The 139,897-nt window shown below is 35.6% G+C and overlaps 3 protein-coding genes and 1 pseudogene across 5 annotated transcripts; 3 read left to right on the forward strand and 1 right to left on the reverse strand.

The window, feature by feature from the left end:
• The window catches only part of LOC123529509 (uncharacterized), a 7,523-nt pseudogene extending 4,865 nt beyond the window's left edge, over positions 1 to 2,658 (forward strand).
• Positions 2,659 to 20,193: 17,535 nt separating this feature from the next.
• Positions 20,194 to 84,923, forward strand: LOC123529507 (guanine nucleotide-binding protein G(i) subunit alpha). The gene is made up of 9 exons (XM_045309867.2): positions 20,194 to 20,559; positions 29,070 to 29,112; positions 33,617 to 33,758; positions 48,559 to 48,716; positions 61,905 to 62,033; positions 70,678 to 70,807; positions 73,407 to 73,560; positions 74,529 to 74,727; positions 76,699 to 84,923. Exons 1-8 carry the CDS (start codon positions 20,442 to 20,444, stop codon positions 74,717 to 74,719), a joined length of 1,065 nt encoding a protein of 354 aa, XP_045165802.1. The 5' UTR covers positions 20,194 to 20,441; the 3' UTR covers positions 74,720 to 74,727; positions 76,699 to 84,923.
• Positions 84,924 to 91,100: 6,177 nt separating this feature from the next.
• LOC123529503 (uncharacterized) lies at positions 91,101 to 112,585 on the forward strand. 3 transcript variants are annotated; one of them, XM_045309859.2, is made up of 2 exons: positions 91,101 to 91,257; positions 104,386 to 112,585. In XM_045309859.2, exon 2 carries the CDS (start codon positions 104,414 to 104,416, stop codon positions 107,243 to 107,245), a length of 2,832 nt encoding a protein of 943 aa, XP_045165794.2. In that variant the 5' UTR covers positions 91,101 to 91,257; positions 104,386 to 104,413; the 3' UTR covers positions 107,246 to 112,585. The 3 variants fall into 3 exon arrangements, with proteins under 3 accessions (XP_045165794.2, XP_045165796.2, XP_045165795.2); XM_045309861.2 differs by having other exon boundaries at positions 104,391 to 112,585; XM_045309860.2 differs by lacking the exon at positions 91,101 to 91,257 and adding an exon at positions 96,065 to 96,153.
• A 15,996-nt stretch (positions 112,586 to 128,581) lies between these two features.
• Positions 128,582 to 130,012, reverse strand: LOC123530486 (uncharacterized). The gene has a single exon (XM_045311261.2). It carries the CDS (start codon positions 130,010 to 130,012, stop codon positions 128,729 to 128,731), a length of 1,284 nt encoding a protein of 427 aa, XP_045167196.2. The 3' UTR covers positions 128,582 to 128,728.
• Between the last annotated feature and the right edge of the window lie 9,885 nt (positions 130,013 to 139,897).

Here is a 139,897-nt window from a genome sequence, read left to right on the forward strand (position 1 = left end):
TTCTGCCTTTCTAAAATTTGCGTAAGAAAATATAACAACGTGGTATTGTAGCGCAACCCCGTCAAGTTTCCATACAAAGCTAAAAGACAAAACATCAATATGTTTGAAGAGATAGCATTTTAAGCCGATTGGATTTTGTGACAGTGTGGCGATCGAATACAAAATAGAACTTGGCACAAACTGTTGATTTTACAGAGAATACGACAGTTATAATATAATGTGCTTTATTTACGGTGGTATGCGCATGTTTTTGACATTAATAAAGATGTAAAAGTTGATAATATCTACAAAGTCATAATAATTTGTGTTCCTTTTTATTAAGGTTGTTCGGCACGTTTGGTAAACGGGCGTAACGGCGTAACGTCTATCCGGAAAACGTACAATAAAGCCTGATCTCGGCATACGGAAAATGAATTAACAGATATATCCGTGATACAACAGCGTAACTATCTATCTAAAGATAAAATATGATGCTAAAGTGTCTGGCACGTTAAATCATTCTCAATATTCTCTTAAAATCAGCTTGAAATGTGCAGATTCATTTAATCTTGAGCAAATATCTCAAAAATCATATGCATTTATTCCTCCATATTAGCCTATAGGTCATATGTTTATTTACCGGCGCCTGTGAGAAGTTTCATTAAAATTTATAGTGTAGAAAAAAATCCATTCGCGGAAATGTTAACAAAATTGTGATTTTCCCATCATGAAAACTTTGTGAAGTCCAATTTTTTTTTTAATCAGTCCAGCAAAATATCAAGCACAAGACCATATATTTTATTTGCGGAATTTAATAAGTATATTATGAAGTTTTGAAAAATCAGGGTTGAATCAAATTCTAAATTGTAGAGAGAAAAAATTGATCCGAACGTGCACAATCACTTTACTGTGACGTCTTTTTCAACAATTTTTCAGTCATATTAAACGACAGTGTCTACTGGTAGCAGCGAGCACAATGTCCAACATTATAATGCTGTCTCACTGTAATATCACGACGTAGACGTGATTTAATGCTGAGCGCCAAGCGAGAAGCTGCTAGTACCATTTTTGAGTCGGCTTAACACTGAAAGCGTTTGACGAGTCCTTGCTATCGCCCGATTTCTCATTCACATTAAATGGCCTCACAACACAGCGAATTGATGTAGTTCCATTAGATTGTCTTTAATTTCAAAGAGTTCATTGATCGGATGAAGTTCAGTTATGTCAATCCCATTTGCTATGACCAATATACGATGTAATCTGTCAAATTCATGAAGTGTAACTGTGCAATACTCGAATAAAGCCACGTATCTCCTTCCGCGGTAACTCATTAAGCATAAACAGGCATAACGATTCTGCGGGATTTGGTAATACATTTGCGCATATGATTATGGTGACTAATTTTATGCCCTTTTGTCACAAAATAGCAAATATGATGTTCACAAATTCAAATAAAAACTGCATATTAACTTATCAGCCAAATTATCCATTTTTTACTCTGTCTGTTTCAAAAAATAATCTTTAAAATCAATGCGCAAATAACAAATGTATTGCGCTGTGCATTTCACAGGCTTACCAAGCTTGCGTAACATCCAGCGAAAGACAAAATATAGTTCCAGATCATACTGCTAGTATTTAATTGAGTCGAGTAGCTCTGAAAGCATTGGAATGTCTCTTATCAAAGAGTTTACCACATCGATGAAATTAAATTATGACAGCTTTATTTTAAATGACCCGAATAGGATATGTGCAGTACGTTAATTCTTCCGAGAGACATTCTGGGCCCTTGTCAGCAAACACATGTAACCTGTTTATAACAACGCTTCTACGACTTTGCGTTTGAAAATACGGACTTCTCTTCAATTTTAGAGAAATATATTGGGTTTAAATACGTGTATAATGTCAATCAAAGTTTTACTTAGGCATTTTTGATTGTATGTCCATTTCATCTATTGTAACAAAATCTCTGTTCTTTGGGAAAATAAAACTAAAAACAAACTGAAACTGGTAGACTATACTACCAGTACATCAATCATTAGCCGACTCTCAGGCCTTTAGACCTTTGATTACGTATTTGGAATGACCGTGGCGACCAGGGAGCGAACCCATGACCTCCGCACTCGAAGCAGACGCCCCCGCACTATCGAGTAGAACTGCGCATGTGTATGTACTGTTACAAGGGATGACATTTGTTCAACATGTTCTTTGTATTACAGGCTGCTTTAAACATGGTAACAAAATGCTTAAGTATGGACTTAAAAGCCGATGGGATTTTTGTGCAGCCATTCATCCAGGATGGATAAAGACTGATATGGGGACAGATAAGGCACCACTTACCATCGAACAAGGCGGCAAAATCGTAATCAATGCATAAGAACAACTTAAGGGAGAGGAGATGACAGGAGTGCTTTATTCAGCTCCCAAACTTGAAGTTATTTCATTCTGAAGGGGATTCGGACAATTTCGCCTCCGGAAATAATCCCCTCTGATCAATTTGACTATTTTGACGGGAAAACTGAAATCAATAATAAAAAAAGTACCTAAGATACTGTTGAGAGCGTACATGTGTATTAAGACTTTCGTTATAATGGTTTAGATATTATTTTAACCAGTCAAATGTTAATTATTGCACAGTTAAATAACCCATATACTCACTGAAATACATTTATTTAAAAGTCAGAGTTGATGTACATGCTTTTGTTTAAGGTTACTTCTCAGTTTTCTGTCTGCTGTGCTGCAGTACCGGTTCAAGTGGGGAAAAAACATGCCCCAAGGTAGTCAGTAAGACTAAGGACCAGAAGTGTCCCACCATCATAACATTTAGAAGAAAATAAATCATAATAATACATTACCACATACAATCACATTCATCTCTAAATCGATATACATTGTAGTTGTGCTAATGAACCTTAATTTTTATTTCTAAACTTTAGACGTAATATTTCATATCCAATTTAGGGTACCAAGGAACACGTATGAATACATTTTCTGGAATAAGCGAATTAAAAAAAAGCGACAACCTTTAGCAGAAAATGTGTAAGATAAGATCATAAAGATGTCCTTTCTGCCGATTTGGTTTGGTATTGGTAGCAAATACCAATTTGTAATAGTATTACTTGGTGAGAAGTCATTGATTTCAATCCAAGTATTGATGTACAATCAAATTACCGTGATTAGTTCTTTGATTAAATCACAAGTAATGTAGATTTCAACATGTTCTGATAAATTTTTGCTGTAACTGTAACACTTGTACACAAACAAGTTTGAGCAGATGTAGATAATGTCTTTATCAACTGGTTTTAATTTTAAAAATGGTGTTTTGATTTCTTTGGTGTCCGGAATTAACTTCTTGTGGAATATATAGTGTCGTCACTGCTGTAGCATAGTCCACCCGCTAAAATAATTATAAATCAAGAATAAACTGACGAGTATTATTGAATTTTAGATTTGTAATGTTGTAAAACATATTCTTGAATGTTTGTAATGTAATTTGCAACAGACACAAGACCGTCTTACGTGAGAAAGTTGTAGCCATTGACTCAAATTCGCACCACACGCAGAAAGTCTTATTTGCGATTTATTCGCGACATACATAAAGAATCCTGTTTGCGACATATTAAAGATAATCTTACCCTTGACGGAGGAAAATAATTTTATTTTTGACGGACATATATCGAGCTGCAGCAGACGTTAAGTACCAGTATCTTGTTTTAGGCAGAACCGCAGACTGACACATGAAATCAGATTTGTAACATATCTTACAAGTACAAAGGACAAATTCGCGACATACAAAGGATATATTGATCGCGAGAGACGTGCAAAAACACATACGAAGTCTTCATTTGCGACGAACCGTCGAGATCAGTGACATGGGATGTGCACCGAGCGGGAGTGCTGCTGACCAAGACGCAAAGAAAAGAGCAAAGGAAATAGATAAGCAACTTAAGCTTGATAGAGAGTTAGCGTCAAGGACAGTGAAAATGCTTATGTTAGGTTTGTAAACGAAACAAACTACATTTTGTATTATAGCTCAGATATTGATTATTTAGACGATTGATACCCGTTTTACGCAAATATAATGTCACCCCATAAGATGTTGTAAAATGAATTCAAAATAAGATTTAAATGAATTCAAAATAATTTTTTTTCCAACATCTACCGTATACATTGTAGGACACTAGTACGTTTTAACATACTGTCGGAATCACTTTAATTAAATTAACTTTTAGTACTCTTATCAAAATCTGGGGGATTTCACAAACTTAAATCATATGAAAATTGAAACTAGTCCATTCAAATAACCACAAGGATTCTGTTGTATGTTATAAACAGCGGCCTTAATCTGAGCGGTTACGAAATGCATGCTACATACCATGTTTGGTGGACAATAATGTCATTACAAGCTTCAGTGGTTGACCGAAAACTGTTTTTCATCTATTTTAGTAACAGTGTACAGTGAGTTGAATTTTGCCCGAGCGGCCCCAGATAGTAAGCTTCGTAGTAATACCTTATTCTTATTGGTTTAAACATATTTATTCATCTATCTAGTATCGCATAGTAAATGACAGTAAAACAGTTTTACAAATAATATAGACAAGTGGATTGAATTGGAAGGAAAGCTTTAGCTTTAATAATATGGAAATTCTCGCCATTACATAATTGATATTGGTACAGATTATTATTAAGAGTTATTGAGCGGAAATCCTTCTTTTTTTGTCTGTTTTAAATATTACTTTATTAGTTTATTATACTATGACTACAGTATATTATATACTACTGTGTTTAAGTCAACGTTTTTGAATTTCAAGTATTGGCGACCATCACATTGACTTGGGTGGTCCCACAAAGCTTTCTACAGCAGCTTGCTCTATACAGAGCTTGGTTTCAATTCGAACTTATACCCCAGTCACACATACGACGCGGATAGCTACGTCTTGCCACGGATAGAAACGCAGTAATCCGTACCGATCCGTACCTGAGCCGTACGGATTGGTACGGATTGATACGAATTACAACTTTACGGTACGGCTCAGGTACAGATCGATACGGATTACTACGTTTCTATCCGTGGCTAGACGTAGCTATCCGCGCCGTATGTGTGACTGGGGTATTAAGCTGTTGACCCGCTTCATCCAATTATTAAGCGATTTTTTATTCTATTTTCACCGTGACATTCGACCGCATTGATCCTAATGGCGTCAAAGTAAACTGTCGACCGGGAATTTAACCACAACTCTTCAAAATTCATAAATGCAAAAAATGTAATGTAGACCAGCGTGTTCGAGTACTTGTAAGTTTACAGCACATTTACTTATGAACCTTCTGGGCCCAAACAGAATCCAAGCCTTGGTTTTTCTTTAAGCTACATGTAGGCAAAGATTCATTCTTTTATAAATTTATTGAGAAGACGTACTTTCTAAAAATATTTTCAGTAATAGTGATATTGACATTGAATCCAGCGGCCCCAAACACAATCCCAAGCTATGTCTCCATATAAACTTTCTATGCAATAATTATCGTGAAAAATTTCCAATCCGAAAAATTGTTGACCAGAACCACCTTGCCCCAAGCATGTAATAACCAGGCGTATTCTATAACGGAATTATTTCTGTAATCTTGTACGACATGCAACTTTATTGGGATAAACATAGTTTTATAAAACTGCACTTTAATGTGTAATTATTTATGAATAGCTTAAATTAGAGTAGTGTAAGAAAGAGGATAAAATCAAAATTTAGATACTGGTTCTATTTTCTTAGCATGACAGTATCATCATATTTATAATGACGTCACAAGAGATTAATTTACAGAAAGTGTATAGTCCAAAGTATGACCTTTTTCCCTAAACTAAACGGATTAAAGTCACGAAGACGCCTGGACTACAATCTACAATACCGTGAATACGTGAAATTTTTGGACTGGTTTGTCAAAAAGTTATTATGTATAATAAATGTTTTTGAATTCAAAATATCCTTGAATGAAATAACATACCTTGTGGACTTGACCCCCCCCCCCACACACACACACCACACCCCACCTTTGCGCAACCCTTGCTGGACTTAAACCCATTCTTGCAATCCAGGAATTCTGAAAATTGGTATTTGTGAATACTTTAAATATGAAATTTACAACATTCTTAATTTTAATCCGCACATTACCGACGTGCAGCAAAAAAAATATGTTCTTTACGTTTTCTCAACTGAATAATGAAAATGTGAAATAGCTTCCTTTTTGCCCTTAATATATCCTCATTATACAAGTAACCATGTAACCACGCCTTCATAAAACAGTTTTGAGATGACCCCCTCGAATCTGACTGATGTACGTTTACTTAGAATGCCATCATTCAGTCTGGGCATTCCTTTCTTACTCTATATTAGATAATATTTCTGTATAAGATCTGCAGAGATAAATCTGGAATGAGAACATTTCTTTTATTTAAAAAATATCTTGCCTGGCTGGGAAAACATGGTGAAAGTTGAATGAAATTTTCATTGAAAAAAAACATGCCCAAAATCAAAGGCCGCCCCAACGAAACAATATTACACGATACATGTCATACCTTATAGACAGTGCTGTACTAGAAACCAGACCTGAAAAAAACACACAAGAAGGTCATGATAACCGCTGACCGGAGGTGACCGCTGATCGGAGGTGACCGTTAGGGCAGGTTGGACTGTATATCGCTCACCTGAGTTTAGTTGCTTGCTTAAACAGTTAAAAAGTTCTACAAAATAAATACAGACAGACACTGCGTGCGTGCGTGCGTGCGTGTGTGCGTGCGTGCGTGCGTGCGTGCGTGTATGTGTTGATGTGGGGTGGGGTTGGGGGGAGCGGAGGTAGACGTTGGGTAAGACATTGGGGGAATGATATGATATGACGATATCAAACATGAAGATTTTTAAGGTTTCCACTACATAAATAAGGGATAAACATGGTATAGTGACCGCACCCCCTATTGGTAATGCGTTTTAATGGAACAGAATAATTTCTACCAGCTTTGTAAAGGGTCACCCAAGAAACATTTGGGTAAAATTATTTTAAAATTGGAACTGCTGTTTGTGACAAGAATATTTTTTAAGTTTCCAATATATACATACAAGGAAAAAATGGTCACATCCCCTGTTGGCCATCTTTTTTGACGAATCAAAATAATTTGAACAATCTTTGTTGAGGGTCACACAATGACAATTTATGTGAAATTATTTTCAATTCGGGTTAGCAGTTCCATACAAGAAGATTTTTAAAGTTTCCACCATATACATATAGAGAAAAATGACCACGCGCCCTGGAGGCCGTGTTTTTTGACGAATCAAAATAATTTGAACATTCTTGATAGAGGGTCACACAAGGACCATTTGTGTGAAATTATTTTGAAATCCATTCAGCAGTTTCATACAAGAAAAAATGTTGTTTTTCTTTCTTTTTAAAAAAATCTGAATAATTTGAACAAAGTTGGCAGAGGATCACACAAGGACCATTTGTGTGAAATTATTTTAAAATCGAACCAGCAGTTTAATTTTAGCTCTGGTGCTCTCTATGTGCAACCAAGCGGAACCACTTGAAAAGCGTGTCAAAGAGGACCACCCAAGAAATATCTAGGCCAAGTTTCATTAGCTTCCGCCATATGGTTTCAGAGAAGACGGTGGAAAGTGTGAACGGACGGAAGTTTCTTCATACTGGTATTTATGTGGCTACTCTTTTGTTCTCTCTATTGTTCTTTTAGCCACGTAAAAGAAAAATAGCTACATAAAAGCCTTACGGAATGAATGACATCAAAGAAAAAGTACCTATTGTTCCTATAGCCACCTAAGTATGCAAATGTGGGATCGGACGGACGGATGACGGACGGTGAGCGATCACAATAGCTCACCCCGAGCACTTTGTGCTCAGATGAGCTAACCACACACACACATACGCACGCACGCACGCACACACATCGAGTATGTCTCCATGCACGGAGAATATTAAGGGTTCAGCGGTCAACCAAGAGAAACTTTCCAATTCTAAACAGTAGTTTTAAGCCATTTCAGACAAAACTTGGGCAAATCTGGTTAAAAAGTACACACTGCTAGCTTGTAAAATTCAGTTACATGAACGGGATCATTAACTTGCTACGAGAAATAGTTGTGCAAGTTAAAGTTATTTCAGGCCGAAATGTACACAGATCTAGCCTTGATGATAAGAGTACTGGGTTGGGGCTTTCCCTGAGAAAATTTGAAATTCTAGAAGAAAAATGGTACGTTTTAAGCTACTAGTCTTTTAGACAAAAAATTGAAAGCAACACTGAATGTCATGTTTACACAAGTGAGTACAAGTATTTGATAAAAATCCATATGAGTGACTATTTATGGGAGTTATCCATAACTCTGCATGCACCAGGCCCCGTGTTCACAAAACATTTTTCGGTCTCAGCTGAGTTTGAGTTTGAAATTTTGATATCAGCTTTTCTAAAACTGCAAGGTTAAATTGAAACTGAAACAGACAATCAATACTGAATAGTCATATGGAAGTAGTTATTAACTTCAAATTTAGTTTTAAACATGCTATTTAGATATGAATAACAAATAAAGTTTCATTATCAAACTCAGCTGAGATTGAAAAAATGGTTTGTGAACACGCGGCCAGGACAACAAACACAACTTAGATTGTCCTTAAACTTGTGAAAAAATATCAGACTAAATATATGGTGACTGAATTCTGTCATTTTGTTCTTTTGAAGAGCGCCAACACTCAGGAACGACAAATCCCTTATTATTATGTATGTTTTGGGACATTGCTTATGTGACACATTAACAATAAGTTTACAATACAAACATATTCTGAATTACTAGAATTAGACAAAGAAATTTATATTTCAAAAGTACAGCAACAAAGAAGATTTTAATGAATGCTTTACAAAACATTGTCAGCTCAGTTATACTAACTAGTATATAAATATGACTAGATCTGGTAAGCCATTTTCGTGAACACGTAAGGAAAAGTAGGAGAAAATTCGGTTATTCTTCATCTACATCAGTCCATTTTGCCTTGGTGTTTTGTGAGATGTTTTATTTTTACAAAACAGAGAAATTGTGAGTTCATACTAAAAAAGAAAACCACAGAGGCAGCTGCCTCATGGCTGCCTCACTGCTAGGTAAGTTACATAAATCTGCGGTAAAACTTTAACCTTAAGTCCGCTGGCGGCAAGTCATTCTGCCTTTGCGAGATGCAGGCTGATTAGTCTACACTGTTCGCTATTCAGTCCGTAAATTTTCAGTGAACACCCTTTTGATAAACAAACGGTACTGCCCAAATTGAACGATGGACCATCCATTTTAGAAATTTAGCAGGGTCAAGGTTAATTAAGAAAGAAACCACTAAATTAGTAAGTAGTCATGCTAATAATGCTCGATTCGGTGTCATTTAATCTACAAAGATAACCTGGGCCCCGTGTTCACAAAACATTTTTCGGTCTCAGCTGAGTTTGAGTTTGAAATTTTGATATCAACTTTTCTAAAACTGCAAGGTTAAATTCAAACTGAAACAGACAATCAATACTGAATAGTCATATGGAAGTAGTTATTAACTTCAAATTTAGTTTAAAACATGCTATTAAGATATGAATAACAAATAAAGTTTCATTATCAAACTCAGCTGAGACTGGAAATGGTTTGTGAACACGGGGCCAGATATATCAATCAATAGAAATTGCCATGAACTAGAAATGCTGACGTACAATAATGTCACGAGTGCTTCCATATATATCGCAGACTCCACCTTCCCAAAGTAGCTGAATCATGGGGTTTGGTTTTGTGGCGTAAAGACGCTTCAACGGAAGATTTTGAAATATGGCTACCCTTGGCACTATATTTTAATCAATATAGGTCTACACTAAAGTTCAGAAAAATCACGGTTATGTTATAGAAATGGCGGTTCCTGAGTTAGTTATTGTCTTCAACATGTAATAATTGCAGGCAATGGAGTTTATATGGTATGAATAGTAACACGAACTACACGTGCACTCGTGACAATGATCACGCTTTATGTATCACGGCAGAAAAAATATCTAAATCGGATCTAATGAACAATGATGAATATGCATGCATATCAAAATATTTGCATTCAAATTGTAAGAACGATGTATTTACCAAAATGGATGTTGCCAGTGTAAATACTGAGTGCATTCGACCAGTCTATACATGACGTGATGAGCCTGCAACATGTGGTTTTCTACTATTTGTGACCCCACTATGAGTGGTGGGGCATATAGATTTGGTCGTGTACGTGCGTCCGTCCGTCCGTCCGTGCGTCCGTCCGAAAAAAAGTTTGTGACGCGCCTGGCTCAAAAAGTATTTAATATAAATTGATGAAACCTTGCACGAGTCTTTATCATGATATGAACTTGCGCACCTCCTATTTTTCGTCTGACTCTGACCACTATTTCCAGAGTTTTTGCCCCTGAAATAGTCAAAAATGCACATTTTCCCCTTGTGACCTGCCTAGCTCAAAAAGTATTTGATATAAATTGATGAAACCTTGCACGAGTCCTAATCATGATATGAACCTGCACATTTCCTATTTTTCTTCTGGCTCCACTCCCTATAATCAGGGTTATGGCCCCGGAAATAGTCAAAAATGCACATTTTTACCTTGTGACGCACCTAGCTCGAAAAGTATTTGATATAAATTGATAAAACCTTGCATGAGTCCTAATCATGATATGAACTTGCGCATTTCCTATTTTTTGTCTGGTTTCGCCGCTATTTCCCGGGTTATGACCCCTGAAATAGTCAAAAATGCACATTTTCACCTAATGCCGTGCCTAGCTCAAAAAGTATTTGATGTTAATTCATGAAACCTTGCATGAGTCTTTATCGTGATTTGACCTTGCACACTTGGCATTCTTCTAGAGATTTTAGCGCTAAATACAGAGTTACGACCCTTGAAATAGCCAAAATAGTGGGTTTTTTGTTTGTGATGCTCATAGCTCAAAAAGTATATGGCCTAGAATAATGAATCCTTTATATAAAATGTTTGTTGAGGCTATATCCCAGTAAGACTGCAAATATTTGATTTTTTTTGCCCCTTATCTGTGACAAATGTACCAGTGGGGGCACATCCTGTGTCCTACAGACACATTCTAGTTTATTTCATTGCTTTCGTCAGTGCGCTACCGTAGGCCTATGGAGGCATATTCGGCGATTTGCCCAGAAATATTGTTGTAGAAATAAAATCTCGAAATCTTGAAAGTAAATATTTACACAAAATACGACGTTATTGAATCTAAAAAGTTGTCAAATCTATCTGTCGTAGTTAGGTAGATGATTATTATATTATACAGATGCAAATTACTCAGAATTAGGCAAATTTCAGTTTGGTAGAATGCCTATTATGCCATTTTTGTTAATTACCGTTCTCATATATCTTTAAAAGCACTGTGATTGAACCTTATGATCAAAACTATTAATACAACGTTACATTGGCGAAGAAGAGTACCTGTTTGACACCGGCTCCAAATAACGGAGCAGACCGATCTCTGACGGACAGTCTCGGTTTTTGTGTTAACTTTCACGATGGGCACCAGGTATTATTTTCATAATTCTAAGTTTCAAATGATACTCTAACACTTTTAAGATTTTCTTTTATGTAAACAAAGAAGCGGATTACCGACTACAGTAGCGTGCATTTGATTTGGAGGTGGTCAACCTTTGGATTAGTGTGCATCTTTAAATATTTTCTGTGATTTAAAAGGGACTGATCCACACATTTTAGGCGACGACTAGTGGTACAAACTTATCGACATAAAATTTTCTGCAAGATATTCTTATAAATAATCAAAAATACTGTGCAGAAGGTAGTAAGCCGTTTGAATTAATGCAGAAAATTTACCAATATCTTACTTTTACATGCGCCATAAAATAGTGCTTCCCTGATTCATCTACATGTTTACATAACAGACATATTAGAATAAATGATATATAACAGAATCATATCTCTCAACAATACGAATTGGTTATATACCGCGTGTATAATTCACTCAGGGTAATCGCCTAATAACCTCTTTGTATTATTTCGATATTCTATGTATTATTTCTGAAAAAGCCGAAAATCAGCCGTTGTGAAAATTTATAAAAACGACAATGTTTCTAAGCTTTTTCTAAAAACTAAATAGATCTAGAATCTGTAACACACGAGAAATAATTTCAAATCACTAGAGTGTAGATCTACTGTCTTAAAATTATCCCGAAATCTGGATCTTTAATCATGGATAAATCAAAGAGCTATAAAAAATAAATGTATTTTATACTTCTTTGGACAAATATAGTTCTAAAAAACACGCGAATGTTCGAACATTCCATTTTATTTGACCATATGACAGGCAATAGATGTATGTTTAGTTACAACTGTGAAAAGTTTCACTTTTAACAGAATCTATACAAATATCAACATAGAGATAGGAAGCTATAGATCTAATGTTTTTTTTTAGAAACTTTCTCGCTTTATAATATAATGTAATTTCAACGGTAACAAAATACAAATGTAAATAAACCATCGTACATGTTCTGCTTGTAGTTTCTTCGTTTATGACATAAATTTGTCAAACTGTAGTTTTAAAATAGGTTAAAAAAGACTTCATTTTAGATATAAAAATTTGAACTGTTATCTAAACTTAAACAAATTTATCATGTAGGTCTACAAATGTATTAATATAGACCTAAGAAGATGGTAACGAAACAGATAGGTCAGGAATGTCACTTTATACACATGGACTTTAAGGACTTCCGTGAAAGCTAAAATGGCAAAGAACCTGGGATACAAATCTATTATTAATTGTTCTAGAAATTAGAAATACCTATCAGATCTCTTTATTTCTGTATATATTTATATATATGTATAAATATTGAATTATTTAATTAATGTGCTTGTAATTGAGGAATGAGGAATAACTCTATAACAGTGTATTTTGTGTAACGGGGATTATTTGCTGAATATGATTTAGAAGATCTATGCGTTCTCTTTGACATATGAGACAGCTGAAAAAGAAATTATATTGAACAGAAGACCTTAATGTCATATGCGGTCGAAAGCTTTCGAAATATCACAGAAGACTGAAAGGACTTCTTTACCTTCGTCTAATGCTTGGCAAAAATTATTATATGTAGAAACAAGTCGGTTGGTAGGCCGAGTCGAGTCATTGGGAAAAAATCCAGACTGGTAGAAAATTTTCAAATCAGTAGAAAAATCAAGTAGGCCTAAACGACCCTGTCTTTTTTTTTTATATTTGTGGAAGATCTAGATCTACTGTCGATCAGTTCTTAAGTTTTGAAAAAAGATCAGGATTAAGGTGTTCCGCACGTTTGTTGAACCGGAAGTAATAGCGTAACGTTATTAAAGGCATACAGACACTAAATAGGAACATTGCGCAAAAAAAATGGCGGATTCAAATTGTACATTTTTTTTAATACGCCCGTTTGGGAACGCCCCTGGCGGGTTGGGCGGGCGGATGGACGGGCAGGCGGCGTCCACAGACTTTGTCCGGAGCAATGTGCATGTCTTCTTCATACATGGAGGGATATTGATGAAACCAGGTCACTAGGTCTAACACTTAGAGGCCAAAGGTCAGATACAAGAATGACTTTGTCCGGAGCATTTCTTCTTCATGCATGGAGGGATTTTGATGTAACTTGGCACAATTGTGCACCATCATGAGACAGAGTATCATGCCCAGGTCCCTTCTTTAGAATTACTTCCGTTTGTTGTTACTATAAATAGCTTATATTGTAACTTTTTCATTACTGGTCGTAGGCAAAAATCGAGACCACTTTTCTGTAGTACAACATGCATGTTACATCCAGTTTTGAGGTGTATTTTGACCTATCTCTACCTGGGCAGAATGTTTGTGTGGACTTACAATTTTTATTTTTTATTTTTTGGATTTTTTTAAAAGATTAACTTCCCTTAGTTGTTACTATAAATAACTTATACTGTAACTTTTTTTATAATGACCGTAGGGAAAACCAAGACAACTTTTCTGAGGTACACAATAGATGTTACTTTCAAATTTTAGGTGTATTTTAAGGTATGTCTACCTGGTAAGGAGTTTTTTGTGGACTTAGAAAAACAAATGAATTACAATAATTACAAAACAACCACAAATTAAAATTTCATTTGCAAATACAGGTGCTAGTGTAAAGAAATTTGCTGTGACGGGCGTATATTGTGACATTCTGGCACTCTTGTTTGCTCTGTAGAGCTATTTTCCTTATTTTCTTTGCTTTTATTTTTGCTGAAATCACTTGGCAGATCTATGCTTGATCATGACGTGCAGGTAGTGTTTTATAATGAAATAATAACATGACAGAATTTGTCGTGGATACTTAGATCATATATCACCACTGCAATTTGGGGTCTCGTTTTTTAGCTAATTTTGCAGTTTGCGTGTTTGACTGAAAATATTTTTCTTCCATCAAACATGACCCATCTATATTCTATTTTTCTTTTTTTTATTCAGCACTGACAATATTCTTCAAGAAGATGTAAGTTAGATCTACAGACATTTAAAATGGGTCATAATGTGTGCTGCAACCATTGGAAATATGTCAATTTTATATAAAATAATAAAGAAGAACAGCTATTTAGTGTGTTTTAACCTAAATTTATCGGGAAAACACAGAATAAAACCTGGACTCCGTTTACGCAAATGATCTTTTAAATCATGGGCAAACATTAAAAAAAAACAAAAAAACAAGTAGATCTCTACAGACCTAGATCTATACATTTTATTTTACCACATTATAGACCATCTGTTTCTTGCATACCAGACGGGGATTTCCGGTATTTTTACCGGTGCTGGAAAAATCCATCTTAGATGACTCTCGTGCTGTAAATGACGTATGACGGACTACATATGTGTAGAAGATTTATGTAGTAATTTATATTTTATTTCAAAAAAACGGAATAAAAATCCAAAATCTTGACAGTTCCTCCTTGTTCCTGATAGTAAATTTCTGGATTCCAAACACGTTATTTTATCAAAAATTCATAACTTTACGCTGCAACTGATAAAACAAAACCGGAACTAAACATTGTTATTTGTCTTTGAAACGTCACGGCGTCTTTCCTGTTTACGGACGTTAGTTTCCCGCGCTTGTTTTAAATACGCTGCTATATAAGAAATAGTTCTAAAAAGAAAGCCGTTCGATTGATTTTATTAAAGCTATTATTATTATTTCTTGAAATCGGTATGCAAGAAAAATATTCTGTCATTGGTTATAGGTGCAGGTGGGAATATCCGGCCTCGAGGGTAACCGTTTAGGCGATAACTCGGCAGGAGCCTCGTTACCGCCTAAACAGTTACCCTCGAGGCCGGAAATTGCCATCTGCACCTACAACCAGTGAAAGAATCTTCTATTATTTAGATTCTACGGCTGTGAAAAGTTTCATTAAATATTCTACATTGTAGATCTAGATCTAGAAAATTTCTGTTAGCGAAAATGTTATCAAAACTGCTTTTGCCATAGACGCCCAATATGAAAACTTGAGTGAGTCCCAATTTTTCAAAGCAGTCAACAAGTTTCAAGTTTCAAGTTTATTTTTTTATGTTTGGCCCATATGGGCATCAACATTTACAATTTTCATAAAAGGCATGAAATACAATGCTAAAAGTAGTCAGTCTATCATAAAGCACATTATACAATGTAAAACAGCATCATACTTTCTAATATTGTGAGATGAAGTATAATTAAGAATCTTGCCCAGTGAAAGGTAAAGCATATTATACAATGTAAAACAGCTTTGAACTTATTAATGTTGTGAGATTAAGTATCATTACAGAATCTTGCCCGATGATAGTTAAGACTATTATACAATGTAAAATACGTTGGCACTTTCTAATACAGTATGGAAAAATGAAATATCATTATAGAATTTTGCTCAATGACAGTTAAACTATCCACAGTAACATTTAACAAGAACATTTAAACATTCTGAGACTCATGTTCGTAAAAAGACACATTGTCAAACTTTCAAAATATCTTAATTATTGAATTAGAAAAGTTAAAAAAGAAAAAAAAAAGAAGAAATTTAAGGAAAATTGAGGTATATGTATAGATCATTTTATTTTTGACAAATACTGCAAGCTTAAGAAGATCTGTTTTATCATGGCTTGTAAAATGTTTTTCAAAATTAAACATATTGGGTCTCCTATGAATTAAGGGAAGGTATTTTTTACGATCAGCCTTAAATAATTCACACTCATATAAATAATGAAAATCATCTCCTAATCTATTGTAGGGACACTGTTCACAGACTCTCATGTTACGGTTCAAACCAATAAAACTCACCTTTTCTATAGGAAGTTTATGATTACTGCATCTAAACTGACAGAGGGATGTTGCTAGATTCCTTGGTAAAACTTTTAAATACCTTATCAGTGGAACATTTACTTGAATTTGCCAGTTGCTCATTCCAAGTTTGCACATACATGTACTGATCTTTTATCCTATTTTAGAATAATGAAGATAAAACGGGCTGATCTTCCCAATAGTTAGCAAAACCTAAATTTTGTAGTGAATTTTTGACATAAGTTATCCAAGGAGAGTGGTAAATATTTTGTTTATCTAGTTCATACAAAAGTTTGTACAAAATGCTACATATTTTATCAGACTTAGAATTCATAATTTTACACCAAAAATTTAAAATTCTGTTGTTGACAGTAAATTCAATTGGTAGAGATCCTAATTCACCAAACACCATTACATTCGGAGTTGACTTTTTGAAATTAAGCAGTAATTTTAAAAACTTCAACTGGAAGTGCTTAATGATTTCAATGTTACCAACACCCAAGGTTTCTACGCCATACAGAAAAATATGTGTGACCATATTATCGAATAATTGTAACTGAAGATCTATGTCTAAACAGAGAGACCTGGATTTCTGAAGAACAAAATACATTGCCTTTCTAGCTTGTTCACAAAGGTATTTAGTAGTTTTACCAAAATTGCCACTGTAATTAAACTTAACTCCTAAATAACAAAAATCTTCTACAAAGTCTAATTTTTTATTGTTGAAATAAAAAGATGGCAATTGTTTACTTTTCCTTTTACTGAAAATTAGAATTTTAGTTTTAGATGTATTAACTTCTAACTTCGACATAGAACAGTAACTATGCATAGCATTTGATGCAGACTGAAAATCTTTTTCATTTTCTGCAAATATAACCGTGTCATCCGCATAAAGAAGCAAAAATAGTTTTAAGTAAACTTCTACCGTGTCATCACTTAAATTATCTTTAATGGTATTTGACAAAAGTACTAAACCATTGTATTTACCTGAAATATGTTCAACTAGATCATTTAGAAAGATAGAAAACAAAATCGGTGAGGGGTTTTCACCCTGACGAACACCTGTCGTGCTAGTAAAGAAAGATGAAACACCTTGCGCACACTTAACACAGGATTTTGCCTTATAATATATATTATAAATTACCTTAAAAATTTGACCATCTATTGAGTGAGCTTGAAGTTTTTTCCATAAATAGATTCTGTTTACAGAGTCGAACGCCTTTTTGTAATCTACAAACGCACAGTAAAACGATTTAGTTTTACTAAGATAAAAATCAATTATCATTTTGAGAGAGAATATATGGTCAATTGTTCCGTAAGATTTACGAAAACCTGCTTGCTCTTCATTTAAAAGACCTGATTCTTCTAAAAAGTTATTAAGCCTATTATTCAGTATACTAGTGAAAAGTTTACCAAGACAACTCAAAATGGTTATACCCCTGTAATTATCAGGGCTATTTATGTCTCCTTTTTTCTTATAGATTGGGAAAATTACACCTTTACACCAGGATTCTGGTATACAGCCAGAATTTAGTATTAAATTAAATAAACTTTGTAATACCGGTAACATTACATCCTTGGAGTTCTTTATATACTCGTTCAAAATATTGTCATAAGGTGAGCAGGCTTTATTATTATGAAGACTGTTAATAGCAAACATTATTTCAGTAACTGAAATGGCAGAATTAAGTTCTTGATTATATTCAGAGATATTATTTAGATCTATATCAAAATCTGAATCATCATCAATATCAGATTCATTAAGTTTGCTGAAATGCTCAAAAAAAGCTTCAGAGGTAATATTAGACATGACTTTATCTTTTTTGTTAGAATATTTATTCAATAGCGACCAGTACGATTTAGGATTGGACTGCCGCCCGTACATTTTTAAGCTTCTGGTTTACAGACTTATACTTGTGGAATTTTTTACTGATTTCCTTTTTATAACTTTTGCTAGCTTATTTCAATGCTTGAAAATTCTGCTGTGAATTTAGGCTTCTAAATTTTTTCTTTGCCAACATGAATTCTTTCCTTTTTGATTTGCATTTGTATAGCGGTTCTCGCATCGGGTAGCCTCGGTAGGTAGAATTGGTAGAGCGTTGGCACGGTAAGCCGAAGGTCCGAGGTTCGAATCCTGGTCGAGGCTGCACATTTTTCCTGAGACTGTTACACAGTCATAATCATACCAAGGTTTAGTAGATCTAGAGCGGGTGTGGGTAATCCCGAACAGGGGGGTAATTCCGAACACATTTTTCCAATGACATTTTCGTATTCTTGAAAGGCACCAATCTAATCCACGGCGTCACATACATGATAACAACGAATTCCATATCATATTGCAATGAATGCAAAGTTTTGTCGCGCACCTTTTCAAAATAACAGACTAGAATTTATACGACAGCTTGCATGCATGTCGTTCTTACCTGTTTTCGTATTTTGATGTAAGTAGTATGTAAGGATCTAAAAGTATTGGTTTTTACCGCTGACAATGTTTTGATGGAATTCTTACATCACAAGTGTCCCGTGGGAAGGGAGTTAACTGCATTTCTCATTATGGAAAACGTTGAAAGATCAAAGAAGCCGTTCGGAATTAGACACACTTGTTAATTAATGTGAGGCTAATTCCAAACAATCAATGTATGAGGAACAGTTTATCCAAAATAAGTATATATAAAGACTTGTACTATATTTGAAGCAAATAACTAGAGCTAGATTATAAATAAATAAATAAGTTGATAAATAAATATATATATAAAAAAAGATACAGTAACAAATAAATAAATCTACTACTTTGTAAAATGAGTTCAACTTCTTTTCATTCATATTGGCTTGTTTTAAACATGTGCAATATGATCCGACTCTGGTAGAGGAGGCGGCGACTCATGTAGCAATAGCATGAGCTTGTCAAGAGTTGCAAGCAAATTTTGCGTGCCAAGACAACCCTGCACGACAAGGTCCACGTTACTGCTATGCATGTGAAAAAACCCTACATGCATCAATTGTGGATGCAGATTTCACCCTAAATGTGTGGCAGATGAATTATTGGGCTATACAGACGAACTTCCGTTTGAATGCAAATACTGTTAATTTAAACACAGATTCTAAGACATTTTTAACACTGCACACTCCATCATGTATAAGGGTGTTAATACCATATTAAATGTTTCGGACATTAATCATGTAGAAAGTTGTCACAGATGTTGTGCTGTGCTTCTGCAAATTTAGGTTTAGATACAGATGCTCTGTAAATTCCAGTTATATGTTTTGTTTTATAAAGTTTCTTTGTTAAAAATGCAAGTAATACCGTAAAGAATGTCTTTGTTTATCATTGTAAACAAACAAACATTCTGTTTTTAAGAAGTTGGAACTGTTCGGAATTAGCCCCCCTGTTGTTCGGAATTACCCCCTCTGTTCGGAAATACACGTCCAATAGGTAATATCTTCAATACACTATACTGACAATATCTGTATACTTATATAGTTCGGAATTATACACGCTAAATCAGCTGGAATCACTCTATAAACAAGTTGTTTTTAAATGGCAATATAAGTGGGTATTTTCGAACATTCAACATTATTGCTTAACTGTTCGGAAATACCCACACCCGCTCTAGATCTATTTTGTTTATTTTTTTGAACTTATTATTTTTCTCTCTACAATTAACTTTTTTATCATATTTGACGAGCTTTCGGCATTAGTAAAGATGTCAGATATCTCTAATACAATATTATCTATATCTCCACTGACCTGGTCAATAGACTCACACAACCCGTTTTGACGCTCTTTGAAATTTCGCGCCGCCATGTCTTACAAAATTTGATAGCCATTGGCTAATTTGAATTACAGACGCTTTTTACCTTCTCGCGACATCTCGCCGAAAACGAGATCTTAGAGTGCTTCAACATCCGGGCAAGTTGCTCTTCAAACATCGATTGACTTGAAAACAACACAAACAACATTCAAATTCACTAAAATTTAGTTTTAATTTTGGATTAAAACCATGTAAATTGGAAAATTAATCAGAAAATTCACGTCGGAGTAAATTGTTATTTTGATTTTGTGGATAACCGACAAAAAAGCGTTAAAAATAAAGTCTTTTCCTGGTTTGTGATCAATTTGCGATAGACGCTTGAAACATGGGGTGTGCGGTGAGTTCTGACGACAAAGCGGCGCAAGAAAGATCAAAACAAATCGAAAAACAGCTAAGGGCAGATGGAGAAAAGGCGGCAAGAGAAGTGAAATTGCTCCTGTTAGGTCTGTATTCGTTTGTACGTTATAACACTCGGTAATGAACCGGGTTGCAACCCCATCCTTGACGTGAAAAACCAACAGCAGAGCTTTTTTACCTCACTCTACGAAAGTCAATTTTTGGTCGCTTCCCAATTTTAAAGCAGTGAATTTCACAATTTTAAGCACCAATAGTTTTTAGAGATCATTTTTAGCTGCGATAATCTCATGATATTTTGGCGAAAATTGTATAAATTTTGCTCAAATGCATTTTAGCGGCCATGGATCTTTTGCACAAATTGCGACTTTTCGCTGCAATTCGGACTTGCCGATACTTGCTTATTGTAAATTAGGCACTAGAATTTCGCTTTTTTCTCCATAGAGCATCCAGTGATAATGATAGTCAAAATAATTCGACGTTTAGATTGTTTTATATTTGTGACAGGCAATCTAAACGTCAAAACTTCGAAGGACCAAAATAATGGAGGATAAATTTATTGGTTTTATCGCTTGCGCATATATAGCGTGTAGACATGGTAAAGGTTAATCGTGTACTGTACATACATAGGTTTAAATCACCAGAAAATTCTAAGTTTTGGAAATTATTTGATAATTTTTACATAAATTAATGAGGAATTGAATCCCCTTTTGAAACATGTAAGTTTTATTTGAATTTATCTCATATTAGCAACAAAGTCAGCATTTAAAACCCCATCTTCAGCATTGAAATTTCATTGGAAATTTTCTCCACTATTTTGGTCTTTCGAGTGTAACAGTGTTCGAAATTCGCGGTAGTCCGATAGCCTGTGGCTTCCAAATTCCAGCTCGGGCTACTGATTTTCCGCAGATACAAGCCCGACCAGGCTACCGAATTTTCCTAATTTGATTAAAAAATTATGCTAATTAATTTTATTAAACGAGTATAGCATCGTGATTTCATATGATCTCCATTAATAAACGCTACAGGGATATAAATTAACACTCAGACCCTATTAGCCAACTGGGCTCCTTACAGGCAAATTCTAGGATTCAGCCTAAAAGTTAGGGGCCCAGCTATTATTAGCGGAAAAATATACTAACAGCGGTTTAGATCGACATACTTAATAATAAGTCTTGTAATTTGCTTCCTGCCAAAACACATCAATTTCTTAAATATAATTACAGAACACTCATCAAACTCACACTGAAAAGGTAAGTTGTAATCAGCCAGTGCATGACATGTTCTAAATATAGGACACAGCCTCTCAAACACAGACACACTTAAAGTTTGAATGAGTTTTGCAGCACTAGATGATTTGGGTTGTGTATGGGCAAAATGCAAAATGGATAGAGGCTGCACGCTTAAGGCCATCTGAATTCTAGTATTTTGTTACATTGTCGAGTTACAGGACTCGCAATTACGAAATTATTACTTGTACAAAAAGTACAAACCATGTTGTGGTCAGTGTTCTATGCAGACGCGGTCTGTTAACAGCCCATTTTTAGCTCACCTGTCACATAGTGACAAGGTGAGCTTTTGTGATCGCGTGGCGTCCGTCGTCCGTCAGTCCGTAAACTTTTGCTTGTGACCACTCTAGAGGTCACATTTTTCACGGGATCTTTATGACAGTTGGTCAGAATGTTCGTCTTGATGATATCTAGGTCAAGTTCGAAACTGGGTCACATGTGGTCAAAAACTAGGTCAGTAGGTCTAAAAATAGAAAAACCTTGTGACCTCTCTAGAGGCCATATTTTTCATAAGATCTTCATGAAAATTGGTCAGAATGTTAACCTTGATGATATCTAGGTCAAGTTCGAAACTGGGTCACGCGGGGTCAAAAACTAGGTCAGTAGGTCTAAAAATAGAAAAAACCTTGTGACCTCTCTAGAGGCCATATTTCTCAATGGATCTTCATGAAAATTGGTCAGAATGTTCAGCTTGATGATATCTAGGTCAAGTTCGAAACTGGGTCACGTGGGGTCAAAAACTAGGTTAGTAGGTCAAAAAATAGAAAAACCTTGTGACCTCTCTAGAGGCCATATTTCTCAAAGGATCTTCATGAAAATTGGTCAGAATGTTCATCTTGATGATATCTAAGTCAAGTTCGAAACTGGGTCATGTGCGGTCAAAAACTAGGTCAGTAGGTCTAAAAATAGAAAAACCTTGTGACCTCTCTAGAGGCCATATTTTTCATGAGATCTTCATGAAAATTGGTCAGAATGTTCACCTTGATGATATCTAGGTCAAGTTCAAAACTGGGTCACGTGGGTTCAAAAACTAGGTCAGTAGGTCTAAAAATAGAAAAACCTTGTGACCTCTCTAGAGGCCATATTTCTCAATGGATCTTCATGAAAATTGGTCAGAATGTTCACCTTGATGATATCTAGGTCAAGTTCAAAACTGGGTCAACGTGGGGTCAAAAACTAGGTCAGTAGGTCAAAAAATAGAAAAACCTTGTGACCTCTCTAGAGGCCATATTTCTCAATGGATCTTCACGAAAATTGATCAGGATGTTCACCTTGATGATATCTAGGTCGAGTTTGAAACTGAGTCACGTGCGGTCAAAAACTAGGTCAGTAGGTCTGAAAATAGAAAAACTTTGTGACCTCTCTAGAGGCCATATTTTTCATGGGATCTTTATGAAAATTAGTCAAAATGTTCAACTTGATGACATCTAGGTCAAGTTCGAAACTGGATCATGTGCGGTCAATAACTAGGTCAGTAGATCTAAAAATAGTAAAACCTTGTGACCTCTCTAGAGGCCATATTTTTCAAGAGATCTTCATGAAAATTGATCAGAATGTTCATCTTGATGATATCTAGGTCAAGTTCAAAACTGGGTCACGTACGTTCAAAAACTAGGTCAGTAGGTCTAAAAATAGAAAAACCTTGTGACCTCTCTAGAGGCCATATTTCTCAGTGGATCTTCATGAAAATTGGTGAGAGTGTTCAGCTTGATGATATCTAGGTCAAGTTCGAAACTGGGTCATGTGCGGTCAAAAACTAGGTCTGTAGGTCGAAAAATAGAAAAACCTTGTGACCTCTCTAGAGGCCATATTTTTCATGAGATCTTCATGAAAATTGGTGAGAATGTTCACCTTGATGATATCTAGGTTAAGTTCAAAAGTGGGTCACGTGCCTTCAAAAAGTAGGTCATTAGGTCAAATAATAGAAAAACCTTGTAACCTCTAGAGGTCATATTTTTCAATGGATCTTCATGAAAATTGGTCAGAATTTTTTATCTTGATGATATCTAGGTCACATGTGCTCAAAAACTAGGTCACTGTGTCAAATAATAGAAATAACGACGTCATACTCAGTTCAACACTGGGTCATGTGGGGATAGGTGAGCGATTCAGGACCATCATGGTCCTCTTGTTCATTAAAAGTCCTCATTGGCCTTTAGGTCTTTAAATAATCCTGATAATATTTCCTTTTGTCGCCGCGACCGGCTGTTCTAAGCTCTTTAACAACCTTCAATAAACCTCTACTTTCTAGTGCTGTATTTCTATGGGCGCAGCCATTGTTAGTGACGGAGTAAATGATCCGCGTATTCCGATTGGTCATAGTATATATCGGTAATTTTGATTGGTCGATTTAAGTGACATAGTGCATATTAATAAGACAGTCTCGGAAAAAACCAGAATATTGACATTAATAGGAGAATCCAAAGCCATTTGCCGGCTGGGCGACTATTTTGGAAAACTAACTCGACCAGCTTCAAATCTGGTCGCACTGGGCGAGTGTTAATTTATATCCCTGCGCTAAGAAGGCATCACGCATCGTCCAGACTGAGGAACACTTATTGAATTATTGTTGTTTTTTTTGCACTCTCACGAGTTGACAATCAAACGCAAAGTGTCAAAGACGAAACCGCAGCGCTAATTGGCTGAATACAATCACGTCTAGTGTAACGGATAATTTGATTAGCTTTCACACTTCTCGCGAAAATCTCACAAGTACCTGCAGTAGGCGGAGCCTAAATTATGCTATCAACGTGTGTGTATTCAGCACTCATTTTGACATCTTGTAAATTGTGAACAGCCCGAGTAGCATTAATTGGCGAGTGCGGATCCTAAAAAATCGGGCGTTACAGTTTAGATTTCATTTGGCAAGGAGTGTCATGTCCGATGCTTTTGGACTCGGGCGATGCTGATCTGGACTGGAGTATTAGAGTTAAAATTTTTCGAAAACATGGCAAACATGTACTGTATGTCTTTTTTATTCCTTCAAACATGCATAGAGATGTCTGTAAAACAAAATGTTATATGGTGCAAAAATTAAGTATTTTAAGGTGTTAAAGTTCGAGCTAGTGAAATTGGTGTTGGGCTTGGAAAATTTCCTATCTGGTAGCCCGAACGGGCTAGTGGATTCAAATCTGAATGTCGTACATTAGTGTAAGACGCGAGTTGAGATATTGCCCATAAGAAAAATAACACAATATTTCATAGGATGGCGTCAGATTAGTTAAAATAGTGATAATGATTACCAGGCAAAAATAACCCGTTTTCGCAAAGTGTCAAAATGCCACCGAAGAAGAAATTGAAGCCTTTGGAAAGCCAAACTTTGCTTTCATTCGCGAGGACGAGTAGAGATTAGAATAACAACAAGGTGGAGAAACACCTGGTGAAGTCTCTTCATGAAAAAAAAGCTGAATGCCCGAAATTCCAAACGAAATGGTTGAAAGAACATCATTAGCTTACATACAAATGTAGGTAGTAATTGAGGGTAGGGTGATCATTCGTGAGTTTAACTTCAAAGCTGTTCTGGCCAAATGGAAGTGTATCAAATCCAGAAAGATTAAAATATAATTGAACTTCCACTTGGAGTTGGACAGGGCAGCTTCGAAGTAAAAGCGCAAAGTTTATTCCTTTATACTAAAAGGAAAAATGCATGTGGACCCTGCACTCAGCTACTACTTCCATCACCTATTCAGGCACAGAATTTTGATTTATGTTAAAAGTGTCTCTGAAACGAACTATTTTGTTTATTTACAAAGATAAATTGTTCTTACAAATAAAAAGATGTTCAGAGTTATGCCGAGGCTGTGTTTTTGCGCTATTGACGCGAAAAAAATACGAATGGCGCACAAAAAAATGCCTTGGTGGGCCTTTGGCGCGCCAGAAAAATCTAAAAATCTAACCCGATAATGATCACTAATGTGCCGATCTTGCACGGTAAATAGTGATGCCTCCAGGGGAGATCACTGCAACAGATTTGAAAAAATAACGTGTGATAATCGCACCGTCATTGTGTCAAAATGGCCACCGCACCGTAAGGAAAAGCAACTTTGCACGACTTTTTCGGTTCTCCTGTCCCTAAGAAAACGAACCAGACTTTAGTTATACCAGGGAAAGATACAAATAACATTGATAAATTGAACAAAAGAGATGATTCAACTAAAGATGGCACTGAACATATAACAACGACCTCAGAATCACAGAGTGATCTGACCCCCACCCAGTCAAGTAATTTGAGTAAATTGAGTTCCCATCAAGACGTTGTGCAGAACTCATGAGTCAGCCATGTCAGGTCAAGGTCACAACTCCGGTCAAAGGTTTTAGCCTTCCATTTTGTGTGTCCGCTCTATATCTCCTAAACCCCTTGAAGGATTTTCATGAAACTTGGGTCAAATGATCACCTCATTAAGACGATGTGCAGAACTCATGAGTCAGCCATGTTGGCTCAAGGTCACAACTCAAGGTCGAAGGTTTGAGCCTTCCATTTTGTGTCCGCTCTGTCTCTCCTAAATCCCTTGAAGGATTTTCATGAAACTGGTCAAATGATCACCTCATCAAGACATTTTGCAGAACTCATGAGTCAGCCATGTTGGCTCAAGGTCAAGGTCACAACTCAAGGTCATAGGTTTTATCTTTCCATTTTGTGTCCGCTCTGTATGTCCTGAACCCTTTGAAGGATTTTCAAATTCATTGATGTTGTCATACATGGACTATAAAATGTACCTAACAACGTCAGGCCACATTTAAAAAAGTTTGTTTGCTGACTGTCTCCCAAGCCTACTCTTTTAAGTTGGGTAGGGAGATAGGCCATGAATTATTTTTTTTATTCCAGTGCTACTTATATTACTTATAACTAATTATTTTATATTTCTCATGAAGATAGATGAATAAAATATGAAGAATAAAATATGAAGATATCTTACGTCATTTTATATCTGATTGTTGATACTTGTTTGAATATTTGCAAAAAAATTTAAATTTTAAATGACACAATTAAGCTTTCTTCTGCTCTTCTACAACAATGTCTAAAATTCTAAATTGTTGTTTTCAATATATGTGGGAGAGGTGGACCTCAGTCTGGGTAGGATGTGTGGTGGTGTAAAACGTATTTCATTTCTGTAGGGTTTAGTTTTTTGATAATTTAATTTTGTTCATATTTTTTTTTTTTTAACACAAATTTGATGTTGGGGGAGAGAGTGATACATGTATCTGATGAGGCCATGGATCCATGGTAATGTTGTTTAAAAGGATTCACCGAAAAAAGTCACACTCCCAATCTCTGAACATCGATCTAAAACTTTCCTTCTGTAATTACTGTGTGCTAAGACAGTCTACATTTCTAAAACTTTACCTAAAGTAATTTACGTAAGCCTTTATTATGTTGAAATCTATTTGCATAATTATGTTACGAGGAAAATATGCACATGAATTTTTCTACAACAGAAACCTTAACGACATGAAACGTACGTGTATTGTTTTCCCGCCAAAATATAATACAGAGTGCATCAGCAGTGAATTCATTTTTAGTCCTCATCAGTTTTAGTGCTCAGAGTTCAGGAGTTTGGTTTACCGTCTGTAATTCAAGTTGTGAAACGTGAGATTCTGAGCTATTATCATATTAACACCCGCTAAATTGATGAATTTTATGCACATGAATAGTTGTTTCTTGTTTAAGACGCTTTCTATAAAAGGTTCTTATTTGCAACATTATTATTGAAATTTATGAGCAAAAATGAAAAATATTATAATGGTCTTGACGTAAGTTTGGTATTTCGCGCTTTGAAAATTCAATTTGCACTAAGTCCTGTCGGCCATATGAACCGTTTGTAAGCTAGTCAGTGCAGCAGTCATCAGTCGATTAAATGTCATCTAATAAAAAAAGTAATATATTTTACACACAGACTAATGTAGATCTAATTGCCGGCCAGTGATAGAAATTTTGGGGTTAATTGAAAGTGATAGATGCTCGGGGGTTAATTGAAAGTGCTGCTGTGTCACGTAGTGCAGTTTGGGTTAATGTTCTGCAGCTGATCGGAACTTATAAAAAAAGTATTCTGCTCAGTGGGCCATTAAAAAAATTCGGAACGTGTTTTTAGCGGGTTAGTCGGGAGACAGCAAACAAATCTAATTTTAATTATGGCCCTAATGCTTCCACCCAATACCTGCAACACTTCCACTGTCCATAACAGGGGAAGGGGATACAGCTGTCTTTCAGACTGCTTTGTTTAAAATTGTGCGTTAAATTAATTTCATTTGAAGTTTTTACATGAATATTAATGTTTAATTTTTTGGAGCACGTAAGTCCAACTAGTATTATATGACCAGGTTTGTTTTTCCCCTATAAAGCTACCACCCATAAAAGGAGGCAATCTCAGTGCAAAAAAGTATGGGTTTTTTTCCCAATTCTGGACTTAAAATTCCCAAACCATTGTCATGATTGTTACTGTCTTAATTTTTTTTTGCTTTTCAACAATAGTTTTGCTATTTTGTAAACTGTTACTCATTAAATTTAGTAAACAGTTACCAATATACCATCACACAAATTTTAAAATGTTATTCAAAAAGAAATCAAGTATATTTTGTTAAGTTTCCATTATTCCCAATTAGGACAAATTACAGAGGTATTTTCCCAATTGTACTGGTATTGGTGGCATTCCCAAAATGATCAGAAAAAGGCCTGATGACATTTTATACACATGAAGGGATGTATTATGTTATACCCCCGCTGTCCATCATTCTGTCCGTCCGTCTGTTAACAATTTCCTGTCCGCTCTGCAACTCTTGAACCCCTTGAAGGATTTCGAAGAAACTTGACACAAAATTTTAATGTTCACCACATCGAGACGACATGCAGAATGCATGTTTCTGATAGCTCGCTTCAAGGTCAAGGCCATACTTAGGGGTCAAAGGTCATATGACATTGTTTCCTGTCTGCTTTGTAGTCTGTAACACTCTTGAACTGCTTGAAAGATTTTAAAGAAACTTGGCCATTTGATAGTTTTGCTTTATAGAATATAGAGAAAAATCTTGTGTGTCCAACTCCTTAAACACTATCATGACTATTGGAAGGATATGCTTGAAAGTTTCAGAGATGAAGGACCTTGATGTGAAGTTGACCATAAATTGTGGACTTTTTTCTTTGCTTTTTTTCTCTAGAATAATGGCCTTTTCTTAATGAATACAATTTACTTCAAACTTCTAGTCCAACATCCTTCATGTGAAGACGGTCTCTACTTAAAACTTTGCTTTTGAGATGGGGCAGTATGTGGGGATATCTGTGTCCCATGGACATAATTCTATTTTATTTTTATTTACAGGGGCTGGTGAGTCAGGCAAGAGCACAATTGTTAAACAGATGAAGTAAGTAGATATTTTAGCGCTTAAAAGTTCTGTGTTTAGGGGAATGGTTTTATTAAAGGTAGTTAGGGTAGGGATTGAGTTTTTTAGCTCATCTGAACGTCGTTCAGGGTGAGCTATTGATAAAGCTGGATTGTCTGGCCTCCTGTGTTGCAACATTTTTACTTAAACATCTGCTGTGAAACAACTTGTCAGAATTACACCAGTAGCATCCTGGCATGGACCTCTATCAAATTTGTTCAAACGATTCAGCTTGGGCCCCTTTCAGAGGTCGCCAGAGCTGAAAAAAGACAAAAGATATTGTTAAAAATATAGAGTTTCAGGCCTCGACCTTAACTTTTTTCAGCAGTTGCCAGCAGGTCCACCAACTGCTAAAATCTAGTAGACCTGCTCAGACTTTAGTGGACCTCCAATTCTATCACATAAATTGTGATGTTGTAGACATCAGAACTTCATATGACTCAAAGAAACGGGACTTATTTCTAAAATAATTTAAAATGGAAGACAGTAGCAATCTGTTATCCCGAAAAATAATTATTTTGAAAAGTGTCCCAAAATATGGACATAGTAATCATCATCCTGTGTGTGTGTGTGTGTTCGGGTTTAACGTCTTTTTCAACAATTTTTCAGTCATATAAACGACGGTGTCTACTTGTAGCAGTGAGCACAATGCCCAACTTTATAGTGCTGCCTCACTGGAATATCACGCCGTAGACACGTGGCATGATACCCCACCCAGTCACATTATAATGACACCGGGCTGACCAGTCCTAGCACTATCCCCTTAATGCTGAGCGCCAAGCGAGGAAGCTGCTAGTACCATTTTTTACGTCTTTGGTATGACGCGGCCGGGGATCGAACCCACGACCTCCCGCACTCGAAGCAAATCATCATCCTCCTGACCCGTGTTGAAAGTGAAAGAAAACATCAACAATTATCGGTAATAATTCTGATGATAAACTAAGTAATTGGCCTTGTTTTCATCATCAATTAACACCCCCTCAAACAGCTAAAAGAAGTGTGTCGGTTATTGTGGCATCTGAAGTGGAGATCGAAGCAGTATAGTTTCCCCGAGATTGTCATGGCATTACGTCATGTTTTCGCGCCATGTGACACATCACTGTCTGATCGTACTTTCTCGATTCCTTTAATTGTTGAGAAGAAATCAGTAAAAAAGTTTTTTCTTTAATTTTTTTAAAAGCGAATGTGCAATATCCCGTATAAACTGACATGTAAATGTGTCAAACCGTGAACGATGATAGTGGATGTCCTACCTCTGTGACCTATTTGCCCTCAAGAAATTTACATTATTGTTTGAGAAGAATATCTAACAAAGTGTTGTGTCAAAAATACATGTAAAAGAATCATTTAAAACTTACTAAAACCCGCAACGACATCATACTGCTTTATTTCAAAACCACATTTCTATTTACGTTCATGAGGTCACGTAACCTATTCTGCCGCGCTAACAGAAATCTGTTTGCCAAAAATCGTTTTACTCCATGTATTTAAATTGCTGCCGCTTTTTCATTATTTAAGATTTTTTAATTGTGTTTTTTGTACTTTCTGGTCAAAAGTCTGAATTTTATTACTATAGTATGTACCGTTTATTTACTTTAAGAAAGAAATAAATAATCAAGATTGCGCTGTTGGAAATTTTACAAAACATTATATGAAAATTTGATCGTTTTTAAAGAATTTTGCCAACATTCCTGTCGATATCTTATTAAAATTGTTATAGAATTCAAACTGTTTTAGTTCTCAAGCGGTGTTGAAAATTTGAAGTGATTATATTAAAAAAATGAATGCACTATGCGCGTTTTTTGTGTCAAAAGTAACCGCGATGTAAATTAGATATTACGATAGGGCGCACGTGCTAGTGGAATGGAAAATTACCAGCATGACGTTTTGATATTTTTAGAATTCGCGGGTAAATTCCAGTCAATCCAGGTAATTTTGCCTGATGTAATTTCTCAATTTGGTAAAGTTACCACGTAAAAACCACTCGCCCGATCGGTGGAGTAGTCCATTCGTGTTATCCTGATGCTTATAACTGTAGAATGCCGTACTTAAGGCAAAATTAACTTTTGTGAATTCGCCGATATGGGTACGATTGTTCCCCCTATTTTTCACTTTTAAGGGTTTTATTTTATTTGCAGACCGTGACTGAAAATTGGTTGACCGTCGGTCTACCCAACTTTTGATAGTTAGTGGACCTGCCGATACTTTGGTTGCGTCGGTCCAACGGTCCACCGCTAAGGTCGAGGCCTGAGTTTAAGTCGAGCCCTGTTTAAAGGTTTCATTATATTTGGCCAGTAGTGTTCTTGTAAGGACTCAATACATCAAATATGTTCAAATGGGGGCTTTAGACCTGTTTTATGTACTAAACACAGTAACTGTTGTTAGCATTTATGATTTAGTATACATCTTTATTCAAGGTCAAATAGCCAATTTCAAGTGAGCAACTTAGGACCACCTTAGCCCACATGTTCGAAAGTGTAAGATGAGTACACAGTGAAAATTTTAGGCAGCTCATTCTGCTTTAACAAAGACTATTATTTAATATAACATTATTTTCGCATTTTGTAACCATTTTTTCTTCTCTGTTCTGAAGTTTTTGATAGATATGTAAGTAATGCAGTTAGATTTATTCAATAAATTATTGGCAGTAGCTGTGAATCTGTATGTAAATGAAAACCAATAAATCTTGGGAAGTTACACAGTATAAGGAGAGTTTGGCCTTTCCACTGACAAATTAGATGCTAAATCAATATTGCTTACCCTTGATTAGGCTGTTAGGCAATATCTTATCTTTTTCTCTGTAGAATGTTGTGTAACAGCAAAATTTTAAAGCAGATTTTTGCTATTGATCAATGGGAGAGGGGAACAGGGACAAGGCCAACTTAGGGTCGGGGATTTTGTAACATTTCAAGGACAAAAGGGTTTAAAATGTTTTTTTGTTTTGTTTTTTTGACTACCTAGCAGCGTTTTTTTCCACCAAAATATTCGGCGAAGTTCAGCCTCATTCCCCCCTCAAAATAGTATGTTTTTTCCCCTTTCCGATGCCTAAAATTCCCCTCCGGAAATAAAAAAATACCAATCAATTAAATCATAATTCACTAGTTTATTTTATTTATTTTCATATAGAAAACAGTTCACCGCGGTATCTCGCGTTTTGTTTACATCGACACCGGTTGGAGTAACTTGCCTTGATAAATCAGAACCATCGAAGCGCTTTATAACGCTGTTGAATGTTAGTCTGTAAATGATTTGCATTCTATTGTTTGGCCGGGTAGTGTTGAGTTTTCCATCTTCTAGTCAGTCAGGGTTTGATTTTATGCCTTGGGAAGGGACAAGTCCAATGCATACATTTTTTTACAGTTCGTTTTTTATTGTGACAGGTCAAATGTAACAGTGACTGCAAATGTCAGAATTCGACAGAAATAAAAAACAGCCACTCACCGACTTGTTTAGGAAGGGACCTAATGTCTGTTGTAAGTTTTGGTAGTCTAATCCTCCACATTTGAAAAATTTATTTGGTTATCTGGTATTGATATGCTACATTGTGTTATATGTCATGTCACATGCTCTTATGGGCCCTGAATTTATCAATAAACTTGAAACTATAGTTTATTTCAACACAAAATAATGAAAATTCCCCTTTTCTTAGTTTTACGTAGTATTTTCCCCCCTCCAAAGGGCACCGACCCCCTCCCCCCAAAACTGAAAAAAATCACTGCCTAGCTATTTATAAAGCTACCCTAGAGAATTTTTTCTTGCTTGGCAACAAAAGTTTCATTAGTTAACAAATAGGGAATTTTAAAGAGTTATAAATGCAAAAAAATATAAAATCCATTTGCCGCAATGTGAGTGATATAGCTTTTGTTATCTACAATTGTATGTGTACATTGTGTATTTATTTTCATATTTTGTAGTTGCACTTTGTACTTTATTGTAAATTTTTCAATTCTAATGGCGTTACTTACTGTGAATTTCGTAACGTTCATGCAGATGGGACTTTATATTGTAATGTATATGTCTTTGGAACGTCATATTTATAATTATAAAGTTTTGCATGTAAGCAGGTTTCTGTCCGAATTGTTCGGCCAAATGCTTTCAAACTTTGCATGTCTTCGGTATCCTCGGGGATAACCTCGGCGGTCAAGTTACATAACTCTAGATGGTACAAAGGTATATGATTATGAAATACATATAGATGGAACAAAGGTATGTGATTATAAAATACAGGCCAAGTTCGATTTGGTTGCAATCCATCAATTTGTGGCAGAGTTATGGCGTCTTTTTGACTTAAGATTTGGTTTTCGGTTCAACAGATGTATGGATTGAATTCATTTTACCCCCATAAACCTTTACGCATGATTCTAAAAAATCAAGTTTTTTACTTTGCACAGGATGGTAGTGTTTGTGGTAGTGTTTTGGGAGTATTATTTGGTTTGAGTTCTGTTTTTTTTCAGCAGGTTAATGTATTTTTATTTTCTACTTTTAGAATTATCCACGAGAAGGGTTATTCACAAGAAGAATGTTTGCAATATAAACCTGTTGTATACAGTAACACTATACAGTCTATGATCGCCATCATACGAGCCATGGGACAACTAAAGATTGACTTTGGACACCCAGATAGAGTGGTAAGTATGAATGGTAGTACAGGAGAATGTACGAGGCCTCTACAGTTCAGTGGTCATTGCCGCTGACTTCGAATCACCTTGTCCCTTGATGCTGGGTGTTTGAGATCGCACTTTGGGCGTAGAATTCAGTGTTCCCAGAAACCCCCATTTGGGGGGTTTTCATCCCCAGAAATTGTACTTTGCACCCCCAGTTTTGGAGACAGCTGTTATATATCTCTTAGTGAGGGGATGCAAAGTGCAAAAAAAACTCAGTTTTCACCCCCAACTTTACATGCCAGTGGGAACACTGAATTCTTACTAAAATTCACATTTATCTGTTGGTCACTTTTTCAAAATCTGGATGAGCCCTCAGATTAGTTTATATATTAGTATTTAACAGTATATTAGTGTAGACTTGCAGTAACTGAACATTGTTAGTAATTGTATGAAGTGCATTGGGTATTTTATATATTGAATAAGACTTGGTGTTTAAGTGTAATTGGGTCTTTAACGGCTAATATGATAATTTACTTTGTATGATCTGTCTGATTTGTCAAAAGACAGAAGGACAAATAAAGATCATAAATGCCTAAACAAATGATCTTTATGCACTTAGGAGGCGTAAATACAAATGAATGTCATAAAACATTATGTTGGTACAATGTCATGAGTATAGTAACAATAAATATAACATGTGGAGTATATTTGCAATTATGTTTCAAGTAGGTATGTATGTATGTATGGACACTTTCCAGTAGAATGTTATGTCTGTATGTACATTTTGGCCTGCATGTGTGTGAATATATTAAATTTGTTAATGTGCATAAATGGTTTAGAACAAATAATATATAAGTGTACTAGGATTTCCAGCAGGGTCTACTTCTCAAAATTAGCAGTGTTCCCAGAAACCCCCATTTTCACCCCCAGAATGGTACTTTGCAACCCCAGTTTTGGAAACAGCTGGTATATATGAGCCATGCCATGAGAAAACCAACATAGTGGGTATGCGACCAGCATGGATCCAGACCAGCCTGCGCATCCGCGCAGTCTGGTCAGGCTCCATGCTGTTCACTTTTAAAGCCTATTGGAATTGGAGAAACTATTAACGAACAGCATGGATCCTGACCAGACTGCGCGGATGCGCAGGCTGGTCTGGATCCATGCTGTTCGCATACCCACTATGTTGGTTTTCCCATGGCACGGCTCAATTATCTCTTAGTGAGGGGATGCAAAAGTGCAAAAAAACTCAGTTTTCATCCGCAACTTTAAATGTCAGTGGGAACACTGATTTGACTTTCTAGCTGTCATAAATGTGGTCTGGATCTTAATCCTATTGTTCATGGCTAGTTTCCACAAGTCTGGAGTGATCTTATCTATGTCAGAATTCACCATCCCAAAACTAATATAAACTTGTTATCATTATGCCAGTGGTGGATTTAGATAAATACATTGCTTTGTTATGGACCTCTCAACAGTCTTCTTGGCCAAAAGGGCAGCAATTGGTTTTCGTTTTGAAACTGACTAAAAGTAGTTGTCTGTCAAGATTCATTTAACTCTTGAAAAGCTTTTAAAAAGATATATCCACATGAGTATACTACAGGAGTATAGAGGGGTTAAGTGAAAATTTTATTTTATTTTGTTACTGCAAGTTAAGCAATGATTTTTATTTTTTAAAGGAAAATATCTCCATGTCCCCTCCATGCTCCTGTATGTTTCAGATACTGGTAAATTTATTATGTTAATGTTGATTGGCATTTTATGCTGTCCTAATGCTGGTATTATAGTACAGATAAGACTTGGTAGAACTGTCAAAAGGGAATAAAGAACTTGAAAAGACCTTGAATTCTTTTTAAAATAATTTCTTAGAAGTTCCATATGAAACATAACAAAGTAATCTAGCTAGACTTTTAATTGAATGTGTACACATTAATTGGACAAATTTACTTAAAGTGGCATTATGCGCATCTTACTGCACATAGTGTGTTTTTGGTGAATGTTTTATAAAAGCAATTTTCGGTTGCTGTGCATCTAAATTTGTTAAATTAACGATAATGCCGCATAAGTATTTGAAGTTGATGCTCTAGAAATAAAGAAATCAGACTAATAAGATAATAGTTTTTTTCTTCAGTCTTCTACGCAGTGATCTCCCTTACCTATAGGTAGATATTTCTCTAGTTGAAGGGAAGCAACTCCCGCGTGCAGTTTGACTTTTTTAAAAATGACTGCCCCAGTCAAAATAAGAAAAGTCATATTTGGAAAGTAATTATCTTGTACTGGTAACAGGAAGAGTTTGTTATATTGGGTTAAAAGCTGTAATTTCCTTCACCCTTTTTTTCTCACACATCTACTTCAGCTTGATTTGTACTTGAAAAATGCGCAGTTTTCCACTTTAATATTAGGTTTCCACTAATTTAAAGGGATTGGCCTCCAGATTTTGACAACAAAAAAATATTATTTTTTAGATATCTAGAAATAAATGCAATATTTCTTAAGAAGGCTTTAAAACATAATTACTGACAAACTATGGGTTACGGAAATACGCGAGAATTTGCTGTTTTTACTACTTTTTACGATGAAAATCAAAAAGCGTTTGTAATGCTTTACTTCAGGTAAACTGACTCAATTATGAATATCTACATTTTGAAGTCATAATTCACTAATTCCGCTATAGCGCTATTGGTTATGATGACGGAAGAATGTCATTATTGCCGCGGCGGTCCAGGGTTAGATTCCCGACGCGGTCATCTTTTTTCTTGATTTGGAATTTTTAAAATATTTTAGAAACAAAAATATTCCAATGTTCATAATATGACCAAACTTAAATTTGAAAGAAAGATTATTTTTAGCCAAATCTGGAGGTCTGTGATTGTAAAAAAAAATCCAAATTTTAATCCCTCAAAGAGTCTGCATCCTGCAAAACAAAACAAAACTGATGTTAAAAAAGAAGGTAAATTTGTGGCCCTGTCCTTCTCCAGACCAGTCAAGACCTTAAACAATACAATTTAAGGCTTTTTCATTGGATAACCAAGATAGACCTTTTCTTTTAATTGATATATTCCTAATTGAGAGTAAGCATTATTTTAGTAGGTGCAAGATAACACAATTTTCTTTAAGTGTTCTATTTCTAATGTGAATTGCTGCACACATTTAAGCAATGATCAAACACTTCAGGAATGCTAGTAATTAACAACATATGTTGAATTTCTGGAGGAAATAGCAGTGCAGGCTGCAAAAGAAGTTTCAGATATTTTAATGGTTTTGAAAGAGACTTTGAACAAGCTGTTCAAATATCTTGTCATACATCTTAGCTGCCAAACTTAAAACTATTTCTTAGTGTTGCAACAATTTAGTTTGAGTTTCAATTTATTTTCTTTTCACCACTTTGATTCTGCAAAAAAAGAAGTCAGAAATGTTTATATTCAATGTGTTACTGTTTGACATAATCTCCAGAATAGTCACAGTGAATTTATTATCAGTGTGCACAATTATTTAACCTGTTTGCGGCAAATTGATTCTGCCTTTGTGATCATCTTGATCTGCACTGTTCACTATTCAGTCGAACACACATTCAAATAATAAATGGTACTGCCCAAATTGAATGATAGATCAGTCCATTTGAGAAATTTAGCAGGATAAAGGTGGATAGTAGTGATGTTCCGAATGTCGCTGACAATCGATTGTCGATCATTTAATGAGCCAAAGTCGCCGACATCGTTTATGAACCTGCATAATCGATTATTTGACACTTAGGCTAGTTTAAAGCATATTTGGGAGTTACGCATCTTTTTGGTGGTATTTCCTCTTTAGGTTCATTTCTTTTCCACTCTTCAAAATGAAGGCAAAGCATACTGCGTTCGATCAAAATAACAATGCAATCAAAGATATATCCCCATATCCAGGGAAGACTATACCACCAGTGTGGAAGTAGTTTGGATTCTACAAGATATGTAAAGGTGCAGCAGCGAAAGAAAATTAAAAAATCGGGAGTGTTGTTTGCGGATTATGCAGTAAAGACTGCAAATAATGGTACCCCGCCCACTTTCGTAATGTAGGTTGATTTACTTCATAATTTCAATCAGCATTGTGCTTCGAGATATTTTTTTAATATACAGCTGTAGATGTGTAATTTGATAAACAAGAAAGAGTTATAAATAAAAAATTAGCAATAAAAAATTTGAGGGCATTGAAGTTTGAAATAATAATAAAATGTACAAATAGATGTTTTAGGTCTGACAGCATGGTTGGTTTCTCGGGACACCTGATAGTCCCACAGGCGTTTGGGTGCAAATCATGTAAATATAACACATTATACCTCAATAAATAAAAGATACTTTTTAATTAGCTACATTGATATCTGCGTACAAGGGCTAAAACTTCACACACAAATTACATTACTCCTGCTAAATATATGCTAATAAAGTTAGTCAAGTGAGCTAATGGTTAATAAGTTACAGAAGGTTCAGTATGAAATTCCGATTATTTTCCGATTAATCGCTCGGAAGGCCTTCCGATTGTATCCGATTAATCGATTATCATTATGCTGTCCGATTATCTCCGATTAATCGATTATCATTATGCTGTCCGATTATCATCACTAGTGGATAGTGTAGTGGTGTGAAGCAGATCCTTCTCTTGATGTCAGGTTACTTGCACTTACTTAGACATGTGTATTTATATGTACATACTGGAATACCAAGAATAATCTACTTGCAATACTGCTGAAAGCATGACTGTCATTTTGACAATTTGATGTAATGTCTGCTGGCGCTCATTTAGGCAGGTTGTCACATTGCTTGTGGAGTACAAATTACATGTAGTACTGATGCAGAGCCCACGTGCTTCAGGAGCACGGGTAGTAGATGATCACATTTAACTTAAAACTGCAATGCTGTTTTTAAGAATAAAGTAAGTCGTAACTATTAACAAAATCACCATGGTGAGCATTTGATACTGTAGCTGTTGATCAATATGTGACTTCCTGATGATATAGTCTTCACTTCCTCCTCAACTTGATGTTTGTACCTAATTAGCATGGATCAGGAAATTATCTGTTATCCTTTGTATTGTGTTGAAAACGCTGGACTTGTGCTGATTTAAACAATATATTTTCCTGTTTTCCTTGAAACATTTGTATGACGACTTTTTAGCTTGACTATTCAAAGAATAGGAAGAGCTGTCGGACTTGCACATGCTTCCGCATCTTTGTCCTGAAATGGTTAAGATTTTGTATGAAAGCTGGTAACCACTTATCTCAGTAACCACTTACTTGAATGGATTGAAACTTCACACCCTTATTCATTGTGATAAACTGACTTACGTTGCAAAAGTTCCATAACTCTATTTTGCTTTTTTACAAAATTATGCCCCTTTTTCAACTAAGTAGCAATATTTGGTTAAATTTTTGTATTTAAGCTGGTATCTCAGTAATCATTAATGGGACTTCACACACTTAATTGTTTATTTTGATGGTCTGACCTGTAGTGCACAGGTTCCATATATAAAGTTGTATTTTTACAAAATTATGCCCCATTTTCGACTTTGAAATTTTTTGTTACATTTTTGTATATAAGCTAGTAAACCTGTACCCACTTGTCCACTGGTGATGAGCTGACATAGTATTACGTTGTACAAGTTCCATAACTCTGTTTTGCAGTTCTACAAAATTGGCCACTTTTTCAACTTCTACATTCATTCAGTTGACAAGGCTGTTGAATAGTCTTGTGTTGCTGTCCTCTGACAGCTCTTGTTAGATTTCAGTCTATAGTGAATTGAACTGACAAAGGATAGAAATTATGACCCTTATAATAAAAAAATGTTACTGCTTTCCTTGTTAGGTTGCTTTGGTTGTTTTATGAATCAGTTCTCTATCTGCTTGGCTATCTATATGGCAGTTACAAAAAAAGTACTGTTAGAACAAAAAGTGTTTGTGATCTATTGCAAGTGTGAATATCAGTTAAAGAGCTCCTTAAATGGAACGGAATTGATTATTTATTCATTACTTTCCTTTAAATAACCATTCCTTGCAGTTGGCACTGCTTACTGAAAAGACATTAATACTATAGATGTACCATATATAGACAGTGGGTTTCTGTTGATAAATAATTAACATCTTTTCTGCGAGGATTACTTTGAACAGAGACATTTTCTTTAGAATGTGCTATATGGGAAGGGCTGTTTTATATCTGTATGTAAATACTACTGTGAAACTGTAATCATTAATATCTACCCGGTAAAACTTCCCTTTGACTTATGAAAGGTCCTGTTCCTCGTCACCAGCAACCTCAAAAATTCCCAGAATGTATGTTTTCTCAACTTCTTCCTTTAGTGGCCACTAGCCAGAAGTTATCCATGTAAGGTTTCACAAAAACTATATGGCCAAATGCTTGCAGTCACAGGACAAGTGACATAACTATCTTATGGTTTGTTAAAATTATGCCCCTTTTATGTTAGAATTTTTGGTTAAACTTCTGCATGTAAGCAGATTTATGAGAAACTACTTTACTGTATACCAAATTTTTAGCATTATGAGATGATCTCATAGAGCAGGTTTTATAACTCGTCTGTCTTACATTTTATCAAAATCATGCCCCTTAAACAGAGAAATTTTATGATATATTTGTTTGTAGTTTCTAAAAAACTATTTGGCCACATGTTTTCAATTTTTACACATATATTTGGCATCACATGGTGGGTTTCATAACTCTGACCTACATTTTGACAAAGTTATGCCCCTTTTACATAATTATAGAATTTTTGGTGAAAGTTTCACTTGTATTAATCAGGATTCTGATAAGTCTTCAACATGATGAAATGACAGTTCTGAATCGGGTTTTATGTTTTCAACTTGCAGTTTACAAAATTGTGTCCCTTTTTCATCTAGGAAAATTGGGTCAAACCCTGTAACCCTGCTAAATTTCTATAATGAACTTGTCCATCTTCCAATTTGGCAATACCATTAACTGCTAAAAGGGGTGCTTATCAAAAAGACAGGGCTTTCGGTAGGTTCTGAAACTCAAGAGTCATTGACTCTTCAGCCTAAATTTTCAAGGGTCAAAATCAGATTTTCAAGAGTCAAGATCAGCTTTTCAGGGGTCAAGCTACATGTATACTGTTATTAATGCAACTCCCACAGACATTATCTAAAACTAGTACATTAGTCTTAACAGATTTTCTTAATTAAGCAATTCATATTTTAGTTGTCTTATTTTGCACATTGCCTAAAAGTGGGTGGGGTTTAGTGCTTTGCATGCTTTTATTATCAGCAAATTCTTCTAAATAAGAGCTACTTTGGCAACAGTGATCATATTTTTCGTAAATGCAGACGTTTTATTGGCTTTTTATTCAGATTGTACTCGAAAAATCTTGTAAGAAATGATAAAAATATCCGAAAATGGCGGTCTCGAAAACGCGTGACAAATACGGAAAACGAAAGTAACATTTGAAATTCTTGAAAATATAACTGTTTTAATTTCATTTTCTCATCATACCACGTATAATTTCTGCTTATTTAATTGTTTTGGCCCAAACAAAGCCTCGGCAATGATAATAAATTTGCTATAGACTGTGACGGCCGACCGGCTCATGTAATCGTATCGAGCGCACAAAATAATTAACAAGTGGTACAAACACGATAATCTAAGGCTGCATTGTTTATCAATTAATTTTTACACATTGATCAATAAACACCTTTGATAATGACAAGGCATATTGTACTAAATACAAACCGCGAGATAATCACGTGTCATTTGGCGCGTGGCGTGACTGACATCTGTCGGTAGCTAATTAACATACGACGCTCCGCCTACTGCCAAATTTCCACTTGTGCCGACGAACAATATTGAAATACTGGAATTTTGATTGACAGGGGGCAGAACTATCGAACTTGAGACGCATCAAAGTAAATTTCCGCGAGTCAAGCCGACGCACGTGGCGTAATTTATGCGGGTCAAATACGAGTTTTTCTCGATTTTCGCGGGTCAAAACCCGGGACCTCGGGTCAACCGAACGCCCTGAAAAGATACTGGCTGTGCAGGCTGATCATGATCTACACTGGTCGCAAAGGCAAAACTAATCATGTCTATCATGGAAATGGCTAAGGGGCTGACATTAGACAGCTCTTGTTCTACACACGAAGTCATGGTTTCCTGTAGAGGTTATTATCAGTTGGTTGGTTGGCCTTTAATTTCTCTATATTGGAGCATCTGTGGCCAAATGGTTAAGTTCGCTCACTTCAAATCACTTGCATCTCAATGATGTGGGTTCAAGTCTCACTCGGGGGTGTTGAATTCTTCATGTTAGGAAGCCATCTAGCTTGCTTACGGAATGTCAGTTGTTCTAATCAGTTGCCTATTTGTGATGAAATAATACATGGAGGAGCAACTGGGGTCTTCCTCAACCATCAAAGCTGGAAAGTCACCATAATTATGACCTAAATTGCATTGGCATGATTGGTGGATGTTAAAGCGGCATGCCTCCAGATCGTTCAATAACAAAAAATAAATATTTTTTTTTAGATATCTTGAAATAAATGCTATATTTCTTAAGAAGGCTTTAAAACTTAATTACTGACAAACTTTATGTTATGTACACACATTAGAATTTGCTGTTTTTACTGCTTTTTACGATGAAAATCGAAAAGCGTTTGTCACGCTTTTACTCCAGGTAAACTGAGACGATTATAAATATCTATATTTTGAAGTCATTATTCACTACTTCAGCTATAGCGCTATTGGTTACAACGACGAGAAAATGTCTTTATTGCTGCAGCGGTACGGGGTTTGATTCCCGATGCGGTCATCTTTTTTTTCTTGATTTGGAACTTTTAAAATATTTTAGAAACAAAAATTTATATTCTAATGTTCATAATATGACCAAACTTCAATTTGAAAGAAAGATTACTTTTTAGCCAAATCTGGAGGCATGCTGCTTTAAACCTGACAAATAAAACAGCAAAAAAAACCAATCTCTCTTTATGTGCTATTTACTTGTCTCAGTTTTTTTTTGTTTTGGATATTTTGTGGCATATGTGGTCTGAATGTCCTTGTGACATAAATAACCTGCTGTTGATTGATTTTATTAGGTCACAACAGCTCTAAAACACTGAAAAGTCTCCTGTCATTTAATCTGGCAAAAAAGATAATTCATCTAGTTTCCATAGTAACATGAAAACTGCTGATGCTTTATTGTCATTTACATAGTTTAATCTTACAATATTTGATAAATGATTATTTGCTTTATGTCATATTTAGTTCTGTTCTGAACATGCTGAATTCATCAGGTTCTTTTAACGTAAGAATGGTTGGTTTTGATTTTTGTACCAAAGCCACTTTAGTTGGGCCTTAAAAAAAAATGAGGATTTCATCATCATTCATCATATCCTGTGTTTATTTGTCGACTGCTGCGGGTGTCCCAGTAACTAGGGTAGGCAGCAGGTGGCTAGATTGTTTAACACCCAGTCTCCATGCTTCTCTGTCATGTGGGTCAAAGCTGTCAAGGTTGTAAGCCTTCAAGTCCCGCTTGACACATTCCAACCAGGTCTTTTTAGGTCTCTCACGTCCTTTGGAGTTTGGTATGGACATACTCAAGATTGAGTTGATGCATGAGGATGCACGAATGACATGGCCATACCACCTCAGGCGTCTGGTACGAATAGCCTCTGTCACCTCCTGTAACCCCAGCTTTGCGTACAGTGCTGCTATGGGTACGTCGTCATTGGGTTTGATGCCACAGATCCATCGGATCATAGACCTGTCGTTTCGACGGAGCCGCTGTAAATCTTTGCTTAGGGTAAAGTCTGCAAAATTTGTAGGCAGGTTAAGTAGGTCTGTCTTGTTTGCCAGTATTGTACTTACTTAAGTCGAGCTTAGTAGTTGTTGCGCAGTTCAATTCGATACACAAGCAGAAAATGTCAAATAGTCTTTTCGAAACATCATGGCGCATTTTGGTGTACCGATATTGTGATCGGGATTAACCCAGTATTGTATGAACTGAGCCCACCAAATGTGTGGTAGTTTTATTTATAAGGTTGACACTAGTGTAATCAGGACTGGTCCTGATTTCAGGCTTTTGACTGCCAGAATTTTGAAAAATGAAATTTCAGACTTTAGTTAGAATGGAGATTTCAGGCTTTTGGTTTTAGACAGAATCCCAGGCCTGGTGATTATTTTTATCCCATGATGTCACACTGGACTGGATTTTTCTTTGTGCATTAGTGCTCGTTGCTCACATTGAGACTACCAGTTGAGCATGTGGGCGTAGTCCAAGTAATAGGACGTTTCAGGACAGCGTGATAACTTTTGACTGTTGCTGTCCCGTCACGTCCAATCTTATTCTGCATATTTCTGTTAGGAAATCCCCAATAGAAATCCATTGGGAACATTTTCTGGTACATGTGCAAAGTATTTGCAATGATTACATCTCTGATAATGAATTTATGTTGACATTAAAGCATAAACTTACCTTGGTGACATTTTTATAAATGAATGTATTATATTTAGTGTTTTGTTTCTGCAATTTAGTGTTATCGATACTGAAACCGGTGTCAGGGTGGATATCTCCTCACACCCGTCACTTCATATTTTCGAAGATTAAAGTCTCTTATTTCAAATTATGAGTTATATTCAATTCATTTGAAGTTTCTACATGAATATTAATGTCTAATTTATGAGAGCATTAAGTCTGACCATTACATTATGACTTTTTTTTCTTTTTTTATGTCTTCGTTTTCCTAACAGTAAAATGCAGATACAGGTAACGCTTAGAAGGATGACAACTAAAAAATATTAGATCACAAAATAAGTCATCCTGATAAGCCAAATGAGTAAGACTAGTGGTTGGCGCTGATGTCATACAAACTGTCTGCATTACATGCATATTGTAATGGCACAGGGAAAAATAACAGAATTTTCGCCCCAAAAACAGACAGTAATCAGACTCAGATTGTTGAGGAGCACTGTTTTTCCTGTAGTGCTTGTTAAAGCTGATTTAATCAGTGGATGGGCAAGAGAATATTTTGAATGAACTAGGGCCAGAAAAAACAACTTGATGCATGCTAAATTGAAGCCCCTAAACTGACATATTTATATATCATGAAAAATAAAATTTTGGAAAAAGTTGCCTTCCTGCCCACCCTATTCTTGAGGGGTCAAGTAACCCTAAACACTGGTGTTTTTCCTCCTTGTCTCATCAAACAAAGGAAAATATATTTTTCCATAACAGTCAATTACTATGGTTATGACTTGGAATTAGAAATAATGTAATTATGGTATGATGACACTTATGTTATACATATATAGGTAGTTTCCAAGTTTTATAACAGCTATCTTAAATTGCCTGTTGTCATGTTGATTAAAAAACCCACAGTTTGTCCACTTCAAAAAGATAGGAGGATACAAATGTACATGTTTTATCTATTTAAAGTAGTTTCAAGCTGTGTTTGGCGATAGTCCATTATGTGCAAGTGCATTGTTCATGCTGTTGACAAACTTACTGGGAGATGTAAACTTATCTGCCCATTAGTCATTGGACATAGGGCTTAGTGTGTAACTAACTAATTATGACGCACACAGCTCCTGTAGCTACATTTTATTAAATGGGCAAATTTACATGAATATTAATTTATTGGTTTCAACTGGGAAACATGACTGTGTGTGTAGACACAGTGATGGATGGACAGATGACAACTTGCTGCTGAAAAGGGTGAACAAATATTGTCCTGATGTTTGAAATTTGAGCTTAGACAGGCCAACAGACATCTGTTCTAAGATTTATGAAATTTTGGTAGTCTTCTGATGAGAGCAATGAAGAAATTCTATTTACAGTAGCCTGGCTTGACAAATTAGAGGTTTTATGGCCTACTCAGCAGGATAAGTTTTAATGATAGTTGAAGTCATTCATTTGACCTGTAATATGAACCCAAATATATACTCTGATCAGATCCCACTCTTCTTGTACTGACAACCCAGGACATGCAAAAGTACATTGCAGTATTGACATTTTTAGCTCGACTATTCGAAGAATAGGGGAGCTATCCTACTCGCCCCAGCGTTAGCGTCACACAAATGTTAAAGTTTGCGTACCACCTAAAATATTTTCAAAGTCCATTGAGATATTGCTTTCATATTTTGCATACTTGTTTACCATCATGACCTCAGTCTGTAAAAAGGAGGAGGCAACTCTATCAAGCATTTTGACTGAATTATGGCCCCTATTTTTCTGCATGCCAATAAGCAAGGTAAACATGTGTATTTTAATTGATAGTTCTAATTATGTGTAACTTTAACCAAGGATATTTTTTTTCAATCGTTTAATGTTTTATGGGATACTTTTGTTCCATCGTATTTTTTTGCTCTTTAACCTTTAGCCTGCTGGCAGCAAGTGATTCTGCCATTGCAACCCGTGCAGACCAAGAGCAGCCTGCACATCCATGCGATCTGATCTTGGTCTGCACTGCAGGCTAATGGTTAAAAGCAATCGGAGAACAATTCATCCACAATATCTGGAACGATGTATTCACCGCAATATGTGCTCTCCCGTAAGATGTCGGCCAGTATCAGTGGCACTATATTGTCACAAACAGATAAACTGTCTTTGCTGAACAACAAAATATCCTTCTATTTAGTTTGTTTGTGCTGCAACAATGTTTTTCTGCAACCTTTTAGTACTAGAAGTGGTCATTTTATCGGTGTAACTTTTTGTTTTCAAAGCCTCAAAATAACATGAATCAAACTGAATGGTCCTGTGCTTTTTCCGATAAATAGCTACCTGTTTTGTCGTAATGTATAACCAGTTTGTTGTCTAGCGTTAAAGTATCGTACCCATTCTTTAATATGAAAAATGCGATATGCAAGCAATTTTTAATGAATTTGGTATTAGGAATTCTAATTGCGCTTCAGTACGCACATTGTATGAATTCAGTTGGGTTTTCTGCAACTTAATTGCATAAATACACAAATACGCAGCCTATCTGGAGCTCTGCATATGTAACCCTGCATATTTTTATGCACCCGAAGGGAGGCATATTAGTTTTCAACTGTCCGTTTGTTCATTAGTCACAACGTTAACTTTTTGCATGAAGGCACTTTACTGGCGAACCATTGCACCCAGGACCTTCAAACTTCACATGCTGATAGTACTTATTGAGTACATGACCCCTACTGACTTTGGATTACCAGGTCAAAGGTCAAGGTCACAGGGGCCAATGTTAACTTTTTGCATGAAGGCACTTTACTCGCGAATCAATGCACCCAGGACCTTCAAACTTTACGTGCTGATAGTACTCATCGAGGACACGACCCCTACTGACTTTGGGGTCACCAGGTCAAAGGTCAAGGTCACAGGGGCCAACGTTAACTTTTTGCATGAAGGTACTTTACTCTCGAACCACTGCACCAAGGACCTTCAAACTTCACATACTGATAGTTCTTATTGAGTGCACAACCCCTACTAACTTTGGGGTCACCAGGTCAAAGGTCAAGGTCACAGGGGCCAATGTTAATTTTTTGCATGAAGGCACTTTACTCGCGAACCACTGCATCCAGGACCTTCAAACTTTACATGCTAATAGTACTTATTGAGTACACGACCCCTATTGACTTTGGGGTCACCACATCAAAGGTCAAGGTCACCAGGTCAAAGGTCAAGTCGCTACGGGGGCATTTGTCACCATTAGTGACAGCTCTTGTTTAACTTTAATCTACTGTAGAGGCATGATGATATTTTATTTACTTCCATGATATTTAAAGAATGTTTATTTCAAATTGATACTGAAAATTAGAAGGGAAAAAAACATAATTTTTATAGGAGCAACATGCTGACTGGTAAAAAAAATCATAGAAAAGTGGAAAGTGATCTCACAGTATTGATTTGTACAGTTTCTGGCACATCTCCCACACTTTCTGCTGAATGGATTAACTTGATCTTATATGGTAATTGCCAATACTATTTCATTCTCAAAATACCAGGTCAGGTTACTTTTCATTTGACTGCTCAGTATTTTTTTCTATTCAGTAGTGTCCTAGATATTTTATGTTTTACATGTCATAACAACTTTTTTCATGTGCATTATATTTATGGTCTTGAAAAGAGGTTTTCACTCTACACCTGTGTAGGGTGGGGGTGGGGAATATCCTAGGATATGCATTTATATGTATTGGATGGAAAATAAGATATTTAAACTCCTTTCTCTTTGGTTTGCATGGAATTTAAAGCCAAAATGTCGTCTCCTGTTTATTCCCCCTTGTATGCAGTTGCCATAGTAATATTTCTGTGGTCTTTATATTTAATTCCTCATTCCAGTCCGGTTTGATTATAAAATTTGTTTTCATTAATTTTTAGCTCGACTATTCGAAGAATAGTCTAGCTATTCTACTCACCCTGGCGTCGGCGTCACACCTTGGTTAAGTTTTTGCATGCAAGTACATACAGCTATCATTTAAAGGCATATAGCTTTGAAACTTATTTATTCTTTTTCTAGGTCAATTACCAACCTCACTGGGTCAGGTTCCATTACTCTAACATGTATTTTGAGCAAATTATGCCCCCTTTTGGACTTAGAAAATTCTGGTTAAAGTTTTACATGCAAGTTACCTTCTCCAAAACTAATGCAGATATTGAATTGAAACTTCAAATGTGTCTTCGGGGTTATTAAACTAGTTGATAGCATCAAGTCCCATAACTCTGATATGTATTTGGTCAAATTATGTCCCGTTTCGAACTTAAAACTCTTTTGATATTTAACATTTTGGGTAATAATTTCCTGCTTCTGTGACAATATTTCGAATAGTCGAGCTTGGCTGTCTTACAAAGCTCTTGTTATTTTCAGGATGATTCTAGACAATTTTTTGCATTGGCGGGAAATGCTGACGAAGGTGATTTATCAGGCGAGCTGGCAGCTATCATGAAGAGATTGTGGAATGACTCTGGTGTCGCGCAGTGCGTGGGCAGATCTAGAGAGTACCAGTTGAATGATTCTGCAGAATAGTATGTCATCTTATGTCCCTTTTTAACTTAAAATTTTTAGCTCACCTGTCAGAAAGTGACAAGGTGAGCTTTTGTGATAGCGCGTCGTCCGTCCGTGCGTGCGTGCGTCCGTAAACTTTTGCTTGTGACCACTCTAGAGGTCACATTTTTCATGGGATCTTTATGAAAGTTGGTCAGAATGTTCATCTTGATGATATCTAGGTCAAGTTCGGAACTGGGTCACGTGCCTTCAAAAACTAGGTCAGTAGGTCTAAAAATAGAAAAACCTTGTGACCTCTCTAGAGGCCATATATTTCATAAGATCTTCATGAAAATTGGTCAGAATGTTCACCTTGATGATATCTAGGTCAAGTTTGAAACTGGGTCATGTGCCGTCAAAAACTAGGTCAGTAGGTCTAAAAATAGAAAAACCTTGTGACCTCTCTAGAGGCCATATATTTCACAAGATCTTCATGAAAATTGGTCAGAACGTTCATCTTGATGATATCTAGGTCAAGTTCGAAACTGGGTCACGTGCCATCAAAAACTAGGTCAGTAGGTCAAATAATAGAAAAACCTTGTGACCTCTCTAAAGGCCACATTTTTCATGGGATCTGTATGAAAGTTTGTCTGAATGTTCATCTTGATGATATCTAGGTCAAGTTCGAAACTGGGTCATATGCGTTCAAAAACTAGGTCAGTAGGTCTAAAAATAGAAAAACCTTGTGACCTCTCTAGAGGCCATATTTTTCAGGAGATCTTCATGAAAATTGGTCAGAATGTTCACCTTGATGATATCTAGACCAAGTTTGAAAGAGGGTTACGTGCCGTCAAAAACTAGGTCAGTAGGTCAAATAATAGAAAAACCTTGTGACCTCTCTAGAGGCCATATTTTTCATGGGATCTGTATGAAAGTTGGTCTGAATGTTCATCTTGATGATATCTAGGTCAGTTTCGAAAGTGGGTCACGTGCCTTTAAAAACTAGGTCAGTAGGTCAAATAATAGAAAAACCTTGTGACCTCTCTAAACGCCATATTTTTCATGGGATCTGTATGAAAGTTGGTCTGAATGTTCATCTTGATGATATCTAGGTCAAGTTCGAAACTGGGTCAAGTGCGGTCAAAAACTAGGTCAGTAGGTCTAAAAATAGAAAAACCTTGTGACCTCTCTAGAGGCCATACTTGTGAATGGGTCTCCATACAAATTGGTCAGAATGTTCACCTTGATAATATCTAGGTCAAGTTTGAAACTGGGTCACGTACCTTAAACAATTAGGTCAGTAGGTCAAATAATAAAAAACCCTTGTGACCTCTCTAGAGGCCATACTTATCATGGGATCTGTATGAAAGTTGGTCTGAATGTTCATCTTGATGATATCTAGGTCAAGTTTGAAACTGGGTCAACTGCGGTCAAAAACTAGGTCAGTAGGTCCAGGGTTCGCACAGGCTTGAAAAGTACTTGAAAATGAAGGGCAGTCTTGAAAAGTCCTTGAAAACAAAATTTGTCTTGAAAAGTGCTTGAAAATTGCCCAAAGACCTTGAAAAGTACTTGAATTTCTTATTTTCTCGTATGCTAGACAATTAAAATCTCCCTGAAAATCAAAAGTAAATCTTTCAGCATAAAATCGGCAAGTTTCGAGCAATGGGCAGAGCTACGAAAACGCCGTAATGAAAAAGGTCGAATGTGTTCGGGACGAAAGTGAAGTTGGGTACGAATGTTTCGTACCTTCTGTTAGCGTTGTCTCCCCTGACTAAAATGGCGTCAGTGAATAGCGGCTAGAATTTACAAATCTGTGTATGTATTATTTATAAATAAGTCCTTGAAAACTATAAGACTAGTGCTTGAAAAGTCCTTAAAAAGTCCTTGAATTTGACTTGGCCTTGTTTGTATGAACCCTGAGGTCTAAAATTATTAAAATCTTTTGACCTCTCTAGAGGCCATATTTTTCAATGGATCTTGATGAAAATTGATCTGAATGTTCACCTTGATGATATCTAGGTCAGTTTCGAAACTGGGTTACATGCGGTCAAAAACTAGGCCAGTAGGTATAAAAATAGAAAAACCTTGTGACCTCTCTAGAGGCCATATTTTTCATGAGATCTTCATGAAAATTAGTGAGAATGTTCACCTTGATGGTATCTAGGTAAAATTCAAAACAGGGTCACGTACCTTCGAAAAATAGGTCAATAGGTCAAATAATAGAAAAACCTTGTGACCTCTCTAGAGACCATATTTTTCAATGGATCTTCTTGTAAATTGGTCAGAGTTTTTATCTTGATAATATCTAGGTCAAGTTCAAAACTGGGTCACATGAGCTCAAAAACTAGGTCACTATGTCAAATAATAGAAAAAACGACGTCATACTCAAAACTTGGTCATGTGGGAAGAGGTGAGCGATTCAGGAATATCATGGTCCTCTTGTTTGTATAAAGTTTTATGAAGTTTTTACTAGCAAAGCTCTAATTGAGAGTCAGGCACTCAGGGATCATCCTACAAGGAGATTTGAGCGATATCGTCGCTGTGAAGTCGGCCACTTCCCCTGATTATTGCCTTCGAGCGAAATCTGAATCGCCGAGTTTTTCAGAGTGTTGTAATCTGTTTACTTAAAGTTGTAAAACTTTATGCATATTCTAGATTAAACTACCAATAAATCCATGGTCAACCTCGCCTACTCGCCTGTCATTCTTCAGCCAATCGTAGCGTTAATATCAGTATTATCCCACTATTGATGATATTGTAAGCTGCCGCCATTTTGAAAATTTTTATTCGGAGTGTAAAAAACCAATAAAATTAACGAGTGTATGATCTTATGCATCAATTGTGTCACGTGTACCGAGCGTAACTAACTATTAAACTGTTTATATATATAATTTTCCTTAAGCTATCTGCTTTTGATTGGTATAAAACTTGTATAATGAATTTTACTTAAGCTGCCTTGCTTTTGATTGGTTTGACCAATGATTTGTAAATGATTGTTTGAAACATAAATTAACTAAAAATCAAGCAGATTATCAATTTACTATGCGGTCCTTATTGTACACAAGCTGGTTTCCAACAACCTAAATTTATGACCTTTAACCAGCTGTTTCAAACCGTACGTTTCAACACTGTCATGAACCACTCGACCTAGAATGAGTATATGGATTGGAAACTCCACAAGTATGAGCATACACTGCAAGGATGAGGGACTGACCTTTCCACAACCCACCTAGGTCCAAACCTTAACACTATTTTAAAACAAACGTCTCAAACAACTAACAATTTTCACTTAAACCTATGTTTCAAACCTTGTCTCAAACTATGTTTTAAACCTTGTCTCAGACCTACCAAGGTTCAGCACTATAACCTTAAACCATCAGCTTATACTGCGACCCGGACCACTAAAACAATATAGCTATCAAGAGGACCCAGCAAGGATGAGTCGAAGCTGCAAATATGAGGGTGCCTCACCTAAATTATTTATTACCAAAGTCCCAGTTATAATTATGGCTTATTTATTATAAATTATTTCTCCAGTTTCTCTTCGATGTACACTCTTTGAGCTCCCAAGACGATCTGTCCAAACTGGATGCGCAGTGTGTATTTATATGGCCGTATGACGTCACTCGCCTACGGAAATACCTCTGACTTTTACATAGACTGCCTTATAACAGTACTTTCGAATACCATTTTACCTGTATATACTTACATCTGGCCCTTGTCATTTACATCGAAGTAATGCCCCCATCACACCAAACTAGTTCTCAAAACGTCCTAACCCGTCCTAAAATATTGTAAAACGGGCTGCGATCTGGCTAGAACGTATGGAATTTGGCCGGAAAATATCCATAACGCGAACATAGTTAGTTCTTAAACAGTTCTTGATACATTCATTGCGTCTTTATCCCGTCTGAAGTATGTTTATAGTAAGTTCTGTTCGGAAAAAATGCCCATTCACCTCATGTGAACACCGTTTGTAGGCAGTCAAAGTCCGTCTATAGTCAGATTAAAGAAGTTCGTAACTAGTCCTACTTCGTTCCGAGTACGTTGAAATACGTTCTAACTAGTTGTTAACTCGACCAACTCGTTCACAGACAGTTCAACTCGTTCTGAATACGTCCTCATCTCTCCCTAGTACGTTCAGAACGTAAATTGCAATCACGTTCTGGCCCGATGGCTATCAAAAGCCATCACGTTTCGCCCAGTTCTCCTTCTCGTTTGTCTCTTCAACCTCTCAAGACACAAAAAAATCTACAGCAATAGGCAAGTATCAATATGACTCCAAAGAAAAGTGAAGCCATACAGAGAAGGTGTAAAGTGTTAAAGCAGTAAAAAACCAACGTCTTACAAAAGCCGATACAGTCTCCTGAGTCAGCTCCTGAACGTAAAAGTTGAGAGGATGAGTGTCTTAATACATTCCCTGCACCTTCTGACGACTCTGTCTCCAAGTCCGAAGATGAAGGAGGACAGAGTCAGAAACCAAAAGGCATAAACTTGGTTAAATCTTGTGCCCAAATCTTGAACCTGTACGACAACGGCATGTATTTATACCCTAACTTGTGCAATTGTACTGCATACGGGATCGACGTTGTAGGAACTGCGAATAAACGTACTAAACGTATTAAAAACGTGCGGATCGTGCTGAGAACGTATTGTAAACTCTTAGAACTGTTTTGAAACGTATTGCAAACTTAGTATTTTATTTTGATCGTATTCAGATGGAATAACGACGCACTAAGGATGTAATGCGGTCGAGTTAAGTCTTTCTGTGAACGGGTTAAACGAGCTACAAACGGATCCGGTCGGTGTGCACACGTACTTAATAGGACCCCGATTAGGTCCTACTACGTCTCAAGTACAATCGACGTACGGTGATTCAGTTCTTAGTACGTCCATCTCGTTTTAAGTACGTTGTCAGTCCGTCTAACTGTAGGACGGAATGATCGGCAGAAATTTTTGAGTAGGCTCAAAGTTCTGGAGCATCATTCCCGTTCAACCCCGTCGGAGCCAGTCCATAAAGTTCTTAGACAGACTGTAGAACGTCGCTACTGCGTTTGTTCCGTTGCCACACAGTTTGAGCCCGTTCAGCTACTTTTTTTAGAACGTACTGAAAACGAGCTTGGTGTGATGGGGGTATAAGATTACTATTTTCTGATCATATTTAAACATTAAACAACTTACATTTTACAAGGTTTAGCTGGTCACAGCCTTCAATGTTTACTAATTTTTGTTTGTAACAATTCAGCTGAAGAGTACTCGATTAATTAACCGAAACGTATGTAAACAAGAAAAGGACCAATTTCACGACAATTGTATATTATTTCTTGATTTAATTAAAAATTACTTTAAAAATTATTTCAAATACGGCCAATTTCTCTAAATGAATTGCCCGGGCGCCATGGGTAAAAACGATTCCACGGACGTCTGAACTGCCGTACAAAATATTGTAAAAAGATCGCCAATATCTACAAGTTGGTATTATTTTCGAAAAGATTAATAAAAAAATCAATTAAATGTAAAAATCTGAACAAATTGATGCAAGAATCTGGCATTATTAAATCACGAGAATCGAAACATGAATGAAAATTTTCAAGGCAGTTCCTATCGTGCACCTGATAAATTTACGAGTTTTGGACATGTAAATTTCGGATAAAAATTTAAAGGCAACTTTTTTGTAACTTAGTTTGTACTTTATTTAGAAATTCATAAAAATGATAATGCAACATTCAATTTCCTTAAATAATTACTGTTTATAAGTTATAGCAAGACCCTGTAGAAAGTGGATATATAGGCGAATCTTCTCCTTAAATTTGTCGATTTCTCCCTATATTCATTGGAGGGAGATGTCACTTCTCCCTAAAATTTTGACCTAGGATGAGCACTGAGAAAAGTCGAGCACGCTGTCTTATAGACTGTTCTTGTTTCTGAAATGTTATACCTGCAGAAAAAATTATGGCATAAGTTCACTAACTTTTTTATTGACTTTCGAACCCCACAGTCATGCTGATCCAAAGATTTTAAAATTTCGTTTCAATTATATAAATGCCCAAATTGTGTATGAGATGCGTGATTAGATAAAATATCATAACATGAAGTGAACAGATCTTTTTGTACCCCCGACAACAAAGTTGTAAGAGGGGTGGTGTATACTGGTTTTATTTCAGGTTGTCTGTCCGTCCGTAGACACATTCTTGTGCGCACCATCTTTCTTCATCCCCTTGACACAATTTAATGAAACTTCACACAAGTGATCAGTAACAACAGTAGTTGTGCATGGGGCATGTTAGGTTCTTTCAACAACAAAATTGCAGAGGTATGGGACTTTGTTTCTTGTTAACATACTATGTACATACAGTCTGCATATGCAATCTTGTGCGCACCATCTCTCCTCATCCCCTTGAAACAATTTAATGAAACTTCACACAAGTGATCAGTAACAACAGTAGTTGTGCATGGGACATGTTAGGTTCTTTCAGAAAAAAAAATTGCAGTTTGTTTTTTGTTACTATACTATATACATAAATACAATCTTGTGCGCACCATCTCTCCTCATCCCCTTGACACAATTTAATGAAACCTCACACAAATGATCAGTAACAACAGTAGTTGTGCATAGCGCATGTTAGGTTCTTTCAACAACAAAATTGCAGAGTTATGGGACTTTGTTTCTTGTTAACATACTATGTACATACAGTCTGCATATGCAATCTTGTGCGCACCATCTCTCATCATCCCCTTGACACAATTTAATGAAACTTCACACAAATGATCAGTAACAACAGTAGTTGTGCATGGGGCATGTTAGGTTCTTTCAACAACAAAAATTGCAGAGTTATGGTACTTTGTTTCTTGTTAACATACTATGTACATACAGTCTGCATATGCAATCTTGTGCGCACCTAATCTTCCGAACCCTTGCACACAATGTAATGAAACTTCACACAAGTGATCAGTACCAACCCTAGTTGTGCATGGTGCATGTTACACTCTTTTAGATAAATATTCTGCATAGTTATGGGACTTTGTTTTTTGTTACTATACTGTATACATACAGTCTATATACATACAGTCCACATAATTATGCAATCTTGTGTGCGTCAAATTGCAATGTACTGTGTCAGTGCATGCGGGGTGGGGGGGAGGGGGGTACATTCATCACCTTTAGTGATAGCTCTAGTTTTTACCAGTTTTAGCCACTTTTAAAGTTCCATGATGCTTAAAATTTTATATTTTAAACAGATGAAACAGCTGTCCATATAGATGTTATGCATAATTACATGTTTAGAAAAGTGCTACTTTTAATGCTGCACATGAACTTTTACTGTTAGAGCCATAAAGTGAGGTTATAAAAAGAAATAGATTTAATAAAACATAGTATTGCATCAGTATTCATACCTTTGACAACTATTAGAGAAAACAATTATTGGAAATGGAATTTCACAAGAAATTAATATACCTTATATTCATGACAAAAAATGAGGCAGCCATATTTCAAACAAAGGTATTATGAGCCTTTAAAGTCATTGTTACATTTTTTTAAGGCCCATTGCAAAAAAGTCCTTAACTGTGTAAGAAGCCTGTCATGAAAAAGTTGCAATCCCCATGTGATTCTGCTTATACATTCCCCTTTTACCACATCAGTTTTGTTGAGAAGTTGACGGTTACGTGCAGCTCCCAGGAACACTGGTTAGGTAACATGATTGTTGTTATATACCTGAAATACTGGTGACTGTTAAACTCGAGTCACAAAATAATAAATCTAGCGGTCAAAATATCTGTGAAATTAATTGTCACCACATTATCAACAATGGATACAGCTGTTTTACATGACAAGTGATATATTTTTTCCACTGCATTACCTGAACTGCAAAATTACGACCAACTGCTGTTTGTTACTTGTTTACCATTGTTATATTTATGTGTGTTAAGTATTAAATATTGTAATACGCTATTGATTAGTTTATATAAAAGTGTCATATCGGGGACATGGTTAGATTTATGTCTTTATTTGTAAATAATACCATATGGTGGGAATGCCAGCCACTCGAAAACAGTATCACAAGTGTGATGGCTTTTCCTTCCGCAGGGTTAAGTGTTGAATAAATAAATAGTTCGTAGAGATCAGAGGTAATGTTAGCGGAAACATGTAAACCAAAATTTGGCCTTGTTATTTGATATGTGTGTAAGTTTCACACGTAATCACTCATGAAAGTAATATCATTCCCTTCAGTTTTAGCTTGACTTTTCGAAAATAGTTGGAGCTATTGGACTCGCCCACTCGTTGGCTTTGGCATCGGTGTCCCAATTTGGTTAAGGGTTTGTATGTAAGCTGATATCTTAGTAACCATTTGAGGTTATGGATTGAAACTTCACATACTTGGGCACTGTTATGAACTCACTTACATTACACAGGTTCCATAACTCAGTTGTGCTTTTTAGCTCACCTGTCACATAGTGACAAGGTGAGCTTTTGTGATCACCCTTTGTCCGTCGTCAGTCCGTGCGTGCGTGCGTGCGTGTGTCAACAATTCCTTGTCTGCAGGATAGTGGTTTCATTTATGATTTTATTGTACCCCCCGACAACAAAGTTGTAAGGGGGGGTATACTGGTTTCAGGTTGTCTGTCTGTCTGTCTGTCTGTCCGTCTGGTCGTCTGTCCGTAGACGCATTCTTGTGCGCACCATCTCTCCTTATCCCCTTGACAGAATTTAATGAAACTTCACACAAGTGACCAGTACCAACAGTAGTTGTGCATGGGGCATGTTAGGTTCTTTTAGAAAAAGAATTTTCAGAGTTATGGGACTTTGTTTTTTTGTTACTATACTATATACATAGACACAATCTTGTGCGCACCATCTCTCCTCATTCCCTGGACACAATTTAATGAAACTTCACACAAGTGATCAGTACCAACAGTAGTTGTGCATGGGGCATGTTAGGTTCTTTTAGAAAAAAAATTTGCAGAGTTATGGAACTTTGTTTTTTTGTTACTATAATATATACATAGACACAATCTTGTGCGCACCATCTCTCCTCATCCCCTTGACACAATTCAATGAAACTTCACACAAGTGATCAGTAACAACAGTAGTTGTGCATGGGGCATGTAAGGTTCTTTCAGAAAAAAAAATTCCAGAGTTATGGGACTTTGTTTTTTTTGTTACTATACTGTAGACATAGACACAATCTTGTGCGCACCATCTCTCCTCATCCCCTTGACACAATTTAATGAAACTTCACACAACTGATCAGTAACAACAGTAGTTGTGCATGGGGCATGTTAGGTTCTTTCAGCGACAAAAATTGCAGAGTTATGGGACTTTATTTCTTGTTAACATACTATGTACATACAGTCTACATATGCAATCTTGTGCGTGCCTAATCTACCAAACCCTTGCACATAATTTAATGAAACTTCACACAAGTGATCAGTACCAACCCTAGTTGTGCATGGGGCATGTTACATTCTTTTAGATAAATATCCTGCATAGTTATGGGACTTTGTTTTTTGTTACTATACTGTATACATACAGTCTATATACATACAGTCCACATAATTATGCAGTCTTGTGTGTGTCAAATTGCAATGTACTGTGTCAGTGCATGCGGGGGGTACATTCATCACCTTTAGTGATAGCTCTAGTTTTAACCAAACTTGCACACAACTTGTATCACCATAAGATCTCGGTTCCTTTCTTGAACTGGCCAGATCCCGTTATGGGTTCCAGAGTTATGGCCCCTGAAAGGGCCAAAATTAGCTATTTTGACCTTGTCTGCACAGTAGCAGCTTTATTTATGATTTGATTTTTACCAAACTGGCACACAACTTGTATCACTGTAAGATCTTGGTTCCTTCCTTGAACTGGCCAGATTCCAATATGGGTTCCAGAGTTATGGCCCCTGAAAGGGCCAGAATTAGCTGTTTTGACCTTGTCTGCACAATAGCAGCTTCATTTATGAATTTATTTTAACCAAACTGGCATACAACTTGTATCACCATAAGATCTTGGTTCCTTTCTTGAACTGGCGAGATTCCATTATGGGTTCCACAGTTATGTCCCCTGAAAGGGCCAGAACTAGCTATTTTGACCTTGTCTGCACAATAGCAGCTTCATTTATGATTTGAATTTAATCAAACTTGCACAAAACTTGTGTCACCATAAGATCTTGATTTCTTAGTTGAACCAGCCAGATCCCACAATGGGTTCCAAAGTTATGGCCCCTGAAAGGGCCAAAATTAGCTATTTTGACCTTGTCTGCACAATAGCAGCTTCATTTATGATTCGATTTTAACCAAACTTGCACACAACTTGTATCACCACAAGATCTTGGTTCCTTTCTCAAACTGGCCAGATTTCTTCATGGGTTCCAGAGTTATGGCCCCTTAAAGGTCCAAAATTGGCTATCTTGGCTTTTGCAGCCATATAGAGACTTCATTTATGGTTTTATTTGATACAAACTTCCAAAATAACTTCAACAACAATAATTCTTGGATTCCTTGACAAATCTGATCCACGCATAGGTTCAGAGTTCTTTTATATCTGATTACCTCCCCTGATTGTAATCAAAATGGATTTATATCAGTAAGTACTTATAGGACTTATTTGAAATTTCATTATTGTCATTAGTTGGACTGAGCCAGAGTAGATAACTATGGACTGATTTATATCAAATTACCTCCCTTTATTTCAAATTAAAATGGGTATATCTCCGTAACTAATGAAGATGTTGATCTGAAATTTCATTTATGTCAACAGATTTATTTGGCAGATCCTTCTTTTGTTCACTTACAATAATTTTTTTTAATTACTTCCCTTTTACGTTACTATAAATAGCTTATTTTTAGTAACTTTTTTATTATTGGCCGTAGGGAAAAACCGAGACCACTTTTCTGTGGTACAACATGGATGGTACCTCCAATTTTTAGGTGTATTTTGACATATCTGTACCTTGTAAGAATTTTTTTTTTTCTTTTTGGTTAAATTTCTTCCCTTTGTTGTTACTGTCCTTTGGACTTAGATATTTTTTCTGAGGACCTTCTTGTCCTCAAGTGCAGTGATAACAGGTGAGCGATATAGGGCCATCATGGCCCTCTTGTTTACAAAATCATGCCCTTTTTTGACTCCGCAATTTTGGTAAAGACTTTGTATGTAAGCTGGTATCTCAGTACTAATGAGAATGGATTAAAACTTCACATACTTGTCCACTGTGATGAGCTGACATGCATTGTATAGGCACCATAACTTTGTTTTGCATATTTACAAAATTATGCCTCAGCTTTAATGTGCATTTAGTTGGCTGTCCTTTGTTTTATAAATACATAATTTATTTTAAGTCGATTGTGAAGGAAGCTCTACAACTTATATTAATCACTCTCGACAACTCATTCCTGATGGAATCCATCGCCATGAGGGTATGAGAGAAGAGGCCAGTTTCCCTTTTAATGCTGAGCGCCAAGCAAGGGCTGCTGCTGGTACCCTTTTTCACGTCTTTGGTATGACGCGGTCGGGGATCGAACCCACGACCTCCTGCACTCGAAGCTGACGCTCTACCACTAGGCTATTGAGGCTGTCCTTTGATAGCTCTTGTTGCGTTTTGAAGTCTTTTAACTTTTAGTCTTGTTTTCTTACATCAGCATTGAGCTCATTGAAGAATAGGCTTCCATATATTTTTAACTAGGAGAACAAGAAAAATTTCAAACTAATTAGTACATGTAGAAATATTTTGTCAAAAAATGTTCTTAAAACACATTTGCATAAAACAACAACAAAAAAACCCAACAAAATATGATAATGTTGCTGTTGCATTTTATAATCAATATAATCTCACCTAGTCTATTTCATATATGTTATTTTCCAAAAAAATCTGAAAGTTATTCTTTTTATCCCTTTAATAGAACAGAAAATATGACTTGTCTGAAAAAAAATATATATACAAATGGGATATCCAACATACTTGAACACTATTTCATATTGTTCAATTGACAATGCAGTCTTATTAAGATGCCTGTTTACTGTATGAACAAAGATGTGATATTAAACAAAAGGTCATACTGTAGTGTATACTTAAAAACCGAAGTAGGAAGATAATGAAGGTTGAACACAAAATCTCTTCTTACTTGGCAGATATATCAGTGGTATTTAGCTATGACAGATAAAACAAAATGTGATGCATTGACTCTGTTTGTTTTTTTCACAGTTCAAATAAAAAATGTATGATCAATCAAAATGCTTGAAGAAGATTCTTCTTGGCAATCTTTATAATATTCATACCATGGTATAATTATCATGTTTTGGTCTGTACTGCAGTATTTTCAGATATGTGTCAGCAGAACTTACAATAACAGTAGTACATTCTTCATTTTCTAAGTTTTGCAAGCTTGATTTGAGCAGAACAGAATAGATTTCTCCCTGTGATAGAAATGACATAAATGTTTGTTTTTTTTTTTTTTTTTTTTTCAGAAACAATTTTTCCTTCAGTATTCAAGTTTTTCTTGAAGTAAAGTTTGAAGTATCATACTTCGTAACTTTGCCTAATACTGAAGTAATGTTTTGTGCACATGCACATTAGGGGCTTCTGGTTGTACAGTAAACATTGCTGACCTTGAATCTCATTCCAGTTATCACCTGCCCGCTTAGCTCAATAGGGAGAGCGGCGATCTATGGATCGCGAGATCGTGAGTTCGATCCTCTGGCGGGGCATATGTTCTCCGTGACTATTTGATAAACGACATTGTGTCTGAAATCATTAGTCCTCCACCTCTGATTCATGTGGGGAAGTTGGCAGTTACTTACGGAGAACAGGTTTGTACTGGTACAGAATCCTGGAACACTGGTTAGGTTAACTGCCCGCCGTTACATGACTGAAATACTGTTGAAAAACGGCGTTAAACCCAAAACAAACAAACAAACATTCCAGTTATCGCTGTGGGTAGGAAACCTTGCTTGGGGTTATTTCTTTCATGTGCATAAGTCATCACGCTGGTTTACAGAAAGTCAGTGGTTCTGTCCAGGTGCCTTTGTCTGAAATAATTTTCAGATGGGCACTTGTGGGGTCTTCCTTTCTCACGATAAGCTGGAACGTCACCATGTGACTATAATTGAGTGAATGTATCATTAAACCTGACAAAAACAAATAATACGGTGCATACCTTCTTAGTAAAGTTAACATATAATAGAACGAAATAATCCTGTGTGCAACAAAATTAGATTGAATCTAATTTTTTTTCAGTTACCTGAGTGCATTGGACAGAATATCATTACCAAATTATATCCCAACAGAACAAGACGTATTGAGAACAAGAGTGAAGACAACTGGTATTGTGGAAACTCACTTTACATTTAAAGATTTACATTTCAAGTAAGTGTTGTAAACCTTTGTGTGTTTTGTCACCAAAGAGTAAAAAACTGTCAAGATAAATGTTTGAGACTTTACCTTCACCTTGTAAAGAGCAAACAGAGTGGTCCAGTGGTGACACTGGTTGACTATGAACACAGGAGTCTTGAATCAAGACCCTGCACCTCCATATAGAAATTACTAACATTGGGATAAGAGTCCTGTGTTTGGGAGCTTTATATCTGGTGCACTAAGGAACAAGGGAAGCTTGTGGAGTTACAGTATTTTCTGTATCTTGCACTGTCCCACTCACTACAATTATCAACAGTCTTCCTGAATCACCCATATGGAGGCATTCTCCAGACTATTTATACATAAATATTCCTCAACCTACCCCTGCGTTTTGCTGCATAGAAAAAGAAGAAAATGTAGAACTGGTAAAAAGAACCTACATACATTCTACTGAAAATCATAGTGTTGTGACCACTCCTGTAATAAAATTAGTTGCTTTCACCAATACCAGGCTGCACCCATATTTCCTCAGCCAAGAATATTATATATACTACATTTTATAATTGTTTTTAGACTTAAAGGCGTAGGCTAGAATTTGAGGCGAAATTTTTCCCAATAATAGAATTTCTTCAAACTTTGGATATTGAATAGTGCTGAGAATCGTATGGCTGAAGCGGAATCGATTAATCAGAAGAATCGGAATCGGAAGACTGAAATAGACTAAATTACTATGTAGCAATATGGTAGTAACAGCAAACCTTTCCCAAGACTTTCATGTATAATTATATGATTACTTTTATTACTTTTGATGAAGAATCTTATGACACAGCTGCTAGTTTGCAAACTGGCACTCTGGGGGAAGCTGTTGGACCAAATGAAAAATCTGTTCTCTATGGCCAAGGATCCTTAACTCAAGAGTCATGCTAGAGGCAATACTAAATTTGATATGGAAAATATGTTGAGGACATCCCTAGCTCGTCTGGAATTAGTTCTGTCATGTTTGAATTATATCCGCTATTTTGTATTTTGTATTGTAGGAATAATAATAGCTTGTCAATCATTTACAATTAAAAAGTGGGTAGGGGTACCTTGGTTACTGTATAGTATGCTTTAAAGCAGACTTTTCAAATAACCCTAATAGTATCAAGGTTTTCCTTAAGGATGTACGAGCGTTTTTTTCAGGATATCCGCCATTTTGAAAAATGTTTCTTCAAATATTGCTTTGCAACAAAAGTTTTGCCGAAAATTAATGCTAAAGCATTAAAATATGGCTAATAAAGTACCATTTAAGCAAATTGATTCTGCTTTTTGCGAAAACAAATTTTCACCCTTATTTTTGGCTGGCATTTGCCTAAAATTGACGTAAGTTTTACAACGGGGTAGGGGTAGGTAATTTCAAATATCTATGAAAGTAGATCAGGTTTGGTGTTGATATTTTCCTTACTGACACATATAATGATAAGCTATAACTGAAGTAAAAAATTTCAAGATATCACTTTATTTTATCTAGAAAATATAAATTAAATAAAAAGGAACACAAAATATCAAAATTCACTAGTTTTTGACAACTTTTTCTTAATAAATCTCTTAGATGCACGGTGACCCCTACTTTTTTTCTTTCCATTTTAAAGCATTTTGGTGTGTCATTAAAGCTGCAAAATATTTTTAAAATCTTACCTTCAGAATTTTTTTTTGTAGATCTAAATACATTTTTCCATTGAAAATAAAGTGGGTGCGGTAATTGTGTCAACATGTAAAAATGAAAGAGATTTGTTAGTGACATTTATGCTTATATAATACTGACATCACCTTGTATTCATATTAATCTGTAAGACATGAAATCCCTATAACATTAAATGGGATATTATATGTTTTGTAAAGTACCACCATTATTTCAATTTTACAAAATTTCAGAAATGCTTAAACAGTGGGTGTAGAAAATGCCCTATGAAATTAAAACGAGTTCGGTGACCTATGCTTTTTCTTCTCTTGTTTGTCTTGTAAACTAATGTTCTTCAGGCTCTTAAAGTATGAACAAATTCTTAACGTTAGAAAAAATTTGATCGTACATCCTTAACAAGACCCAACCCCCGCCAGTCAGGCTTCTTGTAGAACCTGAAATATTTCTTGGTGTCTAATGATGTACTGCCAGGACAATGAAAAATTTCGTAATTGTTGTGATCATGAATTGGCCAGCCATAGGCAGAGAACATTCTCCATTTTAAAGAGCAGATATATATTTTTGATACACTTACCCAAAGATGATTAAAGTGCTAAAGTATGTATGCTAAACAGGGAGAGGTATCTGAAAACATCTGTACAGCTGAATTTTAATTTTTCAGCAAAATTAGTTACTAGAATTGATTCAGAATATGAATTCAGAAAATGGTCAGAATAGATGTCCCCGACTTTGAAACTTTGGCGACAATTACCCGATAATTATCGCCAAAGGGAACACCGCTAATACTGAAGGACAATCGGTCCCCCTAAATGCTGTTTTCAAGGGCAGATAACTCAATACTGGTGACCTATGATTTTTAATGCATATTTTTGTTTTTTAGATGATTATCCTTCAATGTCCAAGGTATAAAGAAATTATATTATTGGGAAAAATTTCACCCATCTCATATACAGGGAATTCTAGCGTATGCCTTTAATACTTTGTTTGTAAGGTACTGTTTCATGGAATGTCTCTTATATTGTTGCAAATATTGTTGAATACATAATAAGCATAGTTGCTTGAGAATACCAAAATCATATGAGCCGCGCCATGACAAAACCAACATAGTGGGTATGCGACCAGCCTGGATCCAGACCAGCCTGCGCATCCGCGCAGTCTGGTCAGGCTCCATGCTGTTTGCTTTTAAAGCCTACTGGAATTGGAGAAACTGTTAGCGAACAGCATGGATCCTGACCAGACTGCGTGGATGCGCAGGCTGGTCTGGATCCATGCTGTTCGCAAAGCCACTATGTTTGTTTTCTCATGGCACGGCTCATCTGTAATTATGCAATCATTATTTAGAGAAAATAGTTGCACATTCTTTTGTGGGAGTATTGTTAACGATATACTTCTGAACTGACAAAACAGTTTAGAAAACTGTTTATTGCAACTTTGGGACAAACAACTTGTTTTTGTCATGGATTTAGGTTTAAGTTTTGTTTTTCATGCTGAAAACTTGTTTGTCACATTAGACACAGTTTTAAAGCAAAACTTTATAGATGAAGATAAAATATTCAAATTTGGGCTCCTATTTTACATAATTATGTTAAGACATTAAGGGTATATTAGATACTAAGTTATGAAAATAGTTTTTTTTTTCACCTTGTTTTTCAATGGATTACTGAGACCTTATGACCTTATAGTACATAATATCCTTATAAACACACTGTTTTCAGTGAATTTATTTTAAAGGACATTCAGTAATATCTTTGATATTTTTGTCAAGGAAGACTCTTTAGCAAATCTTTTAATGTTCACCCTAAATTTCTAAAATGGACTAGTCCATCATTCAATTTGGGCAGCACCATATATTATTCAAAGGGGTGTTCACTGAAAATTTACTGACTGAATAGCGAACAGTGCAGACCATAATCAGCCTGCTCGTCTGTGCAGGCAGATCTTGGTCTGCACTGGTTACAAATGCAAAATCACTTGCTGCCAACAGGCATAAGGTTATGTGTATTTAATTGCTTGCAAGAATATAAAAAAAAATGCTCTTTTATATAAAAGTATTTAGTCCTAATTATTATGTTATACCAAATTTATATAGCTATTTTCATGTTAAACATGTTCAAAGGTTCTTTGCCACTAAGGACAAGATGTGTGGGTAAAGTGGTTAAATTTTGATAAAAACCATGGTAAAGATAAGAAATAAAAAGGAATATATGTGAATTTTATGTGTACACAAACTATTTTTATGTCCCCCTTCGAAGAAGGAAGGGTATATTATTTCGCAGATGTCAATCAGTCGGTCCGTCCGTAGACCAATCTGTTTCCGGATGATGACTCAAGAACCCTTTGTCCTAGGATCTTGAAAGTTGATAGGGTGATTGGTCATGACCAGGTCATCTGACCAGCAGATGACCCCTATTGATTTTGAGATCCGTAGGTTAAAGGTCAAGGTCACAGTGACCTGGAACAGTTAAACTGTGTTCAGATGATAACTTGAGATAACTTGGGCCTAGGATCACGAAACTTAATAGGGAGTTGATCATGACCAGCAGATGACCCCAATTGATTTTGAGGCCAGTAGGTCAAAAGTCAAGGTCACATTGACTCAGAACTGTAGAACTTTTTTTGCCAGATAACTAAAGAATGCTTTGGTCTAAGGTCAAATTTGATACGGAGGTCACTTACGACTGGTAAATGACCCCTAACGATTGATTTGAGGTTAGTACGTCAAACGTCCAGTGCACAGTGACCAAATAATTTCAGTTCCTTGTGCAGTTACTGAATGCATCAAGGGGGGCAATTCGTGTTCTAAGAGCTCTTGTTTACTTAGGGTGACACCATTCGTGTAAATAGTACATCATGAGTTTGTTTCAGGAAACAAATATTTTCTAATACTACAGTAAAAGGATCTTTATAAGCCCATATAATGCAGAGATGATAAAAGCAGGGATGATGCAGTATGTTTATTAGTTTATGACAATATGAACTGCTGAAAAACTGGGCTAACCTCAAATCAAACAAATGCACAAAGATTTTTTTTTCTTATCAGAAATTTGTGAATGTGTTTTTACTTCCTCTTTCTTTGTGAGCTTTTAAGATAACACAAACTTTTTGTGACAAATACAGCTATGTATCAGTGATACTAAGATGCAACTATAATATTTAAGCACACGAGGATTTCATTACTACTGCCATGATGCATGTAAACCTCAAATACAAAAAAATAAAATGTTAAACAAGTCCAAAAACTCATTTATGTATTATGTAGATGCTTTACAGCTTATTTAAGGTATTATTGCCTAGATATCTAGGTCATTTTGAAACTGTCTGGTTTTAATTTTGGCGGAAGAACCCCAGTAGTGTGTTCAGGCACTATTACAGACCTGGAATACGTAACTGGGTAGAGCAACCAGCTTTCAGCAGGCCAGGTTGATCACGTTTACTAGCTTGGAGTAGGGCTGTATCATACAGCATTCAATGAAAGATGTTTTGAGTTTACTTGACTTGAAAATCTTTCATTTGAAAATTGGGTAATTTCTCACATATAATGAAGTGAATTTGTTGTAAGAGGATTGCATTATCTTGAAACTTAGCCAGCTCGCTTAGCACAGTAGGGACAGCGAAGATCTACAGTTTGCAGGGTCTTAAGTTTGGTCTCTGGTGAGGCGTATGTTCTCCATGATGATTTGATAAAAGATATTGTGACTGAAATCATTTGTCCTCCATCTCAGATTCATGTGGGGAAGTTGGCAGTTACTTGCATTGAACAGGTTTGTACTGGTAAAAACTCGCTGTTACATAACAGAAATACTGTTGAAAAACGGTGTTAAACCCAAAACAAACCAACAAATGAACCTTAGCAACAGTGACTGGGAAACCCATGCGCCATGCGCCATAGTCACATAAAAATGAAAAATGTCTCACGAGTTTAAGCGCTGGTGCGCCCTGCGTCGCATAAAAACGCGAAAAGACGAAATTTCGAATATTTTTGAGTACGAATCTGATGTAAAGGGACGTAACTTGTGCGCGTAGTGAAAGCGCTTCCGGTATTAAGAAACGTTTGTTTTGGGAGAATATTTCTTTCTAGTCTTCGTTTTTAGCTCACCTGTCACAAAGTGACAAGGTGAGCTTTTGTGATCGCGCGGTGTCCGTCGTCCGTTGTCCGTCCGTGCGTCCGTCCGTGCGTGCGTCCGTAAACTTTTGCTTGTGACCACTCTAGAGGTCACATTTTTCATGGGATCTTTATGAAAGTTGGTCAGAATGTTCATCTTGATGATATCTAGGTCAAGTTTAAAACTGGGATACGTGCCGTCAAAAACTAGGTCAGTAGGTCTAAAAATAGAAAAACCTTGTGACCTCTCTAGAGGCCATATATTTCACAAGATCTTCATGAAACTTGGTCAGAATGTTCACCTTGATGATTTCTAGGTCAAGTTCGAAACTGGGTGACGTGCCATCAAAAACTAGGTCAGTAGGTCTAAAAATAGAAAAACCTTGTGACCTCTCTAGAGGCCATATATTTCACAAGATCTTCATGAAAATTGGTCAAAACGTTCGCCTTGATAATATCTAGGTCAAGTTCGAAACTGGGTCACGTGCCATCAAAAACTAGGTCAGTAGGTCAAATAATAGAAAAACCTTGTGACCTCTCTAGAGGCCATATTTTTCATGGGATCTGTATGAAAGTTGGTCCGAATGTTCATCTTGATGATATCTAGGTCAAGTTCGAAACTGGGTCATGTGCGGTCAAAAACTAGGTCAGTAGGTCTAAAAATAGAGAAACCTTGTGACCTCTCTAGAGGCCATATATTTCATGAGATCTTCATGAAAATTGGTCAGAATGTTCACCTTGATGATATCTAGGTCAAGTTCGAAAGTGGGTCACGTGCGGTCAAAAACTAGGTTAGTAGGTCAAATAATAGAAAAACCTTGTGACCTCTCTAGAGGCCATATTTTTCATGGGATCTGTATGAAAATTGGTCTGAAGTTCATCTTGATGATATCTAGGTCAAGTTCGAAACAGGTCATGTGCCATCAAAAACTAGGTCATTAGGTCTAAAAATAGAAAAACCTTGTGACCTCTCCAGAGACCATACTTGTGAATGGATCTCCATAAAAATTGGTCAGAATGTTCACCTTGATGATATCTAGGACAAGTTTGAAACTGGGTCATGTGCCTTAAAAAACTAGGTCAGTAGGTCAAATAATAAAAAAACCTTGTGACCTCTCTAGAGGCCATACTTTTCATGGGATCTGTATGAAAGTTGGTCTGAATGTTCATCTTGATGATATCTAGGTCAAGTTTGAAACTGGGTCAACTGCGGTCAGAAACTAGGTCAGTAGGTATAAAATTATTAAAATCTTTTGACCTCTCTAGAGACCATATTTTTCAATGGATCTTCATGGAAATTGGATAGAATTTTTATCTTGATAATATCTAGGTCAAGTTCAAAACTGGGTCACATGAGCTCAAAAACTAGGTCACTATGTCAAATAATAGAAAAAACAACGTCATACTCAAAACTGGGTCATGCGGGAAGAGGTGAGCGATTCAGGACCATCATGGTCCTCTTGTTTATGTAAGTTTTCAAGCATGACCTCCAGAAAGAGAAAATTGTTGCCCATTAAAGGTCAACAGAAGTTACCATTTAATTTTATGCAAAAGGATGTCAACAATAACGAGGCACCGAAAAATGACATTATCCGAGACCGAGCCTACCAAGGTTGATCAAGAAAAGTCTAGTCAGTCAGAGCCTGAAACAACTGCATCTACTTAAAAACACATTAGAAAAATTCAGTCTAATTGGTTTAAACTCTGGCCTTGGCTATATGAATCTGATGGTGTTTTATATTGTAAACCATGTGTTGATAACAAGAAGAAAAACAGTTTTATGTCGGATATAAGCTTCAAGCTTATTTTATAACTTTTAGTTTTATGTATAACCGACGTTAAATAAATATTATCTTATCTTATCTTAACTGGTTGCTCTATATATAAAACCACATCAATCATGATCAATGACGAGACATGAAGCTCCCTCTGACCATGTTAATGCAACTGAGGCACCAAAACTTGCTATTGAATTTCAGCAGGCAGTCCAGCAATCACACTCTTTAGAAGATAAAGCTGTTTTAAAGTGTATAAAAACAGTATTATGGTTAGGTGTAAGGTTCTTTGTGTTGGTTTTTTAAATGACGTACACTCAAGTCTGAAAAGTATTAAATGTTACTTTATTTGCCATTGTTTTGAAATTCATAAATGATTGAAAATAAAGCTGTAAAGCTGTCACAGTGTTAAGTTACTATCACATGTAAGAGGTTCTTTAATCTGCAAAGATACTGATTCCTAGAACACAAGTTGCAACTGTCTCATAGAAATTTCCGAATGTCACATAAAATTTTCAAATGTCTCATAACTTTTTATTAAGACGAGACATTGTCCCATAGACAAAAATTCTTTCCCAGTCACTGTAGCAATACTGATGTAAGTTGTTTAATTAACAGCTTTGAGACCGGAAGAGAAAAAAAATCTAAGCAATTGTGTAACTTTCCACTTTCCCTTTATTAGCCTGCCCTGGTTACTTTGAACATGAACTTCTAATCACATGATCCTGGATTCAAATCTCAGGAAAGGTTTACTTTCCTGTGGCAATTGATTGAACAAAATATGTCTAAAGTTAAGCTTTTGTCTTTGTCTACCTCTTATGGTTCATGTATGGAAGTTGTCACTTACTTGTGGAGGCAAATTGAGCTAGGATTACTATTTAGTTAGGTTAAATGACAGCTGTTCATAACTGAATAGTGTTAACCCTTACAAAACAAACACTGCATGAGTGGTAACAGGGAAAAATATTTGTTGGATAAATTCTATGATTGGTATTCAAGTGACATTCTTAATTGTGCACAAAGTTGATATTCATGAAATTTAATTTTGATGCATGTTAAACAATGTACCGGTAAATAGAGGAAGATTTTTGTTTTCAGGATGTTTGATGTCGGAGGACAGAGGTCAGAGAGAAAGAAGTGGATTCACTGTTTTGAAGGTGTGACGGCCATTATATTTATTGTAGCTATGAGCGAATATGATCTGACACTTGCGGAAGACCAAGAAATGGTGAGTGTAATATCTATATACTTTACGATTTATGAAAATATATGCAGATAAAAAGGCTGTTTCTTTGTCTCCATGTAAGATCGAGGTAAACAAAGTTTAGAGGAGTATATATTAATTCAGCAACCTTATGGTTGGGTAGGTCATGCAGTCCACAGAGAAAACTTCTTCCAATGGAACTTTTATGCTATATCAGATTTTTACAAGAAGTTTTACAAAAATCCATAGCCAAGTGGATAGAAAAGTGTCATTTAACCTTTAGCCTGCTGGTACACATGCAGGCTGATCATGGTCTGCACTGTTCGCTATTCAGTCAGTAAATTTTCAGTGTTTAAGAAGGGGTACTGCCCAGTTGAATGACGGACCAGTCCATTTAGAAATTTCGCAGGGTAAAGAAAAGAAATGTCTGAAATTACTGACAAAGGTGGAATAGGTTTCTTTTGATAAATTCAGATGTAAGCTATATATTTTGAAAAGCTGAAAACTTCCTTTGAGTTAGAATGAAGAATTATACAGCTTCAGCAACCACTTTAAAGTGATTTTGATGAGTAAGAGACATGCCTCCTGAAATTTAAGAAATCTATTTCATTCCCCGATAACAAGAAATTTGTGTAACATTTTGAGTTGAGATTTTTCTCACCACCAGAATATTGATGAAAGTTATGACTGATCTTCAGTATTATATAATTATTTTGTTGAAGGATTTTCAGAGCTGTTGCACAATTACATATGCTTCATAACAGTTTAGCTCGAGAGATTTAATGAGATTTTACTGTGAATTGCTATTAAACTGCAGTTAAAAGAAGTATTGGATTATTGAATTATAACATTTTGTTGCCATATTTCACGAAGAACCTAGATACCATATGTCGTAATTAATCAACAATTTTACTGAAGCTTCTCTTTAGATATTGATGTTTTGGAGGAGTTAATTGATTTGAATATGTTTGTTCACACATAAAATCTAAGGCATTGTATATTGTGAAATCACAAATATTCACAAGGGACTTATTTTAATGGATTTCATGGTATTGTCAATCAAAGAAATTAAATCTCAAAGATCAAATAAAATCAGGGTTGGCAAGTATTTCCCGGGGGGCGGGAATTACCACAGGTATTTCCCGGTAATTCCCGTCCCGGGAAATGATCCAAGTTTCACAAAAGTGGGAAATACTCGATATTTGAAAAATTTTGGCATGAAAATTTACTTTTTAATATAAATTAATTCAATAAATTTGCAAACATTTTAGTCACGTCGATAAATTAGAAGTAAACAAATGTATGCTGGTTCAATACATGCATGGTCTGACTGGCTAGGAGTGGAACACTCAATTGGTCCAATACATTTTGCTGTATGTGCTCTTAAACTGTCACTCTTGCCACTTACAACTGTCTTGCAGTCTTTACAAGTCACAGTCTTTTTAGAACCATCTTCAAAAACATTGAACCTCTTCATGTTTACCCTTTCACTTACAAAATCTAACTGGTTATGTGATATGAGTGAGATACCGTTGGACCAGGATTAGTGACCATGATTAGAAATCAGCAGAGCTGAAGCTAGATTAAGCGTTGTATTACCAGTCAGACAAATACAGCTTCAGGCTACAGGTAACTGATTATGACAATTGAGGGGCCAACATAGTGTGAAAAGAGTATTAGTCCCAGTTATTGTGAAAAGGTGTTAATAATGTATAATTAGGCATCACAATGTGATGCTCTGATTCTCAATAGTAATAGGCATTTTTGGTAAACAAAAAAGAAAAAAAAACAATAGAAATAAAAAATTAGGACTTGATTATAGTACATTTAGTGCTTAAAAAAAAATATTTATATTATTTGTTTTTAATTGAGAGAAATATTTCATGTTAACTGAAATACATTTGTTTAAGTCTCTGCTCATACAATGAGATGTTGACTTTTCCCCACTATTTCCCACTTTTTTCCCAGGAAATACCTGTATTTCCCACTATTTTCCTGTATTTCCCGCTGTCCTGGTAAAAACTAGTATTTCCCGCTTTTATGCCAACCCTGAATGAAATTCCCATTTTTTTTGTGTTCAAAAGTTGAAATTACTGAATACATGTCCCCATGAAAACACTGTTTCCACTAATTCACATGTCCCCACGAAAACATTGTTTCGGCTAATTCCACAAAGTTTCATGCCTGTGAAATTTTTTGATTTTACAGTAATATTGCAATAATAGTTATCATCAGCATGATCAGTATATGGAATGCTCTATAAGAAGTACCAGTTTACAAAAAAGTGGTTTTGATATGAAATAAAGACCAGTACTAGCCAAATGTTTAGTTACAAATAAGTAAATCCCAATCCAAGATTTAGATTTGTCCAAAAACAAGATTCTTTTTAGGCATATCCCAAACCAGGGGTGAAATTTTCTTTCCACAATTTAATGGGCATATTAGAATTATTAAGTCACCATTCAGTGAATTTTATAGCAAAAATCATGCACCTACCGAGTAAATTGCTTATTTTATTAAAGTAGCCTACCAGCCGTGTGAGGTAGATTATCTCACTTAGGTATCTTATTCGAATTACTAGGTGAGAGATTTGTTATGAAATATAAACACAATTTTATTCTAGAATCGTATGATGGAGAGTATGAAACTGTTTGACTCAATCTGCAACAACAAATGGTTCACAGAAACATCCATTATTCTATTCTTGAACAAAAAAGACTTGTTTGAGGAGAAGATCAAGAAGTCGGCCCTCAATGTCTGTTTCCCAGAATACACAGGTAACACTTTTACTAAGTTTCTTCTCACTTTTATGTAAAGTGAATTCATGATGCCATTAGTTTTACATAAAGAAATCTCAACCAAGGTTGAGATTTTAACCAAAATAAGGTACTGCCGACCATTTGGACATCTCAAACCAAAGATTTATAAGCCTTTACTAAAGCCACAAGTTAACTGGCTGGTTAGAATTTTTCTGACCATATATTTGACGTTTTTTAGTGACAAGGTTGTTGAATAGTTTAGTACTGCTGGAAGCTCTCGTTATGTTAATAAGAATTTTTTGTTTGTATGCTCCAGTATTTTGATTGTGGATAGACATTTGAAGATTGCATGCTTGCATGAAATGTCAACTTTCTGATGAGGAAATCACATGAAACTATCAGTCTCTTTGATATTGTATAAAGAAACATATTGATTTTTAATGGAAAGAAAAAAAGCAAGAATGGCTAAGTAGCTTGTGAAGATCTATTTAAGGTATACAGAAGATTCCCTAGTACTGCGTTATGTAAGGGAGCCCCTTTCTGAGTATGTTATGAGATAATTTGATAACTTTGCATGTAACGTTCAGAGTACAGGGTTTATACAATCTTAAAACGTCTTGCATTTTGATACCCTTCGTTAAAACTTTCCTGTAAAAGTCCTGAAAAAAAAAAGTCAAAATATCCTGGAAAGTACTTGATTTGCATAGTACTTGATTTTATTCCTGACTGTTAAAAGTGCTTAGAAAGTCCTTGGAAATGCTTAATAACGAGGCATTATATTTGTAAGCAGAGTGTAAATTGTGCGAAAAACAAGTCGGTCATTGAAATATGAGTTAGATTAGAGTAAAATCACACAGAAGAAGTGAAAGACATGCTGGAAACGTCATGCGGCGGAGGGTTACTTAAATTTAGAATCTTGTACTCTTCCGCCCGATTATCAAGCCTTGAAAACAGTTGAAAAGTAATCCTGAAAATGCTTTTTGCAGGATCCAACACATATGAGGAGGCTGCCGCCTACATTCAGTTACAGTTTGAGAATCTAAACAAGAAGAAAGACTCAAAGGAAGTCTACACACATTTCACGTGTGCCACAGATACAAATAACGTGCAGTTTGTGTTTGACGCAGTCACTGATGTCATCATAAAGAACAATCTGAAGGACTGTGGACTGTTCTAGACTAGTAGGTTGGTATAAAGTTTCTTAATGTACAGTTTTGTACCAGGAGACTCATGAGTGGTTAAGTGATTTTGCTTTAGAATTACTATGCTTGGTGCCCTGTGATTAAGCAATCCAACTGGCTTGCAGAAGGTCTGTGGTTCTACCCCAGTGCATGTCTGTTCCAGGAATAATGCCAGTGGTGGCTACTAGGGTCCTCCTCCATCATAATGTTGAAAAGTCAGTCAGTGGAAAACAGGAGCTTACTGGTATAGAATCAAAGAACTGTTTTAAGCTAAGTAAACACATTAGGTAACTGAAAGACTGTTAAAGGAATGATATATGAAGAAGCAAGTCAGTCAGTGTATATTTTGTGATAAACAACTTTATGCACCTACAGGGGAAAGAACATTATGTCGAATAGCTACTGTGTGGAAATGCCACATGATGCCCATTTCCTTACTTCTCATGAATGAAGTTCAGTGTAACTTGTATCATAATACTTCAGTGAGCATGTTAGAATGAAAATAAAAAACAACACCTTTTTGTGGCTTGTTATCTGGTTTACCATGGTTGAATTCCTGCTCATAACACAGCATATGTACTCTAAAGCATGGTAAATCAGATAAACCACATTAAGGCCTTGATATATTTAAATGCACAAACAAAATATTGTTTATTGACGGTTGAGGGTGAATAATTTATGATTTTGTATTCGATCTAAAGGCTTTCATAGATCTACAATTTTAATACCCGTTTTTGGAAATTGTTGGTTACTTTCCAAAAACAAGTACACTCGAAACCCGTTATAACGCTACTCGATATACCGCGGTATTCGTTATAACGCGGTAGGTTCTTGGCTCCGGAATTTTCTTGGGTTAAAAAAAAAAAAAAAAAATTTTTTTTTTTTTTTTTTTTTACCCCAGAAAATTCCGAGTCCGCGAATGTTATTTAATTTGATCATAACCAGCGTTAAAACTACATGTACCTGTACATTATACTTTAACACCTTTGCCATGACAACTGTGTCAAAAATCAATAATTGTTTGCTGGCTTACTTGTTTGTGTATCGTCTTTGTTAAAGTTTGAATACATGAAGACATGTGACAATTAGGCAATCAGTACCGTGTCAAAAATAGATTGTTTGCATAACAAGCGTGTAAAATTGGTCAGTCGACTATCAAACCGATTAAGTTTGCACCAATTAAGCGGATGACATGAACACTTAAGTGAATAAAAAATCGAACAACATGCCCAGTTTTATAATAAAATGCAGCCGTTCATCATTCTCAGTTCATCGGAATTTGCGAAGATTCGACGCTCTGAAAGCCATATTGAGAATGTTCTCCCTTTTTAATATCGTATATATACGACGGCGATTTAACAATTTTCTATCTTATTTATCGATTTTCTTCATGTATTCAAAATTAAATTTTTTAAGACTGTCCGTGGTTTATTCTCTTTTAGTTACATAAACCCCAATCGAATTGCATTGCATATCTAATTCTCATGACCGCGCATTCCTCACACAGCGTTATACATGTTTACTTCCGGGATAAACAATTCTAACTTTCTTTTAGAATCACGACAAAATGAGAAGATGACACAGCGTTATAATTCTTTTAATGTATTTTTCAGTAGCATTTAAGGTAAATAAATGTCCCGTTTATACAATTCTTATTTCTTATTAACATAAAACAGCGTCCAAAGTACATTATCGGTGGGTGGGGTATTGCATTTACCGCTGATACGATCAACCCGCGTTATAAATTTAACCCCGCTAGATCCGCGGGTCTCGAACCTTGGACCCCGATGACAGCATTATAACGGGGTCCCAGTGTACATACCTGCACAAACCCAGGAGCGATTGGTTAACAAACTATTGTAACTGAACTATAATTGAAAAATAATGTTAAATCTCTAAATGAAATATATATATTAAAAAATATATATTTTCAAGTCTTTGTGTTAACAGTATTGCGATGCTTTTGTCATTTCAGATGTATTTACAGAATGGGACTGTGCATTAGTTGTACATACTTGTACAGAGTTATCTTCTCTTGACCAACTCATCATGTGACCTGCCAGCAGTCTTGTGATTGGTGCAATCCTGTCACATGACTAAATGGGACCAACTTGGATGTTTCCCAGATTTGCATGTGAAATATGATTGAACAGAATGTTAATGGCATTAATCTATAAACATCTTTCCATTTTAAATCCTTGAGAGGGGTTTGTACTGATTTTCTGTTTTGTGAGAATAGCTTTCTTTAATCATGAGTGTGTTTTATTTTGCTAACTGACACTGAAATAGGAGTTCTATATACAAAGTAAGTGGCCGGATTATTGGCTTAGAACGTGTGAAGTCTACAAAAAGACTATGTTTATTTTTGGCAATATTCAATGATATTATACTGACTTTTTAGCTTCCCATGCTCTATGTACGGATTTTGAAAAGGTGAAAGCTTGTGCATATGGTGATTGGACAAGGAAAATTTTGGTCAGGAGAAAACAGTCCCCTTTCATTACGAAAATCCTTCAAGCTTGAGTAATTCTTTTTGTGTTTTGTTTGTAACAGAGTGATTTTTATGTCATTAGTATTGACCTGCAGACATTTTTTTATTTATGATGTAGATATATCAGATTGCATAAGGACTGTAGTGCATCCTTTTATAAGTCCTAGTTTTGATAGTTTTGTTTCCCAACATGTCTCTTGCCGTACGCCAGTGAATAAACATGAGTTACCACCAAATTTTTCACAGAAATTCTTTTGTAGAAAGAAAAAAAATCATGTTAATGGTGTAATCAAGTCAAGATAGTATCTTTAGAGAACTAAATATCTTGCAGTGCAACAGATTGTTTGTAAAAAAAGAGTTCTCACATTTTATAATATTTTTATTTGCATTGGATTCTTTATGAACTGAAAATAGGGCTTTCGATAGAGAGACATATTGAATTCCAGAATTTGAAAATAATCAGTATTAATCATGGAAAGAAATTAAAGAAAATGTTTTTATCCAAACAGGTATAGATATAGACATTAAGAATTTGATTTGATAGAAGGTAACATGTCATTGTGACTTTGAGCAGTTGGTATTCAGTGTTGGTAAATAATGAAGGGAAAGTTTACTTTGTGTTTTTTGTTAGAATTACATTCTTTGGCCTTCTTTCATTCCAGTACATTTGTCTTTCTTAATCTTTCTATCCTTCATCACTCATGTATCACTGTTTTTCATTGTTTTATATTGTGTATATATGAATTATACTATCAAAGTTTAATTACTATCAAAACTAATGGGATCAAAATTAATAACAAATGATGTAAAAAATAATGATTTTGAATTTTTGGAAGAATGAGATTGTCTCCTTTTATTTTAATCATGCTTTAAATGCATAATAAATATTTGTCGTCAGCTTGCCTATAGCTCTTGTTTTGATGAGTCTGTTATTGTAAAAAGATTTTGCATTTAAATTGTCGAGAACATTTTTTTTTTATTTATGACAAAATACTTGTACAGTGAAACAGGTAGGGTGTGTTTATGTGTGCTCGCCTGCTTAGCTCAGTAGGGAGAGTGCAGATCTACAGATTGTAGGGGTCATGAGTTTAATCTTTGGGTGAGGTGTATATTCTCCACCACGATTTGATAAAAGACATTGCCTCGAGTCATTTTATTCTCTACCTCTGATTTATATGGAGGATTTTTGCACTTTAGGATAACAGGTTAACTGCCAGACGTTACATACCTGAAATACTGTTACAAATTGGCCCTAAACCAGCAACTGTGTACATTGTTAAACACAGAATTTTATGGATGTGCACATAAGTTACTGTACATTTTGTCACTATTGTATCAGCATAGGAATAAAGTTATACTATAGTTTAACAGTAAATTATCATTTTGTTTTTACTAGATAGATATGTAGTAATGTGTTAGTTACACTCAATTTTATCCACCATTAGCATTGTGTTAGTATGTGCAGTTTTATCTCACTAGTGTTTGCGTGAACATTTTTATTAAAATTTGTTTAGACAGACCGTACAATAGATAGTTGATTTTGAAAATAAAAATATCATGTCTGTTTTAACATTATTTGACCAAAATAAGGTAATATATATCGATATTTTTGCTGGTAACATTCCTTACTTATGGGTACAAGCCTTTTTACATAGATGAAAAAGCTGCTGAGGCAATCAGGTTTCAGTCCATTCTTCTTTAGCTGTTACATATTTACTGTATTTTCCCGAATTAAGGCCCCCCTCTAATTAATGCCCCCCACCCATTTTGGAGGGGAAAAAAAGTCAAGAACGGGAGAAAAATCACCTACCTCATTTTTATAAGTCCATATAATAAATAATTTACAGTACTAAAGTCCAATGTATTAAAAATTAAACACACTTTTAAACAGTCCATGTACCGTAAGTCCAAAACATTTGTACTAAGTACGGTACGTATAGGAGAGATCGCCGTGACGTCACGCGTTAACATCTGTTGATCTGGTGGTTGGCAAAACAAATGATTTTAACACAGTTTGCGTATTGAATCAGAATTTTTAATTTTTAATAACTTTTTTGCTCATTTATGGATTTTCAAAAATTCAAAAAGATTTGAAATACTAACAATCTTCATATTTTTGTGTCCAAATATCTTTTTTCAATGAATAACCGTTTTAAATGACATATAATTTTAAAAGCGGCGTAGTGATTTTCACAACCTTTAGAAAAACAGTGTAAGTTAAGCGTTCATAATTAATCCATTTTATTTCGAAATAACAATTAAAAGTAATCAATAAATTGCTTGTTTTATAACCTTTCCATTGATCAAAAAATTATTTATGTAATTTGTGTTTTAAGAAAGTTTAGACCGTTAGAAAAACATCACTGTTTACAAAAAACATGGACGGTCGGCTTCTGCCCACCCGATCACTGTCTTATCAGTTCTAAAAATAGAATTTGTATACAAACACGATCTCTCCTATCCAATCATCAAACAGAAAATTAAACGGTAAATAAATTTTTGATTTGTTTTTACACCACTCACGCACACGCTTCCTGCCGACCTTAAACAAACTTGCAGCAATGTGTTAACGATATACCCTTTTCTTCGGCAGTTTTAAGAACTTTTAATTCAAAAGCAGGCACAGCAGCGTGTCAAACCATTGACATTGTGTATTGCGCTATTAGCTACCCGCATGCACTAAGTCTAAGGAAAATGTTATCGGAGTACACAGCTGTTTGGGTCATGACCTAATGTGTAGTGTCGCGAGCGTGTCAAAAAGCCAGACTTGGAATACACGAGGTACCGTATTTAAATGCATAAAAGACACACTGCTTTAAATTGGATGCCAAATAATTACGTTTTGGGGGGATTAAACAACACAGAAACACTTTACAGCTAGTTTGAACGATGTTTTTAAGTTTTGTAAAAAATTTATTTTTTTATTTTTTTTACCTCAAATAAAAGCCCTCTCTTTCGAAAATGTAACGCCCCCGGGGGCCTTTATACGGGAAAATACGGTATGTAAAATTTTGTAAAATTATAAACAAGTAGATAAATGTTTCAAACGTTGAAACTTTTAAAAGTGCCAAGTGAATTTTCTGTTCGATTTTTATAAGCCTTAGATATCTTGAGTGGGGCTAGTAAGTATTAACTGTAATATGTTGTTTTTGCTAGCTATTATCATCCAAATCATTTATTAAGTTTCATGTTGAAATCACGTTTTAAAATTACAAATAGACTGTTTTTCATAGTGGATGTAATATTATTTCAGTAGTGAAAGAGCTGATATAGTGGGCAATGCAAGGGGTTTTGTTTTTCATTTCTGTTTACGTTTCTTCTTCATAGCATCAGAACAAACTATTTTCCCTGTTGTTTTCGTGCTAATCCCATCCCTTCAGTTGTACGTTTTTGTATCTGAAACAAGTAGGTATATCTATTTTACTTTAAACTGTATTTCTACCATTTGCGGTTTCTCGCATAAAATTCACCAGAAAGTGTATGATTTTTAGCTCACCTGTCACAAAGTGACAAGGTGAGCTTTTGTGATCGCGCGGCGTCCGTCGTCCGTCCGTGCGTGCGTCCGTCCGTCCGTCCGTCCGTCCGTAAACTTTTGCTTGTGACCACTCTAGAGGTCACATTTTTCATGGGATCTTTATGAAAGTTGGTCAGAATGTTCACCTTGATGATATCTAGGTCAAGTTCGAAACTGGGTCACGTGCCATCAAAAACTAGGTCAGTAGGTCTAAAAATAGAAAAACCCTGTGACCTCTCTAGAGGCCATATATTTCACAAGATCTTCATGAAAATTGGTCAGAATGTTCACCTTGATGATATCTAGGTCAAGTTTTAAACTGGGTCACGTGGGGTCAAAAACTAGGTCAGTAGGTCTAAAAATAGAAAAACCTTGTGACCTCTCTAGAGGCCATATTTTTCATGAGATCTTCATGAATATTGGTCAGAATGTTCAACTTGATGATATCTAGGTCAAGTTCGAAACTGGGTCACTTGGGGTCAAAAACTAGGTCATTAGGTCTAAAAATAGAAAAACCTTGTGACCTCTCTAGAGGCCATTTTTCTCAATGGATCTTCATGAAAATTGGTCAGAATGTTCAGCTTGATGATATCTAGGTCAAGTTCGAATCTGGGTCACGTGGGGGTAAAAACTAGGTCAGTAGATCTAAAAATAGAAAAACCTTGTGACCTCTCTAGAGGCCATATTTTTCATGAGATCTTCATGAATATTGGTCAGAATGTTTACCTTGATGATATCTAGGTCAAGTTCGATACTAGGTTATGTGGGATCAAAAACTAGGTCAGTAGGTCTAAAAATAGAAAAACCTTGTGACCTCTCTAGAGGCCATATTTCTCAATGGATCTTCATGAAAATTGGTGAGAATGTTCAGCTTGATGATATCTAGGTCAAGTCCCAAACTGGGTCACGTGCGGTCAAAAACTAGGTCAGTAGGTCTAAAAATAGAAAAACCTTGTGACCTCTCTAGAGGCCATATTTTTCAATGGATCTTCAGGAAAATTGGTCAGAATGTTCACCTTGATGATATCTAGATCATGTTCGAAACTGGGTCACGTGGGATTAAGAACTAGGTCAGTAGATCTAAAAATAGAAAAACCTTGTGACCTCTCTAGAGGCCATATTTTTCATAAGATCTTCATGAATATTGGTCAGAATGTTCACCTTGATGATATCTAGATCAGGTTCGAAACTGGGTCATGTGGGGTCAAAAACTAGGTCAGTAGGTCTGAAAATAGAAAACCTTGTGACCTCTCTAGAGGCCATATTTCTCAATGGATCTTCATGAAAAACTGGTGAGAATGTTCAGCTTGATGATATCTAGGTCAGGTTTGTAACTGGGTCATGTGCGGTCAAAAACTAGGTCAGTAGGTCTAAAAATAGAAAAACCTTGTGACCTCTCTAGAGGCCATATTTTTCACGAGATCTTCATGAAAATTGGTGAGAATGTTCACCTTGATGATATCTAGGTCAAGTTTAAAAGTGGGTCACGTGCCTTCAAAAACTAGGTCATTAGGTCAAATAATAGAAAAACCTTGTGACCTCTCTAGAGGCCATATTTTTCAATGGATCTTCATGAAAATTGGTCAGAATTTTTTATCTTGATGATATCTAGGTCACATGTGCTCAAAAACTAGGTCACTATGTCAAATAATAGAAATAACGACGTCATACTCAGTTCAACACTGGGTCATGTGGGGATAGGTGAGCGATTCAGGACCATCATGGTCCTCTTGTTTATTTCAGTGGTGCATTATCATAAAATTAATTGAAGATCGTCTTTCTTTAAGAATATATATTGTCTTGTTGAAAAAACTTAATGTTTCATCATAGCATTATATGGTGTTGTAATATACAGTACTGTTGTATTGCAACCCCTCCTCCATAAACCTCCTTTTCCATCTATAAAACCAAGTAAATGCTACAACTGGGTTCGTTAAACTAGTTTCCCTCAGATTCATGTTACTCTGTTTCTGTAATCCTTGGAGGTCCTGAAACTATTGCATATTTTGTAGTTGTCATAGTTTCTGTCAATTTTACCAGTGCAGTGTTACACATCTACAAACTAGTGCGATTTTTTTTTTTTCGGTTGGCTAATAATGTGTTATTGATAGAATGGTTAAAAATGTTCCATTTTGTACTTTAATTATTGTTCTTGTTAGCTTCCCTTACAACAGTTTAGTTTAAGAAAATATTTTTCTGTGTAAATATATAAACCTATAATGATCACAGTGTCACTATTTACTATAGATTGATACTTTTCTGGTAGTTTTTCACAGCCAAAAGTAAATGATATTTCTTTCAATGCCAAAAAGCAAATGAATGTTCTTTCACGTATTGTATATTCTGTACTGTAAGAAGGATATGTATCTGAAACTTCATGTAAGTCTTTTTGCAAACTTGAATGTGGACCAAGAATTTTGACCAAAAACAACAACAACAAGAAATCATAGTCATTTTTCCATAAAAAATTGGCAAAAGTTTAGATATTTCTAGCAATAAATTTGTTATATATTATTTTACATGTTTCATTTGATATTGCAGGGAAGCAAGATAAAAAATAAATCTACACTTTGGTTATTTGAAATGGCAAGAAAACAGGACATGAAATAACTTGATATGTGTAAACTGTTATATAACAGACGTGATGGCCATTGTTCTAGATAAACATTTCATAGATAAAACATTGGAAGTTTAATACTTTTTACAATTGATGAATGTTATTTAATGAAATTTATTTACAGAAATCTTGTATAAATTTTAAAAATTGATGAATGTTATTTAATGAAATTTATTTACAGAAATCTTGTTTAAATTTTAAAGTGGTCAGTTTTTAATCGTAACAAAGATACCATTGCTGGGATCAGTTCTGCCAAAAAAGAGTTTTATAAATTATATGTTTGCTTATACCTTCACTTTATAACAAAATAATCTGAATATGTATACACATTTTTGATATATTTATATACATTTTGCATTTCTATATTCAAATAACAGTTTGTAAAGGATTTGATAGGTTTTTGCTGTCTGTTGATTCACAAGTCCCTCTCATTGTTTAGGTAGTGTACAGGTATTGGCAATCAACAAATTCCATTCCAGTAACATATTTCTCAGTTCGAGATTTCTCTGTTCTGCAGCTGTTCTGAAAAGTCAAAACTAGAACACGTAATTGCATAGACATTTCTGATTGTCTTGAGTCCACTACCTTAGTTGTATTTGTGTTTAGGTAGAAAGAAAAATCAGTTAATGAAATCAAATTCAGTGAAGAAGTGATTTTCCCACTTTAAGTCCATCAAAAAGTATAATTTTTGTGCAAGACGCATACTGTATTTAGAGCTAAACTATATATTTCTTAAAGATGTATTATGATTGTCAAATATTTTGTAGATTTTGCTGTATATGTAAGAACTTGGAGCATTGGATATTTATGGAGTTTGATGTACATCTGTATTTCTACTATGTCCAGTTTCATGTATGGCATGTTCGGTTTCATGTATGGCCACTAGTTGAACAGTTATAGTGGCTTTGTTTAGATGTTTTTGGTCTCACAGCAGGCATCAATAGTGTAGAAGTCCTTTACAGTCTGTTCAGATTTTACTTTAGTCTCCCACTTCTGTCAATTTTAATTGATCTTGTTCTGGCGAGTATGTTGACTAAATATGGAAGCTGTAGTGCAATACTGTGATAGTAAAAGTACTTAAATTGACCTGTTCACACATTTTTGGAGAAAATAAATCCCTTTAAAATGCATACAATATTGGTACTGTGAGAGGGACTTCTTAATAGATGAGTTTTGCAAGGTACCCTAATAAATATTTATTTTAAAAAAAATTGTGCAAAAGGGAGTGAACTGTTGCAATGCTTTTGAAATGATGAAGAAAAATCAGCTTACGCATTGTTATTTTACCACTATATAACACTTATTTTCACGAACTAAAGTTGGTGAAATGAACATGTTGAAAAATTTCATCCAAACTGTAGACCAGTAGCTTTGATATAATTACACTTAACACTCAGTGTAGCGAAACGAAACTCCCCACTTCAAGACAAATGATTTGAACAATGTATAGTTATTATTTTGGTCTGTCTTATTTATAATCTTGTTTCTTTTTGTGTACAAGTGGTACGTTGATTTTAATGAAGTGAATCTGTATCTGCTTATGTGATGATGTATTTTCTAGTAAAATTGTAAAATGTCTTGAGTGTTCTTGTCGTTTTTGTATCATAGAAATTACACTTTTTTTTCAGAAACAGTATTTTTTGACAAATTTTTTTAGTATACTTTTCTTCCCAAGTGACCTTAACAAAGCCTTCATGGAAAGAAGAAAAGCCTGTAATCTGTGTACAATGAAAATCGTGCCTATGTAAACCAGGTTCCAGCCCGCCCGCTTAATAGGGAGAGGACAGATCTCTGGATTACAGGTTCAAGGCGTATGTTCTCTATGATGATTATTTGATAAAAGACGTTGTCTGAAATCATTCGTCTACCACCTCTCATATTTGAGGAAGTTGACAGTTACTTGCGGAGAAGAGGTTTGAACTGGTACAGATTCCAGGAAGGAACACTGGTTATGTTAACTGCCCGCCGTAACATAACTGAAAAACTGCGTTAAACCCAAAACAAACGAACCTTAACACTCATAATTATGCCCGCATTTGAAGAAACGTGAGGTATATTGCTTTGCACCTGTCGGTCACGTTAGTCGGTAGAGTGAACCGTTTCCGCCCAAGAACTGGAGAACCACGACCCTGGCATTTAAAGTTGGTTGGGCTTATAAAGTTAATGGCCCCTGTAGTTTTTTAGCTCACCTCTCACAAAGTGACAAGGTGAGCTTTTGTGATCGCGCGGTGTCCGTCGTCCGTCCGTCCGTCCGTAAACTTTTGCTTGTGACCCCTCTAGAGGTCACATTTTTCATGGGATCTTTATGAAAGTTGGTCAGAATGTTCATCTTGATGATATCTAGGTCAAGTTCGAAACTGGGTCACGTGCCATCAAAAACTAGGTCAGTAGGTCTAAAAATAGAAAAACCTTGTGACCTCTCTAGAGGCCATATATTTCACAAGATCTTCATGAAAATTGGTCAGAATGTTCATCTTAATGATTTCTAGATCAAGTTCGAAACTGGGTCACGTGCCATAAAAAACTAGGTCAGTAGGTCTAAAAATAGAAAAACCTTGTGACCTCTCTAGAGGCCATATTTTTCACAAGATCTTCATAAAAATTGGTCAGAACGTTCACCTTGATGATATCTAGGTCAAGTTCGAAACTGGGTCACGTGCCGTCAAAAACTAGGTCAATAGGTCAAATAATAGAAAAACCTTGTGACCTCTCTAAAGGCCATATTTTTCATGGGATCTATATGAAAGTTGGTCTGAATGTTCATCTTGATGATATCTAGGTCAGATTCGAAACTGGGTCACGTGCGGTCAAAAACTAGGTCAGTAGGTCTAAAAATAGAAAAACCTTGTGACCTCTCTAGAGGCCATATATTTCATGAGATCTTCATGAAAGTTGGTCAGAATGTTCACCTTGATGATATCTAGGTCAAGTTCAAAAGTGGGTCACGTGCTATCAAAAACTAGGTCAGTAGGTCAAATAATAGAAAAACCTTGTGACCTCTCTAGAGGCCATATTTTTCATGGGATCTGTATGAAAGTTGGTTTGAATGTTTATCTTGATGATATCTAGGTCAAGTTCGAAACTGGGTCACGTGGGGTCAAAAACTTGGTCAGTAGGTCTAAAAATAGAATAACCTTGTGACCTCTCTAGAGGCCATATTTTTCATGGGATCTGTATGAAAGTTGGTCTGAATGTTCATCTTGATGATATCTAGGTCAAGTTCGAAAGTGGGTCACGTGCCATCAAGAACTAGGTCAGTAGGTCAAATAATAGAAAAACCTTGTGACCTATCTAAAGGCCATATTTTTCAGGGGATCTGTATGAAAATTGGTCTGAATGTTCATCTTGATGATATCTAGGTCAAGTTCGAAACAGGGTCATGTGCGGTCAAAAACTAGGTCAGTAGGTCTAAAATTATTAAAATCTTTTGACCTCTCTAGAGGCCATATTTTTCAATGGATCTTCATGAAAATTGATCTGAATGTTCACCTTGATGATATCTAGTTCAGTTTTGAAACTGGGTCACGTGCGGTCAAAACTAGGCCAGTAGGTATAAAAATAGAAAAACCCTGTGACCTCTCTAGAGGCCATATTTTTCATGAGATCTTCGTGAGAATGTTCACCTTGATGATATCTAGATAAAGTTCAAAACAGGGTCACGTACCTTCGAAAACTAGGTCAATAGGTCAAATAATAGAAAAACCTTGTGACCTCTCTAGAGACCATATTTTTCAATGGATCTTCATGAAAATTGGTCAGAATTTTTATCTTGATAATATCTAGGTCAAGTTCAAAACTGGGTCACATGAGCTCAAAAACTAGGTCACAATGTCAAATAATAGAAAAAATGACGTCATACTCAAAACTGGGTCATGTGGGAAGAGGTGAGCGATTCAGGACCATCATGGTCCTCTTGTTGTTCAGTAGGTGAAGCTCAAAGGGGCCTGTACCTTGAAAACAGTTTTCGTCCAATATCTTGCGAACTACTTGACCCAGGACCTTCAACATTTGTAGATTGATTGGGATTATGATGTAGATGACCCCTAGAGTGTTTGGGGATAGTAGGTCACGGTCACGGGCCCAAACCTTGAAAACAGTTTCCGCCCAATAACTTGAGAACCACTCGATAGAGAACCTTCAAGCTTGGTAGCATGATTGGGCTCTAAGTAGATTACCCGTATTGTTTTAGGGTCAGTAGATCAAAGGTTAAGGTTAAGGATGCTGGGATTCTATTTTTCAGACGTGTCTAAATCATTCATGATTGTCCAACCATGATGATGATGATGATGATTATTATTATTATTATCCACCTCCCCTTCGAAGAAGGTGGGGTATATTGTTTTGCAGATGTTGGTCGTTCGTAGACCAATCGGCTTCCGGATGATAACTCAAGAACGCTTGGGCCTAGGATCATGAAAGTCAAAAGGGAGATTGGTCATGACCAGCAGATGACCCCTATTGATTTTGAGATCAGTAGGTCAAAAGTCACAGTGACCAGACAATAACTCAAGAACGCTTGGGCTAAGGATCAGGAAAGTTGATATGGAGGCTGGTGATGACCAGCAGATGACCCTTAATGATTTTGAGATCAGTAGTTCAAAGGTCAAGGTCACAGTGACCCGGAACAGTTAAACAGTTTCCGGATGATAACTTGAGAAGGCTTGGGCCTAGGATCATGGAAGTTGATAGGGAGGTTGGTCATGACTAGCAGATGACTCCTATTAATTTTAAGATCAGCAGGTCAAAGGTCAAGGTCACAGTGACCCAGAACAGTTAAATCGTTTCCGGACGATAACTTAAGAACGCTTGGGTCTAGGATCACGAAACTCGATAGGAAGGTTGATCATGGCCAGCAGATAACCCCTATTGATTTTGATGAGTAGGTCAAAGGCCAAGGTCACAGTGACCAGACTAACTCAAGAGTGCTTGGGCCTAGGATCAGGAAAGTTAACAGGGAGGCTGGTGATGAGCAGCAGATGACCCCTAATGATTTTGAGATCAGTAGTGCAAAGGTCAAGGTCACAGTGACCCAAACATTTAAATCGTTTCCGGAACTTGATAGGGAGGTTGATCATGGCCAGCAAATGACTCCTATTAATTTTGAGGTCAAAGGTCAAGGTCACAGTGACCCGGAACAGTTAAACGGTTTCCGGTCGATAACGAGAACGCTTGGGGCTAGGATCGTAAAACTTAATACGGAGGCTGATCATGACCAGCAGATGACCCCTACTGATTTTGAGATAAGTAGGCCAAAGGTCAAAGTCACAGTGACCCGGAACAGTTAAACGGTTTCCGGACGATAACTTGAAAAATAACACAGATTACTGAATGCATCAAAAGGGGGTGGGGTGCATTTTATGTTCTATGAGCTCTTGTCCCCGGTCATAACGTGTACAAAACCGATATTGCTCGCTACAGACCTGGAATGGTCGTTTTTTCGCATGTCATAAAATCATTACCTTCGGAGCGCACGGCAAAAGTACACAAATTATTGCATGTCCGCATGCATTTACTGTGTAATATGTATAATATATTTACTAAAGGTTAGGGTCAGGATTATCATGGTTACAAAATATATACATTAAAGATATTTGTCATTCCAATCGCTTGAATCTGGTATATACATAAGTCTGCAATATATCATGGTCTGTTTTAGTCACAGTCGTACAAACCAGTATTTTGAATCGATGACTTTCACTGGTTTATTCGTTACACGGGAGGAAAAACAGTAAACCATGGTTTTTACGTGAAGTCAGTCATTGACAGTGCATGTATACGAGGCCGTTATGAAGTAAATAAGTATGCAAGTTTTATTTAAAGGGACTAACCTACACAATTTAGACGAAAAAATAATTTCTCTCATAAAATCCATAAAAAAGTGAGTACTCTGAAAGTGACTAGTGGTTCAAACTTATTGACAATATTTATAAATCAAAGCCTTGAGATGTCTGGTGGTTGCGGGTTTTGCTAGAATTTATTTTCATTTTAAATGCCAATCTATAAATATACATGTATAAGAAACAAATACTAACGTGCCTCATATCTAAGATAAACTTTGCCTGACCTTACATGAACAGCTGGAAATCAGTGATGAAACCATGGGCTGGAATACCTAATCATTGACAGATCTTATATAATCTAAATGGCCAGTGTGAATGGATAGAGGATGAATTAGAACTGCCTGATCATTGATAATTCATCCGCATTGTTCATAAATGGGACTACTTTGTGTAACACATGAACAAATTCCTTTGGATGTGATTTGGAATCAAATAAAGATGCTACATGATTGTCAGAAATACACTTATCTTTGGTAGCGGGATAAACACGCAACCAAAAATATTGTGCATACGGTAGTAAAATGTTGCAACGCTTTTGAAAAAATGCAGTAAATTTACATTCTTCTTGCATTTTTACCAATATCTAACTTTTATTTTCACCCACTTTATCATTGTCATATATACATTCTAAGCCGAGCTTTGTGAAAATGAACATGTTGAAAAATTTCACCCAGAATGTGGGCGAGTAGCTTTAACCCTTATCATGCTGGACACGACTAATTCTGTCTTTACGACCAGTGTTCACCATGATCAGCCCGTACATCCGTGCAGTCTGATCAAGATCTGCACTGTTCGCCATTCAGTCAGTAGCTTTTTGGTAAGCACTCCTTTTTACAGTTAATGGTACTGCCCAAATTGAAAGATAGACCAGTTCATTACAGAAATTTAGCAGTGTAAGAGTTAAAAAACAATACAACATAACCTCATACATTCTTTTTAACAGACTATTAACTACATAGTGTATAGTACCGCCTCGGTAGCCTAGTGGTAGAGCGTCCGCTTCGAGTGCGGGAGGTCTTGGGTTCGATCCTCGGCCGCGTCATACCAAAGACGTAAAAAATTGTACTAGCAGCTTCTTGCTTGGCGCTCAGCATTAAGGGGATAGTGCTAGGACTGGTCAGCCCGGTTTTAGTATAATGTGACTGGGTGGGGTATCATACCACGTGTCTACGGCCCTAACCCTAACCCCAGCACTATAAAGTTGGGCATTGTGCTCCCTGCTACAAGTAGAAGCCGTCGTTAATATGACTGAAAAATTGTTGAAAAAGACGTTAAACCCGAACACAAGCACGCACGCACGCACGCACGCACGCACACACACACACACAGTGTATATGTGAAATTTAATAAAAACAGCTACAAATGAAAATACATAAGTTATATAACAAAGGCAAATAGGTGCACTAACACAAATGCACTTCCTCATGGACATGATGGAACTACTTGCAAATGAATTATACGTATTATGGCAGTCAATTACTGCTCCAGTCGGAAAATTTAAAGTTCCTTGGGTTTGCAAGAATAACATCCAGCAGTTCGCAGTTTTTCTTTATCAAATATGTACGCGTAAACAGGTCCATTGTGTCCTTTAAAATCACAAGTAAAACCAATTGTTGCATAGTGAATACGATATCTAAGGCACAAAAATGTCCTTCAGGCTCGGGGTCCATGTACACATAAAATCTAGATGGCTACAGAATGTCGATGATCCTACCCAGGGGTCTTTCCGTGATGAAATAATGGCCAGATTAGGAACCTGGGATTTTCCTCAGCTATGAAAAACTTGAAAGCCACCATATGACGTGTGACATTAAACGAAACAAAAAATACCATCATATGATATTTACAAGTATCAAGTGCACTTTAAAGTGCTTGTATTTCGACATGCATTTTTTTATTGTGATTCAGTTAAGTGCATCTCATTCACATAACATCTCTACATACGTGTGTGTGTGTTTTTTCTAACTCATTAATAGACTAAACGTTAATTATGTAAAGACTGCATTTTATGTTTGATGGATAATTTTCATTGTTAAAATCACGAAAATATCAGAAGGATACGCTAAATTATGGTGAGTTCGCATATATTTTACCTGAAGCTAGAGGTCTTTTGCATGCTAGCTCTAAGCATTGTAAACATAGAGATTGAATCTACTGGGTTTGTACAAAATGCGAAAGCAAAACTAATGGGCATGTCACCTTGAAAATGGCCCCGATATTCAGAGCACTAATTTATATAAAAGAAACTATCTTCATTTTTTTTTATTTTAAAGATTAATTTTAATTTGTAAATATCTTGACACATAGTGTATAATAGTATCTAAGTCTCCTCTTAATTTGATGTAAAGTATTTTATTATAACTAAATTTTTTTTTTTGCAAGTTTGTTTTTTTCGCTTGTATTGCACATATTGTAAAATAACTAAAGTTGTCAATTTCCCCTGATTTTAAAGGAAACTGAACTAATTCTAAAGTAAATCAACGCGGCAACTAGAACATCAGTACTCTAGTTCCGGACAAGCATCGTAAATTAAAATAAAGGAACGTAGTTAAACAAAATCGGACCATACAGAGTTATGGTTTTTGGACAACTTTTATGAACCAAACTTTTGAGTAATCTTAAGATAAGTATAATCAAACGATTAAGATGTGACTGACAAGTGAGACAAATCTCCCCTTTATGTCCTCTATCATGGTAATTTCCTTCAGCACATTATTATTTTACGCCACTGACTTCTAACTTCAATAAAGGGAGATAATTGAAAAAAAAAGAAAGGTAGAATTGTGACTCCTGTACATGTACTTGCTCTTAATAGCCTCTATCATTGTATGCAAGTTCAACAAAATTCCTCGTTTAATTTTGGACTTCTTCCCCACCCAGTTGTTACGAGTAAATTTGTTAATGGTAGATAATCCTAAAATAATCAAGGCAGAGTTTTAGATAAGTCAATTTCATCATGCGTTTAATATTCATGTTTTTTTCTCTCTAATTTTGAATATTTTAGGGTCTACTGCCCATATCTGTCAGCTTTCTGGCTGTTGTTGTCTATACACATGACTTGCTTTTATTCTCCTCTCTCCTTGTACCAAGCGTATCCCTTTTATTATCTTTGCTATATGCGTACCTCAACATCTGCTTTATATATTACCCAACTGTTGGTGTCCAACAGCACATATTCCGACTATGTCCAGCTCTAGAAACTGTCTAGTTCAGTTATTATTTACTTCCAGTTCGTGTCGATTTTTTCTAGTGCAACCCGGTGATCAGTTTTGCCATTGCAACCTTCAACCTCTCCACCAATAACGAGAATGCGGGCTGCAACTAGTAGTCAGTTTTGCTACAGAGTCCAAAGCTACTGAAACTAGACGGCACCACAAGCCAGCTTCGCTAATAGATTAATGGTTTTCTGGAAGCTTTCAATTGTTTATGACGGTATTTTGAAACAATGCACTGGAAAATTCATGCCTTGGATTTACACGGTAGTCCAATTAAGTCAACCTGCTTTAGCCAATACCCTTGTAGTTGCCGTTTCACGTGATAAATGTTTTTTTTCTTTCTCTGCATCCCCCCCCCCCCCCCCCCCCCCCCCCCCCCCCACCCCCACCACTTACTTATTTAAACTTTTCATATCGTTAGATTTTTATTCAGATTTCCTCGACTCTTCTAGTAAATGAATGTACTTTTTCATGATCTCCTATCCAAATTACGTATATCAAGCTTTCCCTAGTTTAACTTGGAGATAAACACGCAACAAATTAGGTCGATAACCGTACCGAGCACTTTCGACTTTATTTAGATGGTTGTCTCCCTTGGACTAGCTCTGTATATGTTAGTATATGAAGAGTTTAAAAATAGTTACTGCAATGTTGCGAGCAGCCTTAATTGAGGCTACTTTTACATTAGAATGACACAAAAGTTTCTCAAAATGACCTAACAATTTACTAGGGCAAAATTATTCTAAGTGCGAAGGTAATAAATAAATAAATAAATACAGTACATAAATAGATAAATTAATATATAAATTGATTTATTTTGGAATATTAGTTTCAAGACTGGATAACTTAAATGCCACAACAGTGTACACTGGTTCTAAACAGCTAGATTTAACAGACTGTCGGCATTTTAGTCTAAATTAAAGTAAATATTTATGAATATCATAAAATAGAAGACAGAAAACTTGATCAAATATAATTTTGCGTAAGTGTATTAATTTTGATAGGAAAAAAGGTCTATGATTGATATATTTGTTATTTTAGTATGATATTTCCTGAGTATAGCATGAATGTAAAATAAGTCATGGGGCTTCCGAGGCCAAGCGTTTAAGGTCGATGACTTCCAGTCAATTGCCCCTAATCCCTGTGGGTTCGAGTCATGTGTACAAGTCATCAAGCTGGCTTGCGGAAGATCTGTGGTTCTGTCCAGGTCATAGTGGGACCGGATAGTGTTTGAACTTGAATATTTCACTATTTTGACCATATATCTGGTTTGTGCCCCTACGACATGGACATACTCCCATACTATACTTGGACGAAGAGGTATTTCTCCTGACTTCTGTTTAAAATCTAGAATAGCTCCAGGGTAGGTCATACATGGATATGTAAGATAGGGTAATTCTAAATACATGCAGAAAGTGTGTTACAATTTTGACCCTTGTCTCAAATCCCTGTAAGCTGGCTCCATCATGTAAGAATCAAAGGTAGATGTACCCACTTTACCTTCCTACTACATTTGTATATCAGTGTCGATAAAATGACTTCCAAGTTCTGGTGTTCATGAGAAGTACGTAGCCATGACAAACCTACTCACTAACATTTCTTTACCTGAAACAGGCGGACAGACACATTTTGTGGATAATGAGGCGAGAAACATCGTCGAAATTTCGGGTAGCTTATTTCAAAGTGTCGAGTAGTTAGATGATACGCACCTTCCTCTAATGCTCTTCCTTAATATCGAGTCAGCAGACGACATTCTTGTATTTTGTTTTTCGCTTGAAAAATAGTTACGTGGCGTCATCAAGTTGCGTTGACGTCATGAGGTTACGCTAGACGTTACGGGGGCTTAGTGTGTTAATAGTTGTTAAAATAATTGAAAATACATGAAATTGCGAAGGCCCGGGTCCTGACATTTATACTGGGGATGCATGTAGACGGCGAAGGCTTAATCGACGAACCGCGTAATGCCGAGTGGAAATAGGTACGGAAGTGGACATTCCCCAACCGTAAGGGGGTTAGGGGATCTTCCTTGGGCATTTTGTAAATGTATGTGTGTAACTGGTTGTTTCTAATACATTTTATCTAACTTTTGAACACTCATATATCACTAATATCTTTTATTCGTGAATACCGTTTGGCATCATTATTGTGGACACAGTTGAAACAAAATGATTATGTGTATTTATTGGAAGATTTGCCCATATTCATAATCTCAATAACAAAGGCAAAAGACGCCACACTTTCAGAAAATATGAAGAAAAATAATTTATGGGAAAATGATCAACATTGCCATAAGCCTACATGAGTGGATTTTCCCGTCGAACAGGCCTGCCCTAATCTCATATATAGCTCCAGACATCAGAAATGGTGGGGTATATGTTTTAGTGCACCACATTGTGACTGCTAATACTGTCAAATTTACTGCACATTCAGTGCTGCAGTCTTCATCAATTGTTCAAAGGGATGTTTCCTGCTAGTTGATAAAATATGCACAAACGATAAAAACCTAAGGCATGTGCATAGGTACCCTGATTTTGTGTTTTTTCTTGTTACTTTTTGCGCAAGCTTGCCTTTATCCTGAAACTTTTCAAAACCTGACTGAAAGAAACAATTTTTAGATGAGATACACATATAGATCTACATATGTACACATGTAAAGTTTTTTATTTCACATTTATTACATTCAATGACATTTAAAATAACCTGGAGAACATTTAGTACCAGCCATGGCATCTCCTGATTAACAAATCAGAAAAATATATTTAAAAAAAAAAATGTGACTGGGTATACTATTTGCCTTTATCTTCAATTTTGACATGAATATTTCTGAAGTTACAATTTAGTTAAGCAGTTATGTTCCTCAAATAAAAATGTGATATAAAATACTAAAATTTCTTTCAGTTAAGCTTTTAATTTGTCTGATGAGTTTAATTTCAATGAGGATGTAACCCTATGATTTATAATTTTATATTTACAACATGTTCAGCTGTCTTTTTTTTTCTTAATTCACCATTCATTAAACATTCATGTTTAAATGATACAATTATAAAAGTTATATGAATTCCTTTGAAATAACTAGGAAATTTCATGCATATTTCAGTGTATTTAGGTTTGATTAAGGGTGCGCCATTTCATATACACCAATATTAAAATATTCTGAAGTAGGGACCATGTATTTAAGAAAAAAATACACAAGTGTTCATAGAATAAATTTTAACTCCCTCTCCTCTAACGCCAACGTTAAATGACCCCTATTGGATGTACGCACACGTGTATTGTGTGTACACTATACTGACTAACGGTTAGGGTTAAGTTGAACATAGGTTTAATAGTGTACATTCAATGTGTGCGTACACTCAATACGGGGGAATTAATGCCAACCCTCCTCTAACATTGGGATAAGAATCCCGTGTAACGGGTGCATTACATCTTGCACGCAAAAGAACCAGGGACGCTTCTGGAATCGGAGAGTCTTCTCTGCCTTGCAATACCTAGACCTACCACTAAAATTGCTGACAATCTTCTGAGACCGAAAATTCCCATCTGCACCTACAACCAGTGAAAGAATTTTATAATCAAAATCAGACAAACACTACAGTAAGCGTCATTACCGAAAATTGGCGTTACCAGTTGAACACGGTGATGCTCCTAAAAATCAACAAACTGACGTTTACAAGCGTTCTGACGACACTGAATGAAGTCACACCCGGGAGTTTTGAAAAACAAACAACAGAACAAATACGAGAAAACAAACAGGTATAAGCTACTCAGTCATCCTGCTGTCATAAAACAGGCTTAAAGTGAAGTTTAAGTGGCTACATAGATCTTCTGTATTCAATTAATATTCATAAAATCTATTCTGATTTAAAGTGGAGCAGTAGTCGGACGTATGCAAAGCGCATTTTTTTTTCTTTTTAACATTTTTATCACAGATAACTCTGTGACTGAACATATCCCTTATCATGAATCAGTTCAGGTAGACCTCTACTATCACGTCATGACATAGCAGGAATATCATTGTAAGATGCGTTCTTAAATGGGGCACCTGAATTTGTGATTGCCAAACTGTATAAAATAATAATTCCATGATTAGATCTATATCGACAAATAAAACTCTCTCTGTGTTGATTTTGAACATATGTTTTTTATTACTGTTTCTTCAGGTTCAGCTTATCTTTGTTTTGAAGAAGCAGATATAGCCTAACACTCTACAGGTCTCTACTGTAGGGTCGGTAGTTGCAACTTTCTGAAATTTGAATGCCAGAAATAAAATTTAACTTTCATAGGAAATGTTCATTAAAATTGTTTAACTCTCCTACGATTTTATTCCATCAGTTCCATAAGTTTATTTGTATCATAGCTAGGTGTTTTTTCTTAACAAATTTGGTGCAGGTAATTCGTATACAGTGAATACAGGGTGCGGTAACTAAAAGTGTGCAGGTATTTGATACCCGCACGCTAGTTACCGCACTGTTGGGTAGGAAAGTATGATAGCGTGTCTGGAACAGTAGACAGCGAAGTGTATTTTATTGATTTTCTGCTCTAGCATTGGTTTATTTTACCTGGACTCTGCACATTTGTAAAGCAAGGATATTAAGTACCCACTGAACTGCTGTATATGGCAATGTGGAACGCCTACAACTACCATATATGGATGGCTATGATACAAAACAGAAAGAACATTAAAACTCTCGGGTAAACAATTTATACTCGGGGGCTACACCCCCTCGTACAAATCGTTTACCCTCGAGTTTCAATGCTCTTTCTATTACTTATGGAACTGATGGAATAAATTTATGAGTTTACACTACTATGGACTTTACCAAAAAGTCCGTGACGTCATCTGTCCAGTGATGTCATCAACCGACTGGAATTCTCCTATTATCAGTTGCTAACCATAGACCAACTTTCTAAACTCTTCAGTTTTAATTTTACAGTTGAAATACTCTTATCATTAATGTTTTAACGATAAGTTCAAACCTGATCAAGCTATTGTATTATAGAAATGTACATGCAAACTTATACATGTTAAATTTACACACCCTTTAAAAGGTTGCGAGCTAAACAGTTCGTGGCGGACAAAACAGTTCTCCGATATTGTTGCTGAGATCTGTTTTAGGGAAAGTGCATCGAGATTTATTTACAATCCAAGAATCAACTGGGGTCAAATATGTTAAAAATCTTTCTTTCTAGAAAAAGTAGCATGAACAAAGATCATGCAAAAACATGGTGTCCCGTTAGGGCCATCAAACTTGTGGCATCGCGCGTACCTGAGGCGACAGCGAAAGCACGATGGCCCTAACGGGTCACTGTACTAGTACTATACAGTTTATAGATAAACAATCGTGTCATATTCAGCACTTAAAATCCGTTTCTTTTGTGACGTCAGAACTCTCTGCGTTGTTTAGCGGCAAACCCCTGCCACGGTGTTAGAATAATTTACTTTCGAAACTGTTCAACATATTAACAGAATAAGCATGACGTATACATATTAAAGTGATGAAAGTGCATTCAAGCTTATTCCCGGCTAGCATGTTAAAACGTCCAATAGAATATTCTATTTTCTCTCTACAGTATTGATCAAGGTTTCAAATTCTTCGCGTAATTGATAAGTCATAACAAATTTAATTTACGTCATCCGGAAAATAAAGTTTTTTTACATTTGAAAGCCCCACCGCACTGCGTATGACATGATAAAAGTATTGACCTGTTCATCTTTCTTTCTTAAAAAGGTTTAATAGACCAAAATTTCATATTTGAAGTTACTGCATGAATATCATATAAACATAAAATTAACAGTACAATACGTCAGGTGTAAGTAAAATAGAAGACAGCAGACAAAGTATAAATGAGAATTACCACTAAAACTGAAACGTTTTTAGCAACCATCTTTTACAACATGATATGAGCCGTGCCATGGGAAAACCAACATAGTGGCTTTGCGACCAGCATGGACCCAAACTAGCCTGCGCATCCGCGGAGTCTGGTCAGGATCCATGCTGTTCACTTTCAAAGCCTATATAGAGAGAAACCGTTAGCGAACAGCATGGATCCTGACCAAACTGCGCGGATGCGCAGGCTGGTCTGGATCCATGCTGGTCGCAAAACCACTATGTTGGTTTTCCCATGGCACGGCTCATATGTAGTTATGTATGTAGCTCTACATACACCAAGATACATATTTAGTAAAGTAGCATACATGTGAGAGATGGACATTGGATTTCATCAATGAAATACAAACATTACAAAAGAAAGAACAAGTAATTTTTCTCCAATTAAATCCGATTCTTAAACCAATCCCTCGACAAGATAAACACCATTTCTACGATTTCAGAGACGCTGTACTTAAAGTGGAATGTGTAAAAAGGGTGGAGGATATCATGGCTTTTAACCCAATATACCAAACTCTTCTTGTTACCAGTACGAAATAATAATATTCCATATATGAATTTTCTTATTTTGACTGGGGCAGTCTTTTTAAGAAAAGTCAAACTGCATGCAGGAGTTGCTTCCCTTCAACTTCAGAAATCTCTACCTATAGGTAAGGGAGATAACTGCGTAGAATATTGAAAAAAGAACTATTATTTTATTAGTCCGATTTCTTTATTTCTAAAGCATCAACTTCAAATACTTATGTGGCATTATCATTAATTTAACACATTTAAATGCACAGCAACCGAAAATTGCTTTTATAACACATTCACCAAAAACACACTATGTGCAGTAAGATGCACATAATGCCACTTTAAAAGATATATTATGCCCAAATTTCATATTTAGAAATATGAAAAATTAATAATTGGTTTCAATGTAAACATGAAGTAAACAGGTTTTGGTTTATAAACCGTGAGTACTGTATTTTAGCTTTAAAACTAAACATGTATAAGTAAACACAGAATGAATATGTAATGCTGTTAAAAACTTTTTTAACAAACGACTTGCAGCTGAACATACATTTCAGGAGGATTTTCTAGATCTAAATCAATAGTAGCGACAATATTTTTAAGAAAAAAAATGGCAAAGTATATGTTTAAAGTTTAACTGACTTCTTTTGTTTACATGCGAATTAAACAGCTTTTCATCCTAAATCAGTATTTATGATTATTTTTCTTTAAAAAGTATGTTTTCAAAAGTCAACACCGACAGCTTGCTTAACAATAACTACAATAATATATTTGTCATTTTGGTTTATAAAAGCATTATTTGACTTTAACGGTTTTCATGTAATATTTATCAATAAGAGGGGTTTTACGTTTTAATGCATACTCCGGAGTTATGAAATATTTGTATAAGTGTTTTCAATAAAAAATTAATATCATATTTACAGGGTATTGAAAATACCTTTCTTTCCTTCAAACGGTAATGGCACCGCCACACGTGAAATCATAAAAGACAATGCTTATTTTACAAGTATAGATCTGCGTCATAGGTATGGGAATTTTCCTTCGGCGATGTCTGCCTGTCAAACGTACATAAAACATTTACAATGTAATTACGCAATTTCTAACATATTGTAAGTGCATGTGATATCTTACAAAATTACCTGTGAAAACGATTAAAGCAGTCCAATGGAAAATAGCGAGAGTTGACTGGTTCGATCTCTGATATGAGGAAGAATTAATCCGACAAAAAGTCGGTACATGAATAGAATATGAGAAAGCTGGCGTTATCTTTAAAAGTAAAATACAGTCAAACCTGTCGTTGCGACACCAGTATTAAACAACCACTTGTCTTAAGCAGCCTATTTAATAGTTAATTTCCCATATGGACATTTTTTGGTTCAGATTTCAACCTGACTTTTGCAGCTATCACATTGTGTCGCTTCAATGGCTGGCTACTTAAAACAAATTTGACTGTCCTGTTAAACCCACATGCCAAACGTTTTTAATGAGTACAATAAGATCCCTATATTTTCACATGTATTGGATTTTCATACAATGATTAGAGATCACTTTTACATAAATTTGTGCCCTAAGCACAGAGTGAGTCTTTATTGCTCTGAAAATACGTTAGATCTGGAAAAAACATAAATTACCTTCACATCGGAATCATACGGTGCCCCTAAAGTGACATGTTACACACTTTTTTTCCACTTAGGTAATGTGAGACTTTTTTTTTATTTCGTTTAAACGAAATCATTTCGTTTGAACGAAATAACTATTTCGTTTAAACGAACGAAATAACTATTTCGTTTAAACGAAATGATTTCGTTCAAACGAAATGATTTCGTTTAAACGAAGTAGTTATTTCGATAATTCTGGAAAGTTATTTCGTAAACTTATTTCGTTTAAACGAAATGATTTCGTTTAAACGAAATAGTTATTTCGTTTTAACGAAATGATTTCCACACTGGCCATAGCTTTCGCAGAAGCGGTGGTTCCAGCGCAGTGGCGGTGGAGGATTCGTCGCAGAAGCGGTGGAGAAATATGGCCGATTGACTATATTTACGCTTTCATCGGTACTTTTTCTAACGAGTGTTTCACGTTTGACTGAAAACAACCAGTGAGACAGGAGCCCACATGTGTATTCTTCCAGCTACAAACACTTGTTCAGTGCAATTCTTTGTCATTAATGTAAACTCTTCTGTACAGTTTGACGAGGGACTGCCGTTTTTGTAGAATTTATATCATAAATGGTAAAATTTTGTACAAAACAACCCCTGAGCACGTTTGCATCAAAATGTAAGTCTGATACTTTCAAGCAAAAAACTTTTTCTCCGTAATCGGCGATTTTTCATTGCAAGCATACAAAATGGCCAACCAAAAATCATTCCAACGCAGTGTGCAGTGGGTACAGTTGCAACGCATTACCGTGGATCTTGTTTCTTTAATGTTCGCTATTGACTTTAAATTGGAGTAAACAGCATTTTCCCAGAATTTTGATTGGGTAGGGCCATGAAATCACTTTGACATTAGATAGCAGCAGAAACTGAAAGTGTAGAATAAATAAGACATCGATTTGCACATCCGTAAATACATAATATCAAGTGTAATTTAGTGACAACATTAATTTTCTAATTTGATCACATGCGACTTCTGCATCGTATGATAAACTAACTTGACTAAATACAATTACTAATATGTAGCATACCTTAACAAAATGCCATTGAGCAGCTGTGTTACTGGAGTTAAAACTTTTTACAAGTAGGTTAATTTACCTCTCCTCCAACAATATCCTTTTATTTTTAGACGTTTACCACAGCATCTTAAAGTGTCAAGGAAAATGTCTAGATTTTTTTCTTAGTGACAAGATGAGATTATTTGATTGCCCTTCGTCAGTCGTCCGTCAGTCGTCTGTCTGTCCGTCGCCTGTCCACAATTTCTTTTGAACACGATAGAGACCTGATTTTCAACAGATTTTAATTCCTGAAGGAGCCAAAATGTTCACCTTATGAGCATGATGGCCATGACATTTTACTTTCGACTTTTAACACACAAATTAAGTCACAATAAGATCTCGGTTCCTATTGAAAACCAGCTAGATTCCATCATATGTTCAAGAGATACAATCTGAATAACGTACCTGATTTTCTAAACGAAGATCTGAGAACAACCCATTCACATTCGTCTTCTGTATGTTTTGGATTTCCAATATTGCTATTTTTATTTTCGCAAGTCTATTTTTATTTTAACCAATCTGACGACTTGTTCGAATGTCAAAGAGTAAGAAAAACTTGCAGTCAGTCCAAGGTACGAACCCGGGACCCTCGCTAACAGAGCAAGTGTCCTACCGACTGAGCTAACCGGCTATCCGACCTCTTACGACATAAGAATTGTAGATATAAAAAACCAAGGCTTGCAGAATGTTGTAATCTAGCTTTTGACTGGCTTGCTGAAGGGTCGTCAGAACGAGTTTATCAATAGCTCGTGTTCAGATTCTAAGCGTAGCGTAATAGGATATGTACTTTAGTCAGATTGCAAGAGAGAGATACTACCCCTGAAAGAGGCAAATTTTCTATTCTGGCCCTCTCAGTCATATAAGGTTTCATTTATGCTTGGATTTGATACAAACTTGCATATGTATGCCCAATCACAGGATCGCGCTACGTGATTTAAATTTGAGCCCGAAAGTGAAAGTGGAAACGTAAACAAAAATAATAAATCAGGGCGTGCGCTCAATGTGCAAGTCAACTGAACAGGAATAGCATTAAAACAAAAAGCCTTTGGTGGGGAAACCGTGGGGATAGCTCTTTCAAATAGGTTTCGAATCATATGCACGATATAAACACAATATATAGATTAAAAAAATTACGCCTTGATTTTCAATTTTTGTTTTACCTTTGTACTTTCACTTTCGAGCTCAAAATGACGTAGCGCGATCACATGATTAGACACACTGTGCATGGAATTTTTATCTTAATAATCTCTAGGTCAAGTTTAAAACTTTGTCATGTGGGGTCAAAAACTAGGTTACCAGGTCAAATCAAAAGAAAAGCCTGTTAACGCCATACGCCACATTCATGCCTTATCTTCAGTAATGTTTATCTTGATGATTCTAAGTTTAAGTTTAACATTGAAAGATAAACGGAGAAACAGAGTACAAATCACTAACAACGGACAAGCAGAAAGAAATGTTACAAAAAATGAAAGATAAAAACTTCATTTTCCTCTGAAAACTGTCACAGCGCCAATCAAACATATTAACAGACCTTTAGCTCCTTGTTCTAGTGCCAAGAGGACGACAAGAAATCAACTCATTTCAGTTATTCTTATTATAAAAACTGAAGAGAAATTACAGCTGGGAACATACTTAAATATGCTAAAACATGATTAAAAACTTATAAAAATGACAAATGGTTGCAGCATGTGCAGTGTGTTGGAGAATACTCCCCCGCCCCCACTCCAATGCAAACCCGAATTCGATATTATGTGGCCAAAACAAAGGAACAGCAAAAACCCTGTCAGTTTGTACATCAGATAAGTTGGTCTGTTCTATGATGTCGTATGTGGTAAGCATTTAATCAAACAATAGAAATTGTCAGTTGATATTTTGTATATAATAAGGGAAAATGAAAATGAAGAAAACCTTCATACTTTAATATCAGTCATCATAACTGGGGGTGAATTTAGTACGAAAGAACATGGCTTTATTATTTGGCAGTTGATTTAGTAAAATAATTATGGTTTAAAATAAAGATTTTCGTGTGTGCATTCAACAGAACTGAAGTGCAAATCAATAGTATATGATTAGTTTACTAAACATTAAGTTTCTGTTGCTGATGTCAAAGTGATTTCATGGACCTGCCCCTATCAAAATCCCATGAAAATGCTGTTTACTTAAGTTAAAAGTCCATAACGAACATTAAAGAAACAAGATCCACCGTAATGCGTTGCAATTGTACCCACCGCACACTGCGTTGGAATCATTTTTGGTCGATTTTTTCATATGCGTGTCATGAAAATTCACCCGTTACGGAGAAATAGTTTTTGCTTGACAGGGCCGTACTTACGATTTGCTGCAAACGTGCTCAGGGGTCGTTTTGTACAAGATTTTACCATTTTTAATGCGAATTCTACAAAAAGGCAGTCCCTCGTCAAACTGTACAGAAGTGTTTACATTAATGACAAAGAATTGCACGGAACAAGTGTTTCTGGTTGGAAGAGTACACATGTGGGCTCCTGTCTCACTGGTTGTTTTCAGTCAAACGTGAAAAGGTCATTAGAAAACGTGCCGATGAAAGCATAAATGTAGTCAGTCGGCCATATTTCTCCACCGCTTCTACGACGAATCCTCCACCGCCGCTGCGTTGGAACCACCGCTTCTGCGAAAGCTATGGCCAGTGTGATTTCGTTTAAACGAATTGAAATAGTTATTTCGTTTAAACGAAACGAAATAAAAAAAAGTCTCACATTACCTAAGTGGAAAAAAAGTGTGTAACATGTCACTTTAGGGGCACCGTAGAATCAAACATGCAAATTAAGAATATAAATGAATGTGTACCTACATAAACCACGCGCTGCAATATAAGTCTGTTTTCTTTTTTTTCAGTGTAGAAACACCCTAAAAACCGTGCAACATGACGACTATAAGAGCTGTGACGTTCTCACTGCTCCTGCTGGTTTGTACGGCCAACGCATGCAACGATGCAGACGATATATTCCCATGCACATGCAGTCTAAATGCTGATAAAATTGAAGTGGACTGTTCCGGGTACGGTTTACGATCGGTTCCGGAAAGTTTGCCGGAACAGACAGCGGTGTTAGATTTCTCGGATAATCTTTTGCAGCCCGACAGTATTGAGACGCTATGCGAGCACGGCTTTCTCGAACACGTATCCATTGCAGGAAATCATTTGACGTCAATTGAGCCAAGACGTTTAAGAAAGTGTGACATTTCAGAGAGTTTAAATTTTAGTGGTAATCTTTTTGACGTTGTGGATAAATACACGCTTTACGGACTGGAATTTACGCATGAATTTCACGGGCTGGAAGCTCGTGAATTCAAGGAAAATTCGTTCACAGATATGTTTGGCTTAAAAACTCTAGAAATACTTATGCACCAGAGCAGAATTCCGGATACTCTTTTCAAAAACAATCATATCAGACAACTGAAAATAAATGTAAATGGTGCGACTGAAATTCCAGAGTCACTTTTATCTCCCCTGAATGCAACACTGAGTGGATTAACTATAACAAGTCCTTCGGTGCAAAGTCTGCCCGCAAAACTCCTGTCAAACTTAAAGAAATTGAAAATGTGCACTTTAGAGGTCAACGAACTTCATTCCATTCCATCAACATTTTTCCAGGAGAAAATACTTCACGATACTGTCGAAAACATAACTCTCCTCGGAATTAAGAGTCTTCCGCGACACGTGTTCCGGTTACTGGGAAATCTACGCCATCTTGAAATTCATGGGGCTGTAGATATGCCCTCAGATCTTTTTCACGGGCTGCTCGGGCTCGAATTTCTGGACCTATCAACCAGTGCCATAAGCGCCATTCCCATTCGATGGTTTGGAGACCTTTGGAGCTTACAGACATTAATTTTACACGATGCTGGAATTACTCTGCTGAGGAAAGACGATTTTGAGGCTTTACATGCTTTAAATAAAATAGATCTGTCTAAAAACAGATTGCGATCTTTGGAGCCCGAGTTGTTTTATCATATTAGCGGGAGCGCGAACTTTATCAATATCAGCGAAAATATTTTGAAAACGGTACCAGGAAAACTCTTCAAACAGCACGCAGTGTTGGAATGTCTCGATATCAGCAAAAATCAGATATATTCTATAGAAAATGGCGCATTTTATCATTTACCGGAGTTAAAGCGGCTGCATTTACAAAGTAATAAACTTTATCACCTGGAAGCTGCCACATTTATTTACAATGTATACATGACTTATCTCGATATGTCATCAAACATTTTATTTGATCTACCTGGCGGATTGTTTGGTAGCACGCATAGGCTGTTAGTTTTTAATTTGTCAGACAACCGTCTCAACAACTTAGAAAGATCAATAACATTCAATGTACCTACTCTCCGTGAAATAAACTTAAGCTACAATCCGATTGAATGCGACTGTGGAATAGAAGCGGTGAAAAAATTGCTTTTGAACGTTTTGATAATTGGCGATTGTGAGAAACCACAAGCGGGAATTTCTATTGTTGATTTTGTTCCGGACGCTAATTGCTTGTGGAATTCTGCTACGGATTCGCTTGTTACAAGATTCATTTCATCAACAGATTTTCTATACCCATCAGAGAGTAAAATAGAGGAGTGGGAGTCAAAGTTGATAATAAGTGCTAACGACGCTGTATCGAAAACAAGGCATGAATCCAAACTGTTGACGGTTGCAATAACAGCTACGAACGTATCGTATTCAAATCGCGAGTTATCTGCTTCACGGATAAATAATTTCACAATTTTTAATAACCAAAGTAGCAAGATAAAACTAAACGATTTACCAATTACAAAACATGATGTATCACGATCAGACACTGCGGTTTTCATCAAGGCGAGTTTTACACCTACACCTGGCTATAGTTCGTCAGCTTGGGAGATAAAGAAATCAACAAAAGTAATCAAGAATGAACCACAGGTGTATTCGAGCGATATTTTTGGGGATTTTAAAGTGAATCAAACACAAACCGATGGTCGGAATTCTAAATTGCTAAATTTAACGTTACCATTTGTTAGCGTTTCATATAAAACCGACACCGTGTCGTCTGCAACAACGTATACGCTGAAAATCGAGCAGGAAACATACTACGAAGGAACCAGTTACCATTTAACTCCACCGGATGCGAGCCTAGAGCCAAGTTTTAAAACCGTGAGCGCGGCTTCGTACACCGACAATGGTATTCATTTAACCGAAACACTGTTTGAAACTTTACAGACGAAATCAGTTCTATCCGAAAATGGCGCACTAAACTCTGCAGACGTCGAGTCATTTTCACCGACAAGCGTCTTCTACACTGTGCAGGACGATGATAAAACGATGACAGAAGGGTTTCATACACTAGGAGAACCCACTGAAACCAGTCCAAATGGTACAGTTCTCCCTCCAGTAGTTGCCTACGAAAACATTACCGGAAATCCAGAAATGGCGGGAAAAGGTGAAAAATCGGAATACTTCTATTTGTCTTTAGCTAGTATAGTGTCCGTGGCAGTATTTTCTGTGTTAATTCTTGTTTTCTTGTACTATAAAAGGCGGAGAAATAGTGAGTATGAAGTAGGAAGGAGGGACACAAATGTTTACAATATTGACAATTCATTCTACGAAGATGGCCGAGTATCACAGAGTGCGTCGTTATGTCCAATGAAAGAAGTGCCGTCAATTCAAATAGAGTCAGTAGACGATGAGGGTAATGTCAAATTAGAGTTTTATCCTGTTTCTGAAACACAGTAACTTGAACAAATATGCAAATACAGAAAGATGTGTTCACTGTTGAATTGTTGCTGCTCGATTAAATTTTGTAAATCACTGTATCGTCAGAAAAGTATTGATGCTTAAATGTTAAACATTTCTTTTATAGGGAGGTCGAAATCCATTCAAATATTATAGCTATATGCATATGCCTAATTATGATTTTCAATAAACTGCCTGATCAAAGAGTATTTTATAACGTTTAAATTATCAAACCAGAAAGAAATAAAACACTTGTCATGGCTGTCGTGCATGATCGAGGTGAGTCGTCACGACACCAGGGATTTCCTTTATTAAAAATGCATTCGATAGCTTCTTTAAGTATTATCTTTATTTATCAGAAATTGTGTATCTTTAAACATATGCGTATTTGTTGTTAATAAAGTTTATTAATTTAATGAAACGACGTTTCTCAAAAGATATCTGTAAGATGAACTTTTTCAAATATCATGACGACCTAATTATTTATTTCAAAATTTTGTAATCTTACGACATGAAAACATGTTTTATGCGCTTTTCATTATATATACATTTTTTTTTTTACATTCTTGAAAATCAAGGAATTCTTAGTAATATGATATTGATTTTGCTCAAGAAAATGCATTCCAGGAATGTTTTGTTCTTCATTGGAGTCTACAGTCTGTAATTTATATGATATATTACTATGTTATCAAATCATTTATTCAAAGTATTCTTGCCTTCTTTTTGCTCTGAGAATAAGGTCAGTCTTTCTTACAAAATATAACTGCGAGCCAAGAAAAATTTGCAATGGCAATATTGAGCTTTTTTTTTTCCTCCGTCTAATGTCAGGTAAAAAAACCCCGCCTTATTAAATTCGGAAAACCGGCAAATAGCTTGGACTATTTACTGGCAAACCATTCAGTTAATGTAAACAAGTGAACACTAGATTTTACAATTTTCACTCGCGGTGCACTTGATGTTCATTAGGTGAAAGGTATCGATCTGACACTGAAACAAATATCCTTTAAATATGTTACTGTTTTTTTTTTCAACACTGAAGTACCATACAAATTAAAGGATTAAACAGTTCATGTTTATTGAATAATGTTCAGCTATGAATGGTATACCAGTCAATAGTCAAAACTATTGCCCGAGGTCCGAAGGATCGAAGGCCTATAATTTTGTCTACTGACCGGCAAGCCATACAATAAGTGTTTTATTACATGACATACGAATTGATTTTCAGTTTTATTTTAAAACTTTTGACTAATTAGCCCAGTAAACATGTCTTGAATATAGACCGGCCATATAGCACTAACCTTGGATCGGCGATTTAATACAAGGAGGCATGAGATAATATGTTTTATTGGCACATCGTCAAAATAACAAATACTATTTAACTGTCTATCTTTTAAGTGGTCAGTGGTTGAATTTATTCAGTCAAGGAAAATGACTACCAACACTTATCATAAAACTATTGACCTCGACTTCGTCTCGATTAATAGTTTACTGATGAGGGTCACTAATCATCTTACAAGGCTGACTGATAATTTTGATTCATTTTGATTCATTGGCCACTTTAAAGTTAGGTAGTTGGTTTATTCTGAACATTTTTACTGGGCTTATAAGCTATCTCAAACAACAAACTGTGAAGATAAGTTTTGATGCCATGTAACAGAACACTTACTGAACTGTTTACCGGCTAATAGTCACAACTATTGGTCCTCAGTCATTCATACCTCGGGCAATAGTTTTGACTATTGATAGGCAAATCGTTCAATATATGTATAATATTTTGGCCAGTCCTGACAGATGTAGCGTACAACTTTGTGAAAAAAAACAACAACCATTATTCACTCAATGAGAGAGAATAAAAACATCACATAACACTGATGTTTCGAGAGCCACTTATGTGAAGGGTATATTGATATTTCTGTGCGATACCGCTGTTATGTGGCAGATTCAATAAGCTTCAATCTATATTTTGCCAATAAGTAAGCATACAATGTTATAATTATATTCATAAAGAATGTTACAAGAGTGTTTTTATATTGAATTTATTAAACGAGTTGAATTAGCATAGTAAAATGCCGACCAACATCTTCTATTTTGAAAAGACGTCAGCGTCGATCTTTTATTGTAATGGCTTTATTCCACTCCCGAGACGGGGTCAAAAACATATGATAAACCTAAACATATATATCTGAAAGAGAAATTGGTTCTACCCAAAGAAGATATTAAGCTGTTTTATAGATTATATCTAAATCAAAGCTTTCCTAGACAAAACAGAAACAATAGTTGGTTTTACTGTTGGTATCATCATTCTAACACTTTGGATAGCACGTGCATAATGCTTAGATATTTTGCAATAATATATAAAGAACTGTTGTAGTCTGCATTCATTTATCATGGAATGTTTTGTATTACACTAGAATCTAGTGACCAGATATTTATATAATTATACTGTTATGATTTTCAGCCTTGTGTGTTCAACATAGGTAAATAAACAGGTGAATATTCTGTTATTATAAATATGTACCTAATATGTGAAGGTCAACATTACAGTTATAGCGTTTTAACCTTTACCCTGCTATATGGTGCATCTTTCAATTTGGTCAGTTCCACTTATTACAGTCAAACCTGTGTTAAAGACCACCTCTGAACAGAGACCATCTGGCTCTAAAGACCACATGTTTTGTTTCCCATTTTAACATTTACAGTGTATTTTAACCTGTGAATACAGACCACCTCCCAATTAAGACCACATTTTGGCTCTCTCAGGGGTGGTCTTTATAGACAGGTATGACTGTATTCGAAGGGGTTTTCATTGAAAGTGTACTGACTGAATAGCGAACGATGCAGACCATGATCAATCTGCATGGATGTGAAGGCTGATCTTGGTCTGCACTGGGTGCAAAGGCAGAATCACTTGCCACCAGCAGTATAAGAAGTTATAAGCCACGGTCACAGAATGCATCAGCTAGTTTGTTATGTATGTAAACTATGTAAATAATATATTACACTAAATCTTCTAATTCAACTGTCGAAAATTTACCAATAACGTTCATATTACTGTAAGTAAATATTTGAATTTTTTCAAAGTTACAGGACAATAACAAGAATTTCAATAAAATCGAACCGTTGAATGCAATATTTTAATCTTATTAATTTTATTTTTCGATCTCTATCTGTTGTTGTTTTTCTTCCAACATACATGCATTTGCGACCGGTATGGATGCAGACCAGCCTGTGCATCCGCGCAGTCTGGTCAGAATCTATGCTATTCACTAACGGTTAGGTTTAGAAAGCGAACAGCGTGGATCCTGACCAGATTGCGCGGACGCAAAGGCTGGTCTGGATCTGTGCTGGTCGCAAGTGCACTATGTTGGTTTTCTTAAGGTGCGGCTCAAATTTAATTCAATTTAACCCTTACCCTGCTACATTTCTATCATGAACTTGTCCGTCTTTCAATTTGGACAGTACTATTAACTTTTAAAAGGGATGCTTACCAAAAATATATTGATTGAATGGCGAACAGAGCAAATCATGATCAGACTGCATGGATGTGCAGGCTGATCATGATCTACACTGGCCACACAGGTAGACGCAGTCGTGTCCAGCATGATAAGGGTTGATTCATTGTATTTTTGTAATTTTTGAATAATGGACAGAGGTCATAAACACATATGGTGACACAAGTTGATTAAATTAAAAAACTGATACTAGTATGCTGTTGATAAGATATTGTTTTTAAAGGTAGGCTTAATTTCGGAAACTTGTGAATTTGCAGTTCAGTTTTACAGATTTATAAAATATCGGATGTTGTTTTGGAAGTGTCTTAGACTTGTTTAACGCCGAATAACCTGTACTTTGTAGGTGCGCCGAAAAACCCAGCTGAAAAACCCAACCGAAAATGATTTGTCAACCGTAGACTGTCATTAAAGATAAAGTACATGTCTGAATATTACATGAATGAATATTAAAAAGAGAATGTATGCCATGTATTTAAATGTTAGTTCAACACTGAATGAGTAATATTCACACATATTTAAGCATATGACTGCCTGTTGCGATGATCGAATAAATAAATGAGCCGCACCATGTGAAAACCAACATATTGCGTTTGCGACCAGCATGGATCTGCACAGTCTGGTCAGGATCCATGCTGTTCGCTTTCAAAGCCTATTGCAATTAGAGAAACCGTTAGCGAACAGCATGGGTCCTGACCAGACTGCGCGGATCCATGCAGGTCGCAAACGCACTGTGTTGGTTTTCTCATGGCACGGCTCAAATGTAAGATTAATTATGTAAACGCATTAATCATACTTTTCTTTTCATTTAGGATGTATTAAAGTACGCATCTAGTCGGCGTGTTTGTATATAAAATGTTCATGAAAATCGATGTTTATTGAATGTATTTGAAATATTTGTTAGATGTATGGAGTGCGAGGGTGTGACTTTTATAATATCAAAATGCATGATTTGATGTTTATCAATAGGTAATTTGTTTACCTGTTTAAAATGTTATTTTCTATGAAGAATGCATAATGTTTCGTTTTGACATGACAAGGACTTTCTCAATGTATGAAATATTTCATCATTCTAGTCAATTCTGTTTCAGTTCTTGTTCATCAAAAGATTAATTGTGATAAAACTACCATTACATATAGCTGAGTTGTTTAAATGTATACAACATTTACATTTCATTGCTACATATAGTTTATGTGAAATTAAAGTTAACAAGTGTGTGTGTGTTAATAATAGTACTTTATATGCATCATGTTTAGAATAGTACATCTATAACTAAAGACAATATATATATGTACTACCACTCAAAAACTTGAGAGTTATTTTGACGATCGATTATTATTACAGTATGATTTTTTAATATGAAAGTAGTTCTTCTTAAACAATTATTTCATGTACATGTATTACGTAAAATCAAAAACATTTACGAGGATTTTATGCATTTGGAGTAAATATCTAAATATAAAACATTAAATATTTTAGTGAATATATATGGGCAGATAATGTCTTAAATTTATGCTATGAATTGCCTTTCAAAATTTTCATCTGTGTAATGTCTTTTACTTCTTTTTGTGCGCGTTTCACATGTTTAGAAGTTCATTGACAAAAGAGGGTAAAAATAACTTTATTCTAAAGAGACAGTTAGATTTACTAATTTCTCTGGCCAGTTATGGTTCAGTGGTAATTTTGTTCCAGATGAAGAAAGATTTTTTTTATCACTGAAACGAGTAAAAAATATTGACACGAGAAACTATGGAAACATGTTCTTGTTCTGATGATGTAAAATAGTTTGGATCATGTTTACCAATTAAAGTTAATTGATATGTTATGTTACACTGACTTATTTTTTACTTATTCCAAAAAGATCATGTTGACTTCATTCTGTAGTTATTCGAAGTGTAAAGAGTGGAATCACACCTGAATTTGCCAAGTTCAGTCAAATCATACATGTATTTGAAAACCGTGTCACACTTGAATAGTAGACAAGGTTTATCACGCATGAATGGTACAATGTCGGCTCTAGTTAGTTGAATCACACATAAATGGTATTTATTATACCTCACTTTTGTCTACAATGGTAAAATCCCATTACCCGAAAAGGAGATATTTTGACTATCAGAAACATTTTCAGTCTTTCTGACACGTGACCAAGCGAAAGTGACTGTCAGGTCATGTGACCGCGCTGATATTTTGAATGTCATATAAGGGCAAATAACTGCTTCAGGTTTTTAGCCATATGATTGCGTCCCTTGTACACAGTGTCATATTGTAATGACGTCGCTATTCAGTGTGTACACAACTGATTACCGCGCTAAAGATGAAACTGTTGAATTAAATGAACCAGAAACATTTTTAAAACTTTTTTATGTGTTTAGTTTTGTTCGGTATAATAAAATAAATACCATATGGCAGCGTGTGTGACATTGATATTGTCAACCCTCGGAACAGAATGTCACCACTCGGCTATCGCCTCGGGTGACATTCTGCCCTCGGGTTGACAATATCAATGTCACACACGCTGCCATATGGTATTTATATAATATTTGCTTTGGGTATTGCTTGGACGCTAAAATATTACTCGTTCCGTAAGAAACAAAATAAAGTCCATCAATTTTTATCGTTTTCTGATATTGCAGATTTAAAAATGGGCGAACCTAAATGAAAATAGGAACACCCGTGTCAAACAATTACGCTAGAAATTAAAATAAAATATCAAAATGACCATTGTTTTTGCATGAAAATGTCTTTTTACACAATTCGCAACAGATTTGCAACCATTTACGCTATCTATGATGGCTTCCGACAGAAGCCATTTTAGCTAAAATGTAGGTTAGAGACCACCAACTATTTTCACATAGACTTCCATTATAACATTATGGCGCTTACGGCCTTCCATAAATAGCAAAACGTATATCTTATCACATTTTTTTCTAGAACTATCTTAGTTCCATCGAAATAACGGATGAAAAAACATATGAATAGTCATACTTCGAGTATTTTTGCGCGAATGATTTGACACCCTGTTCACATCGTTGACATGCCGAAAGAAAACCGTTTGATAAAACTAAAAAAATCATTACCCATCAGATGTAGCAAATACTGTGTCACAGGATACTCTTAACGCATATAGAAAGGCTTAATTTTGAAAGTGGATAGAGACCATCAATTATTATCCTATAGGCTTCTATTATAAACATTATTGTATGTACTGAAAAAATTAGAACGGACAAAAGTTACCTTATTTCCAGGTATACGATTACCTTATTCCCAGTAAGTTCCCTGTATGTTCTTATTTGGTATCTAACCTATAAAGGAATGTTTCTTATCATATTTCTCCATTTTTACAGTTTTATTTTGAAGCCTGACCCAAAATACTAAACGCTTTGCGAAGTTTCGTTATTTTTAATATAAAGAGATGGACACTCCCTGTCAATTCACATGCCTAGATTGAAACTCCATGGTCGCTTTATTATACCCCCACAAAACGAAGTTTGGTGGGGGGGGGGGGGGGGTATATAGGAGTGAGCTTGGCGGTCGGTCGGTCGGTCCGTTGGTGTTTGTGGTTTCCGGATGATAACTCATGAAAGGCTTGACTGATTTGAGTAATTTTTGGTAAGCAGGTGTAACATCAGAAAATATAGGTCAAGTTCGAAATTGGGGTCAATAGGTCAAAGGTCAAGGTCACAGTGACCCTGAACAGTTAAACGGTTTCCGGATGATAACTTGAGAACGCTTGGGCCTATGATCATATATTTTGGTACACAGGTGTAACATCATGAAATACAGGGCAAGTTCGACTTTGGGGTCTGTAGGTCAAAGGTCAAGGTCACAGTGACTCGGAACAGTTAAATGGTTTCCGGATGATAACTTGAGAACACTTAGGCCTAGGATCATATATTTTGGTAAACAGATGAAACATTATGAAATACAGGTCAAGTTTGACTTTGAGGTCTGTAGGTCAAAGGTCAAGGTCACAGTGACTCGGAACAGTTAAACGGTTTCTAGATGATAACTTGAGAAAGCTTGGGTCTAGGATCTTAAATTTTTATACACAGGTGTAACATGATTAAATACAGGTCAGGTTCGACTTTGAGGTTAGAAGGTCAAAGGTCAATGTCACAATAACACGAAACAGTTAAACGGTTTCCGGATGATAACTTGAGAACGTTTGAGTACAGGATCATGAAAATTGATAGCGAGCTTGATTATGACCTGCAGATGACCCCTAATGATTTTGAGGTCAGTAGGTCACAGGTCAAGGTCACAGTGACCCGGAACACTTAAACAGTTTTAGGACAACAACTTCAAAACCCTTGGGACTAGGATCACGAAATATAATAGGGAGGTTGGTCATGACCAGCAGATGACCCATAATTATTTTGGGTTCCAAAGGTCAAAGGTCATTTAAACCTTTTCCGGACAATAACTTGGGAATGCTTGGACCGAGGATCATGTAACTTTATAGGGAGGTTGACCATGACCAGCAGATGACCTCCATTGATTTTGAGGTCAGCAGGTCAAAGGTCAAGCAAGTTCAGCTTTGACATTGGCTTAGTTCTGTGACAAGGCCATATTGTGGGGGTATAATTCGTCACTCCTGTGACAACTCTAGTTGCAAATGTCCGCAAAAAGTTTTGGTATGTTTGCATTGATTGTTTCTTGGACACTAAAATATGATTCATTTCGGAAGAAATAAAAGCATAGGCAAATAATTTTGAACTTTATCGGGCATTACAGGGATAAAAATCAGCCGTTTTTATCCAAAAACCCAAGGCAAAAATAGACAAACCTGTCCAAAAATTATGCAAAAATGAAAAAAAAATAGTATTCAAATTTGACGCTTTGTTTTTGCACGAAAACGTCCTTTTACAAAACGCGTTTGTGACCATTTATATCATTTATCCTCCAACAAAAGTAATGTATTAGCCCTAACATAGATTAGAGACAATGAAATATTTTCCCACAAGCTTCCATTTTAACACTATTGCGTGTATTGCCTTCCATAAATCGAAAATGCATATATCTAATTACATTTCTTTCAAGAACTGTCTTCGTATGATCAAAATAATGGACGAAAAACAAATGAGAAGTGATTTTTTTTTCACGAATGAAATGACTCCTTGTTTTCATGTTTACATCATTTGACATGTCGGGAGAAAACCGTTTGATAAAACCTTTTTCAATACACATCAAACGTAGCAAGTATTGTCAAAATATATAATGAAATGCTAAAAATGCAGTAAAAATATTAGTTTTGAAAACTGATCACTTCTTGTGTTTGTTTCCATTACTGACCAATCAGAACGGACAAACATTACCTTATTCCAAGGTATAAGATTACCTTCTTCCCAGTAAGTTCCCCGTACCTTTTTGAATTGGAGGTCTCTGACCATTACGGATCTCTCAACGGCGGCAGTAATAGTCGTTTTTAACGTTTTATAAGGTTGATAATAATAGCAATTTTAGCTGAGGGAACTCGCGATCCCTGGTTTCACATTATGTTGGCCAAAAGCACAGAAAATAATGTTAGGCACCCCGCCTTGTCAGAACTTGACGTTATTTACCATTTATTTTTGTATCCAAGATTTTAGATCTCATCGGGAGACCAGTGCCAGCCCGCCCCTCCTCGTTTTCCCAGCTTATCCATGGCTGTCGGTGGTCAACCCTATCTGTTTCAATTGGTTATCAACTTCCTTACCCAACTAGCCCGGGTATTCCTTACAACTTGGCCCTTAGACCCTTATTTGTCCTTTAAATCATATTCATCTCTACATTGCTCTACCTAGGTCAGACGCCATCTTGGTTGTTTACTTCGGTTGTTTCCGGTTGTGCTCGATTCTTTACGAAACCAAATAAATCGAGTTCGATGTCCACGGAAACACCCGAAATGCGTTATCGGAGCTCTTCTGCGTCATCATGTTGATGACGTAGGCAGAACATCTATGACGGGTATAAATACCCTGGTTTCCGTCTCTTCTTTGCCAATCAAATCTCCTCTAAAGGGAAGGTGACCCTTACTGGAGGTCAATCGAATTTAGCTCTACATCATTGTTTACTTTCTATATTTAGAAGAACTTAGTACTTATGCCTAGACCGAAGAGCGAGGTTTGTCTCTACATTTCTACAACAATAAAGCTCTACGATGAGTAGCCTTGGTCTATATTAACTGGTACTTGTGGTCTCCCCCAAAATTACCCCACCCTGAGAACTCCTAGGGATAATCCCTATAGAATTTACACTATTTATCTACCCAGATATACACGACTTAGACGACTATATATTGTGCAAGAACACTATGAACGTATACAAATACATTCTTATCAATAGATATAATCTTGTTGTCTACGGTTATAGAATCCTTTCTCTACGGTACACTACGTACACTATGCTACTACGAAGAGCCTAGAGTGGGCAGACCAATGCTCGGCGCATACCAACGCTCGGCGTATATCACGTTTCTCTGGGAATTTCTTAATATATATTTAAAATATCAGCTCTTGTGAGTCCCTTTTCGTTTGTTTACATCACGCGTAATTTTATCCAAGTGCGGTTCATTTCCGGTATGGTCACGTGGTCACAGTAAAGCAGACGATGCAAGGCTAAAAGGCGTTCAGTTTTGTGTTCTACTCTCATTAAAACAGATTTTTCTGGTAAAACATGTATTAAAAAAGTAGATTGCAGGCGGAATTATGGAGAAAAAAGCATTTTTCTTTTTAATTATTTTATTTTTTTTATACTTAAATAAACTATAAACCTTTATCATGGCATTTTATACGGACCAATTGTACTGCACTTTTCTGTAGCTTATGCTGTTCAAGTAATTGATATACTACGTGGACTAATGACACTTTTGAAAAGATTTCCAAAAATAATGGAAATAAATCATCAAATATCATAAGTTATTGATTTCTTGAAGTTAGACTCACAGAATTGTGATAAATTATCTTCAAATGAATTCCTTTAGATAATTGTTGTATAAAATGTGTTTATTCAATTTATATATGCAGAATAGAGAGAGAGGTAATTTACGTACATGTTTATGTACTTAAAATAATCGGTTAATCAATACAACCTATGTCTTGTGTTAGATATTTCTTATACTTCACTTTAATGCATAAATAGTTCAAAATTACAACCTGCAGATTAATATGCCGTACGCCGAGCGTTGGTATACTTCCGCATGAACCGCACAGGTTTTACTGGTACTATTTTTAGCTCCCGTCTATTACGTCACGGTGTGACTAGAAATATGTAAACAATATGGTTGAATACTCACAGAGTGTTCTACAAACTGACGATAAAAAAGTACGGTAAGTTAATGTAAAATCAGTTTTTAGATTTAAAATATGTAGTTTTTACGCCGAGCATTGGTCTGCCCACTCTATATTATATATACATCATACGTTGAGCTTAGTCCTATATATGAAGAGATATTTATTACTTCAGTAAAACTAATAACCTTGAGCTGGTGTGGTGTTGTGTTATGTAGTATAGTAACCATATACTTATTACAAACCCAAAGAGGTCCCCAGTATGAAGGAGTTGTGTTATAGAAATGAAGTCTGACCTGGAATCGAACCCAGGGCCATATGTTTAATAGAGTACATAATATAGATTCCTGACTGAGCCACCCGGCCTCTTATACTTCTATATATATCCTGACATCTACATAGGTAGAGCTATAGACTCATGTAGTGCATGTACAGCTCGCTCCCTTCAGATACAACATGCTAGCGCCTAGGAAACGAACCCTAATGTTCGCGTGCAAGGGCAGGTGCACAGGCAGAACAACTGGTGTCAGAAGTGGGATGATGATGATGTATATGTGACCTAGACAACTCTTTGAACTTTAAAAGGAATGATTACCACATTTGGAAATACATATTTGTAACAGCCCTTCATTATACAGCTCCTCCAAAACGTCTCTTCACTGATGCTTAGATTTATAAACTGTACAAATATTTAATTTGATGAGACCTTCCAGAAACTTGATTATTATGGACCATGATGATATTATTTCATAAAACCATAGCTTCTAGGCTTCTTTGATTTTCCCTCCTGGTGATATCAAATAAACTGATTATACGTTATACAAATTAATATATATACATGTATATGTAGAGACCGTTTGTATGAACCAGACATGATTTCACAAAATATTTACAAGAGAATACCAATATGATGTTCACACTACTTCAGTATGCTGGTTTTAATTTCATTTCAATGAATAAGCAGATTTCCCGACAGACATTTCGAATCCTGAGAGATCTTTAATGATTATATTCCTCTGATGTGTTCAGGTACAATAGTCCAGTGCTATAGTAATCATACATGTATTGATGTACCAATAAAAAAAATAATAGAAAACAACACATTTGGGAGATCACAACTGGCCAGAACATTTTATTTAGGGGGAAATGAATAAACACAGAGCCAAAGATTTTATTGCAAATAATAAATTCAAGAAAAGACAATTTCAGGAAGGAAACTGCAGTCTATGCTACGAGGGGATTATGATTGGCCATCTGGTAACCACAATTAGCGCGCAATCCCTGGATACTGGATTTCAGCTCCACAGATTTAATGGCTGGTTCCATTGGACCTAAGGACCTCCCTTGGTGTACACCCATCTTTACACCCATATACTGTAGACGTTCTCTTGTGATGATTCTTGGTAATTATGTGTGATTTCGTCTCTAATGTTCTCTAAGTGTCTCTCTATTCTTCCTCCATCTTTTCTCTTTCATCATGGTCATGTACATCATCTCAATCTCTAGCACTAGTGATTAAGTCATGGTTATTGTTTTGTCCGTTTGCTTGTATTTCAACGTCTTCTCCATCCATACTCATTTTCAAGTGATTTTTTATGTCTTAGTTTAATACTGAAATTGAAACAATATTCAGTTATCAATGTTCATATAATTATAATACACATGTTTATTTTATCTCTTCAGCTTTTGGCAGGACTGACGAATGGTAATTGATTCCTTAATGGAAAAATGTTTTCTATTGGGTATGTAATGTGTCTTTTGGTTAGTAGGTCCTAAATGAAACTTTCATACAGCCGATCAACAGCAGGTAACTCTATGTTTAGCAGTTAATAAGTATTGTAATACATTGCACTTGTTTCTCGGGACGTGGGTTCGTTTTTAGGTAAAGTCAACTTTTACATGCATATTCCGATTACTCTTATTCTTTAACGCTGCGAAACAAACCATGCACATTTTTTTTCGGATATTTGGGCGTATGGCGAACCTCGTATTAAAAAAAAAACAACAACACAAGATCAAGACTTTTTGTTTACCGTACATCTTAAACTGATCGGCTTTTACGTCCGATATATGACAATTACCCCTTCAATCTCCTCATGAGTTGTACATAATTTGAATCTCATCTTAATGGCACTGACCTCCAGATTTTGACTAAGATGCTCTTTCTTAAAAATTGAAGTTTGGTCATAATATAAATATCAGGATGTAAGTTGTTGTTTCTAAACTATCTTAAAAGTGCTAACACAACAAAAACCACATGCCCGAGTCGGGAATGAACCCAGGTCGCGTCGGCAATAGACATTTTCCTGCGATATTGACCAATTCACGGAGGAACACGTATTTAACGGTCGTTAAATCTAAAGCTTTGTAATTAAGGCAGTTTACATTCGGTACCTCGTTACAAATACTTTTCAGTTTCGAACGGAAAAAGTTAGTAACAACAACTTATTCTCATGTGTTTCCATAACATATAATCTGTCAGTTTCTTAGTTTCAAGGCCTTCTTAAGAAATACAGCAATAATTTTTGATATCTAAAAAAACTTTTTTCGCACGATCTGGACGTCAGTGCCTTTAAGGTTATTTGAGTGGTCTACCTGAATTTATCTTTACTTTTCTTTTACCTAAAATGGACTGCCACAAGACGACCAGATAGCAACGTACATGTATACATATTGTAAATCAAATGTCACATATCATTAGCATTTCAGATGGCATTTTTGAGTGTGATATATAATAACATGCAGATAATTTATTCTATTTTACATCACATTTTCATTTCTGTATATTGTATACTTTAATTTTACTTTATTTTTACAATTAGGCTATTAACCAATGGAGGCACTTTCTGATTTTCGGTTGTAATTAGCTAAAAGCAGCTTCATTTTTATCATTGTCAGTATAATATTAATTATGACCGTTTCAGCTAATTACAAAACATCAACAATAGTATGTATTTTCAACATACGTAGTTCTAACCGAAATAAAACTATTTTAAGGATCAATGATGGTATAAAAAGAGTATTTCAAAAGCATGCTGAAATCGTAACAAAACCCGTTTTATGATTTTCACTTATGTCACGTGCTATAATGCTAAAAAAATTGGCTGACAGTTGGCAGGGGTGGAGTAGGGTATATATCCTGACCCAAAGCGTCTGTGGGTAGCTTACAAAGTCAATATACCAATAATCCGGAGTATTCCGAACATGTCATTGTCACAAAATTGTTCTAGTCGGGTACAGAATAAGGGTGCACTTACACTGCCTTGCTTTATAGTCCTTGCTATTAAAGGCCTAACTAAACTAAAGGAACCAGCGTGGGAGCCATCTGGTCTAGTCGCGTAATGGCTGCCAGGTATTTGAACACTAATTTTTCACTTGGCATGGCAACAGAGGTCTAAATTGAAGCTAGTTTCTGTTTAAATTTCACTGTGGGTGTATTTTTGACATTTTGGTAGGAAAAATGGGAGAGCAGGTTGTATTTGGTGAAGTCAAGCTCAATTTTAGTATGAGTAGTACTTCTAGGTCACAGCAGTGTGATTTTGATGTCAGTTTACAGTAAGCAAATGTGACCAGAAAAATCTCTCTTAGAAGATACATGACCCCTACTTTTCTCTTCATTTTATATCAGTTTTATCATAACTCTTTAAAATGAGGTAAGGATTTGTTCTCTGAAATGGGTCTAGTTATGTTTGGTAGCTCTTTAAAAAGGTCAGTTTTATATAGAATATATAGGGAAAAACTATTTAGCTTATTGTGACCTAAAGCGAAGTGGTAGAGTGTCTGTCTAAGGTGTGAGAGGTCCTGTTTTCGAGCCCCGATAAGAGCTCAAGTATTTGCATTCTGTTATGTACAACAAATAATTGGTTATCGGACTGTTTTAGTTGTTCTATGTCTTTAGCGAACGTAATAATGGATCATTGTTTAGCAGTAAAAATCACTGTTAAATGTAAAATGAAATACACCCAAAAGGAAAATATTTTATATACACGGGGTGGTAAACGCGCAGTCCAATTCCCACTGGGAATACGCTACAAATGGGTTGCGCGATTTCCGGTGCTGGCGTTGCGCATCAATATATACAAAATCGAGGTAGGTGGGTTTTTGTTTTTGTAAATAATGACACATTTACGAGTGCTTTCGAAAAAAGGAAAATGCTATTCGACACAAAAATGAATAAAGATCATATGTGTGAAATACAAACTTATTAATTTAAGAATCAGCTCTGTTATCACGAAAACTCTGCTGGTTTGAGCTGTCAAAAAAGCCTGGAATCATGAAAAATGCAAATTTTCTAACTTAAGTAGCCTTAAGTGAGAGAGTAGCTTTAAGTGAGAGAGTATCTTTATAAGCGTGAGAGAGAGAGAGAGAGATAGTAGCTTTGAGTGAGGCAGTAGCCTTAAGTGAGAGAATGGTTTTAAGTGAGAGAGTAGCTATAAGTCAATGAGTAATTTTATAAGTGAGAGAGAGAGATATTTTAGTGAGAGAGTAGCTTTAAGTGAGAGAGTAGCTTTGAGTGCGAGAGTAGCTTTAAGTGAGAGAGTAGCTTTAAGTAAGAGAGTAGCTTTAAGCGAGAGAGTAGCTTTATATATGTGAGAAAGAGAGAAATTTTAGTTAGGTAGTAGCCTTAAGTGAAAGAGTAGCTTTAAGTGAGAGAGTAGCTTTGAGTGAGAGAGTAGCTTTAAATGAGAGAGTAGCTTGAAGTGAGAGAGTAGCTTTAAGTAAGAGAGTAGCTTTAAGCGAGAGAATAGCCTTAAGTGAGAGAGTAGCTTTATATGTGAGAGATAGATTATAGTTAGGTATTAGCCTTAAGTGAGAGAGTAGCTTTAACTGAGAAAGTAGCTTTAAGTAAGAGAGTAGCTTTAAGTGAGAGAGTAGCTTTATATGTGAGCGAGAGAGATTTTAATGAGGTAGTTGCCTTAAGTGAGAGAGTAGCTTTATAAGTGAAGAGAGATTTTAGTGAGAGAGTAGCTTTATAAGTGAGAGAAATATTTTAGTGAGAGAGTAGCTTTAAGTGTGACAGTAGCCTTAAGTAAGAGAATAGCTTTAAGTGAGAGAATAGCCTTAAGTGAAAGAGTAGCTTTAAGTGAGAGAGTAGCTTTGAGTGAGACAGTTGCTTTGAGTGAGAGAATAGCAACAAGTGAGAGAGAGATTTTAGTGAGAGAGTAGCTTTGAGTGAGACAGTTGCTTTAAGTGAGAGAGTAGCCTTAAGTGAGAGAGAGATTTTAGTGAGAGAGTAGCTTTAAGTAAGGTAGTAGCCTTAAGTGAGAGAGTGGCTTTAAGTGAAAGAGTAGCTTTAAGTCAATGAGTAACTTTATAAGTGAGAGAGAGATTTTAAAGAGTAGCTTTTAGTGAAACAGCTGCTTTAAGTGAGAGAGTAGTTTTGAATGAGACAGTTGCTTTAAGTGAATGTTTAGTGAAACAGTTGCTTTAAGTGAGAGAGTAGCTTTAAGAGAGACGGGGGGGGGGGGGGGGGAAGAGAGAGAGAGAGAGAGAGAGAGAGAGAGAGAGAGAGAGAGAGAGAGAGAGAGAGAGGGAGAGAGTAGTTTTAAGTGAGGGAATAGCTTTAAGTGGTTTAAAATTCCAACCAGAACGAGTGTCGAACTTATATGCTACTGTCAATGTTGCAAGGTTTTGTCTAAAATGCAACAAGATTCACCTGCATCGTTACCATTCTTTTATAAGATATGAACCTGGGAAAAGGAAATATTCTGACAGTCGCCTGTTACTGTTTTATTTTGAAAGACGTCACACAGTTACATGTGTATAAGTTTGACACCTTATTTTTTTTCTTTAACATAACTGAATGTACAGGGGTAATGTGCCTCAAGATTTTTTCTCTCAAAATCTGGACTGAATCATTATCTTTATATTAAGGCCATGGATCCGTACTAGTCAATTTACGCATTCTCCGTTTGTGGTTTCGGCATTTTCCGTTCTTTTCCGTTATTATGGTAAGTCGTGTGGGCGTTGAGATATGTTATATTTACGTCCGAAGAACGCCGAATTGCATAACGAGAATACAAAATGACAGGGATATGCCATAACGGGTCCACAAATATGACTGATTTTCTATTTTTCAAATCTTATGTACATTGCTATATGTAATGTCGTTGGTTGAAGAATCTACGCATTTATTTAAAAGCAAATTAAAATTTTGTCGAAATTATGCAGAATGCAGAAGTTACAAAATTTGCAGAAAATGCAATTTAGTCCCCATTTGGCTTTGTGTTGATGCAAAAATTAACTTTTTACATTTTCATTTTTCCACTAACCGTGGTTTGACCGTTTAGAATAAAATAACCAGCTATAACAAAAATTGGGATCGGCTGCCTCTATAAATTACGACAATCCAACTTTTGGAGATCTAAGTGAAGGATACTTTACTTCCTCCGGACGATTTTATTTACCTTTTTCTTAAATTATCTCATACTCTCACTCTTCTGTCGCCTTTACACTCTTATTTCATAACAAAACATCATACTTTACATGCCCAAATTTGAATCATAATATATTGAATTACGTACTGATGTATATTTAATTGTTTTTGTTTTAATTCTCTCTATGTTCACTGATTTATTCGGAAGTATGTATCTATATAATATTATGTATATAAGTTATGTGTGTGTAAAGTTTTGAATAAACGGGCTATATTCTTTGTAGCTATTAAATAAAAAAAAAAATAAAAAAAAACAAAACATTTCTGCGATAGTCATTTTCCAAAGATTCGCTGTATGAACGCCCGTCTTTAAAAAACAACAACAAAAAACCCTCAAAATTGCCAAAATGTAGGATGGTCATTTTGAGCGGTGAACATAACATGTTAACCAATTGATATAATTGTTATATATATACGGTATATCTTGATGCTTCTCCCTTTAATAACTCCTGCTTAGTTTTGGAGCGGTTACCGGTTTATTAATCATGCATTCCGTTATAAATACATGTAATCATCATACACAATAGCATTTCTTTGAAGCTGAAATATATGAAGATTAATTGCTAGAAATTGTTGTCATCGTGTAGCAATGATAATATGAACGAGAATTTCTGAATAGTTTAATAACTGATGACTTTTTACCGAACTGAACGTTTTCATGTTTGAAAAATCTGAAATAACTGTACTTTAAAGTGGAATTATGCGCATTTTTTCAAGCAAAAATGCATCTGAAATAGATGCGTGTGTAAAAAGGGTGGAGGATATCATGACTTTTAACCCAATATACCAAACTGTTCTTGTTAAATACCAGTACGAAATAATAATATTCCATATATGAATTTTCTTATTTTGACTGGGGCAGTATTTTTAAGAAAAGTCAAACTGCATGCTGGAGTTGCTTCCCTTCAACTTCAGAAATCTCTACCTATAGGAAAGGGAGATCACTGTGCAGAAGATTGAAAAAAGAACTATTATTTTATTAGTCTGATTTCTTTATTTCTAAAGCATCAACTTCAAATACTTATGTGGCATTATCATTAATTTAACACATTTAAATGCACGACAACCGAAAATTGTTTTTGTAAAACATTCACCAAAAACACACTATGTGCAGTAGATGTACATAATGCCAGTTTAAGGATTATAAAATGTATGCGGCTATTTTTCAGAAGTGATTTACTAACATATGGTGAATGTAATAAAATCTTATGTGTTTTATGGGTTTACCTATATGTTTTTCAACATACGGTATTCATTTAACCTGGATTCTTTACCTCTTCAGCCGATCACCACGGTGAACATATATGTCTCATCCATGATCCGAGCTTCTAAGCTAACCGATCGCTGTAAAGTAAATGCTTCTCATTGCACTCGTCTTTAAAAACGGAGATGGCGTTATTTCTTTTTTATGTGTTTCATTACGATTTCTGTACCTAAACCTGAAAACCTCACTTCAGAAAGGAAGAAGCTGAAAAGCCCTCATGTAACAACAAAAGATAATCGACTGAATTTATGCCATGCTTTATATTACGTAATATAAACAAACAAAATTCTCGAACAGGTTACATAACATCTGTTTAGATTTGAGCCGCACCATGAGAAAACCAACATAGTGCATTTGCTACCAGCATGGATCTAGGCTGTTCGCTTTCAAAGCCTATTGCATTTAGAGAAACTGTTAGCGAACAGCACGGATCCTGACCAGACTACGTTGGTTTTCTCATGGTGCGGCTGAATTATAGAAAAGAAGTTATTCCGGTCAGAAGCAGCGATGAGCTTTGATGCATTTCAGAAACATTCAGCAAGGTATGTGTCGAATCATTTCAGACATTGTGTATATCTGCATAAAGCATTTCTCAATTAAGAAATCGAGTATTTATATCATAAGAATTATACACGGGTTGAAGGTAGGGATGGGAGTATCTGGTTCGATGGTATCTGTTGAGGCGGGAACCAGGCACTGCAAAAGCTACCCGAGAGCCAGAGTCTTCCATCCGCACATTCAGCTAATGACAGATTCTTTTTCTTGCTTACAATATTTTTCAATAGAAGAAATAAACTAAAACGAATGCTTTTCTTTTAAGCACTGTTATTATAGCTGCGCTTGTATTTACGCATTAATTCCACAGACACTTCCACATACACTAAGTGTCCTCCTCCTCCGCCCCTGTCAACTGTAAGTCAATATATTACAACAGTTTAACACAAAATGACCATAGAACATGTTTTATCGCTATTTAAGCGTTTTAAACATGTACTTTTTACTGTATCAATGCTCATGACAATTGGAAACTATACTCGACTCAGCTTAACAATTAGCACCTACCTATCCATCTCTGGTATCACTCGATGCACCTGCAACCGGTCTGTCAAATGATCGATACTTGCCTGAAAACTGACATTCCGAATTCGATGAGAATTTTCCTTCTATGGAACAACTCCGTGAGAATAGATACTCGCTCTGTTTATAGATCGGCCTTAGGAGCCGTAAGCTTACAACTCCATTGAATAGGATAATTACTACACCTGGAACGGTATTGAGGCAAAAATTGCTGCTTGTTTCGTTGCATTCACTATACAGTTGAAAACTTACATATCCCTTTTCATAAATCGTGCCATCCCCTATAAATACTAATGGATTTAGCGACATGTTAAACGGTGATTGTGCATTTTGACAACAGTCATTTATACATATACAACTATATAAATTTCGTTAAAAATCTAAAACGTTCAAAAGAAATAAAATTAATGTTGTTATTTTTTAGAAACACGGATCAGATATACACGAACTACCTTTGTAAAGTCGTGGTTACGCGTGTAAATTCACTTTTTGATGCATGGAAATTTACCCGTATTATTTGCTTTTTACGTAATCTTAAGCGCGTGAAGATGCACGTTACTGAATTTTTTTTTTAGAATTCTTATTAATTTTTTTAATAATGAAAAGGAAATAGAATGTATTACGCCCAGTGGCTATTCTTCCACAATCGTGGAATAAAGCAATGAAATGAAGCTCTCCCTTTGAATGAAGACTTGAATATATGAATTTTAGTTAATTATCACTATCAGTGATATGGATTAATAAGGCCTAGCATTAGGATAATTAATCGAGAAATGTAGTGTACTTAATGTATTATATATATATATATATATATATATATATATATATATATATATATATATATATATAATACCATACGTCCTTCGACTTATTAGCATTTTTGAAAAATACATATATATATTTTATTGATTAGAATTGAAAAATTAGTCGTGCTGCGCGCGAACAAGCCGGTCAGAAAAAACAGTGATCTCTTTGGGAATGCTCTGAAAACCTGTGTCCGTTGCCTGCAAGATCACTTAATGACGTACTTCATTTTCTGCAGCATATGGACGTATGCTATTATATATAAAAAACAAAACAAAACCAAATAAGATAAGATCTTTAAACTAACCTTAGATCGTTTCATAACCAAAAGTTATTTTTAAGAAACTTTCAAGCCTAATATTAAGATGTCTTAAAAACACAAAACTAAAAAGAAAATTTAATTTTGTATGTCCTTTCTACTTGAGTGTGTCCGCAGACTGAATTCACATTTCAATAAACAACCCGAAAGTAAAATACACCCACGAGTACCGTGCAAAAGAATTACACACTGAAACTATACTTCTCACAAAAATAAACGCAACGTAAAGACAGTATTTTCTCGCTATACTGCCGAAACGCGCGAAAATTTCATTACAATGACTCTTTTATTTTATACCTCAGTCCACCTTTTTTGTAATTTTGTTAACAACTGAAATTTTCAATGTTTATCGATGTTGTTGTAAGATGAGTTTTTCCAACACCGGCATCCTGTCTGGTACGCATGAAAAAGGCATTCCATGCGGATGTTGTAAGAAACTTTCACTGGTTGAAGGAATGGATGGAAATATCCTTCTCGAGGGTAACTGTGCGCTAATGAGACTCTGCCGTCTACCCAGCACGACCCTATCACCTGCTTAAGCAGAAATATATTAGACAGATATTGAATGGACTTCATGATTCCAATATGGACCAGAAAATAAAACAACACTGAATCAAAATACAGAGAGACTTTTTACGGCTGCCAAACAACACCTATTAATATAAGATGTGACCAAGCAAAACAACACCAGACTGTTCATGAGAGATAACATAAAGTAAAACACCCTCGCCCCTTACGTTACAGGAAGGATCTAGTTATACTTAACTAGTGCCGGATGTTGCAATGTAGATTCTTATTGAAAAGTTTATGGAATTGGTGTTATCCAGACTTCAAATTTATCTGCAAACCCCATTTTATCTACTACAAACTGTGAAACGGTGTTATCCTTTGCGTATAGAAGTCTTGGTGAGCTGTAGCTGGAAGTGTTTCCACAGGGATAGTCATTCCATGTTACACAAAACCATACAGTATCATTCCAACAGTTTCCAGTTGGATCCGAGTTTCTACTGATCAGCCAGCGTTGAATGTCCATGTTTCCCTTAATGCTAAAGATATGGGTAGTTGAAGTTTTATTTAGGTCATTCCATGAACTTTCTAACAGTCTATCTTTTGAAAACCAGTTCATTTTTGTTGACCCGGTCCCGTTGAATTTCAAGTATGCTACCACCGAGTCACTTTCTATTACACGGAAAGTCACAAAATCCATTGTAAAATTGGCCCAGTTGTCAATTATGCTCGCGTTTCTGTACGCACACATTTTGCCGTACCGTTGGCTATGTAAACCCATTCCCTGTGTCCATTTCTTGAATGTTTGCCCGCCAGAATAGGCAGCACTGTGGTATATTTTCAGTCCTAGCATACCTGTGTATTTGTCACAGCAGATCCATTTTAATCCTGTCCACTGTCCTGTCTTAATATTACAAACAGCCATTTCCGGCATGTGCAGCTCATATCCGGTATTGCACGTGACATTTGCATAAACATGTGTAGTGTTTAATTTTTCCATTATCCAGTTTCCGTTTTGGAGATGACTCTGCAGCTTACACCTATTATTTTCACAACTAATATTCTCATTTGACCAAGATCCAGTTTGCAGACACTGGGCCTCATAGCTTGTTTCTGTGTCTGCGCTACACTGATACCGTACTTTTGCATCAATGACGTTAGAGTTTCCTAGAATAATTGTACCATTGACTTTGACAAGAGCCGAACAAACGGTTGTAACACATGAGTAGTCGCCAAACACTTTTCTGCAGTTTTCTCGTGCACATTCGGCACAGCCGGTCACATTTTGCTGTTCAGTTAAAAGAACTCGATCTTTTACATAACGAAGTTTCCGCCTTGAAGTTAAAGCAATTTCCGTTTTGTACAATATGCAAACCCTATAGTGACGGTCATATAGAATGTCTAAACATGCAACTCTTGCATTGCAACTCTCTGTGCAGTCTGCGAAACTCCCGAAAATTACCTCAAGAATTGAGTCTTCTTCAAAATTGAATTTCCCACAAACGCACACAAATAGCAGCACCAACACTCTGGATGGCATTGCCATGACATAACATTTACGAATAACACACATCTGCCTCATCAGTACGAATTTAAGTGAAAATCTGCATTGATCTGGTTGAAAGTTTTGAAGCTAATTGCGAATGTGATCAATGTCCGGCAGTTAATATTTTCTTTTATCATAAATCTTTTTATCCAAAACGAATATTTGTTTACTTTAGTCAAACCACTCGTTTATTTTTGACAAGTGTTTTTGTTCCTAAATCCCCTGTGGAGATTGGTCGCGCGGTGTGCAACTAGACGGTTATTGTCAACGCTTCCGGTTATTGACCTGCGCTTGTACACTTTTTTTGCTATTTTTGGTAAGGTACATAATAATTCTAAATACTACGACAAGATCTGCCGTTGTATAACAATAGAACTCCGGTGTAATTCTTTTTACACTGTAGGGGAGCTAATGAGTGTAACTGATACATGCATTATATTTCATATTTAGAGACGAAATATGGGCTAATGGAACAAAAAAGTTGAATAGAACCGTTTCAACACTTTTTAAAAATAAACGAGCGGTTTGTCTAAACTAAACTAAATATACTTATGTCCGGAACTTACATTTTCTAGAAGAATATTGTCAGAGCTAAATAAAAATCAAAAGAAAAGTTTTGGTTATATTTGATGCAAGAAAAATATTTTCAGTTTAAACAAATACAATATAAATTCAGCTCAAATGATATCTAAAATTGTAGTGAAGTTGTGTGACCTAAGTTTCCATGACTAGAAATGCTATTATTTCAACATGAAAATGCTACCTAGATTTCATGCATAGACCTGTAAGGTGTTTAAAAATGCAAATAAATAAGAAAAATGCTTTTCAGAATAAAAAAGAAAAGCAACAACAAACAGAGAACTATTTGAATAGTGATGAAACTTAATGCGTGTCGTTGTACGGACGGTTGGGCGTCGTAAAACATCGTTTCCGCTCAATAAATGTAGTTTGGGTGCACCTGTTGACACCCGAAACTTGGTGCATATGTAGCCTTTATCGAGACAAAGTTTGGTATTGCATTTGGTGTCATTCCGTCATTCCGGTCAAGGTCAAGGTCACTGTTTCTAAAATAAAATAAAATGGTTTCCGTTCAATAACTTTAGCTAGGAATGAGATATTATAGTGACTTGATTTGTAGAGAACTTGGACAGAGACGACACTTGTATTGCGCCTCACTATAAACAGAAAAATCGATCTCTACTTTTGGCGCAATTTTATTTTTATTTTTATTTTTTGCTAGTATATTTTATTTTACGAATTGTAGAAATAAGTTAATTCTATATGAAAGACATCTTCAAACCTTTCACAACGCTGAAAGAATTTTTAAAATCAGACCACTATTGAAAAAGATATGGCAAAAATGGCTGATCATGAGGCAGCCATTTTAGTGTGTTTATGACGTCATTTACACACTGCTGAATTTTTATTTAGCAAACAAACTTTTGAATAGATCTATTTTATTTGTTTCTCGAGTGTAAGGTGTAAAATATGATAATTTCTTTCATTATCGCTGGAAAAAGTAGAGAAATTGTTTTACAGAAATTAGTAAATACAGTTTAGATGTGTATCTAAAATTTCAATAAATCCGCCATTTTGTTTTTTGTTGCCATGGAAACAAAATGGCCGCCAAATTGACCAAATATTTAAATGCTCGTAACTTTCTCATTTTTACTCCGATTTTGAAAATTCTTTCACTTCTTTAAATGATTTAAAAAATCTCAGCTGACGAAATTAACACAAGAAAGGCAGAATCAATTGTGTCCAGCATGATGAAGGTTAATGTTAAAATGGGAAACAAAACTTGTGGTCTTTCGAGCCAGGTGGTCTCTGTTCAGGGGTGGTCTTTAACACAGGTTTGACTGTACATTTAATATGCAAAATTATAGGTAATGTCATGTTTGTAATAGTGAGAAATAAAAGAATCGTTTAAAAACCTTCAAAAAAAAAAAAAAAAAAAAAAAAAAAAAGAAATTAACACAAGAACAACGTTGCCTTTCCCTTTAAGTAACGTTCAAAACATATCATCGAAATCGCGTGTAAAATGATACTTTTCATTCCGATATCGGCGTGTAAAAAGAACAGTTTTAGATATTTTCTAATATTGTTGGAAGTTTTACAAGTTATATAAAGTTCAGTTTTAGTATTTTTAAGTTTAATTTTAGCAATATGCACGAAAAAGCCATTTTTTCAATGAGCCCAAGTTTGAAATAAAATATGTTGTAAAGTGTAGCTTTATACACATGTATCTTACTGCGAAGCGCTTGTATTATTTCAAAATCTTATAGCGTTGAAATCTCGCACACTAAAACATGAGGCAGAAAGAAACCTGTTATATTTTTTATATTTTATACATATCTTTAAAATAGCCCGATCCGATGTTCTTTGTTCTTATTTCAATAGTTATACCGTAAACCAGATTTGAATTATCGATGTACTAACGTATATAGTTATCGGCATTCCATAACAAATTAAAACAAGAGCTCGTAGAACACGAAATGCCCTCCCCCGCCCCCAACCCTTTGGTGCATTCACTAACTGCACAAGGAACAGAAATTATTTGGTCACTGTGCACTGGACGTTGGACGTACTGACCTCAAATCAATAATTATGGGTCATTAACCAGTCATAAGTGACCTCCGTATCAAATTTGATCTTAGACCAAAGCATTCTCTAGTTATATGGTAAAAAATATTCTACTGTTTCGGGTTAATGTGACCTTGACCTTGGACCTACTGATCTCAAAATCAATAGGGAACACCTGCTGGTCATGATCAACCTTCCTATTAAGTTTCGTGATCCAAGGCCCAAGCCGTCTCAAGTTATTGTCCGGAAACGGTTTAACTGTTCCGGGTCACTGTGACCTTGACCTTTGACGTACTAGTCTCAAAATCATCAGGGGTCATTTGCTGGTCATGATCAACCTCCCTATTAAGTTTCGTGATCCTAGGCCTAAGCGTTCTCAAGTTATCGTCCGGGAACGGTTTAACTGTTCCGGGTCATTGTGACCTTGACACTTATCCTATTGATCTCAAAATCAATAGGGTCATCTGCTGGTCATGGCCAACCTTCGTATCAACTATCATGGTCCTAGGCCCAAGTGTTCTCGAGTTATCATCCGGAAACCGATTGGTCTACGGACCGACAGACAGACCGACCGACCGACCGATCAACCGATCAACCGACATGCCCTCCTTCTTCGATGATTATTTAATACTAGCATGATGTACATGGCGCCTTTTTATTAGGATACTGTCGTGTGCCGAAACCACGGGTCCTGCAACTTGCGACAGTACTTCTGATTTAGAATTTATCTCTCTATTTTATTGAGATAAACAATCCGATGGAAACAAGCAGATGTTTTTTTTTTGTTTTTTTTTTTATTTCAAATTGTATACATATATAGATACATATAAACACATGATGCAAACGTACATATATAGATACATATAAACACATGATGCAAACGTACAATTACATGAATTAATAATGTAAATATCAAGACATATTGTTCAACATGTAATCTTAGTGATCTATTATGTATACATATTTTTATAACTACTTCATATACTATCTTAAGTCGTATATTATCATTGACAGTTGTTATCAGGCAATTTACAAATTAGGGTAATATTTTACGAAAATATGATGAAGTGTGTATGAGAAAAAAAAATATAGACAGGAAAAAAAGAGCACATATTTAACAGAAATATGCGCAAGTTGTTTAAGAAAATAAAAAAAAAAAAAAAAAAAAAAAAAAAAGGAAGAAAAAAGTGAAAAATGGGGGAAACTGATTTAGTAAAATGAAAATTCCCTTAATAACTCTTAGTAGACAGTTATGGTTAGCTCTATTAATAAAAGATCAGAATTAACAAGTTTTTATTTTTCAATATTTTGGTATTATTAAAGATGATCTTTTGGCAGGTTAGGAAATATTTTACTTTGCTTTATTTCTTAAATTCTGTTGTTAATTTTTGCTTAGTTATCTATCGTTTCGATAACTTGAGACCAATTCTTTTCGAATTCAGATATTTTATTATTTATGGCTGAAATGTATTTCAAACTTATAAGTTTATCTTTAAAATAAACTTTGAACATTGGTATAGAGAGGCACCTACAACAGTTTTCTTTAAACTTTGTTTTATAAACATAATAATTTAGAAGTAAAGCAAGATAATTTCCAGCTCGATTGGTACAGGTATCATACGAAAAAATGAATTTTTTTTCTGTAAATTAATGTCAATATTAAATCTTTCTTTTGCCCAATTACTTAAGTCAAATAAAAACTTATTAACATGTGCACATTCAAATGTTAAATGTTCTATTGTCTCTTGTTGTTGACGACAATATGAACATAAATTGCTGTCGACTTTATTTATTTTATACAAAAATGATTTAGTTACTAGAATGTTTTGATTTATCTTAAATTGAAATTTTTTTAGTTTGATTTCCTTGATTGTTTCTATTTTTTTGCAAAATAATTTAAATTCTAATTCTGAGATATGTCCTAATGTTTGGTTCCATTTATTTGGTATGTATATTTCCTTAATTCTTGTAATGGTATTTTAAAAAGAGCTACTGCCCTTTTTATCTTTAACAAGTAATCTTAAGTATGGGTTAATATCTACGTTGTATTTGTGGACAGCTGTTTTATTATTTCTTATCTTTTCTTTCCACTCGTTTGGTATATCATTCATAATTCTATGTAGGTCTAAAAATGTACCATTTACTGAATATATACGTTTTAACTCATCTATCGTATAAAGATTTCCATTTTCATTTAGAAGATCTATAACATTGATAATCTTATTCTTGTACCAATTGTTATTCATATATGTTTTGAATCTGAAGTTGTGATTATTCCAAAGAGGAGAATATAAAATTTGTTGCAGGTCTGTAATATCAATAGATTCACAAAGACAGTACCAACTTTCAAGAACGTCTTTCCAAAATGGATTTTGTATTCTCCCAGCCATTAACTTGGCATAACTTGCACCTAAAGTGAAAATGTTCTTGAAAGGAAAATTTATAAAATCTTTCCAAGTATCACAATTATTCAATGAAAGTCTTCTTAACCAGCTCAACTCCAAACTATGTATAAATGTGTTAATATTTATCATCTTTAAACCACCGGAATCGACATCATTTGTTATAATTGATCTCTTTACTCTATCCGGTCCATTATTCCATAAAAATTTAAATGCTATATTATTTAATTGATTAATTAAGATTGACGGGGGATTTGGTAATGCTATAAACAAATGCACAAATTTCGAAATTACAAGCGATTTGATAACTGTTACTTTGCCAAATAAAGTTAAGTTTCTCTTTGACCACGAGCGTATCAAATCTTTGCATTTTTCTAAAACAAGTGGACCATTTAAATCCCAAATATCTTTGACATGTGAAGAAAAAGTTACACCTAATATTTTTACAGGTGTTTGCGACCAGTCTAAATGTAAATCTGCAGATGTTTATATACCGCCATGCAACTTGTATAGCGAATATTTGTCAATGCCTTTTAGTCAGAGAAATCAATTATAAGGCCTTAGTATTCCTGTTTGGATAGAATATCAATCCATACATGTATATAGGATACAAAATACAAAAAGTTTACATAATTTTGTAGCACTGTGTTTTAAATATACACATTACATAATTTTGAGATGTGATCATTGTATAAATGAACGGCATCTATAGGAACAATTCTTTAGTGAACTTTGATTTGAAAGAAGTCAACGTTAACGTTTTGAGGGCAACACGGCATTTATATATTCCATTTTAAAAAGTTTAATTAGATGCAGATCTCATTAAACTTGTCTAGATTACACTGGTTACAATGATTTCGGCGTGATGAAGACTTTAATTACTACCATAGCATATTAACTTTTTCTTACAATTCCAACGGAATGACGGGCTTAAAAAGATGATAAAAACAAGTGAATGAAGTAATTCCATCCCCTACGGAAGGCACCTAATCTTCTCTACTGTCATTTATGGTAACAACAAAGTGAAGTAAATCATAAAAACAAATTCTATATAATATAAGTCTAAACAAAACTCTTTATCAGGTAGAGGTAAAATTGGATGTAGCATGCATGTTGTACCACAGAAAAATGGTCTCGATTTTTCCCTACAGCCAGTAATAAAAATGTTTCAATATAAGCTATTTATAGTAAAACAAAGGGAAGTAATTCTAAAAACAAGGGTGGTGAATATTTTTGCCAAGTAACATCAAAATCCCTCCATGCATGAAGAAGAAATGCTCCGGACAAAGTCATTCTTGAAGTGTGACATTGACCTTAGACCTAGGGATCTGGTTCTTGTGCATGACAATCCGTCTCATGATGGAGAACACAGTTGTGCCAAGTTACATCAAAATCCCCCAATGCATGAAGAAGAAATACCCCGGACAAATTTATTCATGTATCTGACATTGGCCTCTAAGTTTGCCTCTAAACAGTAAATTGCAATGGATACTTTGCTATTGATAAATAAATTTACATATTCTCTAAAGTGTCCAAATTTTAGTTTTGTTCGCGTTTTGTCGAACTGTCATTTCTTCTGAGCAGTTTGGTTTACTTAAACTATTCGCTGACACAGCAGATGTTTTTCTGTGCTTTCGTATGACATGTTTGTTCGGGCCTTAATTGACCATTATTTTTGTCTCAGAAATCAGTTACAATGTTGATAATTCCCCTGTTTGTAAAGAATATCGATTCATACACTCCAATTTGTACAAGGCAGATGCTGCGGGTTTAATTTGAGAATTAGTTTTCTGTTTGAACCATAAATACTCAAACAATTATTAAAGAAAACTTTAATGTGTATGGTTCGTTAATGTTTTGGTGTTATTGTTAAAGGTCCATTACTAAGGGAAAGTGAGTTGGCATTTTTTTCATAGCCAGTGCATAGACTTCTGCAAGACACTAAATAATGAAGATTGGCAGGTCAAAATTTACAGAAGGTCTTTGGAACTCAAAGAAATGTATGTGTATTATGTTGAAATTTCAATGAATCGACAGAATGACCCCCCAGGTCTTTTTAACTTTCTTCATACTTCATAGAAAAATAATTGTACATATACTGCGATTTATTTCGAATTTCTACATACCAACTTTCATTTTCCAATAAAATGAAATAGTTTAGACTGTGCTTTTTAAAAGAAATTAAAATGTTCACTTTCCTTAGTATTGGACCTTTAAAACAATAACATATTTTACACTGACCGGTCATCTTATATGATCGTCTTAGTCTACCCGATAAAATACCCACGGTACCTTGTCCAGGACCTATACACTACGTCCACTAACTCGAAATTTCAAGATGCATAACTCGAAATTTCGACATACATTTAGAGTCAATAAGTCAAAGTTTCTTTATAGTTGATTGACAAGTAACAAGCACCTAGCACTGATGCTCTTCTGTAATATGTCTACCGCATAACATTAAGGAGGTATGTGAAATCTAAAAAAAATAAATGATATCATCCCGCAAATCATAAATTTACCGCGGAACTTGTCTTACTTTCCACATGCCAAACTATGTATTACATTTCCTCTGCAATTCTATTCAAGATTTCAACATGGTGTCGTGATGTACAAGTATTCGTGTAATTTAATAATATATTGTGAAAAGCTGAACAACTTCTTGGGCGAGATGAATTACCACAAAATGAAAAGACTGAAATCTCTTAAGAATGAAAGAAATTCGATTACCACTCCTTGCGTCTTATGGGTTTATCCTAGTTTTCGAAAAAATAAACATTGTTATTTTATTTGACTTATGTCAAGTTGCGATGAGACCGGGTGCGTAGGTGCATGGCCGGGACTGGGCTTTCTATAGTCAAGGTCAAAGTCGCCGTCATTAAAAGTTAAAAATTTCAGTTTCAGTTATAAGTACATGTATGTAAATTCACTTACAGAGATATTGCAGTGGAATATCTGAGCTGTCTGTGAATTGGTTATAGTAATTATAATAATAATAATAATAATAATAATAATAATGAAGTTTTTACACAAATACTTCAGTGGAAATAAACATGTACTGGCCTAAGAACGAAGGTTGGAATATCTTTTCGGGTCTCATTTCAATGGAACAGTTATATTGTCTTTGACATCTTTGATTAAGACCACATTCAATAAAAGGCTTTCGTTCCATTTCCACCCATTAATTTCGTTTACAATGCGTGTCTTTACACGATTGAAGGAAAAGTTGGGATAATATTAGTCAAGTTACTAGTAAAGTATTTTCACTTCTTTCCAAGGACTCGAATAAACAGGGGAAATTCAAGTAAATAGATAATAAGTTAGGTTATTGTCTTTCTGAACATAGCCACTGAAACCAATACAGCGAAAAAAAAAATGAAAATCGGACTACAAACAAAAAAGATATGTCAATTTAAATATTATCAATTAATTAAACGGCAGTCATTTTGGGCACAGTGACGTCATCGTCGTTTCCTTATATGGGCATTACCAAATATTGTATTTATGGCAAAATTATGTTAAATACAATTGAACATGGAGCTTAAATTTAAGGTATATACTTTTACACACATACTAAGGTTCATGTTATATTATGGCCAACAAAATACGTTTCTCTTAGTTGTTATTCACTGATATTCCATATATGGTAATGCCCATATAAGGAAAGAATGATGATGTCACTGTGCCCAAAATGGCTGCCATTTGTGACATAGATGTATTCAAATGGCTATATATCTTTTGTTTGTAGTCCGATTTTGATACTTTTACGTTAGTGTTAATGTTTTACCTAGTTCTTGCATAAATGCATGTTCAGTAATGAAAGTAACTTGTTTTTTCTAACCATGTAATAATACATAACATCTGCCTAGACAGTTGTGCATAAAGTCTTAGGATGGATTTTACAAATAAGACTTCCGTGTTTATTCTATAATCAATCCGACCGATGCCTTTTTTCTTTACATGGCTGCATATTTTGTATTGGTTTCATTGCATGGAACACCGTATGCCTCTTTGAGGGGAATCAATGCGCAAAAAAAAGTATTCCGTTATCGTGATAGATTCTAATCTATTAATAGCCCCATTTTATGCTGCACTTGCACGACATGATATTTGTCTGTAATTAAACCAATATTTCATTTGAAATACCCCTGACGATACTGGTTATGTATAATGTCTTCTCATCATGCGAGGATGCTATGATGAATAGTTCTCATGGGAAAAACTTTGACGCCTTCATAATGAACGTGTTAGGTATTATGCAATGCCTACATTTTTTTCTGTCAATAGTTTCATCGATGTAGCAGTAATGTATCTAATGAATTCCAGTTTTAAAAATCAAATTTTTATCCCCCGTTAAATAAAGCAAACATTTAGTTCGGACGCTTTTGATAGTCATAAAGTCCGATCTAGTTCATTCAAAACTGGATCTTTGTATTCTTTAAAAAAAGATCCGCAATGGAGCAAGCCTTTCCATGGAAATGATCACGTGATTCCAAGTCAGTTTTGACTACTTATGTTACGAAACTGTTTACAAATGTTTTGCGACTAATGAATCTGGATGGGATCAAGCAAACTATACAACAGATATGTTTTTATATATCTCTAGGTACTTTGATTATTATAGTCAAAATCCCTTTCAAAAACTATAACTATCAAAGTTTTCGAGAAACACAAACTAGTAAAAATTGCAATGCTATCATGTCTAAGGTATGTACTATCTTGTCAGATCGACGTACTATTTCCTATTTTCTCACTTGTCCAGTGTATATATTATCTTGTCAGAGTGACGTACTATTTTGCTAAACTACCATCTTATTTTCTCAAAGTAAAATACTATTTTGTGCCGACGGAAAAAGGTAAAATCTGTCTGAAGTCGTATGTCTTGGTCATGTTCATGTTACAGAAAATCGGTTTGCATCTTTGTTACTGTTGTAGT

This window comes from Mercenaria mercenaria, chromosome 13, assembly GCF_021730395.1.
Source record: "Mercenaria mercenaria strain notata chromosome 13, MADL_Memer_1, whole genome shotgun sequence".
NCBI lineage: Eukaryota > Metazoa > Mollusca > Bivalvia > Venerida > Veneridae > Mercenaria > Mercenaria mercenaria.

What these genes read in the sequence shown, in the direction of transcription:
- LOC123529507 (XM_045309867.2), top strand. Translation starts at nt 20,442, where the DNA reads ATGGGGTGTGCGGTGAGTTCTGACGACAAAGCGGCGCAAGAAAGATCA. An exon ending in AGTGAAATTGCTCCTGTTAG is followed by an intron (nt 20,560 to 29,069) that starts GTCTGTATTCGT and finishes TTTTATTTACAG; the next exon opens with GGGCTGGTGAGTCAGGCAAG. An exon ending in TTGGACACCCAGATAGAGTG is followed by an intron (nt 33,759 to 48,558) that starts GTAAGTATGAAT and finishes TGTTATTTTCAG; the next exon opens with GATGATTCTAGACAATTTTT.
- LOC123529503 (XM_045309859.2), top strand. Translation starts at nt 104,414, where the DNA reads ATGACGACTATAAGAGCTGTGACGTTCTCACTGCTCCTGCTGGTTTGT.
- LOC123530486 (XM_045311261.2), bottom strand. Translation starts at nt 130,012, where the DNA reads ATGAGGCAGATGTGTGTTATTCGTAAATGTTATGTCATGGCAATGCCA.